Source organism: Carex rostrata, chromosome 2 (assembly GCF_964058835.1).
Source record: "Carex rostrata chromosome 2, lpCarRost1.2, whole genome shotgun sequence".
Taxonomy (NCBI): Eukaryota; Viridiplantae; Streptophyta; class Magnoliopsida; order Poales; family Cyperaceae; genus Carex; species Carex rostrata.
In genome coordinates, this window is record NC_135919.1 from 933,295 (window position 1) to 1,055,190 (window position 121,896).

The 121,896-nt window shown below is 35.0% G+C and overlaps 22 protein-coding genes, 1 non-coding gene and 1 pseudogene across 38 annotated transcripts in view; 13 read left to right on the plus strand and 11 right to left on the minus strand.

Annotated features, from left to right (window-relative positions):
* The window catches only part of LOC144567602 (uncharacterized), a 4,205-nt gene extending 3,975 nt beyond the window's left edge, over positions 1–230 (minus strand). For 3 of the 4 annotated variants that reach the window (XM_078317782.1, XM_078317798.1, XM_078317790.1), the window contains exon 1: positions 1–219. This exon is cut by the window's left edge and continues 65 nt beyond it. In XM_078317782.1, coding sequence (XP_078173908.1) covers positions 1–179 — 179 coding nt within the window. In that variant the 5' untranslated portion in view covers positions 180–219. The other variant, XM_078317777.1, reaches the window with a different exon arrangement.
* Positions 231–3,628: 3,398 nt separating this feature from the next.
* LOC144567647 (cyclic nucleotide-gated ion channel 17-like) lies at positions 3,629–6,720 on the plus strand (annotated as a pseudogene). Its single transcript, XR_013515475.1, has 5 exons — positions 3,629–3,785; positions 4,058–4,739; positions 4,820–5,121; positions 5,459–5,570; positions 5,670–6,720. The product of XR_013515475.1 is annotated as a cyclic nucleotide-gated ion channel 17-like (transcript).
* A 421-nt stretch (positions 6,721–7,141) lies between these two features.
* Positions 7,142–10,594, minus strand: LOC144567654 (cyclin-B1-5-like). 2 transcript variants are annotated; one of them, XM_078317825.1, is made up of 11 exons: positions 10,435–10,594; positions 9,728–9,854; positions 9,604–9,630; positions 9,445–9,505; positions 9,142–9,246; positions 8,641–8,976; positions 8,430–8,561; positions 8,094–8,348; positions 7,852–8,010; positions 7,585–7,763; positions 7,142–7,482 (listed from the first exon to the last, which is right to left on the minus strand). In XM_078317825.1, exons 1-11 carry the CDS (start codon positions 10,484–10,486, stop codon positions 7,299–7,301), a joined length of 1,617 nt encoding a protein of 538 aa, XP_078173951.1. In that variant the 5' UTR covers positions 10,487–10,594; the 3' UTR covers positions 7,142–7,298. The 2 variants fall into 2 exon arrangements, with proteins under 2 accessions (XP_078173951.1, XP_078173954.1); XM_078317828.1 differs by lacking the exon at positions 9,604–9,630.
* Positions 10,595–11,492: 898 nt separating this feature from the next.
* On the plus strand, positions 11,493–11,574 carry TRNAS-AGA (transfer RNA serine (anticodon AGA)). The gene has a single exon. It is a non-coding gene; the product is annotated as a tRNA-Ser (tRNA).
* A 435-nt stretch (positions 11,575–12,009) lies between these two features.
* Positions 12,010–13,566, minus strand: LOC144548542 (uncharacterized protein At2g39795, mitochondrial-like). Its single transcript, XM_078297242.1, has 3 exons — positions 13,358–13,566; positions 12,745–13,103; positions 12,010–12,335 (listed from the first exon to the last, which is right to left on the minus strand). The coding sequence occupies exons 1-3, from the start codon at positions 13,562–13,564 to the stop codon at positions 12,176–12,178; spliced, it is 726 nt and encodes a 241-aa protein (XP_078153368.1). The 5' UTR covers positions 13,565–13,566; the 3' UTR covers positions 12,010–12,175.
* Positions 13,567–13,948: 382 nt separating this feature from the next.
* Positions 13,949–15,769, plus strand: LOC144548551 (uncharacterized). The gene is made up of 5 exons (XM_078297252.1): positions 13,949–14,330; positions 14,456–15,016; positions 15,107–15,186; positions 15,289–15,360; positions 15,447–15,769. Exons 1-5 carry the CDS (start codon positions 14,019–14,021, stop codon positions 15,631–15,633), a joined length of 1,212 nt encoding a protein of 403 aa, XP_078153378.1. The 5' UTR covers positions 13,949–14,018; the 3' UTR covers positions 15,634–15,769.
* Positions 15,770–18,184: 2,415 nt separating this feature from the next.
* LOC144567629 (uncharacterized) lies at positions 18,185–27,662 on the minus strand. Of its 3 annotated transcripts, none has more exons than XM_078317811.1 (18): positions 27,312–27,662; positions 26,835–26,966; positions 26,559–26,647; positions 26,086–26,175; positions 25,411–25,918; positions 24,567–24,973; positions 24,144–24,454; positions 22,531–24,020; positions 22,245–22,344; positions 22,013–22,127; positions 21,638–21,721; positions 21,012–21,272; positions 20,575–20,670; positions 19,849–20,013; positions 19,406–19,597; positions 19,115–19,228; positions 18,626–18,808; positions 18,185–18,516 (listed from the first exon to the last, which is right to left on the minus strand). In XM_078317811.1, the coding sequence occupies exons 1-18, from the start codon at positions 27,559–27,561 to the stop codon at positions 18,337–18,339; spliced, it is 4,767 nt and encodes a 1,588-aa protein (XP_078173937.1). In that variant the 5' UTR covers positions 27,562–27,662; the 3' UTR covers positions 18,185–18,336. The 3 variants fall into 3 exon arrangements, with proteins under 3 accessions (XP_078173937.1, XP_078173932.1, XP_078173942.1); XM_078317806.1 differs by having other exon boundaries at positions 22,531–24,023; positions 27,312–27,661; XM_078317816.1 differs by lacking the exons at positions 26,559–26,647; positions 27,312–27,662 and having other exon boundaries at positions 22,531–24,023; positions 26,835–26,967.
* A 3,976-nt stretch (positions 27,663–31,638) lies between these two features.
* On the plus strand, positions 31,639–35,752 carry LOC144567668 (Cysteinyl-tRNA synthetase, class Ia family protein). Its single transcript, XM_078317837.1, has 9 exons — positions 31,639–32,055; positions 32,163–32,226; positions 32,411–32,572; positions 32,988–33,158; positions 33,273–33,554; positions 33,811–33,936; positions 34,423–34,626; positions 35,004–35,105; positions 35,315–35,752. Exons 1-9 carry the CDS (start codon positions 31,655–31,657, stop codon positions 35,549–35,551), a joined length of 1,749 nt encoding a protein of 582 aa, XP_078173963.1. The 5' UTR covers positions 31,639–31,654; the 3' UTR covers positions 35,552–35,752.
* Positions 35,753–36,116: 364 nt separating this feature from the next.
* On the minus strand, positions 36,117–39,541 carry LOC144567676 (BTB/POZ and MATH domain-containing protein 1-like). Of its 3 annotated transcripts, none has more exons than XM_078317844.1 (5): positions 39,402–39,541; positions 38,834–39,150; positions 37,940–38,078; positions 36,994–37,179; positions 36,117–36,709 (listed from the first exon to the last, which is right to left on the minus strand). In XM_078317844.1, exons 2-5 carry the CDS (start codon positions 39,126–39,128, stop codon positions 36,313–36,315), a joined length of 1,017 nt encoding a protein of 338 aa, XP_078173970.1. In that variant the 5' UTR covers positions 39,129–39,150; positions 39,402–39,541; the 3' UTR covers positions 36,117–36,312. The 3 variants fall into 3 exon arrangements, with proteins under 3 accessions (XP_078173970.1, XP_078173976.1, XP_078173979.1); XM_078317850.1 differs by having other exon boundaries at positions 38,834–39,146; positions 39,402–39,517; XM_078317853.1 differs by lacking the exon at positions 39,402–39,541 and having other exon boundaries at positions 38,834–39,067; positions 39,098–39,144.
* A 1,415-nt stretch (positions 39,542–40,956) lies between these two features.
* Positions 40,957–45,416, plus strand: PHT4;5 (phosphate transporter 4;5). Its single transcript, XM_078318002.1, has 15 exons — positions 40,957–41,417; positions 41,506–41,651; positions 41,963–42,062; positions 42,310–42,362; positions 42,485–42,559; positions 42,674–42,754; positions 42,956–43,017; positions 43,110–43,180; positions 43,260–43,375; positions 43,630–43,666; positions 43,799–43,894; positions 44,018–44,159; positions 44,655–44,707; positions 44,794–44,880; positions 45,105–45,416. The coding sequence occupies exons 1-15, from the start codon at positions 41,076–41,078 to the stop codon at positions 45,198–45,200; spliced, it is 1,557 nt and encodes a 518-aa protein (XP_078174128.1). The 5' UTR covers positions 40,957–41,075; the 3' UTR covers positions 45,201–45,416.
* A 176-nt stretch (positions 45,417–45,592) lies between these two features.
* LOC144550655 (uncharacterized) lies at positions 45,593–51,617 on the minus strand. The gene is made up of 7 exons (XM_078298639.1): positions 51,427–51,617; positions 51,177–51,238; positions 48,707–49,016; positions 47,227–47,468; positions 47,002–47,119; positions 46,554–46,612; positions 45,593–46,164 (listed from the first exon to the last, which is right to left on the minus strand). Exons 1-7 carry the CDS (start codon positions 51,541–51,543, stop codon positions 45,840–45,842), a joined length of 1,233 nt encoding a protein of 410 aa, XP_078154765.1. The 5' UTR covers positions 51,544–51,617; the 3' UTR covers positions 45,593–45,839.
* Positions 51,618–51,926: 309 nt separating this feature from the next.
* On the plus strand, positions 51,927–56,433 carry LOC144567838 (uncharacterized). Of its 2 annotated transcripts, none has more exons than XM_078318031.1 (7): positions 51,927–52,137; positions 52,413–52,509; positions 52,969–53,489; positions 53,913–53,963; positions 54,409–54,507; positions 54,957–55,097; positions 55,725–56,433. In XM_078318031.1, exons 2-7 carry the CDS (start codon positions 52,434–52,436, stop codon positions 55,854–55,856), a joined length of 1,020 nt encoding a protein of 339 aa, XP_078174157.1. In that variant the 5' UTR covers positions 51,927–52,137; positions 52,413–52,433; the 3' UTR covers positions 55,857–56,433. The 2 variants fall into 2 exon arrangements, with proteins under 2 accessions (XP_078174157.1, XP_078174147.1); XM_078318021.1 differs by having other exon boundaries at positions 51,955–52,137; positions 52,402–52,509.
* A 488-nt stretch (positions 56,434–56,921) lies between these two features.
* LOC144567847 (putative phytol kinase 1, chloroplastic) lies at positions 56,922–60,134 on the minus strand. Its single transcript, XM_078318044.1, has 7 exons — positions 59,826–60,134; positions 59,673–59,740; positions 59,273–59,404; positions 58,250–58,365; positions 57,587–57,701; positions 57,189–57,364; positions 56,922–57,019 (listed from the first exon to the last, which is right to left on the minus strand). The coding sequence occupies exons 1-7, from the start codon at positions 60,075–60,077 to the stop codon at positions 57,009–57,011; spliced, it is 870 nt and encodes a 289-aa protein (XP_078174170.1). The 5' UTR covers positions 60,078–60,134; the 3' UTR covers positions 56,922–57,008.
* A 7,157-nt stretch (positions 60,135–67,291) lies between these two features.
* On the plus strand, positions 67,292–70,313 carry LOC144567766 (low-temperature-induced cysteine proteinase-like). The gene is made up of 5 exons (XM_078317942.1): positions 67,292–67,791; positions 68,760–68,995; positions 69,092–69,232; positions 69,358–69,819; positions 70,029–70,313. The coding sequence occupies exons 1-5, from the start codon at positions 67,329–67,331 to the stop codon at positions 70,125–70,127; spliced, it is 1,401 nt and encodes a 466-aa protein (XP_078174068.1). The 5' UTR covers positions 67,292–67,328; the 3' UTR covers positions 70,128–70,313.
* Positions 70,314–70,511: 198 nt separating this feature from the next.
* Positions 70,512–71,994, minus strand: LOC144548505 (uncharacterized protein At4g06744-like). The gene has a single exon (XM_078297196.1). The coding sequence runs from the start codon at positions 71,992–71,994 to the stop codon at positions 70,657–70,659; it is 1,338 nt and encodes a 445-aa protein (XP_078153322.1). The 3' UTR covers positions 70,512–70,656.
* A 2,779-nt stretch (positions 71,995–74,773) lies between these two features.
* LOC144567694 (SEC-C motif-containing protein / OTU-like cysteine protease family protein) lies at positions 74,774–78,592 on the plus strand. 4 transcript variants are annotated; one of them, XM_078317861.1, is made up of 12 exons: positions 74,774–74,856; positions 75,101–75,207; positions 75,323–75,398; positions 75,499–75,648; positions 75,794–75,855; positions 76,026–76,110; positions 76,651–76,776; positions 76,888–76,999; positions 77,096–77,169; positions 77,353–77,420; positions 77,835–78,021; positions 78,381–78,592. In XM_078317861.1, exons 1-11 carry the CDS (start codon positions 74,803–74,805, stop codon positions 77,962–77,964), a joined length of 1,044 nt encoding a protein of 347 aa, XP_078173987.1. In that variant the 5' UTR covers positions 74,774–74,802; the 3' UTR covers positions 77,965–78,021; positions 78,381–78,592. The 4 variants fall into 4 exon arrangements, with proteins under 4 accessions (XP_078173987.1, XP_078173994.1, XP_078173999.1 ...); XM_078317868.1 differs by having other exon boundaries at positions 77,835–78,017; XM_078317873.1 differs by having other exon boundaries at positions 77,099–77,169.
* A 75-nt stretch (positions 78,593–78,667) lies between these two features.
* On the minus strand, positions 78,668–80,806 carry LOC144567721 (reticulon-like protein B11). The gene is made up of 5 exons (XM_078317888.1): positions 80,608–80,806; positions 80,165–80,487; positions 79,876–79,945; positions 79,469–79,652; positions 78,668–78,957 (listed from the first exon to the last, which is right to left on the minus strand). Exons 1-4 carry the CDS (start codon positions 80,672–80,674, stop codon positions 79,498–79,500), a joined length of 615 nt encoding a protein of 204 aa, XP_078174014.1. The 5' UTR covers positions 80,675–80,806; the 3' UTR covers positions 78,668–78,957; positions 79,469–79,497.
* Positions 80,807–83,697: 2,891 nt separating this feature from the next.
* Positions 83,698–86,489, plus strand: LOC144567776 (methylthioribose kinase-like). The gene is made up of 6 exons (XM_078317954.1): positions 83,698–83,939; positions 84,205–84,514; positions 84,872–85,046; positions 85,392–85,593; positions 85,742–85,956; positions 86,136–86,489. The coding sequence occupies exons 1-6, from the start codon at positions 83,727–83,729 to the stop codon at positions 86,308–86,310; spliced, it is 1,290 nt and encodes a 429-aa protein (XP_078174080.1). The 5' UTR covers positions 83,698–83,726; the 3' UTR covers positions 86,311–86,489.
* Positions 86,490–87,679: 1,190 nt separating this feature from the next.
* LOC144550630 (uncharacterized) lies at positions 87,680–92,936 on the plus strand. The gene is made up of 11 exons (XM_078298618.1): positions 87,680–87,977; positions 88,185–88,237; positions 88,465–88,588; positions 88,806–88,927; positions 89,105–89,212; positions 89,338–89,474; positions 90,954–91,329; positions 91,427–91,550; positions 91,685–91,806; positions 92,197–92,304; positions 92,639–92,936. The coding sequence occupies exons 1-11, from the start codon at positions 87,821–87,823 to the stop codon at positions 92,726–92,728; spliced, it is 1,521 nt and encodes a 506-aa protein (XP_078154744.1). The 5' UTR covers positions 87,680–87,820; the 3' UTR covers positions 92,729–92,936.
* A 627-nt stretch (positions 92,937–93,563) lies between these two features.
* On the minus strand, positions 93,564–94,951 carry LOC144567793 (uncharacterized). Its single transcript, XM_078317978.1, has 2 exons — positions 94,581–94,951; positions 93,564–94,070 (listed from the first exon to the last, which is right to left on the minus strand). Exons 1-2 carry the CDS (start codon positions 94,800–94,802, stop codon positions 93,732–93,734), a joined length of 561 nt encoding a protein of 186 aa, XP_078174104.1. The 5' UTR covers positions 94,803–94,951; the 3' UTR covers positions 93,564–93,731.
* Positions 94,952–96,779: 1,828 nt separating this feature from the next.
* On the plus strand, positions 96,780–100,513 carry LOC144567758 (Core-2/I-branching beta-1,6-N-acetylglucosaminyltransferase family protein). The gene is made up of 6 exons (XM_078317932.1): positions 96,780–97,286; positions 97,811–98,087; positions 98,568–98,643; positions 99,001–99,116; positions 99,551–99,711; positions 100,041–100,513. The coding sequence occupies exons 1-6, from the start codon at positions 96,912–96,914 to the stop codon at positions 100,440–100,442; spliced, it is 1,407 nt and encodes a 468-aa protein (XP_078174058.1). The 5' UTR covers positions 96,780–96,911; the 3' UTR covers positions 100,443–100,513.
* A 1,099-nt stretch (positions 100,514–101,612) lies between these two features.
* On the plus strand, positions 101,613–103,460 carry LOC144567804 (triacylglycerol lipase-like protein). The gene is made up of 5 exons (XM_078317987.1): positions 101,613–101,827; positions 101,902–101,974; positions 102,061–102,125; positions 102,212–102,313; positions 103,105–103,460. Exons 1-5 carry the CDS (start codon positions 101,714–101,716, stop codon positions 103,186–103,188), a joined length of 438 nt encoding a protein of 145 aa, XP_078174113.1. The 5' UTR covers positions 101,613–101,713; the 3' UTR covers positions 103,189–103,460.
* Positions 103,461–104,800: 1,340 nt separating this feature from the next.
* Positions 104,801–108,162, plus strand: IM (Alternative oxidase family protein). 2 transcript variants are annotated; one of them, XM_078317901.1, is made up of 10 exons: positions 104,804–104,941; positions 104,972–105,028; positions 105,125–105,311; positions 105,447–105,540; positions 105,722–105,837; positions 106,350–106,458; positions 106,600–106,668; positions 106,765–106,836; positions 107,087–107,134; positions 107,696–108,162. In XM_078317901.1, exons 1-10 carry the CDS (start codon positions 104,925–104,927, stop codon positions 107,947–107,949), a joined length of 1,023 nt encoding a protein of 340 aa, XP_078174027.1. In that variant the 5' UTR covers positions 104,804–104,924; the 3' UTR covers positions 107,950–108,162. The 2 variants fall into 2 exon arrangements, with proteins under 2 accessions (XP_078174022.1, XP_078174027.1); XM_078317896.1 differs by having other exon boundaries at positions 104,801–105,028.
* A 2,146-nt stretch (positions 108,163–110,308) lies between these two features.
* Positions 110,309–115,207, minus strand: LOC144567745 (zinc finger CCCH domain-containing protein 3-like). Of its 2 annotated transcripts, none has more exons than XM_078317923.1 (7): positions 114,905–115,207; positions 114,343–114,512; positions 113,698–113,751; positions 113,097–113,213; positions 112,322–112,648; positions 111,204–111,509; positions 110,309–110,919 (listed from the first exon to the last, which is right to left on the minus strand). In XM_078317923.1, exons 1-7 carry the CDS (start codon positions 114,978–114,980, stop codon positions 110,617–110,619), a joined length of 1,353 nt encoding a protein of 450 aa, XP_078174049.1. In that variant the 5' UTR covers positions 114,981–115,207; the 3' UTR covers positions 110,309–110,616. The 2 variants fall into 2 exon arrangements, with proteins under 2 accessions (XP_078174049.1, XP_078174039.1); XM_078317913.1 differs by having other exon boundaries at positions 111,204–111,505; positions 112,315–112,648; positions 114,905–115,184.
* Between the last annotated feature and the right edge of the window lie 6,689 nt (positions 115,208–121,896).

Genomic DNA, 121,896 nt, shown 5'->3' on the forward strand with positions numbered 1-121,896 from the left:
TTGAAATCAGGATTGCGGTTCAGGTTAAAAGAAGAAACCGCCGCATTATTATAATTTTGCAAATTATGATACGACCTCCCTGTTGATCCCTCTTGAACTCCTCCATATCCATATCCATATAGTAGTGTAGATAAATACCTTACATGCCTAATTAGAGATTTATTAATTACCACCTTCATCTTTCAGAATTCACACACAATCAAATCAAATTGCTTCTTGTCTTCTTGACCTGAAAAAGAATAAGGAAGTAAAATTAAGATTAACTTGGTTTACTAACAAAATTCATCATAAAATTTGGTCACTACTCACTAATATTGTAATTTGTAAAGTATAAACTAAAATGAAAGTGCTAGCAAGTAAAATTGGACCAGCACAATACAAGTACAGACGTACAGTACATACTGATAAAGCATATATACTGGTACAAGTGCCGAGAGGTACAGGTAACTGTTAAGTAATTAATAGACCAAATTTCATTTTTTTTTTTTTTTTTTGATAACAAATAAAATAACGCAAAAAAGCCTTCATGAAAATATAATGAATTATCTAAAATTCACAAAATTATTTAATATATATATAGTGACAAGAAAAATAGAAATATATATAATGAGATCTTTAAAGCTATATATTAAGCTGAAATGAAGGACGGAATTGTGGAAGATGAATGCAATAATCCCAAAACAAACCATAAACCAATTAATTTGACTAACTAAACATGGATGAGAGCAGAATGAAATTAAGGTGGAAATTTTCGCACAAGATGAATTTAATTATATTATATACCAAAAATTGATTTAAAGCATAAAATTAAGACCAACCAATTGAAAGATCGATCTCAATTAATTAAGTTCTTCTTTAATTGGTTTCCGCAAGATCTAGTTACAGAAAGTGAGGTGTGGTTTTTTTTGCAAAAATTAGAAAAGAATTAGAGATAAGAATGAAGAATTATGATCGATATGATACGATCGAAGAACCTTTTGTTTGTTTTAATCTGGAAAATGAGATTATATATATAATATATATAGGAAATGAAATGAAATGAACATACCTTGGCTTAAATAACAATGAATGAATGAATGAATGAATATATAGATATAGAGCTAGAGCTAGAGCTAGGCATGCAGTTCGTGGGAAGGAAGAGGGATCATTTAATTAAGCCTTAACTATATATTCCGGTCGGTACGGTTTTGTTTTGTTTTCATGCGGTTTAAGAAAACAAACCAATTAATTAAAGAATGGAATTAATAGAGGCGGTGACCGGTGAGGTGGTGAGGTGGATTGATAATGATAACTGTTTCCGAGGCGTGCCCACGTGGCATTTGCTGGCGCTATCCAACAATTCTATTCTTTAATATATATATATATGCAAAACTGAAAATAAAATAATTCACATTTTTCTTTTCTATATTTACTTAATTAGTACACAAAGTAATCCAGCGTTTGTTTGTTTTTAACCATTTTTACTTACTGCATCTTTTTTTTTTTATGTTTTCTCTTTTTAGAATATGCCTTTTTTTTATACTTACTTTCCACCAGAGCCCGGCATCTAATTAACAAGTATTAACTTTATAAAAAAAATTAATTTATATAGAATTAATACTTAAAAATAGCTTGTGCTTGAAAATAATATGGCGCATTAATTTATTATATGTGTACAAATCAGAAGGTTGACGATTATTAACAGCTAGCCCTCTAATTTAATTTAATTTAATTTTTATATATATATATATTTAGTTTGGTCTCCAGCAACTAGCAAGTGCAAGGACGTCATGAATTATTATGTTATAAAACCGTTGGATTAGCGATTTTCAAAGTGGCTTAATAAATAGTAAAAAAATTCAGAAAATTATAAAATTTGGTCTCCAAGCAGATATTAATATGGAGAATAAGATGAATGATTCGGGTCGACCGTTTGAATTTTGAAAACTTGAATATTGAGCCGTAGCACGGGAGGCCACTATGCTATCCATAGCACCCCAGCCTAACTCATATATATATATATATTTCCATTTGCTTAAAAAGTTGAAAATGATTGGCCTGGCCGCTTGGGTATAAACTAATATTATACGCAACTAGAGATTCTTTAAACAAGTGCAGTGCATTGGATCATATATATATATATATCATGATTCATGTATCAGTACGTATGTATGTACATATATGTTTGTTTATACGCAAGGGCAACTAATTAATTATTGCGGGTCCATTTTCAGCCCACATTAATTAATTAAATCAGTAAGAAGGATCGATCAAGATTTGACGGAATTAATTAATTATGTTTCCATTTTGACTAATTAATTTACTAAAAATTTTAAAAATTTGCTGTCATGGTACTTTTGAAAATTTTAAAAATTAATATTGTTATGGATTTAATTACAACGCACAGACAATATATAAAATTAAAACAATACGATGTCATACGACTCGTGTGCTGTGTGAAATAAAAACTGCTCTATCAATATCGATCTTTATCTAAACTCTAAAGTAAAAGTTTCTGACGCATGTTTGATATGGATCATGGATGGATCGATTTATAAATTCAATCTCTTCACTTCAAAATTAAGTCCTTAAATTTGAAGTCTTTGGTCCTAATTCATTTATTGTTGGTACGTACATAAAACGACAAATAAGGTAACGAGGAAATTCTCCTTCTCCGTGTTTTTTTTTTGTGAAATGGAGAGAACAAAATATGAAGTTGGTATATTTGTTTTTTGTTTCAAACAAGATGCTTTCGATGATTTTTGAATTCTAAATATAATCATAATTCATGCCGATGATTTTTGAATCATAAATATAACCATAATTCATGAAAAATATCAACAACAAAATTTAGAACAAGATTGTGAAATCTAAGAGGAAACGGTTTTGAATTTTGAAAAAAAAAATTACCGTGTAAAGGACATATATTGAACAATCATAGATAATTTCAACGATCTTTGAATAATAAATGAAATCGTAGTCCATTAAAAAAATAAGCAAACGCACACAATAAATAGTAAATGCATTTGAAAGTTATGGTCGTTTAGAGAGCATGTTGTTAAAGTTATGGTCATTTAGAGAGCATGAGTGTGTCATTGATGTTTTAGTAATGAAACATCGATGTACTTCTGCTGTCATTAAGCCGGGCATAGAGCAAGAGTGTTATTGGTGTTTTTGCATCGGAAGCATCGTTTTTTTTTAAAAAAAAAAACTTTAAACAACCATAACTTTGGCTAGGAAAGTCGTATTTGCGCGTATGATCCCAATTCGGAAAGGGGAGAACGAGACGGTCGGGACATTACCCAAGGATCACCCTCGGGCACTCGACGGAATCAAAATTGCAAAAAAAAAGTTGTTTAGTGTCTCAAAAATTCAGTTTAAATTTTATATCGGCGGTAGACATACAGCGACCGGTATTAGTTTTTTAAAAAGTCTAATAGATTATTTAAAAATTATTCATATAATTATTTTAAAATACATTTACTATTTATATTTATTGTGTGCGTGCATATTCATTAATTTCATTTGTTTTTGGGTATTAATAAAAAATTAGGCTTCATATTCGAAAATGAAGATTTTGGGCCAACCAGGCTAGAAAGCCTGTTGGTTGAGATCCGAATCCGGCCCGTTGAAGAAGACTCAGTCCTCCCTCCCTTGTGAGTTGTGACTCGCGAGTCGTGAGACCACCTCTCCTTCCTTTTCCTTTTCTGATTCATTCCATGTTTGTCGATCTGATTAAATTGGCAGAGAGAGAGAGAGATGTTTGGATCAAAAGATGAGGTGGAGATGCAAAGGCGCAACGCCAGGTTACTTCCAATTTTATTTACTACATTTATGATTTATATTTGGGAAAGATTTCCTTTAATTGGCAACCAAATTTGCAAAACTGGATGGATCTATCTATTCAAACAATTGATAAATCATCTATTCAAACAAGTGCGCATGGACATGAATTGCAGTGTTTTCATCAAATCAAATCAAATCAAATCAAATCAGTGGTACCAGTGCAATAAATAAATAAATAAATGAATATATAATCGTTGATGATTTGAAGCCTAACAAAGAGTGACACACACAGGATCTTTCCTGATGAAAAAATCCCAAGGGCAGAACGGGTTGGTGTGACAGTGACACACAAGACCACGAAGGCTTTTGCGGATCCCAACAACAACAACCGCTGGCAAAATTTAGTTTTAGACCCCAGCAGCAACATAGTTCTCACATGGAACCGTGTCTTTCTCGTCTCTTGCCTCTTTGCACTCTTTATTGACCCTTTTTTCTACTTCATCCCTCTTGTTTCTACTTCATCACTCTCATGTGTGGGAAAGGATAACAGGTTGAGTATTACTATCACTGTTATGAGGTCACTCGCTGATTTCTTTTACATGTTCAACATTGCTGTCAAGTTCAACACTGCTTATGTTCGCCCTAATTCAAGGGTACTTGGTGAGGGAGACCTTGTTACCAACCCAAACCAGATCAGGAGGCATTACATCAGGTCGCCAGACTTTGTCAGAGACATACTGGCAGCTGTGCCTGTTCCTCAAATACTACTCTGGGGTATCATGCCAGCAATAAGTGCATCAGACTACAATGTCAAGAACACCACATTTGGCATCGTATTGGTGTTTCAATATGCATTTAGGATGTACCTCATAGTCCCTCTAAGCAACAAAATCATCAAGTCCGCTGGTGTTGTAGCAAATACTGCATGGGGAGGCGCTGCATACAATCTCCTTCTCTATATGCTAGCCAGCCATGTACAAAAAAAAACAAAAAACTACTCACTCATTTTTTTCTCTTCTCCTTGGACTTATTATTAATATTGTTTTGGTTGCAGATCACTGGTGCCATATATTATCTGCTCACAGTGGAGAGGCAAATCACTTGTTGGAACCAAATTTGCTCATCAGAAACAGCATGTGATGTTAGATTTCTAGATTGTGACTATGCTGATGCAAATTCACCTACTTTTTCAAAGTGGGCCAGCTCAACTGGTGTGTTCAATAATTGCAATGCTGCTAATGAAACAATAGGTTTTAAGTTTGGGATTTTCAAGAATACTTTAGCAATTGGGGCAGCTTCAACAACATTCTATGAAAAATATTTCTATTGCCTGTATTGGGGCCTACAACAACTGAGGTACTTGCACGTGACAATTTATTCAGCCATATATGTACTATAGTACCATAAGTTTATATAGTGATTTCTTATTGAACTAGTTAAGTTTCCAAATATTTAGGAGTACATGTCCCAAGATGCTCGTAATTCTAAAGAAAAGCTTACTATGATGCACGGCTTTTAATTCTATAATTATTTATATGGTTTATAACTAATTACCATTAAGAATTTAAATTCTGCATGCTAGTAGCTCTGTATGAACTATATGTAAAAAAATTCTATGCTGTCTGCTAATAATTCTTGGTTCCTAAACTTTGTAGACAAAATTTATGTCTAAAAAATTATTATGAAATTTCAGTTCAAGCGGGAATCCTCTTACGACTAGTACATTCATTGCTGAAAACACATTTGCTATTGCAATTGGAGCTGTCAGTCTCATCTTGTTTGCACAATTGATTGGTAATATGCAGGTAATAAATTGGTACTGTTTACTTTTTTTGTGTTTTGAGTTTTCAGAAAATGCAGAATCAATAAATTAGCGTGTTTGATTTGACATAATATGTTTGTAGACATACCTGCAATCAATAAACAAGAGACAGGAGGACTGGAGGCTGCGTCAGAGGGACACAGAGGAGTGGATGGACCACCACCAGCTTCCCCCAGAGCTTAAAAAACGCGTCAGGCGTTTTGTGCAGGTGAAATGGTTTGCCACCAGAGGGGTAGAAGAGGAATCAATTTTACACGCCCTGCCTTCTGACATTCGTCGTGATGTGCAACGTCACCTGTGTCTGGACCTTGTGAGACGTGTTCCCTTCTTTTCACAAATGGATGAGCAGCTGGTAGTGGCAATATGCGAGCGTCTGGTATCATGTCTATGCCCTGAAGGTACGTACGTGGCAAGAGAAGGAGATCCTGTCAATGAAATGCTCTTCATTATACGTGGCACCTTGGAAAGCAACATCACTAACGGTGGCCGCTCCAATTTTTTCAATTCTATTCGCCTTAATACTGGCGATTTCTGTGGGGAAGAACTACTCACTTGGGCCCTCATGCCAAAGACCCATGATTATTTCCCAACTTCTACTCGCACCGTGAAAGCACTTACTGAGGTTGAGGCATTTGCACTACCGGCTGAAGACCTCAAATTTGTGGCGAACCAGTTCAGACGTTTACACAGCAGAAAGCTACAACACACTTTTCGTTTCTACTCTCATACATGGCGCCTTTGGGCTGCTGGCTTTATTCAGGCTGCCTGGCGCCAGTACAAAAGGCGAAAAATGTCTGAGAGCCTCACCCATTGGGAGGAGACTTACGCATGGTGGCCTGAAGAAGAAAAAGAGGAAGACAAAGAGAGAGAGAGAGAAAGAAGAGTCCTCTAGTGGCACCCATGATGACGGTGCCACACAAATACATAAGCTGGCCCCATCAACTTCTAGAAGGTTTTTGGCGGATGATGCGGCCACCTTGGCCAGGTTACAAAAACCTGATGAGCCTGATTTTTCCGCTGACCATTTTGACTAGAAACTGGTTGCTGGTAATGTATTTGTTTTTGTAAAAGGAGCATATAATGTATGTATTTGATTGTACATTTGTAGGAGTTCCATTTGGGATTGTTTGTTCATCTTTATTTAGTTAGTGAAAGATTTGCTAAATATAGTTTTCTAAAGTTAGAAATTCAAATGTACTTGGAGCTGTCACTTGACACCTTTTTTTTTTATTGAAAATAAATTTAAATGGCATTGATTCCGTAAAATGTGCATGGCTGAATGTTTTTTAGGATAGGAACCTTTTTCTATTATTGAATAACTATGCATTTGTAATATGTAATTACGATTTTATATTCCTTTAATTCAATACATCAACATAAATATGGGTTAGTTGTGCCGCTCTTGCTCACTAGTTGTGGGTTGTTGTCATAGAAGACAGTATTTGCTTGAATTCTTTAACTTTGTGGGTTTTGCTGTCGTCAAAACACAATATATATTTGCTAGAAGAATTAAATCATGTTATAAAATTCTAAGAAATCATGTACAAAAATGCCTGCTATTAAATCAAAAACTATATAGCAGAATTGACAAAACAACAAGTATCAGAAGTGACCACAACACGACTGCTACCCAATTGGAATATCATCAGAATATTTGAATCAAAAACTATATAGAAGAAATATCATCAGAAGTGCTAGCTAGCTAAAAGGACTAATTGGAACTAGCACAACTGCTACTACAAGTAGCATAGGCAGTACTAGTGCTCGAAGGAGAAACATCTGACTGATGCAAAGCAACCTTTCCAAATTCCTCACGAGAATACTTGTTGATCACTGCTTTCAGCTTGCCATGTGACGCTCCAAGACGAGCAGTCACCAAGATTTGAGCACATTCACTGTAGCAAAAATACAAAACTTTTTCAGTCTGAAGATATGGTGATAAGTACGAGAGCTGAGGGAGAAATAATTAATTAAGAGAGAGAAGTGGTGGTAAGTACGAGAGCTGAGGGGCGGCATAGTGGGTATGGTGAACAAGGGTAGGAGTCCAGATAGGGGATTTGTGAAGGATGGTACGCGCCACGTAGACACAAGAAGCTGCCACCATAGAAGGGCTGAACTTAATTAAAGACTGCTCTAACAGACCCAGCTCAGCAATAAAATACACCATGTTCTCCATCTGTTTATTTTATAATTACTATTACTATAAAAAACGGATCTATCTTCAATGAAAAACATTTAATTAAGTAACAAACAAACAAACAAACCTCTTTATCAGCTCGCGCTGCCTTGATGAAACGAACCAGAAACATGTAAAGAGTTGGCACCGTCAGGTACCAGTCTAGCTTGTTCAGTACCTGCTTCTCTTTCTCCAGTATATCATCTCTCTCATATGCATAATTTGATATCTCGATCAAGTCACCCACCTTGTTCAGTACATGTAAATGATTACTGACATATCTAGAGAGAGAAAGGATATATATATATCAATCAATATGTTAAAACCTACCTGTGGGGCCCAGATCTCCTCATATTTTGAGGCAATAAGCATGGCACAGATTCCAATCAGTTGGATCTGTGTCTTTGGTACTAACAGCTTCTCCAGAGAAAGGTACCGGTCAAATATGTACACTGTCAAGTAAAGGGTTTCCGGTCTCAGTTTGAACCTGTTGTGCACTTCAACAATCCAATCCAGTACAATTGCTCTCCTCCTAGGGTTTGTATCAGTTTGATGAATCATATAATCATGGGGCCTGTATGTGTCCTGTACCACAAATAAAATCTTAAAAAGTCATTTAATGTCCTCTTTAGCATAGGAAAGTAAAGATGCATATGAACTACAAACCTCAACTTGGTTGTAGTATTTGTAGATGTCTTCAATGTATTCAACCACCGCAAGTTGGTTGTTGGTATCAGCTGCATCGATATCCTCTATTTCTGCCTCCTTTCTTGCTTTCTCGTTTATCCCACATGCAAACTTTTCAAACACACACATATATATTAATTAGTAATGAAGTCATAGTACTAACTCATAATAATAATGAAAAAGTACTCACCTTGCTCCGTGCACTGAGTACGGATGTGAGCGTATGCACCTCCCTTCTTCTAGAATACTCAGGCTTCCTTATTGGCTTAACGGGTACGGGTACAGTCACCTTCCCCACACTTGGATCCGACCGACTGTTCTGCATTACCTTTTTTCCTCCATGCTTATTGGATGGTAGAGGTAGAGGTGGTGCTTTAGCCACACTTGGATCCGACCGACTGTTCTGCATTACCTTTTTTCCTTGTTGCTTATGGGATGGTAGAGGTGGAGGTGGTGCTTTAGCCACATTGCTCTTCCTTGCAATGGGTCTCTGTTCAACACGCTTCTGTACTGCCTGATTATTAATCTGCAAACGCACGCAAAATTTAATTTCAATCAGCAACTTAATCTCAACTGGTGTCCACTTTTACTGACAACTGATGAGCTATCAGTTCTTTACCAGAATACATCAACCTTTGGTACTTTTATATTTGATTACTGAATTTTAATTTTAATTGTGAAGGAAGGGGACCTGTTTTTGCTTGAGTGTTGGTTTGGTGACACACGTGGCCTTCCGTGTGGCAGGTTCCACATTTACCAGTTTTCTGACTTCTTTTGCCAGCTCAGTGCCTGATTTCTGTAAAATACAGGTGAAAAGATTAGGCAGAATAGATTTTACAAATTAAACAGACACATGTCCAGCACCATACCGTACTGGATTGGTGCATGTCAGAACATATATAATTAATTCAAATCATGGCCGGTATTGGTACTGTACTAATAAAGACCAAAGTTTTTTTAGTTACGCATAGAGATACAGGGGTGCATGCATTACCTTACTACCAGACACAGTGGTGGCTGTCTGTGCATTTGCAAGAAGCTTAGCACCAAAACTCCTAAAAAATTAATTTTTGATAAAATTAAAGAAATCTGAATAATAAAAAACATTCACATGCTCAGCACTGGTACAATAATTATATCAATAAACACATACCTTGTTATTGGACGGTTTATGGGTTTCCTGTTCAAGAGAAAGAAAACAGTTGTCGCATAACTCCAATAAAGTAAAAAATAAAAAATAAAAAAAAATACAATTAAGGGACTATTTGCAAGATTACCCATCAAGAGTTTGGCGTGCAGGATTTAAGTTACTAATGTTGTCAAGTGCGGGACGAGCTTTTCTATCTCCATATTTACCAGTTGCTTGTTGCTTTGGCACTTGCGCCGGTACCTGTACAGCCCCACCTGACAAATTAAATTAGATATTTGTTAAAATCCTGAAATCCCTTAATTAAATTAAATTTAAAGCAATATTATTTTTGGTGTCGTACAGCTATTAAGATTAAAGAATTACAGTTTGAACATTTATTTTCTTTATCTTTATATATGAAAGATGATCTGTTTGAATATACAAAAGAAATGTACACAAGAATCAGAAAAGTAATACAAATCCTAAACCTAATAGCTTAAATAATATTTCTACACTAGTCCTCTACTTTTACAAAAATACAGATCCAATACAGCTTTTTTATAACCTTTTTCAGGGATTGAAAACCTAATTGTTAGATATAAGAAATCAAGAATATAAAAGTAAGTAATAATCAGGGATTGAGAACAAACTTGACTCGAACTAATTTGTATATAAAACCCTCCCTCTAATTTCATAAAATCAGAGATTGTAACGCATTCTACTTATCAAAGTTTAAAAATGAAAGACAAGAATTTGAAGAATTTAACGCATGCAGATGCAGTAGAAGAATTTGAAGAGAAGAAAAAGAAAGTGGTGAGAGAATTTCTGGTTGAAAGAAATTTGAAGAATTGGTACCCCTCTCTCTCGGGTTCTGAGAAACGACGACATTTTGATTTTTTGAAGCCATTTGTTCTTCACTTTCAATAAAATAACGACGAGCTACACAATTTGAAGAAACTCTCCCCTTCCCCTTCCCCCTTTCTTTCTTTTCGTATTTCTCTCTTGGGTTCTTGCCTTCTTGGAAGAGAAGAAAATTAATGAAAAATGGGGTTTTTGAAATACAAGTAGACTCGACTCGACGGACGACGGGACGCCTCTCTCTCTTTCTCTCCATTTCATTTTTAAACGGACGCTGAGAGTACTACCATCCATCGTTGGATCCAAGCCATATTCACACGTGGCCGTATCTTAATTACTTTTTGCAACGGTCGGAATTTTCAAGTTTGGTCAAGCCTTAACAGTTAACATGATCGGACGGCTCAAGGCAACTAATAGCACAAATGCCATATATCATCAACTTCATTTCTAATAGAATATTAATTTTTTGGAATAGAACTTTTTTGTTATGGCATTGTTTTTCCTCCAATTCAAATAATTGATGTAATTTAGTTTTCGTGTCACTTAAACTTTAAATTATTATTTGATTTATCAACAGGAAGTAATCATTTTATTTTGGATCCATAAAAAAAATATAATATAATGCGTGATTTAGTTATGACTTATCTATTTCTGAAATTTACATTAATTTAATTACATGGTAAAGTGGGAAGATATTTAAATTTAGTAGAAAGTAGCAACTAAATTATAACATTTTGGACATGTCAACTGGGCCTTGAAAATATTGTCTGTCAAATGGGCCGTAATTGTTTCAATTGAATAAAATTGCATTGGCAGGCTTTTTAGCATTCAGAAAATGAAAATGAAAACGAAATTCTTAGCATCTCATGTCACCTAAAGGCAACTCAAATTTTTAGTTGAGATCCGGAGTGTTCGATTTGTTAGTGTTACGACACAAATACTAAAGGAACCACGACCACGAAATGGTTTGAATTCTGATTACACGATGCTAAGTCCTAACGAAGTAACGCCCTTGGCCTTGTATTATTAGAAATGTTAGAATGAATGGCATCGAAGTGGTCGTGCCGGAGTGGTTATCGGGCATGACTAGAAATCATGTGGGCTTTGCCCGCGCAGGTTCGAATCCTGCCGACCACGTTTTATTTGTTTTATTAATACAACTTACCAGGGTTTGTAGCTTCGTCATTTAATCATTTCTTATCTCTCTCAAATATCTTTTCACTTTTGAGTGTACAATCATTTGTGATTCTTAGATGAATAATTACTTGCATTATACTACGCACTCTTTCTCTTAGTGTTTTCATTTAGTAATTGAAAAATGTAGCAAAACAATCAGATTTTAACTGAGGTTGCTTCTGACATTAATGTAATTCTTTAATCAATAAAATGTAGCAAAACTCTCTCTCTCTCTCTCTCTCTATATATATATACCTCTTAAAAGTCACAAGATATGCCCCAAAGTTAAAAGCTCTCTTCTTGTCATAATGTTCTTTCATTAACCATTTCTCACCAAACTAATTGCAGCACTAAACTAAACACCAGCGAAGCCAATAAAACTTAAAACATGGAACAAAAAGGATTAATCATTCTAAGCCAAAATGGTACCAGTATTACGACGGGCCAACTTATTAATGATATAATCAGAAATTTTGGAAAATCATAAATGTATTTAGAAAAATGGAGCTGCAACTAAAACAAAGCCAATAATTTGCCCAAAAGAGACACCAGTGAATCAGTTCTATTTCTTAACATATGATTCTATATTCTTTAGCCATCTAATAAGCTCAATTTTATCCTTATTCATCATATAATCATGCAAGAAGTTGGCCATGTTGTCATCCACCCCTCTATTTTCCAAATATTCTCGAACTTGCTCTTTTGCTTCCTCTTCTATTTTCCTACAGAAAGCAAGGTCAATAGAAAATTAAAAATAGATAGACGAAGTATAAATAGGAAATGTAACCTTGGATCCAGTTTGTCATACCATATAGATTGGAACTGGCATATCATTGGCACCGCACCGCATTAGCACAAAGAATTGTTTGCTTCTTTATATACTCCAAAACATTATATATGGTATTGTCAATTTGTACAGCTTTTATTTTCAATTACCCTCTCTTTTTGGGTGTTACGGGTGTATGTCATGTAAGGTTTCTCTTTTTAATTTTTATAGGTTAGGAAATAGGAATCAGCAATGCTACAAGCAAGTGAGCAAGTAACTGCACAAATATATGCAAATGATGAAAACTCTTAGCTTTCATGTAAAAGTTACAAACCCAAAGAAAAAATAGTGGAAAATGTTATTACTTGAAATTGCGGCCCATGTATGGCATCCCAGTGGGCCCATTCTGCCTGAGGCTGAGGGGAAAGGCATTCTCCACTACCAGCAAATCGGGCCACGCTGAGCAAACAAATCCGAAAGTAGAGCCAGCATGCGAAACTTCCACGACCAGGCTTATGTGGAGGCGGGGCCCACGCTCGTATGCCTCAACTTTCTTATAAAGGCTGAGGCCAGGGTTAGGGTTAGGGTTAGGGTTTGCAGCACCATCGAACATGGTTGCATCAATTTTTATTTCTTCACCAGGATTATAGGAGGTGGATTTTAAACGAATCCATTGCTGACCGGGGTGATCTTGTATGGTGTACAATTTGAAGCGTGACATAGGCTGATATATAAATATATTTATTATTATACAAAATTAATGAGATTGTCAGTGATCTTGTATGGCATTTTGGATGCTCAAATGGGGATTAATTGTTATGATAAATGTAAATAAGTTTGATTAATTTGGTACTTTGGATGCTCAAATTTAGATAGAATTTAACAATAGTACCAAACTATAGCATACGAGCGAATTTAATGAGGAAAATAATTACGGAATGAATGCTTAGAGGAGAGGAGAGGAGAGGAGAGGAGAACCTTGTAAGGAGGGTTATGGTCGGAGAAGTAGGCAATCTCGGAACTCAGAATTCGTACAAGGTTCTCATCGAAGGCAGCCGGGGTCGAAGAAGAAGAAGAAGAAAGTAGAGCGGAGGAAGAAGAGGAATGTAGGGTTTTGAGCAGAAGAGACGACGGAGAAGAAACGACGGGAATTGTCTCGGCCAGGCGCCGCAGCAACCGCGCCATTGGAATTGGATTTGGAATTGGATTTGAGATCGTAAAAGAGAGAAAATTATCAAGTCATTTCGCTAATAAGGGCCGTCCACTTTTGGCCCAGCCCATTAATTTCCCAATCCAATATTCCAATTCCTTTTTTTGTTTTACAATTAAAATTATTTCAACCCTTGTCGTTTAAATTAAATAAAATAGATCCGAGCAAACGAGATCAATTTGGCAATAAGAGTGGGGCCCACACGTATCTGGCTGGCAGACGGTCCCCACTAGAGTTGAAAATTGATTTACTTATTATTAGTCTAACGGCTATTTTTATGAACCAACCGTTGGGACTGACTACTGCATGTCTTACTTTCTCTCCCTTTGAAAACCAAACCAAACCAACTTCATTGTTATTCCAACATTTATCTATTTGCCTTTTCATCTCTGTAGGCTGTAGCTGATCTCTTTAAAAATTAAAAATTAAATGGCAAATTCTTACAGACCCGCCTACTACTCCTCCATCCAGCACTCACTCACCTCCATTTGCAAATCTCTTTTCAAATCTAACCGCCGACGTCTCCTCACAGACGAGCAGAAACACTCAGAAGCTCTCAAATGGCAGCAGGACCAATTCCACAAGATACTCCACCTTACTGCATTGCACCGCGAAGGAATTGTAGATGAGTCTGAGGTCTCTGCATTCCGTGCCACCCTCCTTGAATCAATTGCAGCCACCCCCAACCCGACCAACCAAGAATCACCACGTCTCACCCGTGATAAGCTTCTCTTCTTGCAAGTCAGTCAGTTATTTCAACTCGATCTCAAATCTCCTCCTATGACCTATATATATAATATATACTTCTGTATAATTTATTTATTTATTTATTTGGTATTTACCTTAATTAATTTCTTTTCAATTAGGAATTGTTACACTCGAAATGCATCTCTAGCGAAGAGTACCATACATTCAAAAGGCCGCTCTTACAAAGACTTGCAATTCTTGGTGAAGAAATTAGTTCTCAAGACATAAAGATGGGTAACCCAGAATCTGTAGTGGCCACACAAAAGACCGTACGGAAAGAACAGGAAGAAGAAGAAGAAGAGTGGTCAGTTATAGACTTACAGGACCCTACCACAGAAAATCCCTCTCAGAAACCAAAACATAAAAACCCAATAAAGCAACTCATCAAGTCATCTAATAAAAATAAAGAGAAAAAAGAGAATATTGTTGTTCTTATTTCCAAAAATGAAACAAAACCATCCATTTTGACTAGTGAGAAAGGAAAGAGGAGAGAAAGAGAGGGTGGTGAGAAAAAGGGGGGTTGGGGCTTGGATGGGTTTAAGAGGTGGAGAAAAAACGGTGGACACGAACAAGAGGAAGAAGAAGAAGAAGGCACGGCGCGGCCCTGTTTGGATAAATTAGAGAGATCTGATTTTTTATTTGATAATGCGGCAAATGTCATAGCAACTGACTCTGATAAGGTAATTACACCATTTAGTTATACTGGTAATTAGTCCTGATGCCCAACTTTTTAGATCTAATTAATCGCATACTAGCTATTCGCATTTCAGGTGCTAGGGGATAACATAAAGAAGGAGCTTTCTTGGATCAAAACGGAGCTGTCAGCAACAAACCGAAATGTCCATTTTTCGTATGTTTCCAGTCCATTAATAGATGGTTTATTTATTTATTTATGTATGTATGTATTTCCTTCATGTTTGCCTGCATATTTGAATTGGTTATTAATTTTCAGGGATGAACAAGTGGAAGCAATTTCAACAAAATTACCCATGGACAAATCTGATCTCAACAGCTACTTCCCCAAGTAATATATATATAATCTCAAATAAATTAATTAAGACGGACAATTTCATATCAGATTGTTATAATTAATTTGAGGTTGAATTGCAGGGCATGGTGCGATAGGCATGGTGACACGGTGTTACAAGTAGTTAAAAAAGAAATGAAAGAGCGTGTGAATTTGAATGTCACAAGCACAAGCACAAGCACAAGCACAACAATGGAAAGCAATGCTAACAAAGACTGGGTACATTTTGACGATTCAGAGAATTTTCACCCAAATCTCTTTGGCAATTAACCCCTTTCCCTTTCCTTTTTGTAAATTCTACTTTAATTTCCTCTTTTGCACATTTAAATTTATCTATTTTATTTCTTTGAGAATTGGATTTATGCTGTTGTAAGAAATCATTTGCCTTTGTGTGTCACTTGGAATTATATATGTTCCTACTTGAGTTGCTAAAAATAACAACGACTTTGCAAATTCTGGAGTCTACATTGAAAATTTTGCACTATAGATCGACTAGACCGTATAAATTTCATCAAAGTGTTCGGCACATGTAAGACATGATTAATAAGCATAAAGAACAATTTGATAAAGCTTTATACCAGTATAACTTGACATTTAGAAAGATACTTGATTTAATTTCAAGCTAAAATAGAAACGTCTTTTCTGACTTTTACAAGTATAAGAGAGATGGTGTTTCTGAGGTATTGAGAAGAAGAAAATATGACAAAGGATAAATACGAAGAGACATTGCCTTCAAAAGAAGCGGGCCCACACTACAAATTTCAATGCCACATTGACGGAAATTCAACCTATAAGAAAAAACGTGATAGTTCATAACGTACAACGTACAGTAGACGTTATAATTTTTACCGTGGATTACTTCTTGGAGAGTAGAGAGAGGGCACAGCTTCTCATAGTCCTATACTCATTTTCACCGTGGATTACTTGTTTGATCTAGGAAGAAGATCCAACGCCACTGACATATAAAAGTATTAATATCATGTATTATAAATATTTATACTGACATATGAAAGTATTACTATCAAGTATTATAAGTATTTATCCCTCATTGTGCAAGTATTTATAACTATACTTGCAAATATTTTTTACATATGACAGTTGCTGACATATGAAAGTATTAATATCAAGTATTATAAGTATTTATACTGACATATGAAAATATTAATATCATGTATTATAAGTATTTATACTGACATATGAAAGTATTAATATCAAGTATTATAAGTATTTATACTGACATATGAAAGTATTAATATCATGTATTATAAGTATTTATACTGATATATGAAAGTATTAATATCAAGTATTATAAGTATTATATGCAAAAAAAATACTTTCAAGTATGGTATAAATACTTGCACGATGAGGGATAAATACTTCTGTAACGACTTGTCCGAAAGTATGTCATCATGGATCTCATTTGAAAGAGAAAATTACATAAAAAACATTCGTGGTTTTAGATTCGCAAAATTTCTCATAGATCATGAGAAATGTGGACGAGATTGAAATGAGATAAAAAAAACTCACCTCTAAAAACGTACATGGTACCCCATGTGATTTGTGATTCCCCCCACCCTCCATGAAAAAAAAAACGTGCATGGTCCCCTAAATACTTTCGTGCTTAGGGATAAATACTTTCGTTCTTATGGATAAATACTTCTGTACGTAAGTATTAATACCTTATGAAAAAAAATGACAGCTGGAGTTTTTTGGCATTTTGTGCGGGGTTAATTGCGGGGTGAGAGGTGCGGGGTTAATTATCAGCTTCCTATTTTATATTTATATAGTTTAATTATTATGTTTAAGGTTGGTAGGTTTTATTTATACTGTGACATTTTTTTTATTTTTAAGCTATTTTGTGCCATTTTTTATAAATTATAAAAATAGTAAAAAAAATTTTAAAAAGTAAAAATTAGTATTCTACAAGTTCATTATATAATCAATTTACTGAGCTATTTAGACAGAAAATTAGAAATGAAAAACTTAATCGGAAACTTTAACTCAAGTTTTGAGACTCTTCCCTTAGTTTTTTTGTAATTCTAAATATTGAAAAACAGCGAAGCATACATTAACGCATGCATCTTCTCACAAGCTTTCTGAAAAGTGGTCATTTGCTGAATTGGACACTCGAGCACTATTTTATGATCGTTTAAAGTTTCGTAATTGAGAAATGACTTGCAAAATAATTGATAGAGATGCATTATAATATAAAGACACAGATCAAAATTGTTGGAGCATTCATATACAATTGTCTGAAAGAAAAATGTTTCTCATTTAGCTTTGAAATAACTCAAATAATATTTATTTATTTACTTAATCTTAATTGATTTTGGATTCGGATTGTTTCATATTTAGTGTTAAAGCAATATAGATCAAAATCAAACAATAAGAATATCAAAAAGAGAGAAAAAGAATAGAAACCATCAAAGCAATAAGATTGAAATCATTATATACATACTAAACAATCTCTTTAAAAAAAAATAACATAGCCAACTGCGCCACAGTGAGTTTATCGGACAAAAAAATTCATAGCAAACTGTCTCACTGTGAGACGACCAAGTATGGAAGCAAACCGCCTCACTGTGGAGCAGGCAGGTTATTTTTCAATTTTTTTTGAAAATCGAGGGTAGATTCATTATTTTTTTTAGGGTATTTAAAAAAAAATAGGTTCAGAATACAAACGAGAGAATTCTTTTCCTACTTTAGTTGCGAAAAAATAACAATGAGTTCTCATATTCTCGAGTTAGCATATGATTAGTGAGATGAGTAAGATAATGTCGAAAAGTGAAGTTCAGCTGGAATTTTCACATTGATTCAAATAACAGAAGCTACGAATTCCGACACAAAATATGGCTCCGTAATACATGCCCAAATAAAGCAGTAATTAACCTAGTAATAATCCTGCCCCCAATTCACTATTTCCGAAACAATGAGAGCAGTTGAATCATTAATGAAGTATATATATATTAGCATCTAGTTGAGAAACCGGCGACAATTTTTGGAATTACAAAAGCAGGGGATCTTTTCTCCTTCATTTTCAGGGTTGAAATGGTAATCGTAGGTGATTTCCTCTCCTGGATTTATATCCCTCTCTGCAATGAATACCACCTTTTTCTCATTCAAAACCGATATTATCTTTGCCACACAGTTTGCCTGGATTATATATATATAGAGAGAGATTATTATATCAGCAAAAAAAAAATATATATATACATATATATCTTGCATGTAATAAGAGAGGGTAGGGGCATCAACAATTTACCGAGCAGGAATGGTTGACGAATCTGGAGATGCCACCTTTGCGAGTGGCATCAATAATATTCTCTTCATCGATGCGGAAGAAATAACATGCACTTTTTGAATGTAGCTTTTGTCCAGATTGGTACTCTTTCTCTCTCTTGTCAGCCACTCTCAGCCTCACTATCTCCCCCACATACTCCACCACCTATATATGTATTACATTATTTATTAATTAATCATCTTTGAATCATCAAATTGGAACCATAGAGAGAGTGATTACTAAAGCTGTGCTTTTTATGGAAATTATAATGGAGTCGGTACTTTTGCGAATGTTTTTCACAATATGATCTGATTAGGTCTCATAATATAATACCAATGTGGCAAGTGTTATTCCAGTAATGAACTAAAGCAAACTTTAATGTTCAATAGTAATTCATATTGTTGATTGATAAGACCCATAATGAAACTAGGCAGTTCAGCATTCCTTTGGAATTATAGCTTTAGACGATACCATGGCACCATGAGGGATGAAGCAAGAAGTGTAAAGTCCAAGTGCATGTATGCGTGATTTATAGACCACCAAATGCTTCCATCCCTGCAATTGCTTGTAACGCATATATTCCTTCTGCACAACCAATGACAAAAACAAAACTCAAATGAAAATAACATCGGAATAATGCCTAGTGTGTTTGGCAACAACCTTTAAGTGGAGTACTGCTGTTCAGAATAATGATAGAATAACACCAGGTGACCAACTCTCAAAGTACATAATTAAAAATTGAAGAAAGGGGATGTGATTTACCTGCAAATCAAGTTCCACATCTGGCGAAGAAAGTGATTTGACAGCCACATCGGTAAATGGTTTCTTACCATTAATCCGAAGCCATGCATTAATTTGTTCTTCTGAAACAATGCAGGCCCTGGAATCACCTTTCGTCGCTATATTATCAAAAGCAGGGTTTTCATATTGTCCCCTTTTTTGGCCTTTGAACACCTATTAAACCATAAAAACAAAAATATATGGAGAACATAATTATAATTCAATGACAAATAGCTGAATTTTTGTTCCATAAAACACAAGGAAAACCCGAGTATGAGGGGGTGGGAGGAGGATTCCATTTGAAGGGACAAACAAGATACTTTTGGATCTTATTTTAAAAAAAAAAAAACTGGCACCATATAGGTCGTATCCTTTACCAGCTCAGAGTTGGGGTATGACAGTAAATTGAAATGCTTCTACATTACCTCTGTCCTTGCACATGTCCAGCCTTCATTTGATGCATACTTCTCATTTCCCTCGATATATAAATTTTCTCCATCTGACTTGTTCACCGTTGCATGATAAATGCACCTCCCATAAAAGCCGACCTTCTCATCATGTTCTCCTTCCACCTCATTTTGTAGTAAACCCTGAATTGCCAATCAAAATTACTAAATGAAAAAGCAGCATACAACCAAAATTTAAAGACTTGCAAAACCAGTTCAGCTGTTCTTTAGCCCTTCATTTATTTTATTTGTTTGTTATCTCTCTTCTTTATTATTTATTAAGCCCTTAATGTATTATGCATAATATTTTGCCAGATGTTCCTTTTTGTTGGTTTATTTGGTGTTATATGCAGTAAAAACCATATTACAACTAACCAAGCTCAGTAATTGCAATGGTTAAAAATAATGGATGCTTAGTACAAAATTAATTTTGCAGCTGATATTTAATCGAGCCAGAGCTGGCACATTTGAGGCTTAGTACAAAATTTATGGTAAGTGGCTGCAGATTGCTGGATTAAATTAAGCCTTGAACGCTTAAGACATAACTGCACAATTGAGGCAGATGTTAATTTTAGGGGATTAACCATCTGGACAACTTAAATTTACAATTCTTTAAATCACTGTTTAGAGATGCAAATTATCCTGTATTGAGCATGCTATAAAGGTTATTCTTGCCATTTAGGCTCAAAACTTCATATTTTGTACCTTTTGGTGAGCACACCAAGGATGAAATACTATGGTACAACCTGAAATTCTACATTTTACACAAGAACCTCCTGGCCGTCTGCAGACTGAGCAAATCTGATACAAAAGTAATAAATATGAAATACCGATAAATTATCTCAAAGTAGAAGGATAATAATGTAAAACATTCTGAAAAGAAAAAAGTATTGCTAGCAGTAGATATGTTCTTTTTGGTGGGCTTCACTCATCATAGCATCTTTTTAAGAAACCTTGCCCCAACAAAAAAAAAAATACAAGAGTTTGTTTCAGTACTGTATTAGGAAGACCAGCATTACCAGTTCTGCTTAGTAGATCAGAAAATCAGTGATGCTTAAAATTCAAAGTTCCACACAATGCATAAGAAAATAACTGGTAACAACACTATCTTGAAATCTATCAGCCAAAACTGTATAGCTTACACTATTTTTTCTGGAAGGAGTGCCAGACAGATCAAAAGAAGCCATGGTGTTAACATTGGGGCACCTCGTACTGGGGGTCCACAGACCACAAACCATGTGGACCCAGTGTACCATGGAACGATTTTCATCTGCTCCGTTGAGTTGAGTACTTGGTCTACCAAAACATGGTTTATGCAAATATTCCATTAGACTGTTTACGAGTTTTCGGGGCTTCAGTGCCCTTGTCATAGCCCCGCCTTGGTATCCACACAGAACACAAACCTACAAAAAATAGGCCAGTTGGAATGAGAACCGATTTAACAAAAAATAGTGGTTTAATGCTACGTGGATGGCCCACAGAGGATCAGCTCCACAATTTGCTCTTTGAACTGAAGCCATGAAAGGTCATATGAGGCCATGAGGGTATAGATGTATATTTTGTCATTTTCATTGTTCTCTTCTTAGCTTGGTTGGTAAAGAATTTGGCAAATTTATTGTTTAATATCATTTAGATAGGCCTAAATAGTGCATATACTTGGCATCAACTATGCTAGTATTACTAGTAGAATCAATAAAGCAGATATGAAAAGAGACAATGGCATACTGCAATATAGTAAAATTGTAAACGATAGTTTGACACAACTTACCGGATCGAAAAAACCAGCCCTACAGGGTCTACAAAACCATGGACCCTTGGGCTGTCGCAAAATGCCATAGCATGCCTGGTGCACCTGCAACATTCATGAATAAAATCAGTTTAGATTCTAACAAATTGCAGCAAGAAGTCAGACCAGGGGCAAAAGTTTCTTTTATTTAAAATATTTGCATTAATGCTGTTTTCATGTACCAGTTCATGAAATAATTTGGTTATTACAGGTGACCAAATGTATCTCTCAGAACTAACAGTGTTGTTATCTAATGAGTTATAAGATTGAATCTGGAATTTGACAGCTCAATAGTTCACCCAAACCTACCTTCCAGAAGGAAGGCAGAGGAAAAACAAACAAAAAAAGGGGAATAACCGTGATTGTGCAATGTTGACACCGCAAAATTGTATTGATATCCTCCTCGGTCGAGCTTCGGCAGACAGAACAAGACAACTCAGAGAGGGAAAGATGTTTATGTTCCTCAGCATGCCTGTAGTAATGATTAAGACAGGGTTTTATCAAACAACAGTAATTGTATATACCAGTACAGATAATACGACTAAACTACTGATAAAAATATAAAGTATATAAATCTTAAAAAGCCAACCTTGACTTTCTCTCATGAGAGGCAGGGAACAACTGACACTCACCACCTGAAAGTGAAGGACTCACATGTATCACATTATTTGATTCTTCTTGCACAAATCCTGTATCAGCATAACATAAATTATTTCAATGTTTTTATTACATACATTCTGAAGAAATCTCTTTTTATTCAATGTATAAAAAGTAACTTGGTCCATTTAGGCAAAAAAAATAAAGATTTGCTTTATTACATCAGAGATCAATAAAATGTACCTAACATAATTCAAGAATAGTATAATATTTATTACCTGTGCCAGTTTTGGGAGAATGCTCTAATTTACTCATCTGCTCTCCCTCCATTATATCAAGAGATATGCTCTTCATTTTCACTCTTTTATTTTTTCCAGAATATTCTCCAAATTCATTTAATTTGGTGTCTTTAAACTTCCGAGCTGATCGACTTAAAGTTGGCTCTACCATAACAGCACTATTCATCGGATTATTATGAACAAGTCGCATACTTTTCCTTAAATCGAGCATTCTAGGATTTTCTTCGGCCAAAGGACTCAATTTTTCAGCCTTATTTTGTAAAAATTTATCACAACTAGTTTTAGTTCTTTGGAGTACCGAGACAAGAGAAACTATTTTCGCAGGTTTCAGGGCATCATTAGTCATGCCATTAGAAATAATTCCAAAATTCCCGCAAACAACAGGCTTGTTTCTCTCGGCACAGAAAGGATGATAACTGTTCTTGTTCTTTGTTTCACTTTCTTTAATCCCTATTTCGCTCAGATATTTGTACTTGGGCTGTTTTCTGGCTTCAAGGTGATTCATTGGTCCATGGTGGCCTGGGTCTACTTCATCTTCCCTATTTTTCTCAGAAAATGTTCCATTTGCATTAAAACAACTCATTGGTCGACGATGCACCAAAGCCACAGAATTTTCTTCTCTCTCTTCTGAAAAGGCTTCACTTGTCTTTGAATAGGTCACTGATCCATGGTGGACCTGGTCCACCATGCTTTCTACTTTTTTCTTCTCAGAAAATGTTTGATTAATCCGAGGACGTTTCGCAGGTCCACCACGGATCAGGCAAACAGATTTTTTGTTCCGGTTTTTCTCAAGATTGGCCTCATTCATCCCAGGACGGTCCTCCGGTCTGCAATGGACCTGGTCCACCATCTTATCTTTTCTACTCTCCATGCAAAAGACTTCATTTATCTCAGAATGATTAGTTGGTCTATAGTGGACACGTTCCATCGTTTTTTTGTCTCTCTTTACTAGTCTAACATCATTGCGCGGCTTCTTGGCCAGGCTATCAGTTGTCATCACAGGTCGCTCTCTTTTAAGGGCACTAGATTTGTTGGTTGCACTTAGAGATGGTTGTATTGTTGTACAGATTTCATGCCTCTCATCAGATGAACCGCATTTCTCGACCAATGAGGCCTCATCAGCTGGTACAGGTACCAAAACCCTCATGCCAGCAGAACCCAACTCCAAGTTTTTATCAGTTTCAACTGATACTTCAGTTACAGCAGGAGCTGATGACCCTGAAGATATACTTGAGATCACTTTATCACTGGTAAAGAGTTTTTCCGGCACATCTTTTAATGGAAAATCTTTTCCCAAGAAATTCTTTCCAGGTGCATCCTTCCATGAGCACTCACACTGGGAAGAAAGCTTAGGTCTTTTGTTTGTATCTCCAACGATGCGGTCTTTGTCTTCTTCTAACAATAAAATTGCATGCTTATGACATCTCGAAATGCAGTGTGCCCCACAAGTAGGCAATGTTTCATGTGTACTACTGGAATCGATTTAAAAAAAAAAAAAAAATGGGTGAGCATCATGCTAAAATAGCACCCTTACTGGAAGCTACTACTTGTACTAGTACTCCAGAACAGTAGAAGTTTAGAAAAGAAATAACCTGATGCATGTTGGTTTTTCACTGTCACAGATACAGCATGCACTTAACCGCTCTCTAGAACAAACCAGGCAAGAGGGTATGCACCTAACTGGAAATTTGCACACATCACTGTGATTACCGCATTGAAATTTGTGGACATGCTCCTCGTGCAATGTTTTGTTGTTATTATCTTGGCCAGATGAGTTTTGGAATTTCAGATTTGACAGGCAGCACATTCTTCCATGCAGATGGGTTGTTTCACAAACTCTTGCACATCTTTCAGGTTTATACCATGAATTATCTGTGAGGTCAAAACCATGGTGCTTGAGGTTCTGTATCAAAAAACAATGATATTTAATCAAAACAAAAGTTAGAAGATTCATGACTATCTTTGTTCTATGACATAGTGATCACTTATTAATAAATTACAAAATAGTGCTTTACCAGGCTCTCTGAATTTGGAGAACAAGTCCTCAAAGCATCACTAACATTGCAAGTAAATCCACCAGAGCGAGAGATATTTGAATTGGAGCCTAAGTTAGAATTCTCATCATCTATTCTGACAAAACCATTCTTGCATTTATCCAGTGCCTTTTCATCTGAGCCTCTTACAAACTCAGTACCATTTCCTAAAATATCATCACCCGATTCCACCAGATTTTTCCTCTCAAGGTGAGAGAGAAACAGAGAGATAAGTGAGTTTTTGGATGGGTCGCTAGTAAAGTCATCAGACGGCGAGGTCCTATGCGGATGTGTATTTGTAGGAATTGTATTTACCAGAAATTGATTGAGGCGTGAGTCTTCCTTTTGAGGAATTTCCAAACGTCCTGAGTTTTCATTTGAAGACAAACCTGCAGTCACAGTGCATCAAAGCAAATAACGCATCATTCTTTTTTTTTTAAATGGTAAGCAATTGCCTACTTATTTTCGTTAAGCTAAATAAAAAGAATACAAACAGAGAAAGAGGGAAAAAAAAGAGAGGAGATAATACAAGCATTGTCCGAATAAAGAAAAACACAAAAAATAACGCATCATTCAACAATTGAAAACTAGTTTAGCGACAACTGGCAACAGTTATCATATGATTTGAGCCCATTCTTTCTTTGGCTCCTTATTAGTAATGACAAGTTAGAAGAGGACAACAAAATTATATTTACAATTTCAAAATTCAGGGGTATTTGAGTTTCAATTTGGCTTAATTGAATTGGAGAAATGGTACCAAATTACTCTGACACTGCACTAGTCAGGCCATGTAGAACTATTCGAAAGAATGTATAATTACACTCACCTTTACTCACTGCAGGCTGGGAAAAGTGTGTTGCTTGCACATCTAGTGCAGTGGTGCGTTGCAAGGAAGTTGGGTTTATGACTTTTGATGAGCTATTAATAAGGTTCGGTGGTTGTCCGAGCTTCAATTCAAATCTCGAAGCAAAAGGAGAAGAAGAGATGTTTTCTTCATTCCTGGCACTATTCCCGAGACTTACACCTTGTCCCATGAAATTGGATACATTTGCACTATGGGAGACCAACTGAAACCCATTTTTTGGCATACTTGTACTGGTTTTTCCTTTTTGTGCAGCTGAGGTCCAGTTTGGTGATAAAGAGCTGTTATACTCGTTCAGATTTCTATTTAGTGCAGTACTGGTCTCTGAATTGGTGGGACCTACCTTGTGGAGCTGGTTCTGGTAAACAGTTTTGTTATTGGATCGAAAAACAGACCCATTTAGAGAACTTGATTGAATCACAGATGCTTGTAAAGGTGAGTTATCTGGCCAACCCCAGTAAGTGCTATGAACCTACAGGAACCAAATTAGGAAATTGGACATTACTTAAAAATATTATGAGTAGCACCCGTTTTCTTGCCTTATATTTTTTTTAAATGGTTGTTGCAGTTGATCTAGTGCTTGAAAAAGGTTCTGTTATAAAAGAAATAAGACAATTGAAACAGAAAGAAAACACTTACTCCTAGAAAATGTTGGGCCCAGCGAGAAATAGTCATGCCATTTTCCATGTACACACTTTCACCGGCCTTACTAGAAATGCCCCCGGAATGCTACAAAATGTAAATACAATAAAAATGGTTCTTTTACATATAACGAGGCTAATTACAATACACCATTCAAATTCAGGTACTTGCTTATTATTCATGAATACTAGTTTTACTAGTGTAGCAGATTTTGATGCCAGTTAGATGTGGTCTGGGTACGGCTCAGCTGGATCATATCAACTGATTATTGAATGCTATGCAGAGTACGAATAAGTAATGTGCGTGCATGTGCATGTTTACATATGTCTGTTCTGTTAAGAGTTGCTAATACACCAGCTGATTCAGGTCCCACAAACAAAAACATCAAATGACAAATAACAGATTCAGAAGTAAATAGCAACCTATAGTTTGGTAATAAAATTTAAATTCACTAGATAACTTGTGCTTACCTCACAAAACTTGGCCACGGACATTTTAGACCTATGACAAAGGCAAACAACTCCAAGATGTCCCGAATCAGCAAAAAACAACTCTCCAACTGAATTAAATTTGCAACAGTTATTAGTGATAATCTAGAAACTATAAAATTCTACACCCCAAGCCAATACAATAGAATCCTGGATTTAAATTGATCATTGGTAAGAAGAAGACGCACTAATTCCAAACTGTACTCCCATCTTATTCCCAAATATAAATTACTAAGAGAAAATGAGCGTCGCACGAACCAGTATTCATGCAAAAGATGAGTCGCTGGTCAGCATGCCAAGATGACAATGTTGCATTAACGGGTGTTTTCTGGGGAGCCCGAAAATCCAGTGTTTGTACCCGATAAGCACTCTGGGTATGACCCATATTTCCTGATGCAAAAAAAGGAGATTAAAAAATAAGCAATCTCTGAGGATAGGTTCCGGCCAATTGAGACCGATAATTCTATGACAGTAAGGGAAGTGGTGTACCAACACTAATTAGAAACACTGGGTACTCTTACTGGAGCAGTAGAACAGTTGATAACAGTACCCATAGTTGTAATAAACAGCAGGGTGCTACCAGCATACCAGTACAGGTATTAGTACAGAGATGTACCTGATACCGTATTAATATTGTTTGATATACATTCCTGATCAAGGCTGTAAGATGTAGAAGCAGACAGACATGTTTTATATAATGATAGGAAGCAGAAATTGTATAGCACATAGACGTACCAGTTTTGGGGAAAAGCATGTTGTGGGGATGTTTTGCATAAGTTTGGAGAAAAGAAGCGTGGGGAATGAGTTGAAGGGCATTATGGGAATGTAGGTTGGGAGAAAATAGAGGAGGAGGAGGAGGAGGAAAAGGAGGGATTATGGAGTTTATCCCCATCTGCAGCTGCTGGGAAGGAGCGGGGATCGCAGCCTCCGACGGCACTGGCGACCAGCCGGAGCTGCATTTTGGAGGCCACGAACCGCCGTTCATGGCCCAGCTGTTCTCGCTACGGTGGGATGCTTTGCTTTTGAGAAAGAGAGAGAGAAACAGAGCAGGTGGAGTTTACAACTTTTCCAATCCAATAATTGCAGTGCGACCCGACAGAGGAGAACAAGGAAGGAAATTGCAGAGGATGGGATTTTAGAGAGAGAAGGGGGAACGAACGGCAAACAAATGTTGATTGGTCTTCTTTTTTAGCTTTTTGCTCTCTCTCTCTCTCTCTCTCTCTCTCTCTCTCGCTCTCTCTGTGCCTCTCTGTGGTGTGCAGCAGCAGCAGCAGGTCTTTTCTTTTCATCTGGGGCCCACGGACAGACAAATTAAAGAGAGAGAGGTAGGTGTTGAATGAATCCGGTGTTCTACACCGAACTATCTCTTTGTAGATCTTATGTGACAGGAGGAGGATAGTTTCTCCATGTGGAACGCCAACGAATCCATGTCTTTGTCGACGGGTTCCCCGTCGCTTAAAAGTTAAAAGTAACGATGTTAATTTATTTTACAAATTTGGTGGTACAGATGTAACTGCAGTTGGCATACGAAATGCAACATGCATGGGATCATATCATATCATGTATAGGAAAGAAAGATTTGACAAGTATACCGACTACCGAGTCCCATGATCCTATTACTATCTACTGACCGCTCTTTAGGCGTATCCGGATTTTCCAAGTTACCTCTTCAATCTTCAATTCTTCATGCATGCCAACAAACCAGTTGCTTCACATCGGTTAAAAACTTAAAATCCAAATGACAATTGAGTTGCTTTTTATTGTTCTTAAATTGGTATTAAATGCAGGTTACTCTGACCTGGAACTCTGGAAGGGAAAATAAGTGAAAGAGAAAGAGCACTTGCTATCAAATATTTCTTTCTTCTCGGTACTTTTCACGATAAATTTTAATTTAGTCAGAGATGAGATATTTATTTTTTCATTTATTTTATTTTTTTTCTAAATTTTCAATGAGGAATACCGAATACAGCTGTTTTTTTTTTTCTATTTTATATAGATTTTAAGTAGTCAAGCCAGTTGAGCTCTATTTTTTTTCTTTTTTCAGATCGTTAGTGGTGGACCAGTACAGAGAGCTTATTATTTTTTTCTTTTTTAACGGATTTCTAAATGGTTCGATTTGTTCCCTTTTTAACTGAACAGGAAAATCTCGGTTTAAATGGATCAGTTCGGTTTAGACTTCTCAAAACCAACCAAAGCGAACCGACTGGTCGACTGTGATTTTATTGGTGTTATAATGATTTCATTAAATCATACCAGACCAAACCGAACCGAACTGAACTTCAATCGTTATGTATGACAATGTATTATTTTCGTTAATAATTGTACCAATAGGTTTACTTTAGTTTGAATCGAACAAACCGAAATTTACTTTGGTTTGTTTGGTTCGGTTCTTAATCGATTGTTAGGTGCAATCGGTTCGGTTCTATTTTTGAAAACCGAAAAAAGTTTGGTTTTGTCATTTTACTTTAGTTTGAACTGAACCGATCATTTCAACACCCCAGATACAGATACGGATTGGATATTAGACAAATACGAATACGGGTCGGATATCCGTAAATACATATATTTTCTTTTCATTTTATATATTAAACTATATGGTATATATGTGTTGTTCAGATACATATAATTAAAATTTAAAACCATATTTCTATTCATATCTGCGCAGATATTCGAATATCGGAGTATCCGTGTCTAATATTTGGATATGGATGCGAATATGGAATAGATAATATCTGATCCATTTGCACCCCTAGTCTGATCAACTTCTAATTTTCGATGCACTAACTTGTTATTATAGCAAAAGATTTATCCAATCTGAATTTTGAACTCATGACCTTTCGTATAGAGACTATATGTCCTTGTCATTAGACCAAATGTTATTTCTCTTCGATATTTTAGAGACAATTTCTCTATTTCTTTGTTATTCCTCCTCTCACCGAACAAGCCCTTAAAGTACATTTGGATGAAACAAATAATAGCTCAGAACAGCTCGCTAAAAATAACAACTATTCTTAAATTAGTGCTATTCGTGTGTCATTCAAATGTACCCTTAAAGTTCAAATACTACTTCCCCATGCACGATCCCGAATAGGCACCGGACATTATCGGTCACGCAAAATATGAGATATCTCACAGGATACGCACTCAACTTTTGTTTTGATATCCCCCGTTTCACGTAATATAAAAATAAAAACTTGCCACAGAAGATCACAAAAAGGGTTTACGACTTGTGATTGTAATTCTAGGGATCAACGGTACGGAATCACCAGAGACATTTTCATATCTATATTCAGGAGTCGGGAGCAAAAAAATATCGAATCAGGTTTAAATAATTTATCAAATTTAAATTCATTAACTAATTGGATACTTGATAAAAAAAATATTTTGACTTATATTTTTCAATTCTCTGACTTATAATTTATAATTCTTTAACTTATAATTCTAATTACCAATCATAATTCAATAAATTTATTTTGATTTTAATATTAAATTTAACCCGAATTACAAATCAAACATCCAGAGGGGGGCAAAAAAATTCTCAAGAAGAGACAAAGTCGATCGGTACCGATAAATCAACACTAAAAATCAAAATTCAGGGGAGGGGGGGAGGGGAACTGCCCCTCCTGGTCTACTTTGGGTCCGCCCCTGTCTATATCATTATGATAACTAAAAAAAAGACTTTATTTTTATCCGTCTTTTCGAATACGATATGAGTCGGATAAAAAAGTGTTATTAACATTTTAATTTGTACTTTCGATAAAAATAAATCTATAATAATAATAATTAATATAATTAATTTGTACTATGAAAAATTAATAAAATATAAAATTTTATTGTATCGTGTATTATCTTCGTACAAATATAAAAATTGTTTTAATACGATAACAGGTAAGGTAACGAAAATATATCGTTACCTTCATCCGTACCCGATAAGCTAATGAAAAAAAATCTTACTTTCATCTGTATTTTTGAATACGATATGAGTAAGATAAACGGGTAAAAAGATGTCATTGACATCCTTTTTGGTTCGATACATTCTTTTTTTTTTTACAAATTGCATAGTCTAATATGTAGCCGAGGCGAAAAAGAGTACTGAATGGAAGTTTCGGTGTACCATGATGTACCGAAACTTTAGTTAGGTACTTAAATTTCTTTTAAGTAAAGTGATAATCAATAATCTTTTCGTTCGAATTTTATACAGTATAAAATTAAATGAAAAAAAATAAAGTTTTATAATTTATTTATATGCATTTATTTTTTTATTATTTTTTAATTATTTGAATTTGTACTAAATAAATTAATTTTTTTTTCAAACTTTGCATATATACGCATAAGTAGATAAGTTTCAGCAGTTTTGATTCGTGGTTGGAAGTCAATTCGATAAAAAATTTATTTATACTCACCAAACTCTCTTAGTGAACATAACATCTATTAGCTTTGCTATTTTTGAGATTGACTTCAAAAGAATAATTCAAATCATTGAAACCAATATATTTTACGAATGATGCGTGTATATGCAAAAAAAATAAAATTAATTTAGTACAAAGTTATAATGTAAAAAAATAAAAATTTATAAGTTATTTAATGCATTTGTTTTTAATTATTTTTTGATTACTTACCTTTGGTATTAAATGAATTTAAAATTTTAAAAACTTTACATGTAAACACATTGCGCTCATAAAGTAAATGGGTTTCAATAATTTGATTTTGTTATTCAATGCGAATATGATAGATTTTGAAAAATATAGAGCTAATATAATTAAAGAAGTAATGTAATGCATCATCTTAAATGAGCTAGCATGACACATAGTAGTTTTGTTCAAGTAACAAAAACAAAAAAGAATATAATAGAATAATTGAATCAGACTAAAATGTTTGTAAACTAATTCAATCAGCCGCAAAATCTGCATGTAAAATATTTAAACGGATAGGTTTGAGTTTAAATTGAATAAAATTGATTAAGCCGGACATTTTGAGTTATAATATAGTTGTTGTTGTTGGTGCTTTAGATGTAATAAGAAAGTAAAAGAGAGACTGAGAGTGCTTTAGATATAATAGGAATAGGAATAGGACTGGGAATGGGAATGGCGCTGGCCCCTGTGGCTGCCTCCGCTTCGGCCTCCGCTTCGGCCTCTTTCAACCGCTTCTTCTCCTTCTCCTTCTCTCCTTCTCGCTCGCCTCAAACCCTAATTTCCCTTGCCACAAGGTCAAGGACCCCCAGACACTTGTCATCTCCATTTCCATTTCGACGATTATGTCTATGCAGATGCAGCACCTCTTCGTCCCCTACCATGACTACCAATGGTAATTTTTTCAAGGAGCTCTACTTGTACAACACCATGACCAAGAGCAAGGAGCTATTTCAGCCCAGGGATCCAACCTCAAAGGCAGTGGGAATGTATGTGTGTGGTGTTACGCCTTACGATTTCAGCCACATAGGTCATGCGCGTGCCTATGTCACCTTCGATGTCTTGTTCAGGTATGAGGCCATATTCCTCACTCCTTCTCCCATCCCATCCTATCCTATCCTATCCTATCTAATTACATATCTAATTGCAATTATCCTATCCTGTTTTAATGAGACAGGTATTTGCAATACCGCGGATATAATGTATCTTATGTTCGCAATTTTACCGATATCGATGATAAGGTGATCTAAGTTCCTCACTAATCAATCAATCAATCAATCAATCTCACTTTGCTCACTGTACCAATTTCCTCATTATTATATTATACTATTCCTTTAGGTTTAGGTTTTTAAGGTCATATCTCTTACTTCATTCATAATGTGAAGTTGTCATTTGGTTTTCATAAAAATATATATATATATATAGATAATTGCAAGGGCAAAAGAGTTGAGTGAAGACCCACTTGACCTAAGTGCACGTTTCTCTCATGAGTTCCATTTTGACATGTCTGCCCTCCAATGCTTGCCTCCCACCTACGAACCTCGTGTCTCAGATCACATCACTCAAATTATAGACATGATCAGCAAGGTAAGATGCATCATTTTTTTTTTTTAATTTTTAATTTAATTTTATTCAGTATCATTTTTCCTCTGTGTGCCTGCACAGGAAAGTCTTCTCACCCACAAGGATTATGATGTTTGATTTGGTTAGTATCAGTCTATCAGACATATTAAGTTCAGCAGAAAAGGTCTAATAGACTATGAAGTGTTATCTACAGGTGTTTACCAGTGTGACCAAGTACTTCCCCTTTTATATGCAGGGGCATCTTACTGTTTGTTTAATTAGACACTCGATAGTAAATTGAGACTAATTAGCGGTAATTGGATTAAGTACAAATTTGAAGATTTAGTTGGGGTTTAAGTGGGCACTCAACTGCTCAGTAGGAGTAACTCGTGCCTTAAATGAGTTCTTTGTTGACTTCTCTTCTTTTTCCTGATTACAGATTATAGAAAATGATTGTGCATATGTAGTAGACGGAGATGTATATTACTCGGTCAATAAGTTCCCAGCATATGGCCAACTGTCTGGCCGAAGCCTAGAAGACAACAGAGCAGGGGAGAGAGTTGCGGTTGATCAAAGAAAGAGAAATCCAGCTGATTTTGCTCTATGGAAAGTAAGAATAGTTGTCTTCACTTCTAGTATACTATATTTCCAAAATAGTTCCTTTTTGTCTTCTTCTTTTAAGTATGTGTTGTTTAAATTTTTTTTTTCTTTTCACTGATTAAAGGCAGCTAAGGAGGGAGAACCGAGCTGGGAGAGCCCGTGGGGCCAAGGACGGCCAGGCTGGCACATAGAGTGCAGCGCTATGAGCTATGCATACCTCGGCCACATAGTTGACATACATGGCGGCGGCCAAGACCTCATATTTCCCCACCATGAAAATGAGATTGCGCAGAGCTGTGCAGCTTGCAGGGAGAGCTGTGTACGTTTTTGGGTGCACAATGGTTTTGTCAATGTAGACAAGGAGAAGATGTCGAAATCATTGAAAAATTTCACCACAATTCGCCGGGTAATGTCTAGAAGAATCATCCAGTTATTTTCTCACCCGTACCATTTGCTAATGTGGAATGTGACCTATTGAAAAGCAACACTGGGCATAATAGACACTGTTACCACCTATGTCCCTGCATTTTACTAAAACTCTTACCTTTTCCATGTTTCTAGAAATGAAAAAAACCCTTTTATTCATTAGACTCTTCTCACCTTCGGTTTGTTCTTTGTATTTTAGCTTTTGACGTGTTCAAAATGTAATTTACTCCTTTCAGGTAATGGAGTTGTACCATGCCCTGGCTTTGAGGTTTTTCTTGCTTGGTACACACTATCGTACCACTATCAGTTACTCGAACGAGCAACTTGACACTGCTTCAGATCGTCTATTTTATATTTATCAGGTTGGGAATTAAATTCTGTTATAAATATAAAATTCAATGAAACACCATCAGATGATGCATTAGTGTGTTCATGGTTGTTCTAAAATTATAGAAACTTCTAAATCTTCAATTGGCCTTTTGTTTTACCAATGTCAAATTTTTAATTGCCTTTTGTTTCACCATTTAAAGGATTCTGGGACTATTTTTTTCAATATGGGAAAATCCATTCTTATCCGGACAATATACAAACTTTTAAATCAATGGTTTTCTGACTCCCTATCTAGAGAACAGTAAAAAGAATCTTAAAAAAAGTGAAATTTTGTTTTATACAAAATGTTGATACATAGATCAAATTCAGCAGCTTGAATGGATGTTTCAATATAAAAAATTGAGATCTGTTTCCATGGGGCTGGTCAATTGCTGCTATGCTATATATGGTGTGTGTTCGTGCGTGTGTGTATTTTGTGACATCTGAAGCAAATCCTTTTATTTATTTTATTATTGTAGACTTTGCATGAATGTGAAGATCTTCTTTCGGCTGAAAAAAAATCAATTACAGATGAATTTCCACCTCCTAAAACATCGGAGTGTCTAATAAAATTGAACAAAGAATTGAATTACTGTATGTCTGATGACCTCCACACAGCCATGGTGTTGGCCGCTCTTTCTGATCCACTGAAGCTCATGAACGACCTCCTACATACTCGTAAGGTATCACTTTGTTTATTTTTCTGTATCCATTATTCTACACAAATCCATTATTCTAGAATCTTAAGATTTTGTAGGTATTATTATATCTAGTCTTTGAAGCTCCTACCAAGAATTCAAAAACTTTTATAAATCTCCTTTTATTATATTTTTTAGATATTATGAGTTAAGAGAATTAAAAGTGTTCATTGTACAATGGAACCGTATCTTAAGGGATTATAATTATGTTTGCTTTTATTTGGGTTGACAGTTAACGCATGCATTTTCTCTCTCTTTTGAATAGAAAAACCTGATCATTACATACAGTGATTTATAATAAGGCATTAGGTTAATGATTGTCTTCTGTTTCTCTTTTGACTTTTTAAAATCTTTGTATGCAGGGGAAACGTGAAGAAAGAAGATTGGAGTCGCTATGTGCTCTGGAAAAACAGCTTAGAGTTGTGCTTGGTCTTCTGGGTCTAATGCCTGCTAGTTATTCTGAGGTTGATGTTACAATATTCATTTTGTTGGATTAACTCTCTGATCTGCTTAAATTGTGCTATATTTTTTTATTTTTTAATTCACTCTTGAGAAGGAATGGCCCTACGCTACGCTACCCGAGGTGTCAGATTGGAGTATTAATTAGCTAATGTCTTTTAGGTTCCAACTAAAAAAATAGAATTAATCCTTTTAGGTTCCAATTTGTTTACAGGTTTTGCAAGAGTTAAGAGAGAAAGCATTAGTACGAGCTGGCCTGACAGAAGCACAAGTACTGGGAAAAATAGAAGAGAGGACTTCAGCAAGAAAACAGAAACAGTATGAGAGATCAGATGAGATAAGGAAGGAGTTAGAGGTGCTAGGCATTGCATTGATGGATAACCCTAATGGAACCACTTGGCGACCCGCGATTCCTCTACACGTTCAAGAATTGCAAACTGCTCCATCTTAACTTGTACACTCCATGCCTAACATTTCTGTCAGTTATTTCTATGGTTCAATTTTGAATGTCAGGAGGGAGGTTAAAACAGTGCTCCTTGGGTGAAAAGAAATAGTAGATTTACATATTAATTGAAATTTTGCCTGTTCAATGTCTTTTCCATGATTGTTTTTGGTTTTCCGTTGTTTAATACATCAGCAGTTTTGAGTAGCACTCCCTGGAACTGTTATGTAATATAATTTATTTGACAAATTTAGACTGTTAACAAGCATAAATCAATAAAAAAAAAAAAGTTACAGAATCCAATTGATCATGTAATTATGTGTATGATTAATCATATGTTTATCAATTATTGTATAAAAAAAAGACAGAATGATTGATCACATGCAAGAAGATTCCTTGTATTCAGGTTGGTCTATAACAGCATTTTTAGAAAATATTCAAGTGCCCCATTCTAAAAAAAGTCTTCAAGCAAGTCACAATAAAAAAGTAGAACAAACACCAGTTTCCATTTTTGTGCTGCAAATAAGTCATTTAAGATGAGTACCCCCATCGCTGAAATTACGAAGATTAAGCATGAAATAAAAATTAAGAGTTCATTGCCATCACATAAAACTACCAACTGTCATAGAATTAGAAATTCATCCAACAAAGGGACAAATTTTTAAAATAAAATACAAGTGCCTACACAAACTCGTATACAATCTCCTAATATTATATTAGCACAACTCCAGGACGCCCGTCAGATAAGTAAACAACTAGTCAATATGAAGTTAAACCCACTGATACCTACTGATAAAATCAAGACAAATCGATTTTAGCTGCACACAATTATGCTGCTCGGCCAAAGCCAAGGTAGTCCCAACATTATCCACATCAACGCCACCAGACAATTTCTCCTCACAAGCTACTTTTAGTCTCTCCATCCCGTACCGATCAGCAGCTACAAGTAGGTGCTGTGCCATTGCATGTGACTCGACATATTGTTCTGGTACGGAATCAGTATATATGAAGTGAAGCAAGGCCTTGAAAACTGAAGCCTCCATATCTTGGATGTTTATGCAGTTGCTTTTGCTTTCCATCATTGGGCCGAATAACTCAGCCCGAAAAACTGGAGAACGGGCTGCTAGAATGAGCCTATGTGCATTAAATGCTGCACCATCACTGAGCCTGTAATTCATTACGAAAATACAAAATCAGAATAAAAGATGTTTACATTACAGTTACTGGAGTAAATTAAAAAAAATAAAAAAACAATTCCTACATTTTTACATATTTCATACACTATTGGTCAGGTTGGTACTGGAACAAAGAAGAAATGATAAAAAGGAACAAAAGAAAAGTTCAATCAGCCACAGAAATCCATATAAACCCAAAGCAATTTGCAAGCAGCCCCCCCCCCCCCAAGGGAACAATAATCAACACGGGTTGGATTAGAGTGGCAAAAAAGTTACCTAAACGTGACATCGGACCCTTCTCCAGTCTCCAAGAGATAACCAAAGTGTTCGTGTAAATCAGGAGCAGGTACCAGCACTCTTGGCCTCTTGACTACCTCTTCATACCATGGTTTTATGACCCGCACTGTACACCTCACTGTAAAACTATCATCCTTAATGAAATTTGACGCTTCCAAGTATGAACTGTTAACAAAATATAGGTGTAAGTATTTACTTAATCACAATTATGCATCGAAGACTAAGATAGGGTGGATAGTTGTGTCATCAAATTTATAGAGAAATTAGATGGCTTGGGTCAAACTAAACCAAATAGCAGGTCAAAAAGTACAGGTTTGTATTGTGTTTGCCTTTTTATATATCCAGTTGTAGTCAAGAGAAACAGTGAGACAAGAAAAAATTTCAACATAGTTAAAAATTAGGCTCCAACAGTTTTGGTGGTCTAAACTCAAAAGGTAAATGGGCAGGCCTCAAAATTCCATATTTACTCTATAGACAGGGCCAGACCCATGTGGAACCAGGGGGATGCCCCTCCCCTGGATTTTGAGTTTTAGTGGTGATTTATCGGTTCTGATCGACTTTGCCCCTCCCTGCAAATTTTTTTGCCCCCCTCTGGATGTTTAATTTGTAATTCGGGTTAAATTTAGAGTTAAAATCAAAATAAATTTCTTGAATTATGATTGGTAATTAGAATTATAAGTTAGAGCATCAGAAATTATAAGTCGAGTATTGGAAAATATAAGTCAAAAGTATTTTTTTTTATCAAGTACCCAATTAGTTAATGGATTTAAACCCGATTCGATAATTTTTTGCCCCCCACCCCCCCCGCCCCTGACGAGAATCCTGGATCAGCCCCTGTCTATAGAAAGGCTGTTTTCATAGAGTCAAATTACTAAAACCCACCTCTATCTAAACATAAGAATTAAGAAAATGTTCTCCAAAGTACCGGTTCATAAACTCATCAAACCCCTTAATATCTCCTTTTTTCAAATATGTCACTCGAGCACTCTTTGATGCATCAGTTGATGTTTTGCCTTTATCATCAAGTAGCCTAAACTCAAGAACAACCTTCATTTCACCTTCACCTGTTTCGGATAAATTAATTCAATGTTATTTGCTAGGTCAAAGGTCAAACACTGACCTTTCATATTTAGGCATATTGAGAGCCAACGGAGCATGGATCATTTTATTATAGAAGCCACTAAATACTACTCCCACTCTTTGCTTCGTCAAAGCAATAAAACAAGATTCATAAAATTAAATTAAGAACCCTAGTCTGCACTTTCTGATTGCATGCTTGCTTGTTACAAACAATTTATGCCAAAAGGCCCAGGATAATTTGCAAAAGAGAAAGACGAGGATTTGTTATTTTTATCGCCTTTGCAAATAACAACCAATAATTCTGGTATTAGCGAGTGAGGCCTGCTCCAATTTTTTGGCTATTAGGGATCACCAGACCATTGAAGGTTAAGTCAAACAAATAATGATTAGGTAAACACAAACTTCTTATACCAAGTTAACAAAATTGCAAATTCTGAACCCGACATTTGTATTTATTTTTTATTTTGCCTGATTTTTGTTGAACAAGTAGTCAGCAAGAAAAAGGAAGCAGATGAATAGATTAGGAGAACTGTAAGTATGTAATTGTACAAATGTACACTTAAGCAAAGCTATTTTAATTGAGAGAAAATTAGGTGTCATAATTGCAAATGCAAAAATCCTGGGATAATTTTTTGAAAAGAAGGAAAAACTCACAGTTTAAACATGAAACATACAAAGTATTTAAATTTGGTTTGTTTAAAGCCCAATAGGCATGAATGAGGATGAGAAATGGTTTAACCTTCGCGAATTTCAGTGAGAAGCTTGAGATAGAAGGAGATACAGTAGTTGAATTGTCGTGTGTAGATGCCATCGGGGTAATAAAGGAGGGCCCACTGATGGCCATACAAGGAGAATTTTGCACATTCTATGGAGTTACCAATGCCAAGGCCCTTGGAGAGGGAGTAGGCTACAATTTTGACAGTGTGGGTCCCACTTGCAGCTTCCATTCGGCATATCGTGTCAGCACGTGACTGGTTATGGTTATGGTTATGGTTATGGTTAGGGTTATGGTTTGGTGGAGAGCATCCAGCCATAGGTACCTACCAACCTACCTACCTGATAAGATACACATACATACAATACAATTGCTAGTTTTAATTTGAGAAAATTTGATAGAGTGCAAGCAAACAAGCAATCAATCAATCAATCAATCAATCTCACTCGCCTAGTACTTATTTGAAGTCATTTATTCTTGAACAAAGATCAGATTTGAAAGAGATATTCATTTATTCTTGAACAAAGATCAGATTTGAAAGAGATATTGATGAGAAGCAAGAAAGAAAGAAAGGAATCGGGGATGAACTTACGATCTGAAAGCAAAGCAGGTTTTCTTTGTAAACTGTCGAGAATGGATCGATCGATCGACGATGAGAGAAGAGACGATTGGTGTTTGTCAGTTTGTGGGGTCGGGTTTAGGGTTTGGTTTGGTGAGGGATCACATTCACATTCACCGGGGAGTGGAGAGTACCAGAGATAGAGACTAGAGTAGAGCAAATAGAGCAACAACTAGTACAAGGGAACTGGACATCTCCATTCTTACAAAAAGAAGTTCAAACAATCTCCATTCTCGACCAAACTGGATATATCCGTTTTATAATTAAGACGAATATTTGCTCTTAATTAACAATTATAATGAATTTCATTTTTGTCATTCCATTCAAAATTTGTAAAGCAAAGTAATAAACTAACGGTGTAAATGTAACGATATGAAAATATTTATTTATTTTAATAACACAACCAACTTAAAAAAAAAAAAAAAATGAACTTGGTTTAATAGCTAGTAAAAAAATTAGAAGAATGTTTGAACAAATTGATGTCGTCGCGTCTTAGGTTATTCTAGATGGATCTGGATACTCGGCTCAGCTGCGCTCTATCCTACAACATGGATGTTCTATAAATTATCTATGTGGTCTTGTGTGTTGTTTACTATCAATTATCTCTCCTCCTTATTAAGGAGCTTAATGTCTAGATCCTGCAAGGTTCTGTTTGTGCCAAAATTCTTATCACTACACTAGAGTTCACATGTGTTATCTTGTAGATAAATATAGTATTTAACTATTTTTCTCTACAAATTTAATTTAAATTATCTCTCATTCTTATTAAGAAGCTTAATGATTTCTACTACATAATTTGCTCCCGTTGCTGTGCACGGACACGATTACTAGTATAGAATTATAGATATACATATTTTTTATTTAAATTAAATAGTTAAGAAAATTTACAGCACATTATTGGACTAATTATTATTTTTATTTGAATAGATGAGAAAATTTATATAAATATACATATTGTCAAAATAAATTAAGATTTTGTACAACTAATTTCACGTTACATCCGAATATTTATTTTAGCATATTTTCATAATAATAACTGATCATGCTATGAGTATGAATTCTCATAAATTAATTAGTGAGTTTTAAAATCCGCGACGAACAAACCCTTAATGCTTGGTTACTATATGAGTTGTGTAATTTTATTGTATTTATTTATGTTTCCTTATTACATTATAATATTCTATAGTTTATAGTTTAGATTGGGGAAACTGAAATTACCATTCATGTTAATACAAATAATATTCTGAAGAAGGGATTTAAAAGTTGGAAATGTGAAACAAGTTTTGTTGTTGTTTTGTGTTAAAAGGCGCGGCGAAGCAAGCAAGTCACTCGTAACTGGTGCTTCCTGTTAATGCACGTGGCGTTGTCTCCTTCTTTCTCTAAACGAATCAAACTTCACTCAACCTTCTCTTCTCTTCTCTTCACTCCAATAATATACGTACGTTAGATGTCTATTAAACGGCCGAGATGTAAATTATTGCAACATTTCTTCTTCCAAGTAACACAAATGAAAGACGTCTGTCTGTTACTCCTTCCAAGTCCAACTCATTTTGCTGATGTAAACATTTCTTCCATGAAAAATCACTCCTCCTATTTTCACCTAGTTTAAATCAATCAAATCAAATCAAATTAAAATTAATTAAACAAATGGCAACGGCCATGGCGCCCCGTCCCTCTAAACTGTGTTTTCTTCCGCTACAACACGCTCGCTACCGGCCTCTACTTGTACCCTCTGCTGCTGCTGCTGCTACTGCACTTCCTTACCTCAATCATCGCTTTCGCTTTAGGGTTTCCTGCTCCCCCGGTGAAAAATTGAAATCAGGTGAGGTCTTGGTCCAGAGAGAAGCCACTGGAGGCGTCCCAGTTATTGATAAAATTCACAAGGTTGACGAAGAGGAGCCAGGTAAGTGGTGGTTCAAAGGGTTGCCGAAGCGATACAAGCTTATTGGTGCCACCTCTCTCGCCTTCGTCATATGCAACATGGACAAGGTAATCAAATAGAGTCACAGAAAGATCATGCATTGTTACAATGGTACCAGTCGGTTTCAGGCATCTAAAGCATTGTTGACAATTTTAGGTGAATTTGAGCATTGCAATAATTCCAATGTCACACCAATTTGGGTGGAATTCAACCACAGCAGGATTGGTGCAATCCTCTTTCTTCTGGGGCTATGCTCTCAGCCAATTACCCGGTGGTTGGCTTGCCAAATTATTCGGGGGAAGGTCTGTTTTTGTTCAACATCAAATAATCAATTAGTCTTAATAATCATGTGTGTACATTCTCTACCTTCTCTTTTACAGTATCCTACGCAACTACCAGTTTCCATTGAACATAAACTGTACAGTTTTATTACACATTACTTGATCATTCTCTCCTCCAACATGCCTAAACTACCCCTAATTGGTCATTATCCTACGTGCACCAAGGTGTTTCATGAACTTTATTTCAAAATCGAGTTTGAAGAAAAAACAAACTTCTAACAAGTTGATCTTCATATGCTTCAAAAACTGCACACTTTTGTTCAAATTTACAGAAAAGTGCTGGAAGTAGGCGTGGTAATATGGTCGTTGGCTACTGCCGTTGTGCCAGTGGTTGCAGGGTTTATGCCTGCACTTCTTTTGTCAAGAGTTATGGTAATCTTTTCTTTCACCTATTGCTTATGTGTTTCCGCGAGGCCTACCAAAAATACCAGAAGAAAATTTGGGAAACTAATTAACTGAGACCAACAATTACCCAAACCAGCAGTACATATTACATTACTGGTAAATTACAAAGTATGTACTCCTGCTTATGTAATGAAAGATAATTTCCATAGTTTCAGAGTCTTGCTTTCTTCTTTTTGTCTGTTTGATCTATTTATTTATGCATTTATATATTCAGGTAGGTATAGGAGAAGGTGTTTCACCATCAGCTGCAACTGATCTGATTGCCAGGTCAGACCCGGAAGGACCTCCTCGAAACTTTTCTTTTTCTTCATTCTTTTATCACGAATATTGGTTCGATTTGTCCATCTTTTTTTTTAAACCATTCCATTTTATTTTTTATTTATACGTAGGTCTATTCCATTGAAAGAGCGCTCCAGGGCTGTTGCAATAGTGTTTGGTGGACTCAGTATTGGAAGTGTTTTGGGGTACTTTTTTAATTATTAGTACCTTTTTAATTTTAATTAATTTTACCTAATCTAATATCTTATTTGAATGCCAGGAATTTGATATGAATTTTGTCCATATTGTTATGATTGTAGACTATTGTTAGCTCCCTCAATTATTCAGAATTTCGGTTGGGAATCAGTCTTCTTTGCATTTGGGCTTGTAGGTATTATCTGGTAAGTAACGATTAACTTCAAGTCTTTACTATAGAGAATGGTTTTATCTTTTTTTGAAAATATAATAGAGAACTTTATTTTCATATTAACTTTTCTCTGATCTCACAAAAAAGGAGGTAAAATCTATTCACAAAAAAGGGGTGACTCTTGATTTGTTTTCTTAAATTGAATATCTCACCCCCTGTGCAAATATAAATATAGGTGCTTGATATTTGAGCTTGTAAAGGAAGGCCAATCAATGGTTAATATAGAAGAGCTATTTAGTAAGTCACAATCCTGATGGTCTTTTCTTGTAACATTGTAAAATCACGTTATTGCATAAAATTCACTTTTTTTTTTTTCACTTTGTGAGCAGAAATAAAAGGTGATGTGTCCTTGGAAAAATCTTCGGATACATCTCTAAAAGAAATGGGCAATTCGCTAAAGGTTGTCTACATCTTAAATATATAGTTCAGTGAACCAAGTTGCTCGTAGATTAAATTTTAGTTTAATTAAAATTAAATAGGATGTACCATGGAAGGCATTTTTCAAAAGTGAGGCAGTATGGGCTATGATATATGCTCACTTTTGTGGAAGCTGGGGCCACTACACATGTCTCGCTTGGTTGCCTACCTTTTTTAGGTTCATCTTTTTTTTTTTTCGCTTTTCATTTTTTTTTTATCTGTACCCAGCTTGTCTGTAAATAGAGAGCATAGTACCAGTTACCAATACTAATGGTGCTTCTGGAGACATGACCGTACATGTACACACTTGAGTCGTACCATACTGGGCCCGACAGGACAAGAGGCGGTTTACCATTTCTGGTTAAGCCTCTCAAAGTTTCTTTTATATATTTGTCAGTTTAACTAAACATGTCTTGGTTATACTTGATGCAGTGAGGAATTGAACCTGAACCTAACTGAAGCTGCATGGGTTAGTTTCTTATACAAATCATTTTATCTCATTCTTTTAGATCTTTGTATTCTGTTGACATTGAAGTTCTTTCAAGAATAAATATTATTACTTTTTTTTAGTTGATGCATATGTTTAATTTTCATTATTTAGGTATCAATCTTACCTTCTTTAGGCTCAATTCTTGTTACCTCTATTGCTGCCCCTTTTGCTGACAATTTAATTTCAAGTGGGGTTGAAACCACCACGGTAGGTTTTATTTCCAAACAGAATAGTTTTCTTTTTCACATTTTTCGGTTATTTTGTATATTTAAATCACATGTTTAATTCAATTACATATTACTTAATTCTCACTATCTTTTTATAAAATAGGTCAGAAAAATATGCCAAACAATTGCATTTGTGTCCCCAGCAACTTTCATGGCTCTCTCCTCACTCGACCTCGGGTTACCTCCATGGGAAATAGTAGCTTTCCTTACCAGTGGTTTGGCCTTATCTAGCTTTGCTTTGTCAGGTACCATCTATTTAGCGGTGCAACATAATTGTAAATGTCTTACTAATTTGATAATATGCCACTTTTTTGTTGTACATATGTTAATAATTAGAAATAAAACATGATATCATAACTTGTCCTGCATCCGTATCTGATATTTTTCTACTAGGAAAGTAGAGCCTGCTATTATGGTTTGGGGCTTGATCTAAAACGAACAGACCAGATTGACCCACTTATGTCATTTAAGGGGGCCTATTTTGTGTGAACATGATCCGCAAAGCGGGAAAGCAGGGCCATACATTCCTAGACAAGAATAGTAGTAGAAACAAAATCTGTCAGTATTATCTGAAAAAAATCCCCAAATCTTGCAAATGTTTGCTATAATCTCTTTATTTGTGTCAAATGCAACAGCTTGAGATTGAATTAACAAATAGGCGGTGCTTGTGAATTTATTTCAGATAATTGGTTGCCTTTTTTTCTTGATCCAAAATAAATGTTACTTGTTTTTACTTTCAGGACTGTATTGCACGCATCAAGATATATCGCGTGAATATGCAAGCATTCTTCTGGTATTTTGTCTAAACTTTATAAAACTTGCACAAATTGCACGTTTACCCTTCCTGACTGTTGAATCTTCTGACTTATCTTTTAACAGGGTATAACAAATACAGTAGGAGCCGTTCCTGGTATAGTTGGTGTTGCGTTGACAGGCTATGTTCTTGACTCAACGCACTCATGGAGTGTATGTGCCCCCTACCACCTACCCTCTTTCTCTCTCTAAAACATAGTTTGATATATAGAAATACCTGAATAAAAGTTTTATTGGGGCATTTTGCTCCTATAGGAGAGGGCTAATTTAGTCATTTTCTGAGGGTTTAATCAGAAGTATTTGCTATGTTTTATATTACAAAAGTGCAGACACAATCTTGATGAAGATCTAACCAGTATGTTTTCCCCCTTGTGCAGCTGTCATTGTTTGCACCGTCTATCTTCTTTTATTTGACTGGGACTGTTGTATGGCTCTTATTTGCAAGTAGCAAACCTCAAACTTTTACTGATTGATTATGCCAATGGCATCAATTTTTTTGGTATACTGTACAGCTTTTTTTGCCCGGATTAGCTTGTAAAAATCTGTGGCACCGTTAGTTTGTCGTTTGTACTTTGTAGCCAGGTTACAGTAGACTTACTCGGGAGAACATTAGGACAAATTCTAGTCATTACTACTGGGACAGATATCCTGTAATTTATGCTTATAATAATGTTTCCAATATGCGTACATTTATTCTGTTCAAAGCAATTTCGCTTAAAACTGATTTATTGTTAATCAGACTATTCCATCCCATAACTAAAACACAATAAAGTGATTACATGGCATAGTTTGATAATTCATATTTTAGAAGCAACAGAAGGTCCAGAAGAACAAAAAAAAAAAAGAGCAAAAGAAGAACAAAAAGGAACCTCAAAAACAATTAAATACAGTACAATTAAGCTCCAGAACATATTCAACAGCATTCAAGGAAAAAAGAAAACTACGGAGCTGATATCCATACAAATTGCAATTATCGTCTACCCTACAACATCAAGAAAAATAACTGATAGCATACAACCCACCGAAACAAGCCTGTCCAAAAAGAAACTCTAACCAACACAACCAACCAACCCTATATAATCAAATTCCTACTTGTCTACAACACCTCTTTTTTACTTCTTCTTTTTCTTAGGAGGTTGGTCTTCCTCTTCTTCTTCCTCTTCCTCCTCATCTTCCTCATCCTCATCATCATCATCCCCATCATCATCGTCGTCATCATCATCGTCACCCTCATCGTCCTCTCCATTACGCTCTCCATTGGCTTCTGGGTCTTCGTCAGAATCATCATCGTCATTCCCCTCCTCTGCATCTTCATCGTCATCATCATCGTCATTGCCACCTTCGTTGTCCTCCTCTTCATCTTCCTCATCATCGTCACCATCCTCGTCATCATCCTTGTTTTCTACAACCATCTCTGACTTGGTCTCTTTCAGCTGCCTGTCAGAAACATCAAATCCTTTAATCCACCAAAAAAAAAAAAAAAAAAAGCAAAAATAATTTTGTTTACATGGGTTTCCACCAAAATTCGAGATGAAGTCATTTTTACAAGCAGATGTATAGATTGGATTGCAACTGGAAGCGGGTTTGGAGGGTTCTGATCAATATGGACAAAGCAAGGGCTTGATGACACCTGTCAGGGGTTCCACAAAACAAGGGGCCAACGTAATCAGTTCAAACTTTTTAAGTTTAAACAATTGGCTATTCCTAAAGTATACCATGAAGAACCAATACTGTTGTATCAAATAGGCAACTACAAAAAGTTAATATTCTGAGAGAGCAAGAGACAGCTCTTTTGTTCCAGATAGCATAAAGAATTAAAAATGTACCTATGGATTGATTCTGGCCCTTCCAAGGGTATACCTAGATTGACTTGCAGTGATGCTATCTGTGAATTAAATTTACACAAAAAATTCATTTTCAAACCAAGAATAAGCAAATCAAAGCACACAATTTAAAACTCCTATGTACTCTAGTGAAGAAAACTGAAAACGGATCTGCAGCAGCCTTTCCCCCTAAAACCCCAACTACAGACACACAAAATAGAACCCCCTGGTACCATGTATTATTTAAGCTTAATAACCTGCTTGAGTAAGATTTAAGTCATTTAACATAGTAGAAGTTGGAAACTATCCAGATTTCTTCTCAAATTTGAATATTTCTGTGTCCTCCCAACCCTAACAACTCATATAAGGGAAAACTTTTGAAACAAATGCAGAATTTAAAGAGAAAAAAAAATTACTGGTATACTGTAATATCCAAGTAAGAAAAAATTACCAGGAATAGCGTCAATAGCAGAGAGCTCTGGGCAGCGAAGGCCATGAGATTGGTCAAAACCCTAACCCTAGTTTCCGGTCGCATCTCGCTTCGGCACTGTACTTCCATCCTTCTCTCTCTCTCTCTCTCTCTGTCGACAACTAAATTAGAAAAATTGAAGCAAATATACAGAAAAGACCCCAGAAAAGGCAAAAATTTGACAGAAAGGTAGGTGGAATCCCGTACGTATTTAAAGAAAGAGTGATGCACCGCTCCGCTCTAGAAAGAGAAAGAGATAGAGATAGAGGTGTTGTGTGCGCAGCGCGTTGGTGTTGGAGAGGCTGGATTGATTGTTTGATTGATTGATTGGCTTTTAATAGAGGTGTGCGCAGTCTAGGGTTTTGAAGGGTTTTATAAATTCTAGGGTTTTGTTGGTGGCTCTGTAATCTCTCTATCTGTTCTACTGACAAGTGGCTCCCACCCTCCCATTATCCCATATTCCCTCAAGAGTTGAGTTGAGGATCTAGGTCGATAGGTCGAGGTCGGATCACATTCACATCGCCAGGTTCCTACTTGGTCAGTCTCAGTCTCAGTCGTACTCGCATCGCATAGCATCGCATCTGCTCTGCTCTGCTGCTGGTTTGTTTTGTCCTTCCTATCTCATCTCATCTCATCTCATCTCATCTCATCTCATCTATTTTGAGTTTTATCCCTGGATCGTCCGATCACAATCCGGATTTTAATCGGATGGTCCAGATCTAAACTCAATCTCAGAGGATATCATGATCCGATTAAACGGACGGATGATATAATATAATATATAGACGCGTAACACGCCACTGATCACTGATGAGTTGAGATCTTCTGTTGGGAGTTGGGACTTTCGTTTCAAACTGGACGAATCAGATCTTCGTATATAGTAGAATTTTTAACAGCAAAGCGAATCAGACGGAGAAGATTCCAAGTCAGCGAAGAGTCTTTTAATTAATTAATTAATTAATTAATATTATATTAATATAATAATTGAAACAGTAAAAATCATACAACCCGCAAACGAAAATATTATAATGAAAAATAACAAACTATTCATGTGATTGTGATTGTGAGCCATGCATCATCATTTGCTAAATTAGCAAGCAATTGCATTGCATTGCATCCTTACCTTACAACGGAATGAACATGCTTCTTCATCCTAAATCCTAATTACAAAAGTAAATAATTGCAATTTCTATAATAATAATTTCATTTGTATTTGTATTGAGTTCGTTCGGAGTAACTTGGACAAAAATATAATTTCTGTTCAACGGGCGGGAACAAAGAAAGTGATAATATTTTGCCATTCCTTCAGACGGGAACCAAAATCTTATTTTACGCTGCCCAATTACATTAGTACTACATCTACATAACCTAACTAATCAATGAAGACTTCCAAAGTCAACACTGAAAAGGCAATACTAATCTTACAACAATTCCTTAAATCAGCAAAAAAACACCCAACAATTCCTCTAAATGTCTAACATTAATCCAACAATACAAAATACAATCAATTCACTTCCACATAGTCACCATCAACTCAATAATGAATTGACATAAATCAAGATACCAAAACAAGGCCACCAAATTATCAAATTCCTAACCAAACAGATGATAGATCCAATCCAACCACTATAAAAAAAAAACTACTTGTCTGTCTACCTAAAGTGATGCTACAGTAGTAGTAGCATCACTTCTTCTTTTTAGATGGAGGTTGCTCTTCCTCATCATCATCCTCATCGTCATCCTCCTCATCATCCTCATCACCATCATCATCATCATCGTCATCATCATCATCATCATCGTCGTCCTCATCATCCCCTCCATTGGCTTCTTGGTCATCATCAGAGTCATCATCGTCATCACCATCCTCGCCATCTTCGTCATCATCCTCATCATCATTACCACCTTCCTCGTCATCATCATCATCATCTTCGTCGTCGTCGTCGTCATCATCATCCTTGTTTTCCTCAACTGTCTCCGACTTGGTCTTGTTGAGCTTCCTGTTTATAATAATAATAATAATTAAAAAAAAATTCTTTAACCTTCTGCAAGTTTGATAAAGTAAAAACAGAGAAAAGTGTTTTGCTTTTGCTGTCATTCCACAACTAAAAATTGCAATTTCAGATAAAGTGTAATGGTATTAAGGTATCAGTTAAGATATCAATGAGATTCAATTACGTGCTAACATGTCAAGCACATGAGAATTAAAGGGAAAATGAACCTATACACAGAGGTCCACTTACAATGACAATGACCCTTTCTGACAAAAAAAACCAAAATTAATTAACTTTAATCTTATATAAAATATGATTAAGCCCTCCCTTCTCCTTCCCCTTTCTCTTCCTAAGTTACAAACTTCCTTACATCTGACATCTTACATTTTTATTTATGGTGTTTCAGATATCAGCACAGATCTGAAACTCCTAAACAACACTTTAAGCCCTTTTTTTTTACAATGCTCCAAAGCGAAATTGATACAGGTAGAGACACTCAACAGATTTTTTACACCGTGGCACTGTCACACTAGCCTTTGGTGAGGCCATAACCACTGATTTTGGTATAATTGTAGTCGTGGAGCAACCTGAGGCAAAGAAGCTCCTCCCTCAAGTGTTTGGACACAAATATGGAATGCAGCATAGATAGCTTCAAAACCATGATTCAAAGTATCGTTTGCTTATATTTCTCGGCTGATCGGGCACCCATAGCTGAACCCATTCACATACTTAACTGGTCGGGTAAAGGCATGGTGAAAGAAATGTTCATTGTGACCAATGTGGCCCACTGGCCTCTTCTCAAGCACCTAAAGAAAAGGTGTTGGTTCCGGTGTCTTTCATTGGGACTTATGGCTGAGGTGGTACAAGAATTGACCGGCTGGTTTCAGTCAGATGTGACTGGCTCATGGAGGCATTTGACTAAGGACCTGCTGGATTAGGTTCGCCCAGCCAGATCAAACTCCGCCAATGAATCAGATTGGAAGGGACTCGACTCTTGAGGGTTAGTGAAGGGCTGTATGTTTATGGGGATCACTGGAGCTGGGCTACCTTTGATGGAACACTTTTGTCAGGCCAAAAAATAACCGAGGCACTCGTTTCAGAGCTCGGCCATGGTGGCGTTTCAAGAGGCTGCTGACGTATTTAGTTGGGTTGTTCGAGGATACCGATCTCTGTCCCATTCATGCCAGGAGGGTTATGATTATTCCTTAGGATATTCAATTGGCACGGAGGATCGGAGGTGAAAGGGCTTGAAGTGTTTTTTTTATAACAAAAACAGAGATAAGTCTCTGTTTTCTATACTGAACGCTTAGGCTTACATAGGTCCAGGTTCTGAACTAGAACCTTTTAACATTAGTAGAAAAATCGATCTCACGCTAATTGAGACCTATAAGGAGTAAAACATAAATTAAACGGAAAACATACTTAAACCAATAATAAAAAGTAAGAATGCTGCTCAGATCGATTAGTTCAGATATGACCTTGACACATGTACTTCTTCTGCCGATATCTCTTTGATTTGCGTTCTCTGAAAATTCTGGTGCAATGTTCTCTCCATATTATGAAGTGAGTGATAAATACGACTTCTCTTGCTTTATTTTTATTTTTTTTACAAATCCGTGAGTTATGCAATCAAGTATGTATCTTCTCGCATGACTTCATGATGTGAAATAGAAAATTTGTTGACTGTCTCTAGCTGTATCAGTTTCATTTTGGAGCATTGTGAAATGAAGAGCTTGAGGTGTTGTTTAGTAGTTTTAGGTCTGTGCTGATATTTGAAACACCGTAAATAAAAATGTAAGATATAAAATGTAAAGAAGTTTGGAACTTAGGAAGAGAAAGGGGAAGGAGAAGGGAGGGATTAATCATATTTTATACAAGATTAAACTTAATTAATTTTGGTTTTTAATTAATTGGGTGAATATGTGAGTTATTGAAATTTTTGATGGTAAATACGTAATTATAGAATTTAGAGGGGGGAATACGTAATTACACAGTTTTTGAGTGGTATATATGAAATTCTCCCAAAAAAAAGGCTAAATTTTTCATTGATACTTGATACAATCCAGTAATAAAACAGTTGAACAAAACAGCACAAATATTCTGACTCTTCAAATGACAAGTGAGCAAGGTGAGAAAGAAAGAATATTAGGAATGGAATGTAGGTACCTATGAATGGGTTCTGGCTCTTCAAAAGATATAATACTGGCATCTACTTGCACTGATGCTACCTGCAAATATCTATCTTTATAAGAAACACAAATCACATTTGCAAAATATATATTTACAAAATTTAACAAGCACAGATTTGCTAACATCCCCTGATTTGACAACTGACAGCTAAACAGAACAAGTCTACTATTACTATTCAACAAGAAAAAGAAAAAGAAAAAAAAAAGAGAGATGAAAATTAAGGTACCATAAGAAGCATGAAGAGGAGAGATGCTTGAGCAGCGACGAGGCTCTCCGCCATGAGGTTGGTCAAAACCCTAACCCTAGATTCCGTCGCCATCTCACTTCGCCGCACTACTTCCATTCAAATCTATGAGAAGTAAAGAGAGAGAGTTGAAGGAATTATACAAAAGGACCCCCGAAACAATTAAAATTGCAGAGTCAAATATTTCCTTTGCTACAGAGAGAGAGAGAGCGCGCAGTGGGTTGGGATTGGGCCGATTGGGGCTTTTAATAGGATAGGGGCATTCTAGGGTTTTTCTTTGTGGCGCCTCAGGGTTTTACTGTGGCAACGACCTTCAATAACTTGGGGAGGTGTGTGTGTTTTTTTTTTTTGAGTCAAATAACTTAGGCAACGACCTTCAATAAATTGGAATGTTGTATTGTATTTGAGAGATGGCCCAATAGTGTAATGAACGGCCCAGACGGCCCAGAGAAGCCTGTTTGTTTATTTGAGAGGTGAGAGATAAAGAGAGAGAGAGAGCATCAATTCAATTATCTCTCTTCATCTTCCTTGTCTTAATTAGCGAAACCTACCTTTACCTCTCCCTCTACCTCTACCTCATTATCATGCTATCAATGAATCGCAATCGCATCCACCTTTCAATGAGATCAAATCTGAACTGAAGAATCCATATAGCAGACAAACAACAAGCAAGGCAGAATCGTCTGAGATAAGGTCAGTCCATCTCTCTCTTCCCAATTCCCAATTCCCAATTCCGATTCATTCAACTCTTCCTTCTTCCACCCAACACGCAAATCTATCAACAATCGGATCGAATTTAGACCTACTATCACCATAGATTGATTGATAGATTTTAGACCTACTATCACTTGATGCGATTGAATTGAATTCAGCTTTATCAGATTTTTCCTAAAGATTAGGCGTCTTTTGTTTCATCTTAATTTCATTATTGTCTAATTTTCTTTCTTAATTTTTAAGTCCTTTGCCAGGTATTTCTTAGTTTGATCTGAATGCAAGGTGATAGGAGCACTGAAATGACTTATAACCTCAGGTCTACCTCAAGCCGAACTGCTATGACTCTACCAGGTCTCATTTCTCTTTCCCTTTCATGCTTTTCTACTTTCAAACTGGCAAGTGCTGTACATGTACTCTCCAACTCTCTGCAGTGTTATACAAAATTCTGCTATTCTTTTCAAGTCACCGTTTAACTTTTTAATTGCCTAAATGGTAATTTATCTCTTTCACTGCCTGAAATAAGCAATTTACACAGCTAAAGTCAATTAATTAACTAAAATTAGTTTTTTTTTTTTGGCTTCTATTGATCTAAATTTTGTGGGTACCCAACTTGTATTTCCTCTTTTGGAAAAGACATATTTTTAGATTTGAAAAATTAAGTCTTTAGTCTTTACCAAATACCACATCATGAAAGGATGTTATATGATACTTCCCTTTTTGCAAGGGATTGCATGTAATTCAATAATGAAATCATTATATCTCTAAGCACCTTTGAAGAACACAATATATAAATTTGAATTATAATTTCAGGTGGAGGATCTAGCTCTGCCGACAATGAACATTTTGCCCCTCCCCAAGAAAATCGGCGTAAGAGAAAGAATACCTCCCCTCCTGCATCATCTTCTAATAATAATAGCAATAATACAACAGATGTTTCGTTAAATAGTCAACAAGCCTCAATGAATAATCCCGATACTTCAGAAACAGAGAATTTCGTCAGAAGCACCCGCACTAGACCTAATTATTTTGTAATCGAACTTGAAGATGACGGGTCTGATTCTGACCAGCCTTCTACAGACCCACCGACCCTGACCCGTTTACCTTCACCTGGCATGGTTGACCTGCCAGGGGATCCAGAAGAACCTAACGACGATATCAGTGAAAGAACAGTGAGGCAAACCCTAACCCTAGAAAGTAGAAGGGATAGGGAGAGGGAGAGGGAGGGAGAGAGAGACAGATGGTCCCGGTCGGACGTGGACTATTCATCACTGATGCGGGCTCTTGTGGCAGTGAGAGAAAGGAGTGAGGAGAGAGGCCGGGTTCTCTCTGAGGTACAATAGATGTAACTTTTTACTAATTTGTTTATCTGTTGTTTCATATCTCGTAATAGTGGTTTTAATTTTTTTAAAGACTTGATGTTGGTGTAGCGTTTGGGTTTGATAATAGTGTCTATTTACCAGATGTACAGTACATGCTAATCCCCTCTCCCCCTCCAACAGCAGAGTTATCTTTATTTATTTATTATTCTTTTTGCTATTTGAAGATGACTAGGATTAAGTAAATTGGTTAAGGTTGATCAGTAATTGAGACCAAATTTGGCTCACTTGTAACTTAATTGAGGCAAACTTGAGTTATGTTGATTACAAAATTAGCGTTCTTTGATGCTGTTCATATGACTTCTTAGAAGGCCCAGTTATAATGTATTAAACTAACTTTGTTTTTGTTTAACTATTTCCTTTTTCTTTTTGCAACAGCTAAGAAATGTGTTAGATATTCTGAGGAATTCAGATAATGTTGGAAATGAGGTAAGGCTTTTAACTTTTGATAGACCTCAAAAAAGGAAGAAAAGGCCTTAAACATATGTATTGTCCCAGTGATTGGTATTGAAATATTTCATTTTGGTGCTAATAGTTGTTAGATATATTGTATGTCCTGTCCTGAACGTTCATACATTAGGGAAAATAAATAAAAGAAAACTTGAACTTCCGAGAAACGAGCTGCATTTAGTATGGCACTATACTGATTGATGTTACAAAGTATAGTTTTTGTGTCAATATTACACACAAGTCCTTTCTCTTACACATTTACTAATCATTATTAGCACCCAAATTTAGAAAATATTTCAGTACCAGTTACAGTCATTCTGAGCTCTACAATAATTCATAAGCAGTAGAAAGAGAATTGAAATTCATAAATTAAAACTGATCGGCTAGTTTTATCCCCGCTTTTTTTTTTTACTCTCTCTAACAGGATCTATTATTTGTGCACCGAGTAATGTCAATGGCTAGAGGAAGTCTGTTTGATAGGCACAGAGATATGAGGCTTGATGTGGATAACATGTCTTATGAGGTACATTCATTTCTTTTGTTAACGAATCATAATCAAGCGACATGAAAAGAGAGGGGGCTGTGGGCATGAGATGAGAGAAAGGTAATGAGGCTCCATAATTTTATTGTGTAACCTTGGTGATTTCAATTGAAGTTGGTGGGGTTAAAAAGTTTTTGAACACAAAGGAATAGAATAATAATATTTTCTCATTACTGGACCAAAGTAGATTTTAGGCCCTGATTAGCCTGTGAAAATAATAAAATAGTAATAGAAACGAGTGATAAGTACTGGAATAATTCTTGATTTAGACATTTACTGCATACATACTTGTTACAACTTGACTGGGTATGGCGTATCTGTCTATTTAATAATTTCTTGTGCTATTAATAAAATATTGTCCTTGGGTAATGTTACTTGGTCACTGGAGGAGATGATGTTTCGACTCTCATTTTATCTTATTCCAATTTTAGGAGTTGTTGGCATTGGAGGAGAGGATTGGGAATGTTAACACAGGTCTAAGTGAAGAAAAGGCGATGACTTGTCTGAAGCAAAGCATCTTTGTTCCTTCCAAATTATCTGATTCTGTCATTGAGCCTTGCTGCATCTGTCAGGTATTTTTGTACCAGTAGTTATGTTACCTGTACCCCTTGATGCTTATCTGCTTTGTGTTTTATTGGGCTTTTTGGAATCTAATCGGGGGCAGCAAAGATTGGTACTCTGTATTTTTAGGTAATTGTACGACACAAAAACTTTCCCGTTGTGGTTTAGCAGTGAATTATGCTTGAGTAATTTGGTAATAATTTATTAATAACAGCACCTAAATAGAACAATCACATTTAGTTATTGCTTCAGCCGGCACTGACCTATATTGCAGCTTGTCTGTACTGGTTCTTGCCGTTACTGAAACAGCTCAATAATTAGAAAAATTGCATTTGGTATTTGCTTCATGTTCATTAGCTGATCAGCTTTTTCTAAAGACCCATAATAATTTGCCACATTTCAATAACAGTTTTTACCCATAATAATTTGTATAAAGACCCAAAAATAACAGTAACAAATATTGGTTTAGATTTCTGTTTTTTCTTTCTTAACTATTTATGGGCTTCGCCTCAGTTGGGTCCTTTGGAACCTGTCAAATTCTAATTGGTCATATAATATAATGGTTTGATCACATTGGTTTGTCTCCCAATGGATTTCATCTGATGGCTCTATCATGACGGACTTAATTTTATATCCAGGAGGAGTACGAGAAAGGGACTGAGATTGGTCGACTTGAGTGTGGGCACGATTTTCACCTGACATGCATCAAACAATGGCTTTCTCACAAAAATATGTGCCCTATTTGTAAAGCTGCAGCCCTAGATGATTAAGCTTTCTAGCTTAGGTTTAGGGTTTTGTAACAATGTAATATGTGCTATATGATATCTAAGTCGTAATTGATGCTTTCTTGTGCTAGCACCATGTGGAGTTCACCATTGGCCACTGGAAACTTGGTACTTGCATAGTAACCCCTGAAAATATGTAGTGTAGATTGGTTCAAATGTGCCATATTTTTTATTGTCCTTCAGTGTGTAATAGTCAGATTTTCAGGGGCTTATGTAAAATTAGATTTTGCGATCCATTCTTTTCTCATAATTCGTAAGTCAAAATAGCTCTCTTGCAAGGATTAATTTATGAAATAAACATTAGTCTTTCAGTCATTGAGGGCTATTTTGTAAATCTATGCTAATACCAAGCTTTGAAAGGAGCATATAAAAATAGGTAACTCTCCATGGTTCTAAGAAGAAGCTCATTAAGGATTTCCATTTGTTGGAAGATTTTTTTGTTTTGGGAAATGTTTTTTAGTGTCTTGTTAGAATCAAAATTTGATCTGCTCAAATATTTCTTTCATAGATTCATTAGTAATGTTATCTTCGCTATCTTTCTAATATAGTAAAAGGCTATTCACTTTTTAGTACTCTGCCTGTCTTACTTGCAATATGTTTCGTACATGCATCTATATTTCCATCACCCTGTTAATTAAATTTGTACGATTGTTTTTTGGGCATCTGTTTGTGATAATATGACGTGTTCATCTTCAAATAATAGAATTATATTTGTGTTTGAATTGCGTTATGTTTGGGACCGAAATTCAATTGAATTATGAGTGGGGTTAGCGAGGAGAGCTATCAATATAGGTCATATCAGACTGAGCAGTGAATGGAGCATCTTTTTTTGTTGGAAAATAATATTGTTAAAAATAGCAGATTCAATTATAACAAAAAGTCAAAAACTGAAGCTTAATTGTCCAGATATGTCCAGTGTCCATAGAAATAAGCCTGAAATGGACATATTAAAGGTCCGAGTAGAGAATTTAAGGCTGGTATGATTTTACTTATTTCAAATTATCAAATTTAGTTCTCAAGTGTTAATTCTGAAAAATCAAACAAAAAGAGTTTCATGTGGGTACCCCTTTTGGCAATTTTGGGATCTTCAACTGTTTACAAGTCTCAAATACTGATAATATACAAACACATCATGAATCAGAAACCGGAGTACACTGCCATTTCATCAAATATAAACTCAAAAAAACATTTTATCAGAAAAATGCAAATAAAATTGATCAATTGAATACTACTATTGACTTATTTATACACATCAAAGTCACCTGATAAATATATCTCGAATAAATGAACATTATTAACTAGAACCGTTCTAGCCGAAAAGAACAAGAGCGGTGCACATGCTTGCAATTGGGACGGAAATATTATCATCTAACACGTCTGTTATCGGAAGAGATTCCACCAATGTAGCCACAACTGATATCAAGGCCACTTTAAGAGTTGCTTCATCCCAGTCCAAATGCAGGTAACCAAGGATTGAGAAATAGTATAACATCCTAGGGAAGAAATAATAACATGAAGTTTCTTTCAATATATCGTACACAAATTTAGTCCTAAACTTAATTCAAAATCGCAGAAACTTAGGTTGCAGGTGGTCACAGGGTTAATTTGGACATTGGGATATTAAAGAGATATCATTACGAGTTGTACATGTAGATTAAATAATAAAAACAAGGATATGATCAATAATAACTGGTGTGTATTTAAAATAGACATACCCTATTGACAAGAGAAAACCACAGACAAACATCGAAACGCTCCCAATCCAGCTCTTCTTTCTATTGTATGGAAGCTTTGTTGAACCATATGTTCTTCCAATTATATCAGCAACTCCTAGAAAATGACAAGTAACAAAGTTTCATATCAAATGGATGTCAATTTTCCTGTAGACCCAATTAAATTATCGTTTTGTAGTATTTCTAAAAATTACCTGACCCGTCTTCTCCAAGATGAAAGTTAAAAATACTTAACAAAATATATTAACAAGGACCGATATTTTTACATTGAAGCTGGTGGTATTTGACAGCTATCAAAAAAAAAAAATCATAAAAAAATGAAAAATGAAAAACACTCCATGATCATATTAATGGTCTTAGTAGATTATCTCTGAATATGATAAATCCAATGAAAAGTTGCAGATACAAGGTGTCCAAGAATTAAATGTTCAATATTGCTTGGCGAGCCTTATTCCAGTAAGGTACTAATGGTCTGGTATCATCGATGCAAAATCAACCTGACATGCTTTTTTCTTTGCTTGTTTTTGTTTGAAATTTAATTGTGCAATCAATTCCAGTGTGGCATGTGTATGGTAAGTAACCAATCAGGATTGAAGTGGTACGTACCAGTTGGCAAGTTAACATAAAAAGATACAAGGTACTTACCATCACCACCCGTCATCATAGATAAAGAAATAATCCCAACAGGAGAATCTCGCCAGAATACCAAAACAGAAAGCAAGAGCGCCATTACATAATACAAGGGGCCCCGCAACAATTCCCTAAAGAATTAAAATAAAAAGAAAATGAAACTTACCTATATGTCGGTTAAGCTACAAAATTAAAAAAAAAAATTGAAAAGGAAGACAAAAAAGGACCGAGAGGTCTTTGTGGCACCTAGTCACGGTTATAGTACCTATAAGTATAACACAAAAATGACTTGCGCCTTGTTTTGAAAAGTTAAAAGCAAAGGCATTATTGTCCAAGGATGATTCTAGTGCACATTTAAAACTTACTGTACATCCAATTCTATAATACAATCAATGGTTTAAATTGCATAACGAAAATAGATACGCAGTTTCTATTTTTGTTTTGCAGCTTAATTAGATAGGGACAAGTGGAGCGAATTAAAAAAAAGTGTGAATCTGAGAAAAGAAAAAGGAAATTTGTAAGAATACTGATTCAAGTTATACGGAACGAAGGTTAAGTAGACGGGTCATAATAGCTCTTATGATGATTTCCGTGAAAGCTCTAATTAAGCTCCTCCTCTGAAAAATTCTAAAAATGCATGTTGTATATTTTAGGAGGCATGAACCAATAAATGCATTTTACCAAAGATTTATCCTTTAAAAATGATCAATGCACGCTTAAAAAAAATTACCGATATCTAAATTTTGTTTTCCTTGAATAAAATACTCATTTAAAATATGACTCATATACGGATATACCCTTTAAAAATCAATGGCTATGATTTTGGATGTAGCTTGGATGTACACTAGAATTATCCATTGTCAAATATAAATGATAAATAAAAACAAACAGAAAGCCCCGACATAAGGTTGAATGGAAACCCCTCACTTTTCACTATTGCAAATATGAATAACAGGTGCTTTCTACAATCTGTTCATGAATATAGATATTCTGTGGAACTTTTTGTGAATATGTAAAGGGGAAATAAATAAAGCTTACTCAGGGTTGCCTTCACGGGTAACAGATTTGATAAGAGCCTCGTCTTTAAAAAGGCGAGTACCGTAAATGATGAGCCTTGCGCAATTCAAAAGAGGTACGACAGCTGCAAAGTACCGTGCTTCAGGAGAAGAACTGCAGTTTATGTACCAACATTGTTTGAGATGGTCATCTGAGAATTTGTAACCAAATGTAATGGTACTGGCAGGTTGAGGCCAAAACCTATTAATGCACAACCTCTTTTGAAGTGTTATATATTAATAAAAATGATTTAGCCAAGTAGGTTTGTTTAACTATGTTGTATACAATTGACGCTCAAATATATAATATGTTTGTCTGTCATGATACAGCATTTACCAGGTGAGTTGCAATTAATTAATTAATTTAATTTAATTTAATTTACCTAAATATAGGCCAAGAAGACATGAAAAGAACTCCAGATAAGATATGTACAATCTTTCTGCTCAATTTCTGCTTTTCAATTAACAAAATATGAGTAACAATTTGAGTAGAAGACTGATGAGAGAGAGAGAGAGAGAGAGAGAGAGATTGAGACCTGCTGGATGAATTGGCGCCGAGTGAGGTTGTCGAAAGTATAGACGAGGACGTAAGCACCAGCCGTGACTGCAACGGTGGCAGCCGCATCCTGTAAAGCCGCCGTGTGGCGCAGTCGTACAACGGGTCTACCGAAGTGGGGCAAAGCAAAAGAGCGACACATTGAGAGGTGATTAAAATGAAAAGGGATTAGAGGAGAAATGGTTGTGTTCGAAAAGAGATTAGAGGAGAAATGGGGCACCACCAAATCCATTCTTCTCCTCTTCACTCACTCACTCACTCACTCTTCCCCTCTCTCTCGTTAACAAAATAGAGCTCTAGTGATCTGTGATCCTGATCTGTAGACTCTACTCCTACTTGAGATGTGGTCCACCTGGACCGTAATTTAATTTAAATTCAATTTAACAAATTTTTGTTGAAAAGAAAGAGAGGAGAGAAAATTGCAAATGCCTAAAGGCTGCTAGTGCTACACCTACACCTACACCTACACCTACACCTCCGCCTCCTCGGACGTTACTATTTTCATAATTACATAATGATAATTTCGATGAACATCAAATGTTAATAGAGGATAAAAATTAAAATTATATCCAAATTTAACTATTATCCACCACCATAACACTTTCATATCAATATTAGAGACCATTAATTGACATACACATATCGTGTTGTGTTCTAATTAAAATGTCGAAAGATAAACTAATCATGTTGTCACAATTAGTTATATTTAAATTAATTTATTCAACATTCATCATTTAGTCAAAATTTAACAATTATAATTGCAAATGACCTAGGGGTGCAAACGGGTCGGATATTACCCGTCCGAATCCGGATCCGTATCCGAATTTTTGCGGATTCGGATATTCGGATACGGATAGTTGCGGATTCGGATACGGATATAGATTTTTTTTATGCGGATTCGGATACGGATACGGGTTGAGTTTCGGAATCGGATACGGATACGGATACGGATAATTATCCGGATCCGGATATTTTAATTTTTCGGATATCCGGATAGGAATATGCTAGCATGATATGCATAGCATAGATACCCTCCATGCAACAGCTTGGATTTCGAGTTTTCAAAATCCTAATGGTCGATCCGAACCGTTCATCTTGTTCTCCATATTAATATATGTTTGAAGACCAAATTTTACATTTTTTGGAATTTTTTTACTATTTCTTTAGATTTATTGAAAATCGCTGTTTTCAGCAAATCTGGACCATAAAAAACAGCAATTTTCAATAAATCTAAAAAAATAGTAAAAAAATTCTAAAAAATGTAAAATTTGGTCTCCAAACACATATTAATATGGAGAACAAGATGAACGGTTCGGATCGACCATTAGGATTTTGAAAACTCGAAATCCGAGCCGTTGCATGGAGGGGTTCTATGCTATGCATAGCATGCTAGCATATTCCATCCGGATATGTTAAGATTTGAGAAAAAAAATTTGTGTCTATTTATCTTTTGTATTAGAATATCTTTTGTGTTGGTATTTTTAATTAAAGGTATAGTTATGTTGGTGAATTTTAGTTAATCAGATATATATTTTGTAATGGTGTAACAAGTTAATTAGATATATATTTTGAATTAGAAATCCGAATTATATTCGTATCTGTATTCGTATCCGAAAATATCCGATCCGTATCTGTATCCGTTTAATATCCGATCCGTATCTGGTTACTATCCGATCCGTATCCGTATCCGAAAAAAAAATACGGATACGGATATGGGTTGAGCACTATCCGATCCGTTTGCACCCCTAAAATGACCACATACTTTGCCATAACCATTTGTCCCGCTCTACTCTCACATCTTTCACCAGAGAAGCACCTTTCTAATTGTCTGCAACTATGGAGCTAAATTTTATGGAGAAATGAAAAAATAATAATAATAATAATAATTTCTCTGTTCAGTCTACATAGGTATAAGTGTTGTAAATAACGGTATGTGATTAAAAATAAGGGTAATTATAATATCCCCCACCTATCCATCCCCCATTCATCCCCCAACTAACTAACTTTCTATTTTAACTATAACTACCATTTCTAACAACCTTTATTTTTTTTCTCTTTCTTTTCCACATTCATCTTCTTTTTTCACTTCCACCTTCTTCTCCCACCTCCGCCTCTACCTCCCTCTGCCACCTCCGCCTCCTCCTCCGCCTCCATTTTTCCATCGATAAGCTCTCTCCCTCTCCCTCTCCCACCTCGAAATAGTAAATACGACAAGCTCCCTCCCTCTCATACCTCAACCTCCGCCTCCGCCTCCGCCTCCGCCTCCGCCTCCGCCTCCGCCTCCATTTTTTCCATCTATGCCTGCAGCTCCCGCTCCAACGGACGTTCTGCCGGAGATCATCCATCACTTCATCCCAATCAAGCACGCCTCTGCCGGGATTGAATACTTCAACATGTATGAATGAATACTTGAGCATGCCTCTGTCGGGTCAGATCCACCACTGTCAACCGTATCAAAATATTTTTGTATCTGTGAATGAAATTAATCTCTTTCATGTCTATGTTCTCTTTCCTCATAAAGTAGAGAGTTATTTGCAAAGAATAAAACTTTATTAATGATGAATTATGCTACTGTGTACTAACAAATGATATAAATTTTTTTTTGAAAAAAATAGATGTATACGAATGAATACTTGATGTCTTAGAATGAATACTTCAATGCGTATGAATGAATACTTAATATCTTAGGTATGAATATTTGCGTGACAAGATATGAATACTTGTACAACAGATAACTCGAAAGTATATCATCATGTATGAAAGATAAAATTGTGTAGAAAACATTCGTGATTTTAGATTTGCAAAATTTCTCACAAATCGTCAGAAATATTGTTTAAATTGATCAGAGAAGAAAAAACCATCTCTAAAAACGTGTAAAATATGGATGAGTGATGTGTCAAGTTTTTGTATTTACACTTGCACGACGATGATGAATACTTTCACGATGAGATATGAATATTTGCGTGATGAGATATGAATACTTGTGCAACGGACAACTCGAAAGTATGTCATCATGGATATCATTTGAAAGATAAAATTATGTAAAAAATATTTGTGGTTTTAAATTTGCAAAATTCATCACAGATCGTCAGAAATATTGGTTAGATTGAACGGAGAAAAAAAAATCATCTCTAAAAACATGTAAAAGATGGATGAGTGATGTGTTAAGTTTTTCTATTTGCACTTGCACAGTGAGGATGAATACTTTATCGATAAGAATGAATACTTGTACAACGGACAACTCGAAAATATTTCATCATGGATCTCATTTGAAAGATAAAATTATGTATAAAATATTTGTGGTTTTAGATTTGCAAAATTCCTCACCGATCGTAAGAAATATTGATTACATTGAACGGAGAAAAAAAAACCACCTCTAAAAACGTGTCCAGTTTTTTTTTTTAAATACTTGATATCTTATGTATGAATACTTGATGTGTTATAGATGAATACTTAATGCATTATATATGAATACTTGCGCGCGTCAGTTGTAAATTTTTTTAAATATTAGATGGTCCTCAAATGGTAAGTGGCCCCCCTAAGTAGTTAGTAGTTATTTAAGTAGTTAATGACTGGAAGATAAATGGGGGATTATTACGGGGATAGCTAGGTGCTCCCTAAAAATAATCATCGTCAATTACTAATCAACCGACTAAACGGACTTTTTTTACAACAGTGGTGCATTTGGATGCTCAGAGAATAGAGCTATTCTCAGAATAGCGGAGCTATTCTCAGAAGAGGGTCATCCAAACGTGAAACGAAGATTAAGAATAGCTCCGGATTAGCTCTATTCCGCTATTCCGTGAAAACGTTGGGTTAGCGATTTAGCACCCGCAAGAATAGCGATTTAGCACCCGCTGGCCTTTGCTATTCCTAACATACAATCCAAACAACATTTCTACTAATTCGGAATAGCCAAAGTTAGTGTTATTCTTGAATCTCTTGGGTTAGCACTATTCTCAATCACTAACCCAAAAATCGCTATTCTTGCACTAATCCTTGCACGATCCAAACGCACCTAAATGAATGAGTGTTAAAATTAAGATTTCTCCGTTGGCCGTTGGCTGTTGGCTGTTGCATCTTCAACACCAAGGCAGAGGCAGTAGTCACGTGGGTGGGCCCTGCATACTTGTTTTGCTGCTTTTGCCAGACGAAATCGGTCCTAAAGTAACTCATATTTTGAGTTTCGATCATCACCGTCCGATCTGCTCGGAAAATAATCGGACTGAAGTAGATTCTGATCGGAAGGTTATGATATAAACACAAAATGTGTTTACTGTAGGGGATTGTGAGAGCCCCTATGACATAACGTGATTCAAATCCAATCCAGTTGAGGACCAGTCTGGGTTTGTTAGTTCCGAGGCGGCTGGACGAACCGCACGCTTTCCCGTGAGAAATTTACTTCCTTCACTATTCATGTCTACCATTTTTTACTTAGCATTGGATTCACTTAAATATATATTTAATGGATTTGGCTAATATGCTATAGGTGGTTAAGAGGCCTCCCGTACTACAGCTCAATATTCGACTTTTCAAAATCCTAACGGTCGATCCGAACCGTTCATTTTGTTCTCCATATTAATATGTGTTTGGAGACCAAATTTTATATTTTTTGGAAATTTTTTACTATTTTTTTAGATTTATTGAATATCGCTGTTTTTTATGGTCCAGATTTGTCTGAAAAACAGCGATTTTCAATAAATCTAAAAAAATAGTAAAAAATTTCCAAAAAATGTAAAATTTGGTCTCCAAACACATATTAATATGGAGAACAAGATGAACGGTTCGGATCGACCGTTAAAATTTTGAAAAGTCGAATATTGAGCCGTAGCACGGGAGGCCTCTTAGCTACCCATAGCACCGTAGCCAAGTCCTATATTTAATATTTATCAAAATTTTAAAATAAAATCTTTTTCCTTTTAAAATAAAATTATATGCTCTCAACTATTTAGATAAGTGACGAAATTTACGTCGATTTAAAATTTTATTAGATTCAAATTTGATACACTTGTTTCAACAATTTTATTTTCTAATTTAAATAATATTTTTTAAATATCAAATTGATGTTCATAAATATTAGATATATTACAACTATTTTATATTAAACTCTTAAAAGTAAATGGAAATATATATTTTTTTTATTAAGGTCACGAAGAAACGAGACTGCTGCAAAGTAAAATTAAAAATTGTTAGACTTGAATGGTTTTGTTTATACTTGGTCAGCTCGTCGCATCTGATTGAACCGTAAAAATCCGTAAGTAGTCGTAGAAGTGAGATGTGGGTTGCTCTTATTCCAATTTCCAAGCAATGGAGTTTCCACCGACAATCTCTGATCTTCTTGCAACTGTGCATTTTTTATTCGACTCCCAATTCGTCGTTGCACATCTCAATAACTCTAATTTTGATTCGGTTATATCAGAACAATATCGTATAAATTTAATAATATTTTTAAAAATTAATTTTTTTTATTTACAAAGTATGAATATTTTGAAAGGTAAATTATTTTGTTTTATTTGCAAAGTATGAAGATTTTGAAAGGTGATTAGTTTCGAGAAAAATCAAATAGTAAAAAGGTTTTTGGGTTGCTAAGTATGCATGTCGCATACTTACCCTTTATTTTAATCGATCAAACTTAATCAAATTCTCCTTCTTCATTTTAGCCATCTCTATGAATTGAAAGTTTTTATTTTATCCATTAAATTTTTTAATTATTACATAAATTAATACTATTAGTCTCTCCTTGTAAAATGAAATTATATGACATCTATTCATCTAACTCTTTCTATTTCAATTTTCTAATGCCGTCTCTTCATTGAACATAAATAGATAAATTTTTTATGAGAAGATATGAGTTTTTAATTATAAATAAATAATTTGTTCTCTGTATGTACAAAAGCACATAATAAGAGTTTTCTTTCTTTATATTTATACAGTGTGCAATTAATAGTTTTTTTTTTCATTTAAAGTAGGGATGAAAAAGGGATAAAATCATATTTATATCTTTTTTTTTCGGATACATATATAGATTGAATATTAACCGGATATGGATACAAATATGGATCTGATCGAATATTTATTAAAACAATATAAAAAATACCCAAGTTCATAATATTTATCTCCTTATAATAGTAAATAACATAATTTTTTCATAATATATATCTAATATTTGAATATGGATAATTAAAATATAAAATCATATTCATATTCATATTTACACGTATATTCAGAAATAAGATATCCACATTTAATTTTTAAAAATATAAATAAAATATTATCAATACCGTTTTCACTCCTAATTCAGAATTAGCCCCTTGGGCAGCAATTAAGAGTGTTGCTTTGGGTAAGAGGGATCGTTTCGTATGTATCATCATGCCGAATTGCCGATAGTCGATAGATATAGATATAGATATAGATATATATATTAGAGGAGGGTTCAAATGCCTCCATTACGCCTCCATTTTTTAAAACTTTAATAACTCAAAAATTTAAAACTTAAAAGTCAAAATAAAACCGTTGGATATGATCTATGTCATTTTATTTATGCACATGTAAAAAATTATGGCATTTCAATTTTATTTTGATTGTCATCAAGAGTTTTGTAAAAAATGCATTAATGTGGATGATTTCTAGACGTTGATTTTTGAACTTATTGATTCACATTAAAACAAAATTGAAATGTGATAATTTTTTATGAGCATATAGAGAAAATAACATAGATGACATCTAACGGTTTTATTTTGACTTTTAAGTTTTATATTTTGAGTTATTAAAGTTTTAAAAAATGAAAAAATGGAGGCATTTGAACACTCCTCTATATATTAATAATAAAGTATTGGAAAAGCAAACGCACCGTTTAAATACCATACTCTAGTCTCTAGTCTCTAGTCTACAGTACGTGATGTAACCGACGTCGTAACTTTCTCTTCTGTGCAGAAAGAAGATAACAGATTCACTCATTATTCAATCCATTTCACATTGCCGAAAAGTGAGAACCCGTTCGTTACATTCCCTTTTGATTAATGCACAATTGCACATGGTGACATGCATGTGCACCGCTTTCTCTTTCTGTTCCAGGTTCATATATATATTTTCACCAAACACAAAATACGTACGCCTACGCCTGTCAACTAATTAACTTCTAATATAAGAACGAACTCGTATATATATATATATATATATATATTTATATATTTATTCGCATTTTAATTACATGCATGGCTAATTAAATCAATTTCTTTCTTTTTCTAAAAAAAACTATAAAGAGCAAAGAAAAATGTTTTAACAGAACTGTGTTAAACGGCATATTCCTATTGCCTATTGGTAACGAATAAAAAAGGTTGAACGATTGTAACTTTACACAATCCCCCCCAAAAGTTACATTAAATATTGTAACGACCCCCCACACCCTTTCAAATCTTATTTAAACCGTCCCTTGATTCATGTCCCAACTCGCTCACCATCAAAGCCAAAATAGCAAAGAAAAATGAATTCTCTAACCCTATCCATGGCATTGCCATTCCTCCTCTTCATATCCCTTTCTACCGCTCTCTCTCACGATTTCTCCATCATAAATCATAACCCAATAATCCGCGCTGAATCCGAAGTGCGCGAACTGTTCCATTTATGGCTTTCCGGCCACCAAAAATCATACAACGCATTGGGAGAGAAAGAGAAACGCTTTTCCATCTTCAAAGACAATTTGATGTTCATCGATGCACACAATTCCAATCCCAACCACACGTACCAACTTGGGCTGAACCGGTTCGCTGACATGACCAACGAGGAGTTCAGGCGCCATCTTGGTCTGAGAAGTGGTGCTGCGCTCGAGAGGAAGAACCATGCAGCAAATGGAGAGGCAACTCATGAAGGTGTTGCTGCTTTACCTGATTCCATCGATTGGAGGGATCATGGCGCTGTTGCTGCTGTCAAAGATCAAGGAAGTTGTGGTACGTTTTCTCTCTCTTTTTTAATTGTTGCACATACGTCCTTTTATTTATCAATAAATATATTTTTTGCGCTGTTGTAATATGAATATAGTTTTAATTGAACTCCTTAAAAAAACAAAAATAATATTGAGGTTTATTATGCAATTATCCCTCGCAAGTTATATTTGCGTTCATTACCTTTCTTACGCTCGAAGCAAGGACGAAGGTGGTGTGGCACAAGTTATGGATTTGAAGGTATCGTACTGATATTAATTCGGTGTGGCGGTTGAATTTTTGGTAGTTTTCGGACTCCCTACACCGGAGTCTACACGCAAAAGAGAAATAGAAAAGTCCCTCGTCTTTATCGGGACTCTTTCGGTCATTTGTTTTTCGGCCCTTTTTAACTTTTTTCGCTCACCGGTATCCATAAACTGTACATGTCCATTTTTGGATAAACGTTAGAACAGAACGGAACATAGGGGTTTCCTTCGTCTCCGTTTCGGAATGAATGGAGAAAAGAGATAGTGCTAAAAAAGGAATATACTTGACTTAATTGGCACCGCGCGTGATTTGGTTGAACTCGAAGGCGCCGTTGGAACTGACGACGACTCCTGTCCTGTCCTGTCCTTATCTCGTATTGGACGGATGCCGGAAGATGCATTGAGATTCGTGCTAAGTCCATTTTCTTTGACAAAAGCAATCATTATAATTTTTAAATGCTGTTGTACCTTCTGTTAAATAATTAATACTTAAATATGACACGTCGCTGAGACTGTTAGTTGTTTGAATGGTAGCATAGAATATATCACAGACTCATAATTTAAAATGGCAATAATTATCTTAATAATCGCTGGCAAAAAGAACAAATATATTTATCAAAAGCACCTCTCGTGTAATCCAAGTGACTGTAAAAAAAATATCTGCTCACACAGGAAATTAAACTTGCGTGGTGAAATAGTGCTAATTAATATATTTTTGGGTAAATGCAGGGAGCTGCTGGGCATTTTCCACAATAGCAGCTGTGGAGGGGATAAACAAGATAGTGACAGGAGAGCTGATCTCGCTGTCAGAACAGGAGCTTGTCGACTGTGACGGCACCAGTAACCAGGGCTGCAACGGTGGCTTGATGGACGACGCCTTTGACTTCATTGTCAAGAATGGTGGCATTGACACTGAGAAGGACTATCCCTATTCTGCACGTGACGGCAAGTGCGACATACTCAGGGTACTTATGATGAATTTGACATTGCAATTTACTCTTCTTTTGTGTTCAATCGATCTCTGTTGGTATTAACATTAATTGTGTAATTCATCTGGGCAGAAAAATTCCAAGGTGGTGTCGATAGACGGCTACAAAGATGTGCCACAGAATGATGAGGAGGCGCTAAAGAAAGCAGTGGCCCAACAGCCTGTCAGTGTAGCAATTGAGGCTGGTGGTCGCCAGTTCCAGCTCTACAGCTCTGTGAGGCTTTATTTAATAATTAATATTGATCTTTTTATTTCATTTCCTTCCAAAATTTTGAAGCACTTCTAGCAGTACCCATCCTTAATTATATATATATATATTTTTTTTTGTAAATCTGTCAGGGTGTATTCACTGGTCGTTGTGGAACTGACCTAGATCATGGTGTGGTGGCAGTGGGCTATGGCACTGAGAATGGGGTTGACTACTGGATTGTTCGCAACTCGTGGGGCCCACACTGGGGCGAGAATGGCTATATCAGGATGCAACGCAACGTGGGTTCTGCTGCCTCTGCCGGCAAGTGTGGTATCGCTTCCATGGCCTCATATCCTATTAAGAAAGGAAGCAACCCTCCCCCGACTCCTGGCAATGCCCCACCTTCCCCTTCCCCTTCCGAGCCTGTCAAGTGTAGCAAGTACACTACTTGCCCGGCCGGAAGCACATGCTGCTGCATGTACCAGTGGGGCCGCAAATGCTTTGGGTGGGGATGCTGCCCGATGGAAAGTGCTGTTTGCTGCGCTGACCGCACTAGCTGCTGCCCGAGTGACTACCCTGTTTGCAATGCCAAGGAAAATACCTGCTTGATAGTATGTTATTTTCTCTCCTTTTTTGTTTCCTTGGAAAGAAATATGGGATTACTTTACCTGATTGGTACTTAAAAACTGGTCCAACTGGTATTAAGTAATCTGTGGGTTAACTCTTTAGTTTTGCAACCTTGATCCTTGGCTATGTATATGCTCTCTAATTTCTCCAAAATTTTAGATACTAATTTATATATAATAAAAATTGAATGCAGAGCAAGGGAAATAAAATGGGAATCAAGGCACTCCGTCGCACCCCGGCAAATTACCATTTTTCAATGACCAGGTCTGAGCAGAGCATTGCTGTGGAATGATTTCTAGGCTATCGCTGCGCGCATCAGCCTCTATTTGGATTCCGATTTACAGAGTCGATTATTGTAGCACCACGTTACTATTGATGGAATGCTCTTGTACATACAACTTCTCTAATGTATCAATGATCAATATTGTATCTTCAATTTGATATGAAATGAATTTGTCTTCTGCTTTATTTTGGGAAATGATGTGTTGATTTTTTGGGAAATGATGTGTTGATTTTTTGGGAATGCATGACGATTAGATTTTATGAAGCTCTAATTAGTTACCCAAATTGAAAGTACAAAACCACAAAGTTTAGATGTATAAAATGATTGAAATTAAAGAAAAGAGTAACTATTATCTTTCAAAATTATTTCATATAACCTTAGAGAGATGCATATATTATGGCAAACACGTACAGGAGCCTACTTATACATCATATATATAATGAAATAGAGAGTTTACGTGGATGAGACCCAAAAAGCCTTGATCCATACAGACAGTTTACAAATGATAGATGTTATATCGATCTTAGGCAGTTTTGTATCAATTTCCGCCTTTCCCCTTTTCAGGTTGGTTTAAGGTTGCATGGTGAGGCAGGAAAGGCATTGGAGGGTTGTGGTCAAAATGCGAAAACCAATCATTGTAACAAGTTGTACTGTTATGTCGACCCGGATGTGCTTCACATGGCATGTATGGCACCAAGGGGCATAACTTGGGAAGAGTTGAGAACCAAGCACATTCTTTGAATGGCCTTTGATGTGGCAATCCCACTATGCAATTCCTACGTACATCGAGGACATTGGTGTGCAATAGATCCCAGCAACTGGCTCCAAGTGCTGTGAAGTAGTTGTCAGACAGCGATAAGTTTACCAGATTTCCTGTTTTGGCCAACTGGCATACTACATCTGGTACATATCCATATAAGTAATTTTGTGCAAGGTTTAGCTGCTGAACATTACTTAGGCAACCAAAAGATAGTGGGATGGGGCCGGTTAACCTATTCGTTCCGGCATCAAACACATCAATATCTCTCAAGTATCCAATCTCATAAGGTAAACAACCTGACAGTTGATTATTTAAAAAGAGCACTTCAAGAAGTGTTCTTGATGTGTTGCATATCGAGACCGGGATGGGACCAGTGAAGCGGTTGTTGGCCAATGTTAGGTACTCAACCGGTGAACTACCAAGGTTTGATGGAATGCTCGAGTCGAAGAAGTTATTATTGAGAAATAGCGCCTCATAGCCAATTAGGAAAATGGGAGAAGGAACGGGTCCTTGCAAGTAGTTAAAACGAAGGTCGAGGAATGCAAGGCCGCTTAACGGCACTACATTGTTTGGAAATGCACCGGAAAAGTTGTTGTTACTAAGATCGAGTTCATAGAAGTACGGCAATCCTAAAAGGTTGGGGACGGTGCCTGAGAAGTTGTTTGAGTTGGCATGGAAAAGCGCAAGGTCAGGGAAACCATTTATAAAACCATCGATTGTCGGTGCGGCGAGGTGAAAGCCGTTGAAATCAATGGAAGCAATTGTGAGGCCATCGGCACCCGGTGGGGTGTCACAAAAGAATCCTCTATACGTGTTGATGTCATCATTGTCACAAATTGTAGCACCGACCCATGTTTTGGTGATGTGTAGGGGATCATCTGTTATAGTGAGCTTGAAGGCTTGGATGACAAGGTATGCTTGGTATTGTTTGAAGTTTGGGAAGTCGTATCGGTTCAATGGCAGGCTGGGACAAGGGGCTTGATCCGAGTCATTGGATTGAGCTTTTATTAGGCTGGTACAAGGGGGTGGAGCCGAGTCATAGGATTGAGCTTTTAGTTGGCCGGCGGAGAAGGAGAAAATGAAGAGAGTAATGGCAAGGAGCTTTAAAGGTGACATTAGTATCATAAATTGTACTATTCTTTTTTATGTTGGTGTTGAATGAAGATAATTAAGGTGATATATATATATATATATATAGAGAGAGAGAGAGAGAGAGAGAGAGTGCAAATGGCAATGCGGAGGAAGTAGTGGATATATTGGTTAGACAGTCTTCATCAAACAAAATTAATTTCAATTTCTGAGTGGAGGCACCTTACCTTAATTTGTTAAAGTATAAGTATGTATGTATATAATATATGTATTGTCCAAGAATTAGTTCCGAGTCCTTTAATTATATATGCTAAAATATAATGGTCACAGCCTTTTTATCATGTTGGAAATTAATGATGTACGTAGCACACCAATTAAGCACAAATAGAATGAAAATTTGCATATATAATTAAGCACGTCACTCATGAAATTAAGTAAATCAGTTTCAACAATTAAATTGAATTCGACTACGCGTAATAACTTAGTCTAAATCACAACAACAATAATATATAATAAGAATGATGGTAATAGTGATAATTAAACAAAATAATAGTAATAGTTTTGTCCTTGTTTTGTTTAGTTTATTGGCATACATATGAATATATGATATGATGATGATATGGTCCTTGTAAGGCATTACAATGGTGCATGTATACGTAGTGGAGTTTTAACAATCATGGCGCACCAATCCGCCATTTTATAAAAAAAAAACAAAAAAAAAAAGATAAAAAGGCAACTCACAAGTTCCTCTGATCTGGTCTCCTAACACATAATTCATTTAATTTCTTCTCCTCACTTCCTCTTTAAACTCCATTTTCTTTTATTTAACATTATATATAGTACTGGTATACCTTTCATACAACCATCAGGGCTAGCTACAGTCGATTGGTGCTGAGTTTTCTTATTTAACTTTCTAATTATTTCAGATTTTCTTATGGAACTTTATAAATATATATACATATATCACTAAAAAGGACAAACTAATTAATTGTTTTGACTCACTATAGTATATATAGAGAGAGTATAGAGAGATTGAGAGAGAGTTTGGCTCAACATTATGCACTGGAGCATGATGAGCACCTAAACATGCATAGCCATTAGCCATTAGCCATAAGCCCATAAGCCCATAAGCCCATAAGCCATAGCCACTGGTTTTGTGTTCACACTCACACACGATAATTGACAAGTGCTCTCTGTTCATACTTCTTTTGCATATGTCAGCAAGAGTCAGCTCTCATCATCATCATTTTTTTTTAATGAAAAATGCTAATATGTTATGCATAGCATAAAAGGGTGCAACGGCTAAATATTTGAGTTTTCAAAATTATAACGGTCAATTCGAACTGTTCAACATGATCTACATATGAATATGTACTTGCAAACCAAATTTTACATTTTTTAGAATTTTTTTTTACTAATTTAGAAAATTACTTGATCTGAAAATTCTACACCATTAAGATCTAGTGATTTTCTACATATCTAAAAAAATAGTAAAAAAATTCTAAAAAAAATGTAAAATTTGGTTTGCAAGTACATATTCATATGGAGAACATGTTGAACGGTTCGGATCGACTGTTAGGATTTCGAAAACTCAAATATTGAGCTGTTGAACAGATGCCCTCTATGCTACGCATAACCAACTCTTTTTTTTAAATAAATTATCGGTACTTCAATTTTATGCAATACTGATTTGCTATTTTAAACCCATTGTTTTTTCATGGTTCAACAATAAATTAATTAAGAACCATATAATTAGAAATTCAATAATATTATATGTTATTGTATAAGTATGGGAATTGAAATGAAAAATTTAGTCATAAAATATGGAGGCCAAATTGAGTACATACAATAAAATTCTCTCCAAAAATAATGACAAATCCATGTTTGGAAATCGGAATACAATTTTTTTTCACAAAATATGAAATCAACTGAATATATATAACATTTTTCCCAAAAAAAAAAAAAATGCAAATTAATACTACTACTTGAATTTAAAAAGAAAAAAGAAAAAAAAAGAGAGATTAGTTGTCGCCATTCTCTCCAAAACGGATTGCCTTTTAAACAAAAAGAAAAAAGAAAAAACTTTTTGTATTTAGAAAAGAGTAAAAGACTATCTAAATGTACATGGAAAAAAAAAATGAACTACCTTTTCGGTTAGGAGTAGAACTATAGAAGCCGCAGCTAAGTAATTTGTATAGTTACAAAATAAAATAAATAAATAGCTAGCAAATATTCATATAGTCAGAAAACATGACTGAATCTCGTCTCATGTGCTGCTGCTCTTTAAAAATGCCAAAATATGCACAGTAAATGTTTTAAGGAGCGAAAATATCACCTCTATTACTGGGCCTTGGGCCTTGGCTATTTATTCATATAACTTGAATGCACAAATGCTTTCAATTTGACTTCTGGGCTCAGAATGCTTTGCACTATGTAATAGTAGGGTAACCACAACACAACACAACACAACACAACACAACACAACACAACACAACACAACAGTAATGTTTTACTTTACTTTACCCTTTAGATGAAGATAGATCAAGTGAGCAACATCGATGGTATGGTAATTGGGTCAAAATCTCCTGAATCGGCTCTCGGAAGTAAAGAAAAGAGGAAGAAAGGTGGAGTATGGAGGCCCAAAGAAAGGGACAAAGCTGGACTATGGCTTTTAGATTAAGCCCAAACCAAAAGAGACTCTTAAGTCGGAGACCAAATCGCAAAATAAAGCCCAACAGGCAGCCTGTGGCTTTTAGATTAAGCCCAAGCCCAAGCCCAAGCCTGACCTTAAGACTTAAGACTCTCTTCCTCTTTCAAAGAAAAAAGAACAAAGAAATGGCGAAGAACAGGAAGGCTACTGCTAAGCTCCAGAGGCTGCCCCGAAATTCCGTAATTTTATTTCTTTCTTTCTATACTTTCCCCTAATTCTCTTCTCTTCTCTTCTCAATATAGAATAATTACTTAGGCGGCATATATAGTTCAGTTAAGTTATCGGTAATCTCAATTCCATTTCATAAGGAGGGAATGGGAATAGGGATCAAGAAAGAAAGAAAGGGTTGTTATTTGAATTAAATAAATGAAGCAACCAAGAACAATAATTGATTTCATGCAACTTGTGCATATACATATATAGGTGAAGAAGCATGGAAAGAAGGTCAATTTATCTGAACTTCGATCTCAACTTGATTTGTTGGGTTTAAAAATAATTGAAGTTGTAGCTGATGGCAACTGTTTTTTCCGGTTCTTTTCTTTATCCTTCTTTTTTTACTTCCTCCCTATCTGCTTCCTATTCTGCATACTAATTGCTTCCACTTTTAATTTAACCTTCTTATTCATTTATCTATATTACTTTTAGATCTTTAGCTGATCAGCTCGAGGGAAATGAAGAAGAGCATGCCAGGTACCGTGCCATGGTGGTACAATATATAAGGGTAAGTATACCTTTATTCATATATATTACCTCAATTTGAATCTTTTATTTACTAACAATCTTATCCTTCATATCATATTGTGGTATTTTTGTTTTAGTAGAACCATAGGGAGGATTTTGAGCCGTTTATAGAGGATGAAGTACAATTTGATGATTATTGCAAATCAATGGAGGAGGATGGTACCTGGGCTGGTCACATGGAGTTACAAGCTGCCTCTCTTGTCACCCGTACCAACATTTGCATCCATCAGGTACTCCTACCAGTTACCACCCCTTACAACAGACTGTTATTTACCTCTAATTTTGAGAATAAAATAATAAAATTGATATATTGCATACTTGGACTTGGATGTGCTATTCTATTTATCATTTATTTTTTGTTATCTCTTTGTGCAGCTTAACTCACCGAGGTGGTACATAAGCAATTTTGCTACGGATGAAGTCAACATGATTCATTTGTAAATCTCTTCCTCAAAGCTTCTGATACAACTGAGTATACTCTAATTCCGGAAACACCTTCATTGATGCCCTCCTCAAAATAATCAAATTATACTAATCTTATGATAAAATTAGAACATATTACCAACATATATTTGCATTAAATGGGGAGTCTCTAAATTTTTGGCAGGTCATATCACCATGGAGAACACTATAACAGCGTTAGGTTAAGGGAAGATCCTTGTGAGGGTCCTGCTAAGCCTATCTTCATCAAGGTCTCTCTCTCTCTCTATGCTTTGTATAGGAGTAATGGAGCCTAGTTGCATGACTTTGGGTAAGATGAGGATAATTTGGTTATTGATATATTGTTAAGGATTGAACCTTAGTTAAACACAGTTGCACAATTGATGGTAAATTTGGGTTGTTTTGCTTCAGTTGTGTCAAAATGTGAATTAGGATTTTGTGCTTTCTTTGAAATTCTGATATGCATCTCAGTTTGGAATGTTTCTCTTAAAGATGTCTCTCTCTACCTAGCACATCTCTACTTTCTCTCTGTGGCACATCTATCTTGGAAAGTTTGTATTACACAGAATACAGAAATTATATTATGGTAGTAGATATTCTTCTATAAGAATGTGTTGTAATTCATATATATAAATCAGGGTATTGTCTTTGGGTAATAATTAGTTTTCTAGTTTCAATTCTATCTAAATCTTCTCAAGTTGATGATTAATTTGAGGCTTAGTTGCACAGCAATAGGTCAGCGCTAAAATAAGTTTGAAGTACCATAATTCTCTCTTGTTCTATCTGTACAGCTGGATGCCAATATTTCTAGAACAAGCGATAGTTCTAAAGCAACAACTAGTGATTCAAAAAAGTCTACTCAAGTTAAGACAGTCATGGATGCAACCAGGTGCTATAATACCGATAAAATTCAAATGGTTGGTTTTATTACTAATTACTACCTCCATATTTGTTATGTTTCTTTTCATATGAATCATTCACCTATATTTTTATGAATTTAGCATTATATTGCTGGCATGACAATTTAGGTTCTTCGAGAGGTGGCAGGTGATGTCGATGCAGCAATAGAGTACATAATTGCAGAGAAAGAGTCGGCCGATTCAATTTGCATTGAAGAAAGTTCCTTTTCTGATACCAATGGTATATGGCTATAATGAACTTATGCTTTATTTTATCATGCAATTTTTTTTTAGAAATTTTTGTCATGTTATGATATTTTTTGACATACAACTCCAGAAGACGTGGGTAGTGGTAGCTGTTCGCCGAGCAATTCTCAGAGACCAAACAAAGAGAACCAGCTAAAAGATAAGGTATCTTTCTAATAATGCACCAAAACGAAGATCAAATTCCTTATCTATGTACGTGTGTGCTGCATCTAGCTGTAAGCATACCAGTATAATGGTAAAAACTGGGGTATACTGATATTTTGTATGGTATAGTGCATACATGTCTATTTACTTTGTTTCAATTTTTGTCGGGTCTTTTGTCTGTAGAAATCAGCAAGAGATAAGGAATTGCAGCATGGATCGGCAAAGCAACGAAGGGCAGCTGCTCTAGTAATGTATAAATCTGTCTCTTCTTGACTCCTATTTTGAATTCATTAATGTGTTTTAGAAAGATGAACTTTATGAGTTAATCATTTCGGGCCTCTACCAAACTTTGAAATGTCTTGTGTACCTTGGAACACAACATTCTTCTCTAAGATTTTTGAGAAACATCACCTATTCATGTGCTCTCTAAGATTTTTGAGAAAATGCCTAAACTACCCTTTGGTTCTTACTTAGAGAGATACCGATGAAGGGTAGTTATGTCATCTTTGTAGAAAATGATGGATCGAGGTATAGATATAATTTGCGATTTGTTGGGCTAAACATGATATTTTACTCTCAGAAAAGTTTCCTGGTAGTTATGTATCCTTTTAAAAAAGAAAATGAGAATTGAGATTTCTAGTTTTTTAATTTTAATTGTCTTGTAGTAAAAGCAAAGGTGGTAGTAGGGGAAAAGAGAAGAAAGGACAAAAGCAGAATAAGATACGAGATCAACTCGAAAGGGCACCTGCTGCCACTACTAGATCATTACCAGACATGGGAGCCCTTTGCATTTGATGTAGTGCTTGTTTTCTTACCATCTTATGTAGAATTTTATCCTGGAGATATTGGTAGGTAAAATATGAGTATTCCATTTATCTATTAATTGTATGATTAAGTTGGGTTATCTTAGTAGTATGCCTAGGTAGATCTGATAACCTACTATAGGTGGAAAGCCTCCCTCATACGGTATCTTACTGGTATAAATGATTTATTTCTGAGAAACTAAAATTAATGTTTACTAATGAGACATTTGCAAAATGCCCTCGTGTTAATGGATATTGCACAAAGGTCTCTTAATTGGATCCTTTGTGATTAGTTTCCTACTGATCTTGTCAAATTAGCACATGTTTGAGCATTAATTTATTTTTTTGTTGTATATTCCTCCAATGAATAAATTTTGACTTTTTAGATGGCTGTGTTTGTAATTTCAGGATAAGTATACATCTTTGGAGAGGTGAATGCTGCTACTGCTAAGATTAGTTTTTTTTCCAACTGCAGTTACTGTGCTTGTCTTTCTTTCTAGATACTGCTTTTGTAAGATCAATAAGATCAATTTGAGTCAATAGAAAACAGGATGCTTATATGGTACCAGTTTGATCTATTGTTAGTTATAAATACACAAAATGAAATGGTTTTCATGGTTTCTCTTCTCTTTAACATGAATTAATATTTAGACCATTAAATTTTAGACAAATGATGGCATCAATGCAAAGAGTTGTTTGACGTACAGAAAGGTTGCACAATAGATGCTCAAGTACTACAAATGGTAGTGAAACGTTTACACATATGGATATCTTAAAAGTACCAAAAGTAAAGCACAGCTAGCAATCTTCAAGTTCTCAAGATCATATTCACTTCTTAACCGCAGAATAACACCATAATGCACGAGTACAAATAAAACTGTACTGGGCAAATATGCATAAATTGCCAAGTATCATTAAGATATAAATTTTGTATGCGTCCATCCACAGAGAGATCTTGAGACTGAGTGAGGTCTTGCATCAAGCCCTGAAAAATATAAACAACATTCGTGGTTTAGAAAATTTGAAATAATTTTACAGTTGATAAAAGAAAACTCTGCATGTCTTTGTAAGCAAAAAAAAATCACGGATCACATAGCAATATGGACTGAAATTTAAGCTGGTTGATGCCAAATTGACAGTAACAGGGCAAACTGGCATATACTTGGTCTCCCAAAATTTGATTGCAAGTCCATAGAACCCCATATCACGCATTAATTTGTAAAGTTTAAGCCAAGACAACCCATTTTTTCCTAAACAACCCTTAAAAGTATTGCCTCAATGCAATAACCTTCAAACTATACATGAAACAGGAAATAAGAAAAAAAAAATATTATCAAAAGGTCTTCAAAAAAAGGTCCAACCCGGTACAGGTATCGCATTGGCCAGCGACTACTAGTACCAGAACAGACAGGTATTACTATTGGTCAAGTAATTCTTCATTTATACAAAGATGTCAAAATCATCCTTTTTTAAAACAGAGATTTTGAATTTAGTACCTAAATGAATATCAAAATGTGCAAAATGGCTACTCGGTTTTCTTCTCCTTTTGGGGCTGTCTAGTTGTGGCAACAAAGCTGTCAAAATGGCGTGACAATTGTCTGTGTGCAATCATTACTTTTTCATCGACCTTGTCCTGGTGCTTGTCGTAAATGGCTGGTAGAACTAGCAACACTGCTGTACCTGTATCAATAGACAACAAGAGAATGTGGCATTGGTGTTTAAAATAAACTTCTTTGTATTACATTCACTTCATCTAATTCTTAACTCCATAGAATGTGGCATATTTCAATTGGAGCTTGATTGGTACCTCAGACTCATTGCGACCGCTTGTTAATTAGTAAATTGGAAGCAGATATAGAAACAATAATCAGATAATGGTAATAAATCTCTGCTAAATACATACCAATGTAAAGAAGAGTGAGAAAGTTGAAGAAGCTGCCAACGTATGCCACTAGCCATAGTACCACAATCACCTTTCCAAAAAAAAAAAATGAGAAATTATAAACAAAACTTATAAGAGGCATGTTACATGTCAAAGAAGTAAAAATAAGAATCAATTACACAATAGGGCACAATCTGAAATTATGGAACTTTAGATCAAAAGAAGTAGAAGATAACATCTGATATTCCCCAATCCCCATAAGAGATGGAAATTTTCACATATTTCCTACCTAGTTCCATTAGAGAGTTACCTGGAGAAAGAGGTTTCTGTCTCTCTTAATGGCAATGTCATGAGCTATGGCCAAGAGGCGATTGACCCACACATTTGCCTTGCTGGCAGCTTTCTCCACAAAAGCATCTGAGACCTCCATATTTGGGAGAGGAGGCAATGGTCGATTGAGGAGAGAAGCAGATTTGGCCCAGAAGAAGAGAATAGAGACAAGGAGAAGGAAAGCATTAGCCATGACAGAGAGGAAGTTGTAACCAGCCCGCTCGAACAACACCCACACTGCGGTAGACCCCACAGCAGCAGCCACAGCAACATTCCTCCGACGCCACAGGAGAACATCAGCCACTGTGTATAGAATATAGAATATAGAATATAGATGCATTACCCAATCAAACAACGAATTGAATTGATGATCTATATCCATCAAACCAGAAAGAGAGAGAGAGAGAGAGAGAGAGAGAGAACCTGCGCCGCCTCCAAGGGATCGGTGTACGGATCGGCGAGATGTGACGTCGGCGCCAGAGGTAGCCATAGTTGGGGGTAGTTTAAAGAAAGAAAGAAAGGAAAGGGTTGGTAAATTTTGCGAAGAGGAGAAAGATAAAATCTTGTGGGTGGATCTTTGCTCTCTCCTCGAATTTACAATTCTCAAGTCTCAACTGCTCCGCCTTCCGAGACTGGAGATGTCCATTAATCCAATTGGGAAAATTTCTCCAATTTCCTGTTATCTCAATTGGGAAACAAGTCCGTCGACCTCTTTCATTCAATTCTGATTACTAATTACCCAGGCTTCCTAATCAACTAAGATGCACATTTATTCATAGTTTCTTTGCATATATCACAACTAGTATCGTGTCTATGAGTTGTAACTAGGGCTGTACAAAATCGCTCAAATTTATAACTCGCTCGCTAACTGCTCGCTTTAACTCTCTCATTTACAACTCGAGTCAATTCCAACTCAAGTTGACTGACTCGTTTAATAAATGAGCTGAGTTTGAGCATACTCCAACTCGCTCATTAACAACTTGAGTTACACAAAATTCATCGCAATAAATCTCATGCTCTTCTAAATGACTTCTAAGATACTGTTTGGTTTTTTTTTGTTAATTATTTTTGAATTGTTTATATTTAGATAAACTTTTATTAAATTGTTTGAATTATTTGTGTTAGAGAAACTCTTACCAGTATATAATTATAACTAAGAAAATTGACTGGTCAAATGAGTTATAAATAAGTTGTGAGCCAAGTCGAGTTGGTAATGAACTGAACTCGAGTTGGCTTTACAGCTCGGTTATGGATATCCCAACTCGAGTTGACTCACTCATTTACCAAATGAGCTGAGCATAAGTTAGAAGTAACTCGCTCAAACTCAGCTCATATGCAGCCCTAGTTGTAATGAAGATATATTATAACAAAACAAAACAAAATTAATACAAAACAATATATTTTCATAAAAAAAAAAATTAGACTAAATGATAAATTACACATCAGTATGCACTATGGACTCGTATCAACCAATCTGACATCTTTAACATGATTGTACTTGTAGCTCAAATTTTATATTTTTTTTAGAATTTATTTACTGATTTTTTAGATAGATAGATTTTAGATTTCTGAACCATCCAAAAGCACTGATTTTCCATCTATCTAAATATTACTAAAATGAATTCTAAAGAATGTACAATTTGATGTATATGTATATTTTCATATGGAGATCATGTTTAACGTTTCGGATTGATTGTTTGAACTTTAAAATTAGAAAAATAGATCCATAGCACAAACGATATATAATATGCATATTACCATAGCCTCATTTTTTCCTAAGTGACATATATACGTAAATAACATTCTGACATATATAATTTCTTTTATCTTTTTGACATATTTTCATAAACAATCATACAAAGTGACATATTAAATGACAAATAATATTTCTTAAATTACAGAAAAAAAAAATAAAGACACGATCAATCATCAATCAGTTCAAAAGTTCCTTAAATGACGTTTAAAATATGGAAAGGAATTAGGATTAATTACAATTTGCATGTGGCAAGTACGTGTGACGAGTACTTGTCTAAATAAATTTAGACTTCTACATGTAAATAAACATAAAAAAGATGCATATAATCAAAATATTTAATTGAAGGGATGAAAATCAATCTGAAATTTGATATTTAAATCAAAGTTATTGGTGGATTAGAACATCTACGTACTTAATATAAGAAAAGAGACATATTATGTATATAGTTTGTAACTGCATTTTCCAATAAAAAGAAAGATAGCCAGTAGTAGGTATATATATTTAATAATGAGCTTTTATAAAATTAATAAGTTATTAATTATAAATAATTTGTTTTAAGAGGCAAAATTTTGTGGACCTTAATATCCTGTATATAATTTCAAAATCCAGAGAGGATGTCAACTATGAAGCTATTGTGTGAATTTGAATATTCTTTTGCATAATTTGGAATTTGTATCCCAGCCATGTTTTGATTTGGGATCAAAAATATATCATATCAGCAGAGGCGGAGGAAGAAAGTAAGAATGGAGGTCAATTTGATCTTCATTTTTTTAATTTTTTCTTTATATTTATGTATGATTTTCTATATAATTTAGAATAAAACGACATGATATTGTAAAATTGATCCCTGTAGTCTAAAAGTCTAACTTCGCCTCCTACATACCAGCATGCAATATATAAGTTATAGATAAGATAAAATGTAATACCATTAACTTCCATCATCAATTCATCAGAGGCATCAGCAGGTAACTTGATAACTTGACTGTCTTGACATCATGAATTGAGCTGTGCCTAATGAGGTAAAGATTTTAACAGAGTAGCTTTGGCTTCATGCAGCGTATGAACCATAAGCAGCGGCTGCAGCGCTGTTTTGATTCTTTAGTCTGTGCGCTGCACGAAGCCAAAACTACTCTGTTAAAATCTTTAACCTGCCTAATGCCTACGGGGTCTTTCTCTCATAAAAGAAAAAGAAGAAGAAGAAGAAGAAGAAGCATGAATTGTGCTGTTCTTAGAAAGAGGCGCGACACCTGATAATGATATTATTGTTTATGTTGAAAAAAACAATAAATAATGCATTAGGATTAGGATTTGGGTAATTCAATAATAATTTATGTAGCACAGATCTCGGAGCATCAGATAACGACAAGAAAAGAGGGGGTTTTACTGTTTTATCTTGTTGGAAAACGACACTAGGAATCAATCTGGAATTGTGTATTTGTTGAAGTTTCAACTCTCAACAGAATCGGAGTCCAGGTTCGATGAACCCAACACATTCGCTTTCTCGCCACGCACAACTTCACGACTCCGGATCCAAGCAACTCAAATTTTGACTTTATATTCAGACCGTCCGATCAGAATCCATCTTCTTCAATATTCGTGCTAAAACAGATCTGACGGTCAGAATTTATACTCAAAATTTGAGTTACTTTAGGTGAAATGATTTCCAGCTCCAGTCCCCTCCGTCGGTCTCTCTCTCTAGTCTCTAGTCTCTACCACCATCATAAACCCCATCTCCTCTATCTCTCTGTCTCAGGAGTCAGGACTCTCAACTCCGTCTCTTTCTAATATGACACAATCCATGGAATCGGCGGACAATGGAGGTTTCCACCCGCTTGACGAGAAATCTCTTGTCGAGTACATCAAGTCCACGCCGCCACTGTTCACTCGCCTAGGAGGCCAGGCGGAGCTCGACCACCTCACCATCAAAGAGGTCGGCGATGGCAACCTCAACTTCGTCTACATCGTCACCTCCCCCAAAGGATCTTTCGTTGCCAAACAGGTCTTCCTTCATTCACAGTAATCATTTCTAATTCAGCAAGACAGATCTAAACAAATACGGATCAAACAAAAGATAAACAAAAATTTCAACTATCTCATTCTGACAAATAAGTCTGATAAAGGTACTCTTACTGGCTGGGTGCCAGAGCCACCTCAGTTTTGATTGGATGTGTTCATTTCATTTGTACCAGTCAGGTCTTCATACTACACTGCTGTAATATTTTGAGGTCTTTACCTTTTTCCCTATTCTATACCAACATATATAGGCTCTACCATATATAAGATGCGTTGGTGACTCATGGCCAATGACAAGAGAGCGTGCATATTTTGAGGCACGGATTCTACAAGAGCATGGCCGCCTCTGCCCAGAGAATGTACCAGAGGTCTACCACTTTGATAGGTCAATGTCTCTCATCGGCATGCGATACCTGGAACCGCCTCATATTATTTTAAGGAAAGGGCTCATTGCTGGAATTCAGTATCCATTGCTGGCACAACACATGTCGGATTACATTGCCAAGACACTCTTTTTTACTTCTCTCTTATACCATACCACATCTGATCACAAGAAAGCTGGTAACATAAAGAAATAAAATGTTCTTATGTTAGTTAGCCTTTTTTAATTCTCTCCTTTGACTAATTGGAACTGGTACCGGCACCTGGTGTTGGATTGTATGGGTAATGACAGGACTGGTACACTACCACATGTGTTTGGTCTTTTGATTATTGTCATGCCCAAATGTAAAATGATGAATGTGGCATTATTGTCATGCTGTACCAGTACTGACATGACTGGTGTGGTACCTGGCAGTGGGTATTCCTCTATATCTCTCTTTTTTATGCTTTCTTGTCAAAATTCTAAGCATAAGAATAGGATGGCCAGATGGGTTAATAATTAACTCTCATAGAATCCTTGTCTATTCTAAAATACAGTTGCAGAGTTTTGTGGAAATGTGGAGATGTGTAGACTTACTGAGCAAGTGGTTTTCACAGACCCGTACAGGGTTTCTGACATAAACCGCTGGACCACGCCATACCTTGATCAGGATGCTAAGTCAGTTCGAGAGGACGATGAACTAAAATTACAAATTGCTGAGCTCAAATCCATGTAAAATTCTAATTTTCCACTACAAAATGGAATATGAAAATTTTCTTTGTTTTGTGCTCCACTATTCTCGTACTAAGGGGAAATTGTTTAATTTAAATAGTTAATTTCTCAAGTTGTACTATTGAGCCTCACAATAGAATCTTAATGTAACTCAGTTTTTTCCAATCAAATACAGAGCAAGACATGAAAGAATAAAAAGAACAAATAATAATAAACAAGTAGAAGGAACAAAGAAGCTAAAATGTGGTTGAACTGGCAGATACAATTCAAGCAGTAATCTTAACTGTAATGGAAATTTGTATAAACAAAATACTGAGTTATACGATTTTGCTTTTTTATGTATAGGTTCTGTGAGAGAGCACAGGCTTTGATACATGGTGATCTCCACACGGGATCGGTGATGGTGACGACTGACTCAACCCAAGTGATAGATCCAGAATTTGGGTTCTATGCGCCGATGGGCTTTGATATAGGAGCATTTTTGGGAAACTTGATCCTGGCCTATTTCTCACAAGATGGCCATGCCACTGAAACAAATGATCGTAAGGTATGTGTATGTTTGAATTGGTTACAAGTACATATACTGACATTACTAAAAAGATTAATTATTGACATCAGGTTTGTAACCTGGTATATACCTCAGTTACAGACAATAAAATTTTGAAATTTCTAAAACTGATTTAAAAACATTTCAGGCCTACAAAGAATGGATCTTGAACACAATAGAAGAAACTTGGAGGCTGTTTGAGAAAAAGTTTTGCTCTCTTTGGGATCTACATAAAAATGGAAATGGAGAGGTGTATCCCCCAGATATATACAACAATGCAGAGCTTTTGCGTACGGCACAGAAAAAGTACATGAATAATTTGTTTCATGATTCGCTTGGTTTTGGTGCAGCCAAAATGATTAGGTAACTAATTTGTTAACTTTATAGATACTACAGACGCATACTAAGTTGTTCTTTCTGTCCCATTTTTTTTTTTTCCAAGAGTTTTTGTACAGCGAACGAATACTTCAAAGTACTCCCTTTTAAATTTCTTATTTAGAGAAACACTAAGGAGGGGCAGTTTGGGTATTTTGTATGAACAGGAGGATTGTCGGGATAGCACATGTTGAGGATTTTGAATCAATTAAAGATGAGTCGAGGCGAGCAAGCTGCGAAAGAAGGGCTCTCAATGTTGCAAAGTTGTTGCTCGAGGAAAGGCGGAAATTTGATACCATTGGCCAAGTTATCTCAGCAATTAAGGAAGGAAGCGATCAATAAAGTGAGCGATGTATTCTAGTATGGATCTCAAATTCGAATAATTGTAACTGCAAATTCGAATAATAGTAACTGCAAATTTGAATTATATTGCATTTGGATGTACGTAAGCAGGTACTTCTTGTGGTTTTTGGCCATGCATGCTATTTGACCTTGAATAAGAAACAACCTTCTTTCTGTTACTTGTATGCAATTTAATTGCTATAGAGGCAAAACGTCAATCTGTTTTTTGGAATGGAAGGTTGAAATTGTTGTACAACATAAACATTATGCATTTATGCCTGATAGCATAAACTTTATACTTAATAATCTAAGAGCAAACACACATGGCAAAAAAAATGAAGAGAAAATTAGTACATATCAGCATATAAAAAAAAAAGAGAAGGTAAAATTAATATTCAGATACTTGAAACTCAAAAATATAATAGATGATTGATCCTCTACTAATTATAATTAACATATCATCTCTAAGCTTTAAGCAGATTTCTCTTAATTAGTGTCCGAGAACAACTTTCTCCCTGTTGTACTCGTTCAATTCATCTGACATATCATCATTACTAGTAGGGGTTTTCGAAGCGGGAGGTGGGGCAGCTTTTACATTGACTGCGTTGGCCTCCTCCTCTTGATCCTCTGGTGCCTGCCGGTCAGCCGGGCGGCACGTCTTGTCATTCAACTGACACTTTGGTTTATGACCAGCAGGTGCTATCTCGGCAATAACATCTGCTGGCTTCAACACTAGAACTACAACCAGGATTGCAACGATGAACAATGCGCGGAAAGATGCCATGTTTTTTTTTTATTTTATTATTATTATTTCAAAATGCTTACAGTTGAGGTTAGAGGCTCAAGAGGGGGTTAAATAGAGCTAGCTAGCTTTTTTATTTTTAGGTAATGAATATTAATCTGTGGACTGTGGTTCAAAATTAAGGTGCCAGTTGTTTCTTTGAATTTGACTTGATCCTGTTTTAGAAAAAAAAGTTAGGATATAACATAGCATCAACAGAACACTACACATTCTGTTATTAGTCAAGATGTTGAAGTTCTAAGTTGATATGTAGCATGGTGTCAGTGTGGCCAAGGCCACATTTTGTATTAATTAATTTCAATTATAGAATGATAGCATGCCTCTTCTTCCATCCAAATATCAAATATCAATGTTCCTGCAATCTTTAGTCAAGAAAATGAAACGAGTCAATTAATGCTCTAGATAAGATAACTACAACCTCAAGTAAAGTGAAACTAAAATTAAATGGGCCCAGTCCATTATAGCAGAAGGAAGTCAATGGACAACTTCTAAGCAGTTTCCTCATGTAAAAAAAGTCAACAATCTATCTATCTCAATTCTCACCTTTAAAAATTTAGAAACTAAACCAGTTGCCATTGAAGCTGTCAGTAGAGCGTAGACTAGATCTGTTCAAATTTGCAGAGTCAACCCTACCAAAATCAAGTCTCTAAGACTCTAACCAACCCAACCCTATTGCAATTCATTCTGGTTTTCTCTTCAAACCAGTCCATGGCATCTAATGAAAGAAGTTTTGTGCTTTGGTTGCATGGTCTTGGCGACTCTGGTACAGCCAATGAGCCTATTAAAGACCAGTTCACGGCACCAGCGTTGGCCGGTACCAAGTGGGCATTTCCTACGGCACCCTCCGCTCCAGTCACATGCAACAGTATTTAATTTCACTCTCTTTCTCCTTTTCCATACACCTAGATTACACTTCACTTTAATACTGATTGATATTGGCACAATAAATAGATTAAGATAAAATTTGCTTTTCTTCTATTGTATTTCTCTTTTCTGGTTAGGACATGAATGGTACAGTCAGGTACAAGGATCGTATCTTTTGGATATTAATTGTTGTTCAATTTTTATTCAGATGGTGCCATCATGAATTCTTGGTTTGACATCTGTGATACACCAATCACCTCAGTAAGTCATATTTACTCACTAATCATATCATTTAAGCATGTTTTAATTCTAAATTTTCACTACCAACCACTTGTGGTACCAGACATACTGCACCGCTATTACAGATTTCACTGTGATTTTGGGATTTACTTTGTTACGATATTATTATTGGACATGGTAAAAAATGTGCTATATGAGTACTGCTATTGGTTTTGTTCTAAACGCAAAAGGAATTTGATTTTTACTAGAAATCTGTGAGAGGCTTGGACGATGTGCTTGAATCAGTGCAAAAAGTTCATGCAATTGTCGACAAGGAAATATCAGATGGAACAAACCCTAAAAACATTTTCATTGCTGGACTTAGCCAAGGAGGTATCATCCTAAATAGAATTTTGAATGTGATTATTCTGATATTATTCATTTATTAAAAGATGCTCTAAATCACTTCTGAAGAGTGAAGAACTATTTTATTGCATATAATCCAGAGATTGTTCATAGTAGAGCACAATTTGACAAATTGTTTGACAATATATTCTTCGAAAGACTGTAATTTAAGCATGCATTAAGAAATTAAGCAATTAATGGTTAGGTGCCATGGCCATAGCAAGTGTTCTTCTCTACCCAAACACTCTAGGAGGAGGTGCTGTATTCAGTGGTTTCCTTCCCTTCAATTCCTCGATTGAAGATCGCATTTCTCCTCAAGCAAAGAAGGTACTAGCTAGTACTATTCTTTCTTCAGCTTTTTAAACATGTACAAATTAACATAATTAAAACAGACAAATTAACAACTTGAATAAAACACCAAAGAAAGAAACACATGAAGAAAGAGAGAACAAGTATACAACTGTTCAATCAATCTATGACAATTTGAAATCTTAAATATTATAGACACCAATTTTGTGGTGCCATGGAAAGCTTGATACGCTTGTGCCATTTCAAGCTGGGGAAGATGGGAAACACTTCTTGCACAAACTTGGCATGACTTGTAAATTCAAGGTACTCAACTATAATTAATTAAATGATTTTCATAATAGTAACCATTGGAAATATGTAGATCTACCAAAAAATATAGTTTTTTTCTTTTCTTTCTCATCTTGGGTTAATAAAAAAAATGATTTCAGGAGTATCCTGGTCTTGGGCATTCATTGGATGAAATGGAATTGGAATGCTTGGAGGCATGGCTCAAACATCAACTGCAGACATCCAACAAAAAATCATATTTCTCCAGTTGTGCTCTCTTCAACAAATTCTGTTCTTAGTTTCAAATCTCTCGTTTTGGTTGGAATTTGTATATGTTCCAACGCCTAACAACGGAAATGTCATATTTAGTAGTTATCTCATTTCTTTTCATTTATTTAGTTTTAATGTTATTAATACAAATTTCGGCCGAATTGGCCAGGAGAAAAAAATTACAGTTAGCCCAAAATTCACCATTTCCACCAAATTTTTCCCATCCTAATATAAGAGCATCTACATCTCTAAAACTATTAGAGATTTTAATCTGACGTGACAGTTTCTAATCCAGCTTCAGGGATGTGGGAGAGTTTCTTATTTAGAAACTATGCAGGAAAGTTTCTTATTAAGAAACTGTTTATAAACTCTATGTTGACCAAATGATTGGCTCAAATTGTTTTTCCTTTTTAATTTGTTGCTGGCGTGGCTTAATAGAAACTCTAAAATGAGTTTCAGGAATGTGAGAGTTAGAAACTTTGAAGATCATAATTTCTAAAAAATAGTTAACAGTTATTTAGAAATCTTTTTGAGTTTTAGGGATGTAGATGCTCTAATAATTTTTTAATCTGATTACAAAATAAGTAACCAACCATAATTCAACACAATAGGTAATTGACTCAACACAATTGAAACGGACAGTCCAGATTTAATCTCATCCGGTTCCTACTCGGGATGGCGCAGAGAGCAGTTAGAGGTGTAAACGGTAAGGTATGGATCGGATGGTAGTCTTACCATATTCTTATCCGTTATAATTTTTCGGATACGGATATAGATACTCTCGGATACAGATACGAATCAGATATCGAACGGATACAGATATTTTTCATAATTAGCTTGTTGGTTACAAAATATCTATTATATTATTAAAAAAAATTTAGTCACTAATTATGTCATAGTACTATATTGTTCATCAAAATATATATCTTTATGCAATTTAATAAATCATTGGTACAATATGCAATTTAATAAATCAATTTAAGTTCTCTCAATAAAATAAATTAATTTAAGAATATATAGTACATTAGTTGTGGTTTAAAAATGTAAACGATAAGATATAAATAATTAAAAGTCTTACTGTATTCTTATTTGTTATAATTTTTCGGATACGGATTGAATAATTTAGGTAATTTTCCGGATTCGAATCCGAACGAAATTGGATAATATGCGATCCATTTACACCCGGAGGAGCACTATTATTTGTGCTTTGAAATTCGTGCCAAGTTGAAAATTGTAATTATGAACCGTCCGATTTAATTGTACTCAGTCTTCAGTAGCACTATTGAGGGAATTTTTTTTTATCACATAACAATAACCTGAATTTCCAATCTGACTACCTAATCTACCTAATCTACCTAATAATAGTGGCGTCATATGATATTGAGGATCCGACTCTGTTATTCAAAATCAGACCGTTAAATTTTTTTTTTTTGTGATTTAAAGCACACCAAAATTACAAACAAAAAATGAAAGCAAAAGGAAAGAAAATTGAGCTGAAAGCCTGAAACACAAACAATTGTGATGACGACATGAGAAACCCGGTGCGCAGCTTCCTACGAACACAACAAACCCTCTCGGTCTCAGTCTCAGTCTCAGTCTCTCTCCTTCTCCTTGTCGCCGCCGGCCTCTCCTTGTTCCTCCTCGCCTTCGAATCTGATTCTGCGCCGTCGACGGATCGGATGGCAAGGAGCTTCGTTCTGTGGCTTCACGGGCTGGGCGATTCGGGCCCAGCAAACGAACCAATCAGAAGCTTCTTCTCTTCTGACGCTGCGTTTAACCTTACCAAATGGGCCTTCCCTTCTGCGCCTAATTCACCTGTCTCTTGCAATTTTGGTGCCATCATGCCCTCTTGGTTTGATATTCATGAGATACCCATTTCCTCAGTAAGCTCTCTTTTTCAATCCTCACCTATTCTATTCTATTCTGCTACCTTACCTATTTACCTTATTGCATTCAAAATCTAATCTTCTTCTTAATTAGGCTTCCCCAAAAAATGAAAAGGAAATAACTCAAGCTGTGCAAAAGGTGCATGCAATCATAGACAAGGAGGTGCAAAATGGAATAAGTCCTCATAATATTTTTGTTTGTGGATTTAGCCAAGGAGGTATATATTCTTATTCTATGCCCGTTTCTATGATCCCAGTATATCTACTTTGTCAGTGCTCCTCTGTTTAAATAATTGAAACTTTTACTAAAAGCAATTACCAGTATCAATTTTTACCATGGCATGCATGTCAGGTGCGCTGACCTTGGCTAGTGTACTGCTCTATCCCGAGACCTTAGGTGGTGGTGCTGTTTTTAGTGGCTGGGTACCTTTTAATTCAACAATTATTGAGAAAATCTCTCCAAAGGCAAAAAAGGTTTTCTAGCTTTCCACTATTTTTTTTTTTTTTAATATATATTGGGATCTGTTGGATGCCCTTAATGATTCTGCAATTCCATCAATGCTCCAGTAAAGCAAAAGTTTCTTTACTATCGATCCTCTATGTTCTATAATTTACTTTGTATTGGATGCCAAACTACCCTCCTGGTCCATGGAGAGATATACAATGGAGGGTTTGTTTGTGCATGAAAGTGAGGGCGAAAGAGAGATTTTTCCCTTTTTGTTTGGTAAGATAAGTGTGATATTTCTATTGTTTGTGGGAGTATGCATGACATTATTCTGAGATTTAGCATGAAAGTTTATGCAATTTTGTATACTATTTGTGCCTGGATAAGGAATGTTAATAGTTGGTTTAAATTGTTTCCAGACACCGATCTTGTGGTCCCATGGTATGGCTGATACCACTGTGTTATTTGAAGCTGGCCAAGCTGGCCCACCATTTTTACAGCAGGTTGGCATGACTTGTGAATTCAAGGTAATAATTTTATATTTGCATAAGAGCCCACTGTTTTTAGTTTGTTTTTTTTCGTACAGGGACAGCAAGTCTGTTATGACTTGTGAGAGAGAAATTCACTTGTAGTAGACACCAACAAAAGAATGACAACAAAACAAAAGAAAGAATAAATAGAGAGAAATTATGGCGATCGATAAATTTGTTTGATGGAATGTTGGTTCAATTCTGAACCAGTCATAACAATAAATGGAATTGGATGTGGAGTACTGTTACAAATAAATCTGCCTTTGCTGCATTACCAAATCTGAGAAGTAATTAAACAAAGTTGATAACTGATTAAACAATGAATTTACAGGCATATCCAGATCTTGGTCATACAATTACAGGTGATGAAATAAATTCGCTTAAATCATGGATCAAGAGTCGACTGAAAAGCTCCTCTTGAAGTGTTCTTAAGAAATGCACTGAAAGACCAGCTTGTTTGTTTTTAGGTTATGCATGTAATTTGTATGGATTAAAAAGTTTTCTGATGTTTTTGGCTGAGCTTGTTTGCTGGCGAAGTACTTCTGCTTCAGCTGAACTTAATTGAATTTTTTTTTTTTTTAATAACATTGATAACTAAACTAAGTGAAGCAATTTTTTATGAACCTCAATGTTTGCCATTGTGAGATATCAAACTACAAAAGTATTGGCTACGCCTATTAATTTAGACTAAGAATTGGACAGAGCACAAGCAAGTATGGTTCTTCAAAATTTTGGAGATAACAACTAGATCCTAAGATGTTAAAATCAGAGGTGCAAGGAATAATGGTATCATTCTTCTGGTTGTGGAGTATTATTATTAGTTTAATGGCTGCACGAAATTAATAAGATCATGGAATTAATATCTGGGCCGGATAGAATGGTTTATGGAGAACGGACTTTTGGCTCCGATCGATGTATTCCAGAACCGTCCGATCCGATCCGCTTTAAAGATCCGTGTGAGACTGCTAATGCTGTTTTGAAGTTATGGACCGACTCGCACACATCAATCTACAACTTTGTCACATTGAATTTAACAAAAACAGTTACAACTATGGTTGGTCGTTTGATCCAATAGAGGTTGAAGCATGTCGATTTTTAATCATCAAATCAACAGATCGAGCTTCTATTTAAAAGAATCAAGCAAGCATGCTTTTCAACCATAATTTACAACAAGTTTAGTCCAAACAACAACAAAATATATAACTTCATTTGAGGCATCAATTAATTAATAAATAGCTTTTCACAGAGGCAATTAATAGCAAGAAGAAAAACTAGAAAAAGATTGTACAAGTCTACTTTTTCTTCATTTTTGCTCTCTATCTTACAGTGAAAGTACGACAACAACTAATTTCAGTTGTCAAATGTAAATTAGGACTGAAAGCAGGTGAAAAATTAATTAAAAATCTAATTAAAATCTAAATCTTTCAGTTATTCCAAATAATCTTTTCGCCGATAAACCTAACAAATCTTCCAAGGACGCTACTCTTACCAGCATCAGTGAAATGATCATGATCATGATCATGATCATGCGCAGTGCATCCATCATCATGATTCGCATCCTCGACAAGCATGATCTCCTCCTCTTTCTTTGTTTTGTCGTCCAGCTCATTGAATTGATCATCTGTTGATCTCTTGCGGTCTTTACCTGATCTCTTGCGACGAGACCTACGTCCACCTTTTCCTTCTTCATTTGCCTCCACTTTCTCTATTATCTCGTGAATAACTTGCCGGTTTGGCGAAGCATCCCATTGCTCCCAGAAGACCTACAGAGAATACGCGCATGCAATTTTTAGAGGCCTAGCTAGCTTCATAATTAATTACTAAAATGGAATAGTTAATATAACATATAACATATAATTAAGAGACAAGTAGGAAAAAGGTAAATTAAAAATAAAATAGAGACAAGTACATAAATCCACTAATGCAAGCCAGATGGATCCAGAAGGTACTAATTTGAATTGAATGGGAACTGGTAGGAATCAAACTCAAAGACATAATTAATTAAGGAATTATATTGGTTTTAACAAGCAGCCTAGCCTAGCTAGGTTTGCTAGTCAAACACTCAATTGAAATGCCTTGTCTGAAATTTCACTTAGAAATATATTATTATTATTATTATTACTATTATTATTATTATTTGAAGGAGTATAAGAAATTAATTAGACAAATTAAGGTTATTTTTGTTGGTAGAAATTAATTAATTGGGGCTGCTAATTATAGGCAATAAATGGCAAGAATAGTATATATCAGTATAATATGCATGCATGTGTTACCTTGTAACAACTGAAGCAGCCACAACCCAAGTCCGGTGAGTGGTCAGGCGATCGCCGGAGATTGGAGGGCTCTCCAGAGGCAGCGAAAAGGAGGTAAAAAAGAACGTCTTTCTCCTGAGGTGAAAGTGCTGTCGCAAGTGCCGCTACCGCTACAGGAAGTACAGCAGAAACTTGTGCCGGCGACGGAGACGGCGACGGGTGGATGCGCCGAGGCTTTCCCATTAATTATGTGGGTGTGGGTGGGTGGGTGTGTGTGTGTTTGGTGGTTATCGTTATGGATTTATGCTTGTGAATTTTGTAACTCTAGAGAGAGAGAGAGAGAGCGGTTGGTGCGCTCGAGATGTCTTTAATATTTGCTTATTTAGAGAGAGAGAGAGAGAGGTAGGTGAATTGTGAAAGAAGAGAAGATGGTTTTTAGTCTCTAAAAAGAATTTAGAATTTAGAATCTAGAATCCAGAGAGAGAGAGAGAGAGAGAGAGAGAGAGACGGTAGACGGTAGTTGATTTCAATTTGTTTTACAAATAAGTAAACTGGTTTGATTAAATTGGAGAAAGAGAAAAGGAGAGAGAGTCACCGATGACGGTTTCAACTTTCAACGAGGAAATCTTTACTAAAAGAACAAAAAAGGAGCAATTAACTATTAAGGGATCTTTTGTGTCATTCAATGTGTGTAACAACTCCTGTAGTCCTGTCCCTGGGCATTCAAATTTGAACATCAAAAGACACGAGGCAAGAGCTGAAGATAGGTATGGGTGCCACACCCACACTAACCAAATAACTAACTCACTTCATATTCGACAACATTGTTAATGTCATAATGAGGGATAGTTTAGTTTGAAACAGCAGTACTAGTATTAGTCATTGGTCAGAATTAAATTGTTGACTGATTCCACGTTCTTCATCAGAAAATAAATTTATTCTGAAAATCAGAATATTCCTCCTTTGAGAAAATGTCTAGAAAGGTACTTCCTTCACCTTCTACAAAGGTATATATATATGATGATGGAAACATAAAAGGCTGCTTGCTTAATTTTACATAAAAGAATTTGCTATTAATTAATTGTTGGTCAACAAACCGCAAGTGTCACGATCGAGTCCATAAATTAAATCATGAACATTTTTTCTCTCGTACCGACTCTCACTCTCTCCGTCACTTCTTTTTTATCTTCACAAAATTAAGTCAGCATAATAATTAATTAAGAAATATCCTCAAAACAGTAAAAATAACAAAAAAATTAGGTATAATAATTCAATATAGAATATTAAAATCCGAATGAATAATATATATATATATATATATTTTTTATTATTGGTTGCCGACTTAACCTCAACTACCATGAAAAAAGGACAAAAAGGAAAAGAAGATCGATATAACAATTAATCACATGCATCACCTCAAATCAGAAATCACTATGCTCAGGTATGTCATAAGCCAACATGTTATGGATTGATTGCACCATGCCACCATGCATCTAGCTAGCTTCTTATTCAATTTTTCAAATTTGTCAAATTAATTAGTTGTAACCAGCGAGAACCTCTCATCTGTAATGCTCCACACTCGATCGATCGATCGATCGGTAAGTGGAACTCCTTTTGAACCTGTTCTGTTCATCAGGTTCAATTAATAAAAAAATTATAGGTAGGTAGATACCTTTGTGACCTCATCTTGTAGATTATGTATGAGTTTAATTTGCTGAGCCTTAGACTTTCCGATTATAGAAGGCATATATGCATCTCCTTTTTTAAGTGGCCGGACGATTATATATATATACTGTAAATTGTATATATATAAGCTGCGCTGCACCACATGAAAAGATGTAAGTCCCATCTGATGTGGCAGCCAGTTACAAAGTGAGAGTGAGATAGAGAGAAAGAAATTAAGAGGAAGCTAGCTGCATGGCAGTCTGTCACTAGTCACTACTCACTACTCACGAGAGAGATTAATTAGACGTTTAACAATTGCATAATTTGCATTTGCCTTTTTTGGAAGCGGGAGGGAACAGGTCGTTTTGGGTCCTAATAGGGCCTATCTATAGATACTGTCAAGCCCATAACAGCCTGTAAGACCATAAAGCCCATTCGGGCCCAGTATCACTTGGAGTAAGTTTGTCTACTTTTTTCAATTACTGATTACTGATTTGATTTTCAACTAATTTATTTACTGATTACTGTAGTACTCTTAGTCTCTTTCTCTTTAGTCTTTACTAACCTAACCTCCTCCTCAGCCTCAGCTCCGATCAAACTTATTCGAATCAAATTCAAATTTGTAGCTAGCGAGATTTATTTATCCAATTGACTGGATGCGAAGATCTATCTATACTTTCTTTGATCATGCGAAAGAACAACTGGGTCTTCAATTCGGGCCAAACGAGGCCATTTAGTGACCGACTATGGCTCGTGCCATTTTTGGCGAGTTTACTTGTCACAATTACACTGCTCCTTGGATGTGCATTTGGTTTGTTTGCTCCTTTTTATGGCGGAGGTGGAGGTGACTCGGTGTTGTTGGATGTCATTTCTCTGACAAATTGGGACGGGCCTGACAGCTACTTGAAAGATTCAGATTCAGATTCAGATGTCACAAGTGAAATTTCATTTACTAATTCTACAGATTCTGGCGGTTCTGATTCTGACAATGGGCCCCCACGAATTGCATATTTGATTACTGGTACAAAGGGCGACGGACAAAGGATAAGGAGGACCTTACAGGTACACTGCTACTGTTTCATTAGCTGATTTTCATGATACCAGATCCCCAAATTGGCAATTAATCACCAAATTCTAAGCTTCAATTGTTTAATTAGGGTCAGTCATTAGACATGAACAAAAACTTAGGTCTCACACATTAACCCTCAGTTGTACAGCTAAGGACTCAATTAGACCAATATGTTGCTCCAAATTAGCTAATTTGTATGGTACCAGTTTCCCAATATTATCAACTAATCACCCAATTAAGCATCAATTGTACTATAAGAGCCATTTTTGATAAATGTCTTATGAATTCTCATATTAACATCCAGTCAAGTCTCAATTTGACTCTATTTTACTTCAACTCTTGATCATAGAGCTAAGCTTCAATTTTACCACTATGTTCCCCAAATTATTGCACATCCAAGTTCAAAAAATTTCCAAAAAAAGTGATAGCAGATTGAACTCCTTGGTAAATTTTTCATCTTTCAAGGTCTTAAGTTACAAAAACCTTCACTTATTCTGTCGCATTCCACCAAATGCAGGCAGTTTACCACCCTAGGAACCAATACATACTCCACCTAGACCTAGAAGCACCGCCTAGAGAGAGAATTGAACTTGCTATGTATGTAAAAGGGGACCCCACATTCAGTCAGGTGGAAAATGTGCGGGTTATTGTGAAGGGAAATTTGGTGACGTACAAGGGCCCCACTATGATTGCATGTACTTTACATGCCGTCTCTATCCTCTTGAAGGAAAACTTGAAGTGGGATTGGTTTATTAATCTAAGCGCATCTGATTATCCCTTAATGACACAAGATGGTTAGTTCTGTTTGTTTTTCTAAAATTTCATTTAGGCAAAGTAGCTTTTGTTTTTTGTTCATTTCATTTTTGCTTTTGGAGGGAAATATTGATAAGTATTCAGATTAAATTAAATGTACCAAAAGTATCTTGTAAATTCATATTAGAATATTCATTTATTTTTATCTTAAGAATTCACTGGGAGCAACAAATGGCTTTAAGGAAACCCAGAAGGCTGTGATGCTGTTTTATATGGAGGCTGTTATCAGGTCCCTTATTTTATTTAAATGTCCTATTTTAACATAAATATAAAAAATAGGTAATTAATAAAAAAAGTTTTAAAATATTACTTTATTGGTAACCGAGTTTTGCCGCACTATAATATATGTGTTGCTGACTTGATTGTTGTGGTGTCTAATCCAAGACTTAAAAATTTGGTTGCACATGTTATGGTTTGTGTTTTGACTATTTTTAAAATAATTAAATTTTGTGATAATGCAGATATACTTCATGTTTTCTCTACTGTGCCCCGAGATCTCAATTTCATAGAACACATGAAAATTGCTGGGTGGAAAATGTAAGAGACATTTTCCCATAGACTTTTGACTTCTTCTTTTTTCTAATATTCTAAAGCAATTTTCTTCTACACCCTTTAATATCTGGAATTAACCCCAGCAAATTATGACATTCCCATATACCACTATGAAACTTAAGAAAATAATTTTGTGTACTTCTTTATTTTCTAATTTCTTGAAACTTAGCTTTATCACCTTCCTTTCTAATTTCTTTTCAACAATGAGTAGCATAATTGAAGTAATTTGGGTATTCAATTTGGAAAAGGAGTAGTTTGTAACTGTTTCTTTGTTGGCAGCTCATGATTTTTTTCTGATTTTGTGGCCTATAATTTACAGATTTTGTTCCAAATATTTTTTAGGTTTCAAAGAGGGCGTCCAATTGTCATAGATCCAGGCCTCTACTTGTCAAAGAAATTTGATTTGGTGACGACAACTGAGAAGAGAGAACTACCTACGTCTTTTGAATTATACACTGGTAAGTACAATATCAGTTGCAAATTCGCAGCCTGTGTAGCACAGTCACTTCTGGCACCCATACCCATGTCACACACCTGTCGGATATGGACCCGCTATACCTTTTTCTGTACTTACCTTCAAACTGTTATATTTATTTCCTTTTTTTTTTCAAACAACAACTTTTAAGTGAGTTCTCCAGTTAAAACAAGTTTCCTAAATAAAAATGGACATATAATAAGACACCTGATAAAAAACGAACCATTAAACAATTGCTTGAAATTTGATGAATTCAAGAAGAAATTGCTGTATACTAATCATCATATTATGACAAAAATGCTATGTATTATATCAATGGACAATATATGCAAAGAATGATGGATAATAAGGAGGGCAATGAAAGTAATTGCTCAGCATGAGAAATAATATTTTTTTTTTTTTGTGTAATTAATACAGGATCAGCCTGGGTCATGCTTACACGAGCATTTCTGGATTACTGCATCTGGGGGTGGGACCAGCTTCCGCGCAATGTGCTGATGTACTATGCCAACTTCATATCCTCCCCTGAGGGTTACTTCCACACTGTCATTTGCAATGCACACGGGTTTCAAAGCACTGTTAGATATTCTTTCTCTTGGAACATTTTTTTTACCCTTCTATTTCTTTTTCAATAAGATCTGCCCATAAACAAAAACCATAAGATCTAGTTCGCTTTTTTGGAATACAGAAAGTATAATGTGAAAAACAAATCTTTCACTTTTATTTGTCTCCTTTTGGTTTCTTGAATGACTTCTCAGTAACAAAAAAAAAATTTCTTAAGTGACCAAGAAAATGTTATACTACGTCAAAATGTAATTACTGCACCAAGAAAATGTTTGTTCTCTCTTTTATGTTTTCAGGGCAAGAAGTTGATTTTAAATATGAAGTGCATTTGTTATCCTTCCAGGTTGTGGGTCATGACCTCCACTACATCGCGTGGGACAACCCTCCAAAACAGCACCCACTAATCCTTTCCTCAAAAGACTATGACAGAATGGTTAAAAGCGGGGCACCCTTTGCACGCAAGTTCGCACGGGATGACAGAGTATTGGATCGGATAGACCGAGAGCTGCTGAGACGGTCAGATGGGCAGTTCACACCTGGTGCGTGGTGCACTGGAGAGACTGATGGTGGGGCCGATCCATGTTCTGGTAGAGGGAATGATTCAATCTTTCGGCCTGGACCTGGTGCGGAAAGGTTGAAGGGGTTGATGGCAGGGGTGTTGTCAGAGGAGTATAGAAATGGGAGCTGTTCTTCCTTGCCTTATGACCAATCTAAGAGAAAATGGGTAACCAGGACACGTACATAAGTCTTTTTTTCTGTAAAGAAATAAATATAGATACTGTTGGATTTATTTTAGATTCGAACAATTATCGGTTCGGACATCATATAGTTTCAGATTATGACGGCTTTGGAACATCATTTTCTATTATCTAAAAAAATAGTGAAAAGTTCTTAAAAATGTAAAATTTGTTTCGAAGCACATTTCAATACGAAGATTATATCTAACGGTTCGGATTGATTGTTTTGGATTTTGTAAACGTAGATATGGACGAGAAGTTAAACAAAACTCGTGCTTCACAACTCTTCAATATATCTTGTATTCTTGTATATTATTTAACTCGTCAAGTCATATATTTACTCCTGAAGTTAAATTGATATAATAACTAGTTAACATAAATTAAGTCTTTTTTTTACTCTTATCTTCATTGTAATTATTGGGTATCTCTGTAAGATTTCACATCTCTTTAGTTGCATGATTATAGGGACAATATTTAATTTGCCTATTACAACTCTCAAAGTTGATGATCTTTCTACGTATGGAAATATGAAATAAAAATGTTATTTCTTTTTATTATTTCCACATTTTAAAAGGTGCTAATGTCGACTAGGAATGTAGAGTTGTAGCAATTTTACTCTGACAATACATCTCAATAAAATTTCTCACAAAAGAAAATGGAGAGTTGTAGCAATTTTATTTGTAATTTTAGGAATGTATGTTAATTTTATAAATAAAAAGATTTCCTTTTAAGAAAATGGAGAGTTATTGCCTCTCCAGTGACGTCTCCACCGTGTCTCATGTTTCATTCCGATATGTCAAATCTTTAGACAACAATTTTATTTGTAATTTTAGTAATGCATAATAATTTTATAAATAAAAAGATTTATTTTAATAAAATTATTTTCAAATATCAGGACAGAAATATTAATTCCTATTCGCTTATTGATATGAATATATGAGAATTATATTTTATGAACGTTAAAAATAATTTAAGTTAATTGTACCAATGTAAAGCCTTTTAAAAATAATTATTTTAATTTGAATGTCAGTCTAATTTGGTATTTATTTAACGCTACATGAACAGAAGAATATAAAATATTAAAAATATCAAACTTCTCAGAAAAAGACTCCACTCCGACTCAGCAATTTCTTTTATTAAAAATAAGAAAAAGAAAAAACAAAATAGAATCAACGAAACTGAGTCGGCTTCGCCAAAAAAAACTTTGCTTTGCTCGCCAGAAAGAAAAGAAAAGAAAAGAAAAAGCAAAGCAAGAAAGAGGTGGTGGTGGCGGTGGGCTATGGTGGTTCACCGGCTTAGAAGCGCCGGGCCGGGAATCCTTTCGCTTGCTTCTCTGAGGCGCAAATCATCAAACACCGTCTCTGCTGTCCGAGACACCTATCTCTCCACCAAGGTCCGTCTACTCTCATATTATTCCCAATTTCATAATTTCAAATCAATGAATTGATATTTTGATGATTGTTTCAGGAGGTTTTCGAGAGACACAGAGTAGTGTTCACAGTTGGTACATCAATTGCCTCCGTTCTCACTGCTTGGGCAGGTATATGCTTCTGTTTTTATTCAGATCTGTACCAGTACCAGTACCATTAGATTTGTTTGTAAAGTTATGTATGCGCTCAATGACAGGTTACTCTATTCGCTACGCGCACCAAAGCAATGTCGAGAAGAGGCTACAATCAATTGAAGAGTCTGTGAGTAGTGTTATAAACTTCCACTGTTCTATATTATATGCATCATATATTATGTCATTTAATATGTGTTTCTCTTTGTTATACAGTTGAAAAATAGTTCTGGTGTGGAGCATGAAGAGATTAAAAAGATTGTGAGCTCTGGCAAGGTTGGCATGTCTGCTTGTGTCGCTACTGCTTGGACCACACTGGTAATTGGGTACGCTTCTTTTACAACAGTTATTTAATGCATCAAGAATCTACTGTACCAGTGGTACCACTTACCTGCCATTGTTTGTACTTTGTAATATCCTAAATCAGGCTGACCCAAATTCTTAACTTATCCCTATTGCCCTCTACCTTTAACAACCGGTATGAGGTTGGTGGTATTTTAATCCCGACAGAAAAATTTAGGTTTTCGTACTTCAATTTGCCCTAAAAAAAAGCAACCTTCAATTTCTCGAAAGGACTAACTTGGTTCTTGAAGTTCTCGCAAAACATCCAAATTAGCCCTTCTCAAAAGGACTAACTTGGTTATTTTGAGAGAAGTTCACTGATGTACTTAGTTCTATTTCGAAAAATTCAAGGCCTGATTTGTGAAATACAAGTCCAGGTACAAACTTGGTTCTTTCGGGAAAGTTTAAAGATCAATTTGGTGCATATGAAAGTTCACAAGGATCAAAATCTGAATTCTCCCAATTCAGATTCCTTTTCTTTTTCCGTTTGTTATGTTGTTTGTTTCAGTATATTTTGACCACTACTCCACAAGGCTGTTTGTCTCCAGCTCTGCCAGTCTCATTACTGGTACTAGTAAATTTCTGGTATTATTATTCCAAAAAATATAAAAAATAGTGCTAGGCCTGTGAGAAGATAAACATAAGAGCATATATGGAATCTGTATCTTCTGGTGTATGGGTACTGTATCTGGTACTCAAATCCTTGGTATGGATCCTTTGTTTTGAACTGCAAAAACTGATCTCTCGCTCTCTCTCTCTCATGGCAGGTATGCACTCGGTTGGCGAGGTGGTGCATGGTACACCAACCGTCGGATTCAAAGAGAACAATTGAGAAAAATGGGTCAAACTAAGCCACGCAGGTGGAAATTACAATTGCCAAGTCGGCCCCTTATTCAACCATTGCTCAAATTTAGGGCTTCTCGAACCAACCTCAAAACTGCAAATTCTTCTCCAGCTCCTACATCCTCTCCAATCTCCAGTTCTGAGAATATTACAACCTAAAATAACTGTACATTGCCTTTTTGTTCGTCACTTAGCAATTTTACTATTTTTGGTTATATGAAAACCTTTGAAATGGTATAGTGAGGTCAAGGGAAAAATGTGGTATTCAAATGTGGATGTTAAGAAACTAAATTCAGAAGTTTAAATGTTGTTTTGCTATTGTGTAACCAACCAACTCAAATTTGGGAAATCCTCAATCTTTTTAGTTCATAAAAAGGTAATATCAAACCCCATGGACCATATCTGAATCTGTTGAGTGTTATGTGGTGTTATGAGTCAAACTAGGGTGCTCTTAAGCTCACCAATTATTTTATATAGCATATATTGACACATGACTTGCTATTAGTGTAGGACCAAATACCATTCTTTATTTGGAATCTGAGAATTTATGAAAAAAAAAAAAATGTTCATAGTTTTGTTTATATAACTATATTCCTAGAGCTGCCTGTTTTGTGAGAAACCATGGTCCCATGGTACTAAATTTACAAGCAAGAAAATAAGAAATAAACTTGGTAGTCGCTGGGGCTGCACAAAAAATTCGTAGTTTGTGATTTGATTTGAAATAGTTCAAAATTAATTCAAACTGAACCTAATTCGTTCGAAATAAGTTCACAAACTATTCTAATTCAAATCTCAAGGTAATGTGAACCATTAATTTTCATTGATGACTTATGTTCGCTGATGACTTAAAAGTTAAAACATAAGGCCGCACAGCCATAAGTCATAACTCGCAAGTCGTAACTCTTGCTCTTTGTTTTAAAATTCTAGACGACTTTCACCTCTCGCTTTCGACGACTATGATCGTTTTTTCTTGTCGTAGAAAAATTTATAAAATATTCGAAATTAAGTTTGTAAAAAAATCAATTCAAAATTAATTCAAACTAAATCCAAACTAATTCGATTCGATTCAATTCGTTTGCAGACTACTAGTAGTCGCTAACAAGCTTTAAAAAAAATAAAAATAAGTGTCCAGCTGACAGCTGTGGCTAATTAATTGAAGTGGAAGGGCCACCTCACAAAAGTAGTGAATAACATAAGAATATCCAATTAAGTCGGCCTTCCCTTCTAACACGGATTCACATCCTCTGTGATATCTCATATTTTGTGTGACTATTTGGAAAATCTCAACCGTTCAAATACGCAAAATATAATGGCCCCCGCTCTATCGACGAATAGACACCGGACACGTCGGTAACGCAAAATATCAGATATCTCAGAGTATTCGCACTCTTCTAAAACCCCTCGGGTCCGAGTCCGAATTCTCTCAAGTAAACAAAAGTTTTGTGTTTAAATTATAACCGTCTTATCAGAATCTAGGCCAATCCAGATTGAGGTGGAATGTACGGTTCCCTTAATATTCGTGCTAAATCAGATCGGACGGTTCAGATCTAATCTCAAAAATTGAGTTACTTTAGGTGATATGATATGAATTCCCCAAGCCCCAGGTATGTATAGCAGTACTATTCCTTTTTGTTCTCTCTCAAATCTTAACAGAGAGAGAGAGAGAGAGAGGAAAGAGTAGGATTGATTCATAGCGATCCCACTTCCTTCTCTGTCCTTTGCAAAACCAAACCCTAGAATCGGAATGGATTCCTCTCTTTGCAATTGCAATTTCAATTTCAATTTCAATTTCAATTGCTCCTCTTCTCAATTTCTATACTTTCGCTCGCCACATCGTATTCCCTCAAGGTATCTTATTCCTCTACCCATTTTTATTTCTTCATCATTTACTTCAATTGCAGCTATTTATATAACTAATTTCTCTTTTCGAAAACTGAATTGTAGGTTTCTGTGTAGAGTAAAGGCCTCAACTTTGCAACAGAAGGATAAGAAAGTATCTGTCAAAGAATCTCTCAGTACCAAAAAAGGTCTAAATAAAGACGGCTTAGCGGATTCGGGTCCCATAACCCAACCTGGATTTGTTGAAAAGAATGCTATCAAAGTTGAACAATCTATTAACACTTTTCTTACGGTAAGATCAACTTATATGTTTCTTCTTTTAAAACTGTTTTCTATGAAATACTACTGCTTTGGATATTATCTAATTGTTCAATAGTTATATGGTTTTTTATCTTTCTGGTTATTAATTGCTAATTTATTTTCATAGGAAGCAATAATACAAGTGTTAAACGCATTGTATCGTGATCGGCATTATGCAAGGTTTTACGTGCTAGAAAATGTTGCTAGGGTGCCTTACTTCGGTAATATTTCTTCTTTTAATTTATATAAACCATAATTGGAGTATTCCGTAATTACCAAGAACAGAAAAATCAAAAGAGAGGAAAAAAAAAAAGTAAACTATATTTTCAGCAATTATATCGGTGTTACACATATATCTGATTTCTGAAATCTCTTTATTTTGTTATTTTTTTTTATGTTTAGCATTTATATCGGTGTTACACTTGTATGAGAGTTTTGGCTGGTGGAGAAGATCCGATTATTTGAAAGTGCATTTTGCGGAGAGTTGGAATGAGTTGCATCATCTCCTCATCATGGAAGTATGTTTTGTTGTATTACTATATATAGGGGCGGAGCCAAACTTTCGAACTATGGGGGTCAATCGTGTAAAATTTTTGTGAGGGGAGTGGGGGTCAATTTTACAGTTTTTTTACATTTTGTCCTAAATTACATAGAAAATCACACATAATATAAAAAAAAAAAAATTTAAAAATGGGGGTCAATTGACCCCCATACTCTCTCTTTACCTCCGCCTCTGACTATATACATCATGGCGGTACACGTACAGCATGTTGTATATTTTATTGATATTTACCAAAAATTCAATCTCAACCATAGTATTGCCTTGCATGATCAAACAATTCTGAGCCCAGTAAACTTGAGATCAAACCCAAATGACCTAAACATATTGCTGTGTACAAATATTAGCATTTAAGTAATGTGACTTTTCATTGTAATGGTAATAATAAAATAAACTAATGTAATCAAACAAAAATAAAATAGTTTATATGCTGTTGATTAATGTTTTTGGTTCCTTGTATTATTAAATTAGGAATTAGGAGGGAATTCTTTCTGGTTTGATCGGATTTTGGCGCAAAGCATGGCATTTGTATATTACTTCATGGCTGTTTTCATGTACATGCTTAGCCCTAGAATGGCATGTACGTATTTTACCTTCTCCTTTTCATTTTTTTTCTTTCCTTTAGTTCTATATTCTTCTGAAAAGATATTAAATTCCTTATAATTTGTTATTTAATTATGTTTACTATGAGAATTTTTTCCTATGAATATCTTGTTATCAGATCACTTTTCAGAATGTGTGGAGAAACATGCCTATTCAACCTACGACAAATTTATCAAATCGCATGGAGGTGAAATACTTTACACGCATGAATTTGAGATCATTATTTTCTGGCATTCCTTTTTACTTTTATTCATGATGTGTGAATTAAATTATGGTGTTGCAGAGGAGTTGAAAAAGTTGCCTCCAGCAAAGACAGCCGTAAAGTACTACATGAATGAAGACCTGTACTTATTTGGTAAACTTCATTATTTATTTTATAATATATGTTAAGGTCCACTGAGTTGAGAAAATTCTCATTTTACCCTATATTTGTAATTTGAATAAAATCAGTTGCGCTGTGTGAAATATTTTTCAGAAAATTACTATGTTGGGGAGCTGTTTTTTCCAATACAACATTACTACATAGGAATTGAAAGATACATATGGGACTAAAGTGAGAATAATATAAAACTGTTTTTTCTTTTTCTTCGTTTGTGTTTCTACAGATGAATTTCAGACTGAAAGAGTGCCTTGCTCAAGGAAGCCTAAAATAGGTAACAAGCCATATACAAAACCTAAAAAGTATAAAAACATTTTACCAGTGAGTACAGTCTTTCTGCCTAACTCTGAAGTGGTAGTTACCTTCCGTCATTTTTATTTTGAAACTATTTCATACAACTCCCATATAAAACATCAAGATATAATGCATACATATCATTTACTTCCATTATAAGTATGGGAAATGACATGAATACCTCCCAATATAGATTTCTTTAACAAAATATAGAAACTGTCTTCCTTTATCCAATGTTTATATCAAGTAAAATATATATTGAGGAAATATCAGTAGTTTATCTTTTGAGAAAAAATGGAGATGTGTGAGGGTTACATGTTTCCTACGGATATATATTCTCTTCCTATGTTTTGTATCTTGTATGGGTATATACTATATACATGATAGTTTGGAGACTAACACGATACACATGAAAATTTTCCTTTACTTTATTCGTTGTTATATAACTTTTTGTTACTGTACATTACTTGAGATATTTTGTCTATAAAGTGGCTACTTTTATATCAAGTGATTAATTTTTTTCTTTTTGCTTTGCTTCTAGAGAATTTGTACGATGTATTCATGAATATAAGAGATGATGAGGCTGAGCACTGCAAGACCATGAAAGTATGTCAGACACATGGCAGTTTGCAGTCACCTCATTCAGTTTACTTCTCCAATTCAAATGCTGATTCTGATTCCGATTTCGATTCCGATTCCGATTCTAGTTCTGATTCTTCTCGTGTTGTTTCTGAAGGCGCCGATTGTGAGGGTATTGTGGACTGCATTAAAAAGTCATTTACTAGTGATAGGTGAAGAAATTTGTATTATTCTCAGCTTTGTTTTCTCTGGTTTATAGGCGACTTTTGTTCAATGTATATATATAAACTTTTGGCTATTTTATTTTATTAATAATGATAGCCGTTACAATTTTGTTATTTCCAAAAAAAATATTCGAGGCATTGATGCAGGAAGAAAAAACAATAAGAACTGCAGGATAATTAATAAATGAGTAGATATATAGATTTAGTCTTGTAGATGTGAACTTATGTCACATTCATTTGTGTTCCAATAATATTGGTGTCACACTCTAATTTTAAAGTGAGAATGTATTTCAAAACACTTTCTAATAGTTTGTTAAGCATTTTTCCATGATTTAACCAATCTTGAAATGTACTCCTGGAAAAGAGACTTTGTTTATTAATTGATTTTCTGTTACAGTAAATGTTTAGTTGTTTGTGGTGTTTTGTTTTAGTCGAATTTTTCATGTTATTGGTGTGTGTAAATTAAACTTATCACAATAGCTGTATGAGAGTGACAAATTTCTTGTGTTGGTGAATTCACAAGTAATGACGAATGATATGATATCATACATTAAAAAAAAAAAAACTAATTCATCAACGTTCCTCCTATATTTTAACCACATTAGGTTTCAAATTGCCTCCATAATTTAATAAAAAATTTAAAATAACTTGTATAAGACCTGTCAAATATGAATTATGCTGTGTCCTTTCGTTCAGTTTTACTTTGATGGGTATTAGATGTATGAAAAATCAATGTTTAGAAATCATTTCCATCAGTTGATATTAACAAACATCTTAGATGCATGAAATTTGTAGATATTGGGATCCTTTATTTTATAAATTGGAAGAAACTAAATAATATAAGTTGCAAGGTTTGTTGATGTGATGTTAGACTGCAAGGAAGCAATCAAGCAAAGACAAAAGTGTGAGCCCTCTCAACAAAAAAAAGAAGTTAGATATTCAAACTCAAAGAAATAACCAAATTATTGTATTTATAAAATATATATATGTATTTACAAATTTTTGTAAAATTATTAAAAAAATAATCATATTATTAAAATTATTTACAGAAAAATATAATTTAAAAGTAAATTTTAATCTCAATATAATGGAATGTTCATTGAAAATTAATTCAAATAAACAAAAATATAAGATGCTCTAAAAAAAAATTGAATATATAATTGCTGAGTTTGGTACATTTTGTAACATATTAATTTGTTGGGTAAATTTCGCCATATTTCACTAAACTTTGTTATTTATCACGAATTGGTCACTCGAGTTTGATTTGTCCATTTTTAGTCACTCAACTTTGTTATTTGTCCCAATCAAGTCTCTCTATATTTTTTCATCCAAAATATTAATGGAATATGCTTATTCCGTTAGTATTTTGGATGAAATATACTCATTGTGTCAATATTTTGGATGAAATGAGTATGTTCTGTTAATATTTTGGACAGGATGGGAATATTTCGTTAAGATTTTAAATGGAAAAGTATAAAATGACTTGATTGAAACTAATAACAAAGTTGAGTGAAACTTGAGTGACTAATTCATGACAAATAACAAAGTTTAGTGACCTCTAACGAAATTTACCCTAATTTGTTTCTATCAAGTTGATGAATTTGTTTATATTCTTGTAATAAGATTTTTAACGAATATGACTACACGAGTAAAATGATGCTGTGTGATATTCTTTTTTTCTACTTTTCCTTGCTTCAGTAGGATCTATTGTCATTTGAATGTTACAATTAAGAATAAAAACATCTTGGGTTTTATGTTTGAAACTTTTAAAAACGAAATGATGATATGTTTTTAACAAAGTTAACAGTTAGAACATGAAAAAAAAAATTCCAAACACATGTCATTAGTCACTTGGAAAACTAGAATTAAATAAAAAACTAGCAGTAAAGTATTTTGATAAGATTTATTATCAATACCAAAATGTGAGCACCAATATTTTTAAACTGTGTGATTTGGAACTTAAGAACTTGAAAAAAAGAAAGAAACTGCACCTGATAATTTTCTTTAAAAAACTCAGTAGAAGAATTAAATTATGAATTTTTTTAAGAAATTGCAGCTAATAATTTGCTTTAAAAACATTGATATATATTTAAAAATAACGTTCAACAACACAGTCCAAAAATTGGCAGTCAACAGAAAACCTTGACCAAGTTGGGACACGCGTCACCGGTTTATAGGGCACATGCATGTTCTCCGAATTTGATAGAGCACAGTTCAGTTCATCTATTAATTTGAGAAATCTTGTCAAACAAAGTTTCAATTAATTAAATTCTATTATCAACGGATCCAACCGTATCGAAAAAAAAAAGAGAGAATAGAAACAAGAAATAATTATTGAAGGTAGATAAGACTGATTGATTTGATGGAACTTTATTGACTATATAAATACCAGCATTTAAGCAGTCTGAATTTGCCATCCCTCCTTATTTTCATATGTTCTGTATATTACACAACAAAACAGCAACACCAAAAAAAAGGTGATCCATGGAACTAAATATAAAAGGAAAAAAAAAAAAAATCAAAAGATGGGTGCGGTGCACATGTCACAACTTTCCTTTCATCATTTCTCAATGCTTTGAATAACACTAAATTATTTCCTCCAGAAATAAAATTAAACCCGATTTAAATCCATCCAAAAAATTTTCATCCTCATAAAAATCTAATTCTCATCTGAGGGCCCTGACTGAGGATGTGATGTGGGCCCACTTTGAGCTTGAAGAGCCTCTGACGAGGGGTCACTTTGATCCTCGTGAAACCCTAACCCTAACCCGAGATGTTCCATAGGTGGTGCGGTTAGGAGCAACTGTGAGTTTCTTTGATCAGTGTAAGTTGCATATGGGTCTGGAACTGAAAATGTGGAAACTGGATAATTGTAGTAACTCATGACCGGGTGGTCATATTTGCAACTGGGTCCATACTTGCATGTGCCATACATCCTGTAGTAGCTACACATTTGTTGACCCTGCGCCATTCAAAAATAAAAAACACCCATGCTTTCAAATTAAGAAAATAAAAAGGCTAAAATATTGCTGAAAAAAAGTAAGACTTTTGTTACCGGGAATGTATAATATATCAGGTTCACAAATTTCCATTCGAGTGGTGGGATCAGGTCATACCAAGTATAAATCTAGAGGCAATTATCAAATGTTCTTTGTCCCAGGCAATGGTCCCAATTGCAACCATCAGCTGTGTGTGTGTGTGTGTGTGAGAGAGAGAGAGAGAGGGAGGGAATAAGAAAGCCGTTACAGGTCTTAGAGGAAAGCCCAGAGGTCCAATTCCAGTGACTCCAGCAGCGTTGATGGCCTGGGCTTGGGCCTGGGCCTGGGCCTGAACATGTGCTTGGACCTGCGCATGGGCCAGAGAATTTCTCTCCTTTGGATGGTTATACTTGCACGTAGCACCATACTTGCAACCTCCAGTCTTCATGTAGTGCTGGCAGTCAGGCTGATCGGGTCTCTCTGGCAAGTTATTATTTAAGTTTGTTCCTGAATTTAAAGAACTCGACGAAGTCTGGTTTATCGTGCCTTGAATTTCCTGGCTCAAATTTCCTGGCTGTTGTATAAGATTATAAGATTAAATTATTTAAGTTGCCAATTTTCAAAAGGAAGAACATAGTTCACACTATTTGAAAGAACATAGAGTGAGGCCACATTACTATGCATAGCGCATATTAGTCCGTACTATGGATCAATATTTATATTTTCAAAGTCTAACAGTCGATCTGAACCGTTCAACATGATCTCCATATAAAAATGCTTGTATATCAAATTTTATATTTTTTATAATTTTTGTGCTATTTTGTTTAGATAGGTAGAAAATCACTTGATCTAAAGATTCTAGACCATTCAAAAGTGGTGATTTTTTACCTATCTAAAAAAATAGTAAATGAATTCTAAAATTGTAAAATTTAGTCTGCAAGTACATTTGTGTATGGAGGTCATGTTAACGGTTCAGATTGACTGTTTGGACTTTGAAAACAAATATATTGATCCACAGTATGGACCAATCTAGGCTATGCATAGTACCATATCCTCATTAATAAGATATCATGATACCAGGGTTTACATACTGACTTGTACTAAAAGAAAAGAAAGATTATAAGGTAGTACCTTACAGTAGCAAGCATAACCAGCAACCACATGATATATTTTACTAGTGCAGTTTGGGTCCGATGCGGGTGCGCACAGATCTTAAAGAGCATTGGACGGCCTGATGCCCACTGGACCAAAATTTGCTTCCAATAGGCATCAGACCCAAACTTTTATCATATTTTACAAGATTTTCTTTTTACTTTGTCTTTGTTATCTGCTTAGAATAGTTCAAGAAACCTAGCAAAGAACCGAAAGCAAGCTAAAACTACATACCACATAAGCGGCCCAGCCGGGTTGAATGGGTTGGGAGTTGGGGTTGGTCTGGAGCATGAAGGGTGTATAAGAAGACATGCCTTGAACCCGTGTCGGACTCATCACATAAGGTGCTCTAGGGACAGGCCATGCAGGATATCCACCGACTAAAGGAAACCCAGCAGGAGGAACTACTTGAGAGGATGCATTTCCAGTTTGGTATGCTGTGCCTCCCTGAACAGGAAACACCATTCCAGAGGGTGTCGCAAGCTCCGGGTGGCTAAACTTGCAAGCGACACTGAATTTACAATAACCGGTTTTCATGTAGTATGGGCATGGTTTCTCACCCTGCAAATTGATTTAGAATGATGTGAACTTAGTAGTTGATCCGATACCAGTACCAGTACCAATATAATACTGGTACATACCAGACAGTCCACTGTATATGATAGAACTTTAGGTGATTTATTTCTTGGTGTTGTTCTATTTATTTAAATTTTCTGATATTTGTGTGATTTTGCATTATATAATATGATGTTACTGTCTAAACCTCTGGCAAGTCAGATGCTACACACTTCAAAAAAAAAAATTACCAACATGCCACTACACATATGAAGGCATCAGATATATCACTTTTATTCAGAAAGTACAAGTATGGTCATTTTGAGGGGAAAAACAAAGAACTGGGGAGATAATGGTGCATATTTTCACCTTTTATACTTTTGAAGAAGAAGTAAAGAATTAATATTTTTGACAGTTCCAGAGGAAATAGCTATTAATAACAAAAGAATGGTACCTCACGTACAGGAAGACCAAAACTGTTAAAATAGACAGGTCGAGTATTTATCTTCTCACGCGGATGGTGATATTTGCAAGTCGATCCATACCGGCACGTACCTGTCTTTAGGAAAAACTGCCAAAATAAAATAAAGAAAATAGATTTGTCAGAATATTCTTCATACATAAGATCCTATGGAAACATATCAAATGATTCAGAGGAAAGAAAAAAGGGGACAAGAGAAGATGGAATGATTTCTTAATCAAGGTCAACTTAGCGTAAGAGACTCAAAGCAACTATGTTATGTGCATATACATCTGCTATTAGTTGGAATATGTGTATGTTTTAACAAGTGCTTCAGCCTAAAAATAAATGTGTAAAAATTTACATTGTTGTTATACATCATTAAAAAGGACAAATCAAAACATGAATACAGTATATACTTAATAAATACTACTTCTATTTCATGATCCAATCCATAAGCAAATACCTATACTATGAAGTACTGTACTTGAATGGAACAAGAGATTGATGTCAAGACCAAATACCATCTTATGAAATTCTGATTAGACAAATAAAAGAGAAAGTAATATTTTATTTACAACTATAACTTTGGTACCTGACATTCCGGCTGTCCTTCTCTTTGAGGAAGATCCCCGGTATACTGTGCACCCTGAAATATGTTTGTTGCAAAAAAATGTAACATTTTTGTTTAAACAAACTCAGGTTGGGTCCATTCAGTCAAGTCAAGCATGTTTTAACCAAACCTGACATTGATTATGAACTATACCAGAATGCAAGGCATGTTTGAATTTTTTTTTGTTTTACATTGTATGGGAACTGTACTGCCCTAACGAAGACAATCATGTAGACCTAAATTATATAAAAAATCTTAGCACAAACCCAATATTACTAGCACCGCAAGACAATATTATTTTTCCTTTTTTGTTCAATTATAAATAAGATAGTCATTTCTGAACAAGGTATTTACTGCATTTCTTAACACAATTAAATATTGTGTTAAGATAATACTAATTCATGACACATGACATTAGATTACTTGATACCAATCATGAATGCAGCCATCTTATAATAACTACCTTTACCTACAACATGTGAACCAAATGCAAAAAAAAATATAAGGTACTGGCAGATACACAACTCCTAAATAAATCTCCCTTTGCACATAAGAGTAGGCTTCAATGGTTACTTAACTGAACTACATAAACAGAATATAGCCTTAGTGTGAAATCTTTATCTGTACCTGACCGATGTAAGTCGGATGATTGTACCGACAATTGGAACCATAGGCACAAGTGCCGGTTCTCATGTAGTAACTGCAGTCGGGTTCGCCGGGACGATCTGGGTACACATTTTGGGCAGTGTTGCTGCCCTTATCTGGTCCATCAGTTACTCTTAGTCGTGCCATTGATTCTGCACAAAGAACCAAGAGTAAAAGTATCATGTGAAACTGTTAATGATTCAGTTTTTAGTGTATCTATTACAGCATGAAAGAAAAGGTGAAAACATGGGATAAAACAAAACTAGGAAAGAAACAGAAAGTTAACAGTTTTTAATAAATCAACACAAATAAAGGAAACTAGGTCATATTATAAAACATTTCCATATCAAATAATGATCGAAGAAATGTTCTAAAATAAAAGATAAAAACAAATAAATTTCCTAAGAGTTGGGAAATTTTGATCTGAATTGTGAAAACAGTTGAGAGATTGTTCCATCAGAGTATTTGGTAAGAACAAGTTGAAGTAAAAAATAGATAGGGTGAGAGATCGAAGGAATCTGCATATCTGAAAGAAAATTTTGACCTTGGAGGTGATGATCAGAGGGAGAATCGACAACATTAGCAACCGCATTACTTATTTCCTGCCCCGTATCCGCCATTAATCCCCCAATCTACTTCGATCTCGCAAAATTATATACGAATGTGAGACCAAAAGATCTCTGATTCCAACCCAAATCGCCACAAATTGATCCTGATTTGGAATATGGCGCAAATATCTGATTTATTTCCCCAAACGGATCGGATCGAATTGTGGTTTTATTTTACTTTTTGTTTTCTCTTCTCTCTCTCTCTCTCTCCCCCAAAGAGATGGGTAATATGAATAAATAGGATTCTTTGTTATTACTGTACGTATTTAGTTAGGCAATTAGTTAGTGTTAATTATATATTTAATCATGATTTCAAAACAATTAGATTTTTTTATTTTTTATTTTATATATGTGTACAAGGGCCAAGGGCAAGGGGGGACTGGGAGTACGATGTAATTTCCTGTTCGGAAAAAAAATGCTTATAAAAGGAAACAGTTTGCCACTTTTACACATACATCCTCTAACAAAATGTAAATACAAAATATCAGGCCAATTTCACCGTAAAGTTATTTATTACACTATGAAGTAGGAATGTAGGAACCATTCATCTATTTTTTTAGTCTTTTGATCTCTTATGAGACAAACTAATAAACTTATCAATTTATTAGTCAAGAAGATCGAATAAATTTTTTGGATATATTGTGTAGATTTAGAATTTTCGAATTGTAATGTGAAAGAAATATTGTGCCTAACAATTTGTGTTCAAATTTTCTATCATGTCTAATTAAACAACAAAGTGTAGCTATCATATATCTTGTAATAGATTGATGATCCAAACTACTTATCATATTGAAGTCTTATTAGAAATAAACTATTTTATTATTTTTTATTTTTTTTCTTCACTAGCTTTAGACAAGAAAAAGGCCATTAATTTAAAAAGTTTTAAAAATAAATAAATATATAGTATATAAAATTTGTAAATCACATTGAGTAGTTCGAATCAGCCATTTGAATTTTGAAATATTATACATAATATTATTATACACAACTTCATATAGCGTGCATAATAATAATTATAGAATGTGAATGCACCTTACAACTTCGAACATGAAATTTTCTATAAAAGCAATCATTATTATATTTCTTGAGAGGCTATTAGCTTAATTCATCGACAAATATAAAAGTAATATGTATTTAAAATTTATAAAAAAAAATTATACAACTTACTTTATACGATTTATGGAACTAATTTGTTAGCGAAAAAATACAATACAAAAGAATATTCTACCAGATTTACATGCAAGTGATATCAATGAACTTCTATAAATGTGGTACTTTTTGGTTCAACAAGCAATTAATATTTATAACTATATATATGTGAAAATATGAAAAAGTGAGGTCCTTATCGTAAAACCCTGCTGACAATAAAATATCGCTTATTTGGTAAGAAAAGAGCGAAAAAGGAAGTATTATTAATAACCTAAGTTTTTTCTATGAATATTAATCTGTAAAATGTATGAAGCAGTTATCTGTCGCGAGAAAATATCACTCGCGATACGATACACAGCATTAGAAACAACACAAAAGAAGAGAACCATAGGAAGAAAAAGCGATGGGGAAGTTGCGATCGCGGGCGTAGAAACGCGCGAACGCATTCGGAGTCGGAGTCGGAGAGTAGCGCGCCGCGCGACGACGGTTCGTACAATCGGCTGTTTGGTATGGAACACGAAACACGATTTATACACGACACAACACACGTAACATGGATGTTCTTCTATTATAATTTCTATCTATCTAACATGCACCCACATCTTCTACCACATTTTACATTCTGATTATATGTGTAATGTGTAATGTGTTAGCTCTTTTAGGTGAAATTGAAGTACGTGCTGAATTAGGTGCATCTCACTTAAAGCTGTTTCTTAATTAATTTTATAACATGCTACTGGAGCTTCTTTATTATTAACTCTAATGTACATTTATACTAGATGTGTTTTTAATTATTTATATTGAGCAGTGAATTAATAGTTAATTTAAATTGATTGATAATTCTAATTCATCATAAATCTGTTATAAAAATATTTAAAAAAATAATAATAAATGACTTTGAAACACATGGGCAATTTGATTTTTTTTTTAATTTAATTAATATTTTTGAAGATAAAAATAGGTATATTAAATTAAGTAGAATAATTGAAGCAGGGGTTGTGCGATTTAGATAATTAAAGAACGACCACTAATGCAATTGATTAATTAGTTAAGTTATTGGTAGAATTAAAGTGTGAAGAAGCCGGTGACTGAACTTTCATCCATCCATCTTGTAATAATAAAAATAAAAATATGATAAAATAGAAAATTGGAGAATTGAATTTATTTTGACTTGGAAATAATAATTAAATAGGAAATTAATTAGTGCACCGCTAGCTACTTAACTAGTTTGTGGTCCCAACAACCGATCCAGTATTGCAATTGCAATTGCTATTGCTATTGCATTATATTTCTCCTCAACCTCAACCTCAACCTCAACCTCAACCTCAATCTCAACCTCAACCTCAAGTGGACGCTAGCTAGCTGATGATGTAGCAATTACTATATATTCATACAACAAATTTGGTAAATTAAATTAGAGTCAAATTAATTAAGAAGCATAAAAATGACACAGTGACGGTGACAGTGACAGGACAATTAATTAATTAATTTAATGTGTTTGTGTTTGTTCACTAGTTTTTGTTATTACGAACTTAATTTGAGAGGACAACACACATATATTATATATTAATTAATTAGGTGGAGAATTAATATTGGAGATATATAGCTGCGACTGCTAGATCAGTTATAGAAAATTAGAAACTGACTCATTCATCAAATTAATTAATTCACCGGCGTTTACAAAATTTGCAAATATAAATTTCATTGGATTAATCATATAAATGCGTATATACGTCCGAAATAAAAATTTCTGTTACTATCTTTTATAAAAAATAATTAACAAAATTGATATGGGTTCCCAAAATTTTTTAACTTTTATGATAAATACAACTAATTGCTGAGCACCCAACTGGGCCTGCCACTCGGTTTTTTTAGTGGAAAATTTGTCGAAATTTTTGTAAATATAATTAAAATCAATCAAATTAAAAAAAATGGCATCACTTTTTTTTAGAATTTTCAGAAATAACACTTTCGTTGGATAAGCAAACGGAATTGCATTGACCCAGAAAAAATGTGTATGTATATGTGTATGTATATGTGTATGTATATGTGTATGTGTATGTGTATGTGTATGTGTATGTGTATGTGTATGTGTATGTGTATGTGTATGTGTATGTGTATGTGTATGTGTAGATATGTAGATATGTATATGTGTATATATATGTATAAAATCAAAGTTGACAAAAAAAAAATCAAAGTTATAAAGATTTACGATATCACTTCGTAAATATATCAAATATTTTATTTTTTGGCATACACTCTAAATAAGAAAACTTTTTTCCACAAAATTATTTAAATAAAAATACTAAGATCTCTATAAAAAAAAAAAAATGAACAGTAGACCGCCCGTTCCACGGGCGGTCTGCTAGTGCTGTGACCCGCCCGTGGGACGGGCGGTCCGTTTGTGTTTTGGGCCGCCCGTGGGCCTGGCAGTTGGGGCATTTTAAAAAAAAAGTTAAATGTAGGGTTATTTTTAAAATTAAGTTTTGTTTTTAGGATATTAATAAAAATGGCCGACGGAATTGCATTGACCCAATTCCGTTGAATAATCTATTGAAATTACAGAGTTACAAATGAATTAAATAAAATTGCAGAAGTTAATACCAATTTCGTTAGATAATCAGTGGAGACGCAATTCAACAGAATTAGGCCGATTCAATTTCCGATGAATTATCCAGCAGAAGTGTTATTTCTAAATCAACATGAATTAGTTGAAAATCATGTTGTTTTATTTAGTTATTTTATTGTGTGTGTTATTTATAAAAAAAAAAATGGAAAAAAATGGGTGTGCAGCTAGTAGCTGCATCCTTGTTCCGGATGCTACGCAACTATTCGATTAATTATTTTTTTAAAAGAAATGGTAAGTAAACAAAATTGGGGTGAGAATGAGATGAAGGCCGGTCAGCCGGTCAGGTCAGCCGATGATTTCTATTAAAAGAAAGCATAAAAGTATTTAGAAACAATTTGAAGCGAAGACTGAAGTGTATGTATGTTTTTCTTTTGACAGAAGCAGAAGCAGAAATACTTTGAAGCGAGCGTAGGTACCGAGCTAGCTTACCTACGTAAATCATTTCATTTCATTTCATTTTTCTACTAAATCCTATCTATCTATATATAAATATAATTCTCCACTTTCTACATTACTTTTGCCAACTGTAACATTCACATGACTTGTACTGCATCTATAGTTCTATACCCATATTTAAGGTAGATATGCTTTAAGAGCAGGATAACTTGAAAATGATTGTTTTCATGATCTTAACAATTGATTTTTCAATTATAAATAAATAAAATTAAACAATCACTACTAAATTTATAGATATGTTATTGGGCGTATGTATCATGAGTACGATTAAATATATACCTCAATCATGCTCCGGATCCTCATCTCTATTTTCAAATTTCAAACAATCCATTCAAATTGCTCAACATAATCTCTATATTAAAATGTGGTTGGAACTTGAAAGTTCAAATTTTATATATATTTATAATTTTTTTACTATTTTTAATAGGTACAAACTCATAAGATTGTGGACCATCCAAAAACTGTAATTTTGTATCTATTTAGAAAATTAATAAACAATTTCCATGCGGCAATCGATAATATTTTATTCATATAAATATTTATGTAACATGTCAAGGCGTTTTTATTGTGCATGAATATAAATTAACATGATAATGGCCTTGATTATTTATTGCATGATACAGCCGTTGTTTGTGGCACATTAATTATTGTTGACCATCAGATCAGCATCTAAGAATTATTGCATTAATTGTTGAAATTGAAAAGAACGGAAACCGTTTGATGAAAATCAAACGTCTCAGAATACTTTGAAAAAGTAAAATGAGTCGGTCGGCACAACCGAGACCAAAAAAGAGCCACAGAAAATCCACCGGGACACGAGGCACCTTCATTTAATGCACCGGATGCTCTGAGGACTGAGGACTGAGGCTGAGGTCAAAGCCACACATGACACGACATTCACCAATTATTGTACAATATTATATACAGACTCGTACTCGTGACTCGTGAGAGAAATGTTGGTGCTTGTTCTATTGCAATTGCAGTAGGGATGTCAAAATCGTCACGTGACGGTCACATGTCGACGTGTCACCGTATGGTATAATTTTGACATACTATGTAATGTATGCCAATATATGTACGTAAGAATCCAAAAAAAAAAAATATATATATATATATATGTACGTAGGAACGGATCATAGACTCATAGTGTGCTTTAAGTCATCTCATTCTTTTAATTTTTTTTAAGTATGTATATTATAATTTAATTGAATTTCCTTTTCTTTAAGATTTTATATAGTTTAATTTCCTCTTATAAAATATCAATTTTATACTTTTTATAGTTTATAGTTTAGTGGTTGTAGAAAAAAATTGAATATAAATTCAACCTACCACACTGTACATGTTTACAATTTATATTAACTGCACCCTTCTTTTTTAAATTCTCTAATTCCACCTCCGATAATATGTGTGTCGATTACGTAATATAACTAAATAGGCATGGCACAACACATAAACTAGTCTGATCACGTCATGAGACACGACACAACACAGCACAAAACCTTACCAAACATAGCTACACATGACCAAAATTATGTAAAATTATGTCATTGTTTATTTCAAATAACAATTCAAATTCCTAACACAACATCACAATATATGTCGTTTAGTCAATAAAAAAGAATCTATATTATTATCTCATATTCATTCAAATTATCATAATTTTCCAATTCTCCTATAAGATTTATTTTCTTATTAAAAATAAATTATGAAAAATATTTGTATCAAGTATATATAGTCGCATTCAGAGACAGAGAATAAGTTTGGACACCTCACTCATCAATTTGAAATTCGAAATTTGTAATTTGAAATTTTCCTTTCAACAAAAATTACCTTTTCCAACTAGACTCAATTTTGACCACAATTATTTTTAGGCATTCATCTCCACATGAAATTAAGACATAAATTTAAATTCTAGTTCAGAGCACTTCAGATGCCTTGAGAGTATTATCTGATGATCAGTAATTGTAATAACAAATGTATTTTCATACTTCCATTTTTAAGTATGGATTTCATAAAAAATAGCATTAGTAATTGTTATTTGTTATTCAAATTTTACGTTCAAATATATCAACAACAGAAATGCGTCAAATTTATGTCAATAAAATTTTAAAAAAGTTTATTTTCTGGCCTTTTATTTTCGAATAACAAATGCGCACTAAAGTATGCATCATTTTGACTTTATATCAGTATACATCAAGAGTAACATATTAGCAAACGAAATCCAAAAAAAAAAAAAAAAAAAAAAAAATCAAATTTTCCTTGTCTTGATGGTCATTGAAATAAAGTTAAAAAATGTATAATTTTATGCATATAATTCAGATGATATAAAAAAAAAATCAAACAATATAAATTTGTTAATAAATATAAATAAAAATTTATCATAATTTGGCAATAAAATCCTCCTCACTAATTAATTTTGAAACATCCAAATAATAGCTGGGTCGGATTGTGCTATTTGTAAAATAAATAAAAATTTGCAAAATAATGGGTCAGATAATTATCTTCACGAACTCATTTCCGACACATACTGTGCACAAATTTTATTGTGTATCTTAAATTAAGATTAAGATGTACACTTGACTATTTCATAATGCACACATATCTAGTTTAGTTTAGTTTAGTGCAAAAACAACGGTTGATATTTTAACCAAATTTTCTTTTTAAGTATCGATTTGATAAAAAGATTCTCCCAAT

What these genes read in the sequence shown, in the direction of transcription:
- LOC144567654 (XM_078317825.1), bottom strand. Translation starts at nt 10,486, where the DNA reads ATGGCTTCAAAAAATCAAAATGTCGTCGTTTCTCAGAACCCGAGAGAG. An exon ending in CCACTGTGTCTGGTAGTAAG is followed by an intron (nt 9,247 to 9,444) that starts GTAATGCATGCA and finishes TGTATTTTACAG; the next exon opens with AAATCAGGCACTGAGCTGGC. An exon ending in CAGCGCGAGCTGATAAAGAG is followed by an intron (nt 7,764 to 7,851) that starts GTTTGTTTGTTT and finishes TAAAATAAACAG; the next exon opens with ATGGAGAACATGGTGTATTT.
- LOC144548542 (XM_078297242.1), bottom strand. Translation starts at nt 13,564, where the DNA reads ATGGCGCGGTTGCTGCGGCGCCTGGCCGAGACAATTCCCGTCGTTTCT. An exon ending in ACCATAACCCTCCTTACAAG is followed by an intron (nt 13,104 to 13,357) that starts GTTCTCCTCTCC and finishes TTTATATATCAG; the next exon opens with CCTATGTCACGCTTCAAATT. An exon ending in TACATGGGCCGCAATTTCAA is followed by an intron (nt 12,336 to 12,744) that starts GTAATAACATTT and finishes TGCTTTCTGTAG; the next exon opens with GAAAATAGAAGAGGAAGCAA.
- LOC144548551 (XM_078297252.1), top strand. Translation starts at nt 14,019, where the DNA reads ATGGCAAATTCTTACAGACCCGCCTACTACTCCTCCATCCAGCACTCA. An exon ending in ATAAGCTTCTCTTCTTGCAA is followed by an intron (nt 14,331 to 14,455) that starts GTCAGTCAGTTA and finishes CTTTTCAATTAG; the next exon opens with GAATTGTTACACTCGAAATG. An exon ending in TAGCAACTGACTCTGATAAG is followed by an intron (nt 15,017 to 15,106) that starts GTAATTACACCA and finishes TTCGCATTTCAG; the next exon opens with GTGCTAGGGGATAACATAAA.
- LOC144567629 (XM_078317806.1), bottom strand. Translation starts at nt 27,561, where the DNA reads ATGAACGGCGGTTCGTGGCCTCCAAAATGCAGCTCCGGCTGGTCGCCA. An exon ending in CCGTGGCCAAGTTTTGTGAG is followed by an intron (nt 26,176 to 26,558) that starts GTAAGCACAAGT and finishes TACATTTTGTAG; the next exon opens with CATTCCGGGGGCATTTCTAG. An exon ending in CTCCTTCCAGAAAAAATAGT is followed by an intron (nt 20,671 to 21,011) that starts GTAAGCTATACA and finishes CTTTTGTATCAG; the next exon opens with ATTTGCTCAGTCTGCAGACG.
- LOC144567668 (XM_078317837.1), top strand. Translation starts at nt 31,655, where the DNA reads ATGGGAATGGCGCTGGCCCCTGTGGCTGCCTCCGCTTCGGCCTCCGCT. An exon ending in CTGATTTTGCTCTATGGAAA is followed by an intron (nt 33,159 to 33,272) that starts GTAAGAATAGTT and finishes CACTGATTAAAG; the next exon opens with GCAGCTAAGGAGGGAGAACC. An exon ending in ACCTCCTACATACTCGTAAG is followed by an intron (nt 34,627 to 35,003) that starts GTATCACTTTGT and finishes CTTTGTATGCAG; the next exon opens with GGGAAACGTGAAGAAAGAAG.
- LOC144567676 (XM_078317844.1), bottom strand. Translation starts at nt 39,128, where the DNA reads ATGGCTGGATGCTCTCCACCAAACCATAACCCTAACCATAACCATAAC. An exon ending in TCTCACTGAAATTCGCGAAG is followed by an intron (nt 38,079 to 38,833) that starts GTTAAACCATTT and finishes TATCCGAAACAG; the next exon opens with GTGAAGGTGAAATGAAGGTT. An exon ending in TTTGATGAGTTTATGAACCG is followed by an intron (nt 37,180 to 37,939) that starts GTACTTTGGAGA and finishes TTTTGTTAACAG; the next exon opens with TTCATACTTGGAAGCGTCAA.
- LOC144550655 (XM_078298639.1), bottom strand. Translation starts at nt 51,543, where the DNA reads ATGGAAGTAGTGCGGCGAAGTGAGATGGCGACGGAATCTAGGGTTAGG. An exon ending in TCCTCTTCATGCTTCTTATG is followed by an intron (nt 51,239 to 51,426) that starts GTACCTTAATTT and finishes AGATATTTGCAG; the next exon opens with GTAGCATCAGTGCAAGTAGA. An exon ending in GGGCCAGAATCAATCCATAG is followed by an intron (nt 46,165 to 46,553) that starts GTACATTTTTAA and finishes TGTTTCTGACAG; the next exon opens with GCAGCTGAAAGAGACCAAGT.
- LOC144567838 (XM_078318031.1), top strand. Translation starts at nt 52,434, where the DNA reads ATGCAAGGTGATAGGAGCACTGAAATGACTTATAACCTCAGGTCTACC. An exon ending in AACTGCTATGACTCTACCAG is followed by an intron (nt 52,510 to 52,968) that starts GTCTCATTTCTC and finishes TTATAATTTCAG; the next exon opens with GTGGAGGATCTAGCTCTGCC. An exon ending in TGGATAACATGTCTTATGAG is followed by an intron (nt 54,508 to 54,956) that starts GTACATTCATTT and finishes TTCCAATTTTAG; the next exon opens with GAGTTGTTGGCATTGGAGGA.
- LOC144567847 (XM_078318044.1), bottom strand. Translation starts at nt 60,077, where the DNA reads ATGGATTTGGTGGTGCCCCATTTCTCCTCTAATCTCTTTTCGAACACA. An exon ending in GGCGCCAATTCATCCAGCAG is followed by an intron (nt 59,741 to 59,825) that starts GTCTCAATCTCT and finishes ATTGAAAAGCAG; the next exon opens with AAATTGAGCAGAAAGATTGT. An exon ending in ACCCGTGAAGGCAACCCTGA is followed by an intron (nt 58,366 to 59,272) that starts GTAAGCTTTATT and finishes TTAATTCTTTAG; the next exon opens with GGAATTGTTGCGGGGCCCCT.
- LOC144567766 (XM_078317942.1), top strand. Translation starts at nt 67,329, where the DNA reads ATGAATTCTCTAACCCTATCCATGGCATTGCCATTCCTCCTCTTCATA. An exon ending in CAAAGATCAAGGAAGTTGTG is followed by an intron (nt 67,792 to 68,759) that starts GTACGTTTTCTC and finishes GGGTAAATGCAG; the next exon opens with GGAGCTGCTGGGCATTTTCC. An exon ending in AGTTCCAGCTCTACAGCTCT is followed by an intron (nt 69,233 to 69,357) that starts GTGAGGCTTTAT and finishes TAAATCTGTCAG; the next exon opens with GGTGTATTCACTGGTCGTTG.
- LOC144548505 (XM_078297196.1), bottom strand. Translation starts at nt 71,994, where the DNA reads ATGTCACCTTTAAAGCTCCTTGCCATTACTCTCTTCATTTTCTCCTTC.
- LOC144567694 (XM_078317861.1), top strand. Translation starts at nt 74,803, where the DNA reads ATGGCGAAGAACAGGAAGGCTACTGCTAAGCTCCAGAGGCTGCCCCGA. An exon ending in GATGGCAACTGTTTTTTCCG is followed by an intron (nt 75,208 to 75,322) that starts GTTCTTTTCTTT and finishes TATTACTTTTAG; the next exon opens with ATCTTTAGCTGATCAGCTCG. An exon ending in TGGTGGTACAATATATAAGG is followed by an intron (nt 75,399 to 75,498) that starts GTAAGTATACCT and finishes TTGTTTTAGTAG; the next exon opens with AACCATAGGGAGGATTTTGA.
- LOC144567721 (XM_078317888.1), bottom strand. Translation starts at nt 80,674, where the DNA reads ATGGCTACCTCTGGCGCCGACGTCACATCTCGCCGATCCGTACACCGA. An exon ending in ACAGAAACCTCTTTCTCCAG is followed by an intron (nt 79,946 to 80,164) that starts GTAACTCTCTAA and finishes TTTTTTGGAAAG; the next exon opens with GTGATTGTGGTACTATGGCT. An exon ending in TCTCACTCTTCTTTACATTG is followed by an intron (nt 79,653 to 79,875) that starts GTATGTATTTAG and finishes CTATTGATACAG; the next exon opens with GTACAGCAGTGTTGCTAGTT.
- LOC144567776 (XM_078317954.1), top strand. Translation starts at nt 83,727, where the DNA reads ATGACACAATCCATGGAATCGGCGGACAATGGAGGTTTCCACCCGCTT. An exon ending in GATCTTTCGTTGCCAAACAG is followed by an intron (nt 83,940 to 84,204) that starts GTCTTCCTTCAT and finishes CAACATATATAG; the next exon opens with GCTCTACCATATATAAGATG. An exon ending in GGTGCAGCCAAAATGATTAG is followed by an intron (nt 85,957 to 86,135) that starts GTAACTAATTTG and finishes TTGTATGAACAG; the next exon opens with GAGGATTGTCGGGATAGCAC.
- LOC144550630 (XM_078298618.1), top strand. Translation starts at nt 87,821, where the DNA reads ATGGCATCTAATGAAAGAAGTTTTGTGCTTTGGTTGCATGGTCTTGGC. An exon ending in TGCTGGACTTAGCCAAGGAG is followed by an intron (nt 88,589 to 88,805) that starts GTATCATCCTAA and finishes ATTAATGGTTAG; the next exon opens with GTGCCATGGCCATAGCAAGT. An exon ending in TTGTGGATTTAGCCAAGGAG is followed by an intron (nt 91,551 to 91,684) that starts GTATATATTCTT and finishes CATGCATGTCAG; the next exon opens with GTGCGCTGACCTTGGCTAGT.
- LOC144567793 (XM_078317978.1), bottom strand. Translation starts at nt 94,802, where the DNA reads ATGGGAAAGCCTCGGCGCATCCACCCGTCGCCGTCTCCGTCGCCGGCA. An exon ending in GCTGCTTCAGTTGTTACAAG is followed by an intron (nt 94,071 to 94,580) that starts GTAACACATGCA and finishes TATTCTCTGTAG; the next exon opens with GTCTTCTGGGAGCAATGGGA.
- LOC144567758 (XM_078317932.1), top strand. Translation starts at nt 96,912, where the DNA reads ATGCGAAAGAACAACTGGGTCTTCAATTCGGGCCAAACGAGGCCATTT. An exon ending in TCCCTTAATGACACAAGATG is followed by an intron (nt 98,088 to 98,567) that starts GTTAGTTCTGTT and finishes GTGATAATGCAG; the next exon opens with ATATACTTCATGTTTTCTCT. An exon ending in AAAATTGCTGGGTGGAAAAT is followed by an intron (nt 98,644 to 99,000) that starts GTAAGAGACATT and finishes AATATTTTTTAG; the next exon opens with GTTTCAAAGAGGGCGTCCAA.
- LOC144567804 (XM_078317987.1), top strand. Translation starts at nt 101,714, where the DNA reads ATGGTGGTTCACCGGCTTAGAAGCGCCGGGCCGGGAATCCTTTCGCTT. An exon ending in TACAATCAATTGAAGAGTCT is followed by an intron (nt 102,126 to 102,211) that starts GTGAGTAGTGTT and finishes TTTGTTATACAG; the next exon opens with TTGAAAAATAGTTCTGGTGT. An exon ending in CTACTGCTTGGACCACACTG is followed by an intron (nt 102,314 to 103,104) that starts GTAATTGGGTAC and finishes CTCTCATGGCAG; the next exon opens with GTATGCACTCGGTTGGCGAG.
- IM (XM_078317896.1), top strand. Translation starts at nt 104,925, where the DNA reads ATGGATTCCTCTCTTTGCAATTGCAATTTCAATTTCAATTTCAATTTC. An exon ending in CCACATCGTATTCCCTCAAG is followed by an intron (nt 105,029 to 105,124) that starts GTATCTTATTCC and finishes ACTGAATTGTAG; the next exon opens with GTTTCTGTGTAGAGTAAAGG. An exon ending in CTATTAACACTTTTCTTACG is followed by an intron (nt 105,312 to 105,446) that starts GTAAGATCAACT and finishes TTATTTTCATAG; the next exon opens with GAAGCAATAATACAAGTGTT.
- LOC144567745 (XM_078317913.1), bottom strand. Translation starts at nt 114,980, where the DNA reads ATGGCGGATACGGGGCAGGAAATAAGTAATGCGGTTGCTAATGTTGTC. An exon ending in CTCTGATCATCACCTCCAAG is followed by an intron (nt 114,513 to 114,904) that starts GTCAAAATTTTC and finishes TTCTTTGTGCAG; the next exon opens with AATCAATGGCACGACTAAGA. An exon ending in AAGGACAGCCGGAATGTCAG is followed by an intron (nt 113,214 to 113,697) that starts GTACCAAAGTTA and finishes TTATTTTGGCAG; the next exon opens with TTTTTCCTAAAGACAGGTAC.